Below are 138,164 nucleotides of genomic sequence, written 5' to 3' on the forward strand. Positions count from 1 at the left end.
ACCGTGATCGTGGCTGCACTGGATGGGACCTTCCAGAGGAAGGTGAGGCATCAGGTCCAGGTCCTGGGGTGGGATCCCGGAGGGAGGAAGGGGCTGGGCAGGCACAGGGCAGGGCACACTGACCAGGCGGCCCAGCCAGGGCTCCCTGGATGGCTGGGCCTTGCAGAGCCCAGGCTCTGGGCCAGACCCAGCGCCCCGGGGAGCGTGTCCATCCGGGACCTCGTGCCCTCTGCAGCAGGGCCTGTTGTTCAGGGGGCAGGGAGAGCAGGGGTCAAGGCAGCTTCCTGGCTTCAGTGCTTGCGGGTCCGAGGATGTCGACGGCAGGCCCCTCAGTCTCCCCCGTCCCCCCGCGAGCAGGCTTTCGGGGTCATCCTGAACCTGGTGCCCCTGGCGGAGAGCGTGGTGAAGCTGAACGCCGTGTGCATGGGGTGCTTCCGAGAGGCCGCCTACACCAAGCGCCTGGGCACGGAGAAGGAGGTAGCTGCCCCCCCGCACCCGCACCCCTGCGAGGGGCGCTGCGCCCCTGCGTGCGCGCAGGCTGAGCGCAGGCCCCTTGGTGTCCCCCGCGCCAGGTGGAGGTGATCGGAGGCGCCGACAAGTACCACGCCGTGTGCCGCCTCTGCTACTTCAGGAAGGCGCAGGGCCCGCCGGACACCCGGGAGGACAAGGAGAACTGCCCGGCGCCGGCCAAGCCCGCGGAGGCGGCGGGGGCCAGGAAGCCCTTGGCCCCGCACCCCGTCCTGCGCTGCGGCCTGGCCAGCTGAGCCGGGAGCCCGCGCCCCCTGGCGGCCACCTGCCGCCCGCGCGCCCGCCGCGGGAGGCCGGGGACTTTCCTGCCCACAGCGCCCTCTCCCGGCCGGCGGCCCCGGCTCCCTCGTCGCTCGCCCACCTACCGGCCGCTCTCGGTTCCCTTCCCGGCCGCGGGTCCACCCGTGATCCGCCGCAGGCTGGAGCTGGCGCCGCGCGGTGGCTCCGGCTGTGGCCTTGGCAGCCCCCCCCCCCCGCCGCTCCTTCTTCTTTGGGGTGCCAGGCAGGCCACATGCTGTTGTGACATCAGCGCCGGTGCTGGCAGCTTCCCCTTCTGCGGCTTTCACCTCGAGTTTCTGTTCTCGCTGGCAAGTCCCGGACCAGCAGCAGCCGCCTGGCTCAGCCCCGAGTCTCATTCCACACAAGGCTTCCGTCCTCTGCCTGGAGTGGGCCCCCCGGGTCCAGGGATGGCTGGACCTGGGCCTTCTTCCGTCCCTCTGGGCTGCAAGTCCTTCCCACTCCCGTAGTGACTTTCTCCAGATTTACAGCCTCGGTCCCCTGGGTGACACGTTCTGGGCTGGGGCTCAGGTCCCAGGGGAGAGTGGCTCCTCTTTTAAGAGGGGGGTGAGGCAGGGGGAGTCGGGGACGGGTCCCCGATTCTTCTGTTGTAGTGTGTGAAGTTAATAACGAACACTAAAGCAGACCCGTTGGTGGAAGCCGTTTCTCTTTAACCACCTGGGATGCCCCAGGCTGCACTGCAGACGCAGAGCCAGCTGGCTGGGGGTTCCTTCCCGATCTTTTCCTAGTGCTGCTGCTCTCAGCCGCCACCCTTTTGACTGAGAAGTTTTCACGAAGCATTTGCTTGTCCTGTCCAGCTGAGTTTTAGGACAGAATGGGTGAACAGAGGAGCCTGGGGCCCCGAGTCGGAAAGATGAGGCCATGCTCAGGGCTGTCAGCTGGGGCTGTGGGGTCAGGTTCTGTTTGTGAAACAGACACTTGGCAATTCAGGAGCCAGGAAAGTGAGTTCAGCTGTGCCTCGGGAGGCTCACGGGAGGCAGTTTGCCAGGGTGGGGGCGGGTCTGGGCTGCAGGTGCGCCCCCTGCACGTGGGGTCAGGGGCCGGGGTTACACCAGGGTGTCCCACAGTGGTGAGCCTGTAACTCAGACCCCTACAGGTTTTTACTAGGGATTTTGAAATGATTGGGGCCCACTTTTAACAGCTACCTCTGTCCTTGCTCAACAGGGAAGCTGGGAGCTGCAGCAGGGCCCTTGCCTCTCCCGAGGGGGTAGGGGGGCTGGGTGGCCAAGCCTACTCCCTGCCACGTCCAGCCTGGGAAGGGTTTCTGGGGTGCTGAGCCCTGTCTGCAGGAAGTAGAGGACCCTGGCCTTGACCAGGGTGCCCCTCTCCTGTGAGGGTGGGAAGGCGAGGGTCGCTGGGAGAGGGGCATTCAGAGGGCCAGCACCTAGGTGCCTCCACCAGAACTAGCGAGGGCGCAGCAGGACGCTGGCAAGGCAGCCCAGAAACCCGTCCTGTTTACAAGCTGAGCACAGCTGCTATTTTAAGATGCTGATGGAAGGCGGTGTGAGGAATGAGACCCCAGGCGGGGAGAGGGCGGTCACTAGACACCCTGGAGGGGCAGCGTGACACAACTTCTTTCAAAATGCCAGTTCCGTACCCGCCCCCCCCAGGGTGCAGGGTGACCCCCAGAGTGGAACTTCTTTCTCCTACTGAGGCCCAACCAATGACGAGATTATGAATGAGAAAAACATTTATTCCATCTCAAAACCAGTCTAACAGAATCTGAGGGGGCTGGATGTCTTCCCCCAAAGCTTTTTAATACATTCAGAACAGCCTGGGGGCGGTGGGCACACCCCACCCCACCTACCTAAGAGTGGCAGAATATTTACATAAAGCTGGGTGTTGTCAGGCAAAGCCCCTCCCAACTGTGGGGTGGGGCGGGGGGATGGCAGGAGCACGGGGCAGAAAGTGTTGCCCAGTGGCCCCTGGGGTGGGCACCAGCCCTGCCCCATGGCTGGCAGGAAGAAGGCCCAGAGGCACTGGCACAGAGTAGTGACCTTGATCCAAGAGCGAGCAGACCCTGCCCTCTAGGGCAGGTGGGGGAGGGGGCACAAAGGAGCCAAGGGGCGGGAAGAGACCTGAGTGAGGAGGAAGGGAGACCCAGCCCCACACCAGCAACAGCAAGTGGGATGCCCCCCAACCTCATCTTTGGCAGAGAACCCCAAATCACTGGTCACCGGGGCCTGGCTCCTTATGGGCTTGGGACAAACTAAGGCACTTGTCAGATAGCTGTCAGGCACTTAGAGCTACAGGCTGGGGATCATGAAAAGCAATGAAAAAAGTCTAGCTAAAAACCATTTTCTAAAAAATGCCCTTGAGAAGGGGTGGGTGCAGCCCATGGGCATGGGCACTCTGGGCACGGGAGGCAGGGGTTCTCCAGCCTGTGTGTGGGCTCAGGACAGGTCCCGCAGGACCAGAGGGGCCAGCAGCTCCAGGAGGCACGCCTTGTGGGAGGAGTTCAGGACTGAGGGGTGGCCCCCCGGGCACCCTCCCTGCGCCCTTTACCATCCCTGCTGCGGCTCAGTACACAGGGGGTGGCTGGTAGCCCTCGGTGGTCTCGGCATTCTGGGTGAAAGGCGGCTGCTGGTAGTTGTCCACAGCGGGGCCTGGGTAGGAGGCATAGGCCGTGCTGGGGTCTGGAGTGGGGTCCACGTAGTTCTGGAGGAAGTCGTCTACCCCGGCCTTGTAGCGCTGGTAGGCCAGGGAGGCCAGCAGGCTCTGCAGGGAGTCCCAAGGCTAGGTTAATCCACCACCCTTCTCAAAGTCCCCCCCACCCTTCACCAGGGACAATGACCGGGCCCACTGGGCCCACCTACCCAGGAGAAGATGGAAAAGAAGCTGAAGGTGATGGCTGCTCGGGCCGAGTCTGCTCCCACCAGCACATCTCCCGGCTGGGTGGCTGCCCACTGGTTGGTGAGGAAGCAGAAGCCCACGAACCACAGGAAGGTCCAGAGACCTGGGGAGAGAGCCAGGAGGGCAGCGTCAGCCCCACGGGGGAGGCAGGCATCTCCCAGAAGCCTCCAGGAATGGAAAGGGCACTGAGGCAGAAGCCCGGGTGGAGACAGGATGGCATGTCCGGAGGCCAGGCTCCAAAGCCCCACGCTCGTCACTGAGCACCAGTGGGTTTTGGATGGTTAGCAACCCTGTGCACGAGCCTGTCTGCTCGAGCGGGACCTGTGCCTCTGCTCCCCTCCAGGGGGCTCCGAGGCCCCGTACGCACAGGACCCTGGAGCTTTTGGGAACACCGCCCTCTCCTATTCACCTCCCGGGAGCCACGGAGGTGCCACGGGCAGGTACCTGAGAAGAGCAGGTCGCTGATGACCAGGTACTTGCGGTCAACGGCGTTGCTGATCTGGGGGAAGTAGACGTCGACCACGAGGAAGAAGGCGCAGGCCAGGAAGGCCAGCACCCCGATGGCACTGCCGTAGCGGCAGGCGTCCTCGTTGTGGTTGAACACGCAGTACCTCTGACTGGAGGCGTGGGTGTTGCTGTAGCCCTCGCCCAAGATGCAGGAGAACACTATTATGGCGAAGACCTGGGGGCAGAGGCGGGGAGGGGCTGAGTGGCCACGGGCAAACCCCACGGGCCATGCACAGCGGGGGACCCTGGCCTCGCCCGCTGCCGCTGTCCCCCTTTAGGAGGTCTGCATCAAAGCCCCTTCGGAACCTGGGGAGCGAGCTGATGGGCAAGTTGCTTCCTGGTGTGCGGGGGGCCTTCGTTCTCACTTCTCCCTTCTCCCGGGCCCTCTCCAGCGGCCCCATCACAGCTGCCACCGCAAGGGGCATGGCTGGGGATTCCTGGACTGAGGCCGGTGAGGAAAGGCCGGGGATCTCCTGCGAGGGGACTGCCCGCCCGAGCTGCGTGCCTGGAGGGGTCTTTGTGTGATGCGGATTAAGGGTGATCTGCTCACCTCCACTTTCAATAAGTTTTAAACAGGACGGGCCACAGAATCATAGAAACTCAGGCTTCGAGTCTCACCCCCCGACCCCCTGCCTGAGTCACCTCCACAGCACCCAACCTCTCTGCCTGAACGCCCCAGTGAAGGAAGCCGGCCCACCTCTCAGGACAGCCCAGCCAGCACCCTCGGAGGGGGAAGACTCACAGCCCCAGCCCCTCCCACTTCCCTGCCCCAGCAGGCCGCCCCAGTTTGTCCAGCTTGCTTTCTGCAAGGACTTCCGGACTCCGGCGTCCTGGCTCCTCCCCTCCGAGAAAACCCCCACCTGCCTCCCACCCACAGGGGTCCTGACCACACAGGGTGCTCCAGGCTGGTCTGAGCAGCGGGCCTGTGGATAGGGCTCTGCACTCAGAGCCCTGGAGGACCCGGTGGAGGGGGTGCACCAGCCAGAACTCCAGGGGTGGTTCCAGGCCCTTGGGAACAGCCTCATGTCACCTGGTGTCCTCCCCAAACTTCAAGGCCACGGCCCATCTCCCCCCTGCCCGTCAGCAGATGCGGGGCTGTGTGACATCTGGCTCCTGGGAAGGGCCCTGCCCCACCCGGCTGGCCGCCGGCACAAGGCCCTCTCAGTAGGCTCTGGAGCTGGCAGGCACAAGCCCCACCCACAGCGGGATGGAGCCGGAACTCCAGGATGCTGGGAGCAGCTGCCAGGCCCGACTCCTGGCACTGCCATCCCGACACACAGGCACCCGCTCCCGGAGTCAGACCTCACAGTCAGGCCAGGCGGGGACATGGGTGCCACCGGGGCACCTCCGAAGGTTCCAGTCCCAGGCAAGGGCGGTGTGAGCCCCGCAGGCCCAGCCCGCTGCCTGCCCACCTTGTTCGGCTTTGGATGCCAGGTGCCCAAGAACGTGGGACCCATCCCCAACCTTAACCTGGGGCTGGGGGGCTCGCCCAGCTCATGGGGAGGGGTGCGTCCTAAAGCCCTCACCCGGTGTTGGGTGGGGAAGCAGACCTGCAGGCTCCTCCTGCGCGGAAAGGGGATCCTGTCTCAGGGCGCTGGGCACCCCACCGCCCGCACCCCACGTGGCCTGGGAAAGCCCCTTCCAGGTGAAGTCCCCAAGCTGGAGTCCCGAGCGCCGGCCACCTGTCCTGGAGCCGCCCCAAACCCCTCCCGCTGCCAGCAGGGAGCCGGCCCGCTCACCCCCAGGCCCCGGATACAGGGTGCCCGGGCCCCGGGGTGGAGGGCGCCCGGGCCCAGGGGTGGGGGTGCCCGGGCCCCGGGGTGGGGGGCGCCCGGGCCCCGGGGAGGGGCCCGGCGGAGCGCGGGGGGGGTGGTGGCGGGTCCGCGCCGCGCGCCGCCTCCCCGGGGCCCGAGGCCGCTTCCACCTGTCGCGCTCGCGGGCCCCCGGCCGCCCGGGGCCCGGGCGGAGTCGGGGCGCCCGCCCCGCGCCCCGCGACTCACCGCGCACACGGCGCGCGCCAGCACCTGCGGCTGCGCCAGGAAGCGCCGCAGGTCGAAGGAGCCGCCCGCCTTGGCCGCGCCGTAGGCCCCGCTCTCCATGTCGCCGCCGCCTCGCCGCCCGCACCGCGGAGGAGCCGGCGGGCGCCCCGCCCCGCGCCCCGCCCCGCCCCGCCCCGCGCCGCCCCCGGGGCGTGGCCTGCGCCGCCCCAGGGACCGAGGGCAAAATGCGCGCGGGCGGCGGGCGCCCGCAAGGCCCTCCCGCCCCGGACCCCGCGCAGCCCCGCCTCGGGGGTCCCGCCCCCCCCCGCGCTGGCCCCAGCGCCACCGAGAGGGCAGAGGGTGCCCAGGACGAGAGGGGCTGCGGAGGCCCGGCCCTCGGCCCCGCCCACGCTTTGCCCCTGCTGCCCGCCGCCTCCTCCAGGAAGCCGGCGGGACGCGGGCCCTGTGCGCACCCCTCGTCCGTGGGGCCCGCGGGCCACAGCCGGGCCCCTCCCTGCCTGGCCTAAGCAGGGGTGGGGTCCAGGCCGCCCCCCGTTTCTCCTGGGCTGGGTCCCGCGCCCAGGTAGAGAAGCGGTGGGGCTTCAGGCGTCGGGGCTGCAGGATGCTGTGCGGACAGAAACGGGGGACAGAAACGGGGGGCCAGGCCACAGGCGGGGCAGAGTTTAATCCAGGTCTTGCCTGAGCCGGGTCGGAGCGTCTGAACACGGACGGCTCCGTGCGGGGCTGGGGTGCCTGCTTCGGGGGCCACAGGCCAGACAGCCTTCCTTTGCTGTTACAGGTAAGGTTGGGGGGGGGTGCTGGCCAGGTGGGGCCCAGTCCTCCCAGATGAGCAGGACCGTCAGTGGGTGGAGCCAGAGGACTGGGCCTCCAGGAGATGGGGTGCCGCTCTGGGGAGGAGGGGAGCCCGCGTGTGGTGGGGAGGCCCTGGGTGGGGGTGCAGCTGGGCCTTTTCAGTCGACCCCCACCTTCTTCCCAGCCCGGTGTGCGCGGTGACAAGCAGCGGAGGGGCGAGGTCAGGGCCCTTGCCGAGCCCCTCCGTCTTTCAGACCTCTTCCCCCACAGCCCCGACCCCATCCTGCAACCCTCCCCGCAGAGCACGGGGCTGCAGGCATCCAGGCTGCCGGGGTTGCTCTTCATTCACACGGGGGGTCATCCTGCGGGGGGCAAGGCTGGGGCTCTCCCCGGGGACTCCGCTGACCTTGCATCTTCCGGTCACAACCTTGATCACAAAGGAGGTGAGACTCCAGGTTAGGGAGACTCACCTCCCAGCCACCCCTCCCAAGGCCTCTTGGAATTTTATGGTGCCAAGTGCATCGGTGCCCAGGGCAGGAAGAGGGGCGTGAGGCTTTGTCACTCCACTAAATGAAAGGGGGCACTGAATCACCCAGAGGGCAAGTACTGCCCCAGTCACATGGTGAGTAGGAGTCAGGTCTCTACACCCCATTTTATAGAAGGAAAAACTGAGGCTTAGAGAGAGGTGACACGGCTCTCCCACGAGTCTGGCCTCTGGGAAGGACAGAGACTTTGGAGGCAGAGGCCACGGGATAAGACACTGCCCACTGAGGAGGCGGGGCCAGGGGACAGCAGTGTCGGGAACCAAGGGAGGTGAGAAGCTGATGGGCTCAGGTGACTGCGCCATAGGCCGGGCAGGTGAAGCACACAGAGGCCTGTGGCGCCTGGGTTTGCACAACACAAAGGCCCTGGTCACTTTACAAGTTATTGGAATGATGATGACCTTGGAGAAGGGACCCCAGGAGGTCCAATCCCTGCCTCTTGTCACCAGCTGGGAAGCAGTGACCTACATGGTTTCCATGGAGGTCAGAAGCTCCTGATCCACCCTGGTCCCGGGAGGCATGTCCCCCACCCTAACATCCCTCCTCAGGCCCATAAGGAACCCAGGGGAGTGCCCCACTCAGGGGCCAGCCGACTGAATTGCAGGGCCGCACACTGGGGCCAGTGGGCAGGGTCACGTAACGCCACGAATGAGCCAGCCCTCAGCAGGCACGTGGCACAGAGCAGGCCCTTGATGAGCTTCTACAAGTCCCACGCAAGTGATACGGCGCTTTCTTTGTCCCGGTGGGAGCCCTGCCCTACAAACCCACCACCCTCTGCTCTCCAGCCAGGGCCTCTGCTGGTTCACACAGGCCACCCGCTTTCCTCCCCGTCCCCCACATCCAGCACCCACCGCCTACCTCCTCCATGCGGTCCAGCTCAGCATCCCCGAGGTGATGGCCGCGATGGAGGTGAGGCTGGCAGCCAGCACGATGGTGGCTTCCTTGGGCAGCTGTCCTGTGAAGGAGGCAGGAGGGGCCAGGGTAGGCAGGGCTGCTTCCCGATGCCCTTCCCTGCTCTTGGCACCTCTCACCCACCTACCCAGAAGTGCCAGCTGGAAACCAAGGGGCCCTCTCACCTGGGGGCACCAGTGTAAGGGGGCTGCTCTGGGCGCTGATGGCATTCTCCGCCTTGCACTGGAACCAGTCTAACGTCTGGGTCAGTGGGAAGGAAAAGTTGGCGGGCTGCCCGTGGTGTGGTGTCTGCTGCATGTAGATACGCCCATCCTTTCCGACCAGTGTGTAGGTGATGGGTGGGCTGCCCGAGGATGCCTGGCAGGATATCTCTACCCTCGGGCCTGACGACCTGTCCAGCAGGGTGAAGTTAGCTTGCAGCTGGGACACGGGCTCTGGCAGGATGGGACAGAAAGGAAGCTCAGGCATGGCTGGGAGACTTGAACAGCTTCTCCTCAGCAAGCTCCCTTGTCACAAAATAACAAGCTTGGAGGCCTATGGGTGATTGCGCCCCCTCCAGGCAGCCTTCTGGATTACTCCCTCTGCCTTGTGTCTGGGCTTCTGCCCTACTTGCAGTGTGTACCACACAACTTCTCATTTGGTTTTAGTCTCATGTAGTATATTCAGGATTGCCAGGCTTAGCAAAGAAAAATACAGGACGCCCAGCTAAATTTGAATTTCATGTGAACAATGAATAATGTTTTAAAAATATGTTTTTATTGCTTTTAGAGAGAGAGGAAATGAGAGGGAGAAAGAGAAAGAAACATGGATGTGAGAGAGAAACATCAATTGGCTACCCCCTGCCTGCCCCCTACTGGGGGATCAAGCCTGCAACCTGGGCATGTGCCCTGACCTTTGACCTCTTGGTGCATGAGACAACCCTCAACCACTGAGCCACACTGGCCGGGCAACCATGGATAATTTTTTAGTATGAGCACATCCTATGCAAAATTTCTCTGGCAGTCCTACTTACATTCTTTCAGCCCTGGCTCTTGCACTGAAATACAAGAGCCAAGGACAAGAACTGTTACTTAGGAGAGTCTAGATTCTGGAATCCTCCAGGGCCTTCCACCTAATGCTCTAAACCCCACCGTCCCTTGCCCAATTCTTTCCACTGACTAAGAACTTCCATTGACCCCTTTCTCCCCTCCTGGAGCAGGGCCTACTATCTTTGTTTTGTAGATGAAGCAACCTCTCTGAGGCTCAGAGGGGTTGAGTAACTTGCCCAAGAACCCACAGCCTGCAAGTGTGGAGATTTGAACCCTCTGCCTGTAGCGCTCCAAACTCGGGGCTCTCCTCCCCAGGCTGTCTCCGTCTGGGTTCAGGCCCATGGGGTCACAGCCCCAGCACCAGTCTGGCAACCCTTGCCGGCTCCCACCCCCAGGCCCCCCACCAGGAGGGCAGCTGGGGACAGGAATGGGAAGGATGCAAGTTTGGGAGCCCCACGGAGTGGGGTTTGGAACAATCCTTTGCCCTTTGCAAGCCAGGCAACCTGGGACAACTGCCTTGATCTCTAAGAGCTTTCGCTTCCTCCCGTAGAGGCTGGAACCCTGACCTCACCCTCAGCTGCTGAGATTATACCAGATGACCATAAAATGTGTCCAGTTTATCAGCTTGAGGTCAGAGCTCAGCAAGCCCTCGGCACTTGTTTCACTCTCTCTTCAGCCCTCTTGTGGCCCAGCCAGGGGACTGTGTCCTGGGGGCCCAGCCAGGATCTATACCTGGCCTGTGAGCAGGCCCCAAGGGATTGAGAGAGTGGCCCTTGGAGCCAGGCAACCTCTTGTCCCAGACGCCAGTCCCCACGCTTTCCACTCCCCAGGAGCTTCATTTACCTTCCAGGCCCTGTGCCCCACCCGCCCCGCCCCCACTCCCTACATACTCACTGGTCCACAGCTCCCAGTACATCTGCAGCACGGCGCTGGTTAATCGCAGGCCCGAGGTGGTGACCGCCTGGCAGGTGTAGGTGAGCAGGTCTGGCCGGGACTTGAGTGTGACATTGATGCTGAAAGAGGCCGGGTCTCGGGTCCTCATCACCTTCTTGGCCACTTCAATGTTCTGGCTCCCCCAGAGGGAGTAGGTGACAGGCGGGGGCACCTGGGGTGAGTGGCAGGTTATGGCAACTTGGCGGCCCCGGGGGAAGACCTCCAGGACCTGGTAGGCGATGAAGATCTCAGGGGTGAGTTCTGGAAGGTGAAACAGAACGGGAGGAAGGAAACCAACATTTATCAAGCGCGGTGAGAAAATGCTGGTTTGTCGGTTCTTCGACAAGTTAAACCATGAATCACCATATGGCCGAGCAACGCCACTCCTCGAAATACACGCAAAGCGCTGAAAACGGGACTGGATCAGATACAGGCGAGGCGCGCACATGTCCCAGCGGCACTGTTCACGACCACCGAGAGGCGGGCACAGCTTCCAGGTCCGCAAATAAAACATGGCCCATCCACACAGCAGAACAGCGTTTACCAGAGGACTGAAGGGCCCTGGCTGGGTAGCAAAGTGGTTAGAGCATCAGCCCTTGCACTCAAGGATCCTGGGTTTGATCCCGGCCCCTATCGGGGCGTTTGTGGGAGGCAATCAATTGGTGTTCCTCTCTCACATCGATGTTTCTCCCCCCACCCCTGCCTCCTTCCACTCTCTAAAAGTCAATGGAAAAAATATCCTTGAGTAAGGATTAAAAAAAAAAAAAAAAAAAGCTGTATCTAGAGTTGAAGCTACTCTCTGGGGCACCATTTTGCAAACTGCTACCAATTATGTCATCAGTGTGACCCTGGGGCCCAAGGCTCAGCTCACAGCCCAGAGCCGCACTGGGCCAGACTCCTCCGGGCAGAGGCACCCGAGACACCTCTCTTTCTCTTTCTGTCTCTCTCTCTCTCTCTCTCTCTGCTTCCTGCAGGCAGGGGAAAGACCCTGACTCATAAAAGCGAAAGGAAAAAGCTGCCCACCTTCATTTCCATTTCGAGGGCCATGAATAGAAGCTTGATTTACATAAGCTCACGGACGGGAGCAGTTTCCTGCACACTGCTTGGGGCCCTCACTCGTGACCCTAACTAGACTCGGGGGCTTTTCCTTTGGGTTCCTTAGGGTACGTAGGCATCTCGCTCACCAATACCAAGTGGTCTGTCATTTAATTTAAAGTTCACCAAGTGCCTCAGAACATTTGAATGACTGGGTGACACACTCAAAATTCCATGAGGTGAGATGAGAGCGAGGCCACCCTTGGGCCCAGAAGCTGAGCCAGGCGGAGGCTGGGCCCTCCCTCTGTGGCTAAAGAAAAAAGTTAAGGCGATTACGGCTTATGTCCAAGCCAGGGACAGAGGAGCAGCTGCCCAGCACTGCCCAGAGGCCCTTGGGGTCACCCCTCTCCCCACACGTGTCTCTGTGACCACTGGAAGCTTGGACATTCTAGTCCCAACCCCAGAGACCCAACTCCTGAGACCTGAGGTGCTCTTTCCACTTGTAATAATAAAGCATGCCGTCCGGCGGTCGCCGTGCTCCCGGCAGCAGCCCCAGCCGGCGTGTGCACCGCATTGTCGCGACCTTTCTCCTGTCCCGAGCCAACCCTGCATGTGTCCTACAGGAACCTGATGTGCAGGCGGGAAGCCGGGGAGCAGGGGCTCCACCCTGCGGCCCCGGTGTGCAGCAGGCTGCCCCATCCAGGCGTGCGCACGTGCTCCGTGACGGTCACACCACGGGGTCACCTGAGGACACATTGCTCGGAGCATCTCCCGCCTCTCCCGCGGGGAGCCGGCGGGTGACTCTCAGGGCCACTCTCGGGGATTTCGAAACACGCAGTTAGCTTTTCTGGAGTCTTGGCGCTTGAGGTCCCTCGCACCCAGTGTCCTCTGCCCCACTTCTCGCTCCGCTGAAGCTGTTCCAGGGGCACGAGGTTCCATGTGTGGCTGTGCCTCACAGTCCCCGCAGGTGCTCAGGCCCAAGCCTCGCGTTGTCTCCACAGCTCCACCTGGGCCCGCCCGCCAGCTGGTGCAGCTGGCCTCACCTTCGGGCTACACCCCACCCTTTCTCCATGTTATCACGGGTCTCTCCTCTGGATCGGGGGGCAGCCTAAGGGCTCCCTGGGCTGTACCCAGGCCCCCAGGTGTCTCTTCTCAGCACAGCCGCCCAGAGGACCCACGAGGTTCAGTCAGGTTGCCTCTCTGCAAACCCTCCCACAGCCGCACCCACTGACCGGTCCTGCTCCCCCTCCCCCCCACCCCCCTTCTGTGCTATGGCCCTGCAGGCCCTTGTCCAGGCACATCCTGCTCTACATGTCTTTGCTTGGGGGTCCCCCTTTCAGTGCCAACTTCCCAGTAAATGCTGCCCTGCCTCCCCACCCCACCGTGTGTCCCCTTCCCTCCCATCACTTGCTTTTCTCTAGGACGATGAACTGCAATCTAGCACACTCTCCAGCCATCACCTGTTTCCCCGGCCCCACGGGAGTATAAGCTCCCTGTGGGCAGGGGTTCATCCTGGGGCCTAAGGGAGTATAAGCTCCCCAGGGGCAGGGGTTCATCCTGGGGCCTAGGGGAGTATAAGCTCCCCGGGGGCAGGGGTTCATCCTGGGGCCTAAGGGGAGTATAAGCTCCCCGGGGGCAGGGGTTCATCCTGGGGCCTAAGGGGAGTATAAGCTCCCCGGGGGCAGGGGTTCATCCTGGGGCCTAGGGGAGTATAAGCTCCCCGGGGGCAGGGGTTCATCCTGGGGCCTAAGGGGAGTATAAGCTCCCCGGGGGCAGGGGTTCATCCTGGGGCCTAAGGGGAGTATAAGCTCCCCGGGGGCAGGGGTTCATCCTGGGGCCTAGGGGAGTATAAGCTCCCTGGGGGCAGGGGTTCATCCTGGGGCCTAGGGGAGTATAAGCTCCCTGGGGGCAGGGGTTCATCCTGGGGCCTACAGCGGGGGCCGGCACCAGGTGCTCAGCCAGGGCTTGCTGGATGAGTGAGCGAGTGAATGATTTACCAGTTGGTTTCTCAGGAGTTCAGTGAGCAGAACGTGCTGGGCAAGAGTCTGAACAAAGTCAGGGGACTGAGAGCGAGAGATCCGCCCTGCCCAGGTACTTCCCAGAGACCCGGCTGGGCAGCCTGTGCCCTGTGCAGGGCTCTGCTCTCTTTTTTTTAGTGAAAACACCACAGTGTGTTTTGAAAGCAAATGAGGAAATGACAGTTCAGCCTGTGCTGATCAAGTGAGACCCGCCCTTCAGTGTCCAGAGGCGGATGCCTGCTCTCTGACCCTGCGACCAGATGGGAGGAAGCGCAGCTCCCCTGCCCTGGGGCCAGCAGGAGGAGGCCGCCCACCACCTTGACCATAAGGCTCACAGGGTTAGAAATGGGCGCAGGAGGGAGGGGACGAGAAGGGAGGGGAGCCGGAAAGCGGAGGGGCAGAGCTTAGGGGAAACGGCAGGACCAGGACTGTCCCCTCCCCCAGCTCTGTACCAGCCCCTTAGACTCACGGAGGGCAGGTCCTGAGCCCTCCTGCTGTCTCTAGGAGTGGGGCAGCCTCCCATCTGCTGGACCTCTGGGGGAGCCTGGATGTCCCCACTCACTCATTACCCCCATCCTGGGCCATGGTGACCCATCAGAATGACCCTGACCCTCTCTCTGTCACACCCACCGGGCAGATCTGTGGAGCTTCCGCTCCATACCTGGCACCTGGGGCAGAGTGATTGGAATGCATCTGCCCAGGGACACACCCGCCTCTGCCCTTCACCAGTACTGCCCCTCCCCCACCCCACAGCATACACACAGCCCATGGGAGGCCCCCCTCCCCAGCCTTCTCCTTCCCACTCCCCTCGGGGATTGCCACCGGGAGATGCCCCCTCAGCAGCAGCAACCTCCCCCCAGCCGAGGCAACCACCACGGGCGGGGGCCCTGCTCCCTCCAGCCTGCTGGGCTACTCACCTCTCTCCTGCTCCATGGAGAAGCTGCTGGTGGCTGTAAGAGAGGGAGATGGAGAGGGGGGTAAGAAGAGCCCCCCTGGGGGAGGGGAGGCTGGAGTCCACCCCGAGAGCCTCCTACAGAGCCCAGATGGGAGGCCCCGGTCCTGTCAAGTATCTTCACTCACAGAAGTTCTTTTGAGCCCATGATTAGTATCATCAGCCCATTTTGCAGATGTGTAAATAGTGGGCCCAGAATGGAGAAGCAGTGACGGGGCCACACATCCCACGAGAGGCTGGTCTGAGACTCAAGCCTAGGTCTTTGTCTCTCTGTCCTGTGCTTCCGGAGGTGTCCATACCTTCAGGTCCCACCTCTCCTGTGCCCCCAGCACCCAACACCCTCTGCACAGCGGCCCCCTTCCAGGATGTCCCTGGTGGGCTCACCCAGTACAGCCAAGCAGCACAGCAGCAGCAGCCTCATGCCTCTGTGCGTGCCGGGCCCTCTGCCCAGGCTCCAAAAAGCTCCCTTGGTCCGGGGCCTCTACTCTGGGTCTCCCAGGATGCTCCCTGGGAGGTACCTGCAGCAAGGAGATAACCCAGAGGCCCCAGCACCCCAGGGCCCCAGCAACCAGGGCTCAGCCCAGAGCAGCAGACTCTGCCCCACCCTGCAGGGACTGAGGAGGCGCCTGGGCCTTGGGGCCACCACTGCTGGGCTGTGGGCCCCTGGGCTGTTGGGTAGGTACTGTCCTTGTCCTAACCCCTGCAGCGCGTGTGTTACCTGCTAAGGAGGACTTGAGTTGGTTAATCTGACGAGTTCAAGGTGGGGGGATTATCCTACACTATTGGCGTGACAGGACGTAAAGATGGGGTCCTTCCCAAGCTCCACAGGGGAGTCTCACACACAGGCTGGAGAACTGGGGGGCCAGACTCCATCAGAGGAGCAGGTGGGAGAGGCAACTTCCACCCACCTCCAGCTGGTTCATTCATGACCACCTTTTGGGCGTCTGTTAGGGGCCAATGCTGGGCTCGGCTCTCGAATTTAACCTTAGACTGGGTGAGGCCCCAGCCAGCCTAGGAGTGTGTTCAGACAGGTGCAGTGCTCAGGCACTGCCCTCGAGCTCGGGGGCGGGGGGGGGGGCGCACTCCTAGGAAGGACCAGGCGCCCATCAGGACAGGACGCTGTAGAAGCCATTGCTTAGTTGATCCTCATAGTCACTCGGAGGGTGACTGAGGCCCTGTCTGCTGATGTCCCCAGGCCTCCAAGCGTGTCCCCTCTCCACAGCCCCTCAGGGAGCCTGCCTCCACCTGGCTGCTTCTCGGTAAACTTCACCGGAGGGCCAGAATGTGATAAGGACCTTGGTGGTTCTGTGCGGTGGTTCTCTGCAGTGGTTCCCTCACTTTAGCACCCAGCCCTCCATCGGCCAGGGCCTTACCCCTGGGCCCCGCCCTTAGAGCTTTTGCTTCAGGAGGCCTCGTGGGGCCTGAGAATGTGCATTTCTAACAAGTCCCCAGGCGGTGCTGAGGCTGCTGGCTGGAACCACACTTCGGCCCTGAACTGCTAATTAACATGTGTCACTTTATTTTTTAATTTAATTTTTCTACTCATTGATTTTTAGAGAGTAGGAGGGAGGGAAGGGGGAGGGAAGGGGAGAGAGAGAAAAAGAAAGAGAAACATCGATATGAGAGAGACACATCGATTGGTTGCCTCCCATAAGTGCCCTGACTGGGGTCAGGGATCAAAACTGCAACCCAGGTACATGCCCTTGCCCAGGAATGGAACCCGAGACCCTTCGGTGCCCAGGCCGACGCTCTAACCGCTGAGCCATGCCGTCCAGGGCTGACTTGTGTCACTTTCAGTGGCCGGGCTGGTGTCTGCCCTGCCTCCCTCCCTCAACCAAGCACAGAGCTGTTTCCCAGCAGACTTGCTGCCAGGCCTGGAACGGGGCCCAGCACGTGTTAACAGACAGACTGGTCTTGTGATGCTGGGTGAGTGAGAGGACGGGAACAGGGACAAGAGTCAGCCAAGCCTTTAATGACCACATGAAGCCACTGGCCTGAGGGCACCAGGTCAGAGCTGCCCAGATGCTGCCTCCAGACCTGGAATCCAGCCAGGCGCTGGGCCCCTTGGGGGATGTGGGGGCTTTTCAAGGCAGGTCCTGGGGTTCCTCCTGACCTTCCCTCCTGATGGGTCTTTGGGCCAGCCGTTCTCAACCCTGGCTGTGGGTAAGTCACCGGGAGCTTGAGAATGCCCTGCCGCCAGGCTGCTGGCTGGGCCTGGACCCATCGCAGCAGTGGCTGGCCTGGGGCCAGCTTCTGACAGCTTCTCAGGTGTCCCCAAGGCTGAGTCGGTGGAATTAGAACTGTTGTAGCCTTGGGCTTTGAAAAGAAAGTTTCAACAGGCTCAGGAATCACAAACCCGGCCTTGGGTGGCATCCCAGTCCCAGTGGGACCTCTTCACCCCCACCATTCCCGAAGGTCAGCTCAGCTGGGGGACACAGGGAGGTGGGAGAGTGGGGACTGCAGAAGGCATGGTGGGGGTCCTCTGTCTGGTTCCTGAGGAGCACCCCTGTACTGACGTGGGATCGCTGGGTTGGAATATAGGGGGTGAGAAATCCTGTTCGGGAGAGGAGGTCAGACCCTATTGCTGACTCAGGTGAGCCCTGGAAGCCCTTGGGTCAGGGTGGGAATGAGCGCTAGGTCCCATGGTGGTGTGGTGTGGCTCAGGAACCCAGTGCCACGGTTCACGTCCCAGGTGCACCTCTAGCTGACTGCACCTGTGAGTCTCAGCTTTCTCCCAGGTGAGGCAGGAACACCGGGGGGCTGTGTTGTGGGGGGCACAGTGAGTCCCCCTGCGGGTTTGCTCTCACTGTGCCCGGTCATCCCTCCCCACAGATCCTCAAAGTGTATGATCACTTCCCACGGTAAATAATTTCTGAGCACTCCCGATGGATGTATATTTATAAATTGTATTCATGGACTACTATACAAATATATTATGTACATTATGAAACAAGAAAACAGAACGTTAGAAAAAATAAGATAAAAATATAAACTATAAACACAAGTTCCCATGTTTTCTTCTTGCTGCGCTTAGGTGTGTGAACTTGCTTGGGAGCGCCCAGTGAGAGCCTGGGGCAGGGGGAACTGTGGGGCCTAGGGGTGGAGTGGGGGTGGGGGGTCCGTGCTACAGTTCCTCGCTGCTGGGGAAGCTGAATTTACAGGCGGGATCCGCGTGGGAGGGTGAGGGCCTTGGGGACCTTCGGGACCTGGGGGACCTGGGGGACCTGGGGCCCGGGGAACCCGGGCAAGGGAATCCAGGGCAGAAGGATCGTGGGTGCGAAGATCGAGAATGAAGGGATTCGGGTCCCACAGAGTCACCGAGGCCTGGCTCTGGCAGCAGCCGAGCCAGGTCCTCCACCAGATGCCACTTCTCCCGGACTTGCTGCAGGGGAGCAACCGGCCGGTCAGGAGCAGCGCCGCCCCCGCAAGCAGGCCAGGCGGGGGCAGCCAGCTCCCCGGCTGCTGGTCCGCCGGCCACGAGCCACGCAAGCCCCGCCCCGCCCCGCCGGAGGCCCCGCCCCACAAGAGCCCCCCCCCCGACACAAGCCCCGCCCACAACGCCCAGCAGGTCCCGCCCCAGCCTGGCCCTAGCCACGCCCCCAGCGGGCCCCGCCCCCAGCCGCACTCGCGTTAGACGCGGGTCTCCGAGGCCACGCCCAGCCCGTCCCTCCCCCCACTTCCCACGCTTCCCATCTGCGTCCCGCCCGCAGTCTGGGGCCCCTCCCAGCCCAGCTGACACTCACCCACACCAGCTGCTTCCGGAGCCCCTGGATGGCCCTCGCCTTGGCCTGGGACTGGGAGACGCACACGGTCAGGACAAGGCTTTGGATAGAGCGGGGTCCAAGGTCAGCGACCCCTCCTTCCTCCCTCCCCACCTCCTGGGGTCTCCCCTCTGCCTGGGTTCGCAGACGGGGCTTCCTCTCACCGATGATCAGCCCCCCTCCCCCAAATGACAATAGCAACTGTAGGCTCTCAGGCACTGTGCTTCCCCCTGGTCAGGTCAGGTACCCCATTTACAGATGAGGCCCCAAGGGGGCTGCTCATGGGACGGGAGGGACCCCCAGGCCCCCTGCCTTGGGGCTCATGCTCCCTATTCCGGGCCCCTGCCTCCCTGGGCTCTCCTTCTTTGGCTCCTGGATCCCATGAGGCTGGCTGTGGGTGCCCATGGAAGGACCCCTGCCCCCCAGATGTCCCCTCCCTTGACCCCTGCTACCCTGAGAGGTACCTGAGCAGGAAGAGGAGGGGAAAGCTGAACGCTTGGGAGCCCAGGTAGTGGAGGGCGCGCTGGCCGAGGGGCGGCAGCCGGAGGGCCACCAGCTCCGGGACCACCTGCCAGGGGGCTGAGTAGCTGGCAAACAGGCCGCAGTCCCAAGAGGAGTGGATGCTGCGGAGAGACGGCCAGAGCCGGCCGGCGTCAGGGCCCCAGTGAGGAGCCGACGGCCCGTCCCTCAGCCTCTGGCCCCTCGACTCCCCTCACCTGCTGACCACGTAGCCCAGGGGCAGGGTGGCCACAAGCAGGCCCAGAATGAGCACCAGCTGGAAGAAGAAAGTGGAGCTAGAGGCTCGGAACCTCCGAAGGGGCACCTTGGAGTTCCTCAGGAGGGTGTGCTGTGGGGCAAGCAACAATGGGGGGCCATTAGCTCCCATCTGCAGAGACCACAGAGTTCAAGGCCCAGGGAAGTGATGCTGGGGGCACGAGGGGCGCAGGGGCAGAACGTGAGCCCCACCCAGGAGCCCACCCAGGTGCAGAACGTGAGCCCCACCCAGGAGCCCACCCAGGGGCACCCTGCTCCCTCCGGGCCTGAGCCCGCACCTTCTTGATGTAGAAGGTGAGGAATATGAAGACGCTGTTGAGCAGGGGCAGCAGGGGGCAGTAGAAGAGGCCCATCCAGGTGACCGTCTGCCCCGCCACGATGTCCAGCACGTTCTTGGGCACGAGGAACTCCTCCCGGCCCAACCAGGCCCAGAACCGGCCTGAGAACCGCTCCACCAGCAGCCTGGGCACAGGGAACATCCGGGTATCACCACCGGGGAGGAGCGTGTGGCCAGGGACCATCCCATACTCGGTGACACGGACACACGCATGTAGAACCGCTCAGCCCTGGCCGCAGCCACTGGCCATCCCCAGACAGGCCCAGGTCGCCCCCCGGGGGTCCCGCGTGGCTCACCTCCTAGGCAGGCTGACAAGGAAGGCGAAGGCCACGGTGAGAAGGAAGTTGAAGGTGCTCAGCTTGTACAGCTCCTCCCCCACGGAGTTCTCCCAGCACTGGTGCAGAGCGGCCCGGTCACCACCCGCAGTCCCTGCCACCCCTCACCCACCCACTGGGGGGTCTGTGGACAGGAGCCTTGCCGGGAGTCTAAGACTGCTGAGTTAAAACCCGGGCCTCAAGGATAAGATTTATGCAGAGAAACCCGACAACCAGGCCGCTGCTCCGCACTGTGCAGTGTGATGCCAACAGCACCCCCTGGAGGTGCCCTGTGGTATGGGAAGCTCAACCTAGCCTCTCACCAAGGTGAGACCAGGAGAGAGACCAGATCAAAGGGGCAGGGAGATCAAAGAGGTGGGGAGACACCCAAAGGGACAGGCCCTGATGGAGCCACCTGGTAGTCACAGGCGTTGTAGCCGTAGGACTCACAGCTGGTCTTGTTTCCGCTGATGCAGAGCATGGTCTGGCCCAGCGAGAAGAAGAACATCCCCAGGCTGGCCAGCTTCAGCACCACGCACCTGGGGGTGGGGCGGAGTCAGGGGGGCGCCCAGGACACAGGTGCACCTGCTAATTCCTGAGCCCAGCCTCCTTCTGATCTGCCCTGTCTGTGGCCATGTTCTCCAAAGTGTGCTCCCCAGAATCTCGGTCTCCGGATGATTCATGGGAGAGGGGTTCTGTTTTTAAATCAGTTTGGGGAACGCTGCACAGCCCAGCCATCCTCCCCGACACCCGGCTTGCAGATTCACAGGCCTAGATGGGCCTTTAATACCCTATTGCGGGTGAGCACATCCTTCCTGCGACTCACCCCCACGCACTCCCACTGCCTCATGTATACAGACATGTGCCTGCATCTGCCTGAGAAATTCTAAGTGCACACTGGCTCATGCAGGCAGACGGCCAGCCCTGAGCCATCCATGCATGTTACATGTAAGTGTGGAGTCCTCAGCACTGAGCCATGGGAGGCTGTTAACAGTGGTTCTCCTGTTGAGGGGGGCTGGGAGGGAGGGGGGCACTCACCAGAGGAGGGTGAGGTTGACCTCGGTGTTAGGAGGGTAGTTCTCCAACTGCACCAAGAAGACAAACAGCAGGGGGCCCAGAAAGTTGACCAGGGAGATGACCCCAGGGGGCAGGTACTGGAGTAGCACAAACACACGCTCCTTTGGGGAAAAGCAGGGAAGGGGTGACATAGGCTGCAGGGCCCCAGTAGCTCCCCTCCCGCAAACCCCCCACGGTAACTCTGGGGCAGGCCGTGTCTGGAAGCCCATAGGCTCTGGCAGCATGCGGCTGAGGCCATCCACAGGGTGAGCCAGTCTGATTGGGCTGTGACCTGGGGCACATGGCTCTCTGAACCTCAGTTTCCTCATCTGCAAAGTGGGACCATCCCGTCTCCTCCCACAGTCTGGCCAGGATTAAATAAACATGTCCATTGCCTGGCACCTCCTTGTTGTCCTGTGAGAACTTGGTGGCCCAGAAGATGGCGCTGATGCCTCCGACCACCAAGAGCCCGATGAGGAGGTTGACCCGCAGGTAGGTGAGCAGGCGGCAGGCTCTCTGGGCCCGGGTCTGCTGCTGCATCAGCTGGAAGCGATACCCCTCCTCCAGCTCCACCTGTTGTGGGGCGGAAGCAGAGGCAGGTAGGGCTGGCCCAGGCTGGGGGGTGCATGAAGGTGGGGGTCAATGTTTATGGGAGACAGGCTGCAAGGATCTAGGCAGGGTTTGGGTGACACTCGGGCAGGGATAGGCCCAGGAGTGGCAGCTGGTTTTATCTAGACCACCCCTTCCCTGCACTGTGCAGGTGAGCAGGTGAGCGCTCACACCTACAGACCCGCACAGCCTCTGCCTCCAGGTGTAGCACCCCGTGTGCATGCACGTGGGCACACTCACACTCACACACGCCCTCACACACCTTGAACTCGTTGCTGATCTCATGCTTCTTGATGGTGGCGGCTTCCTGCCCCCGGATACAGAAGTCCCAGGACGAGAAGACCTTGGCACTGAGCGGCGACCTGTAGTCCTGGCCCAGGAACAGCCTCTGGGGCAGCCCCTTCACCATCCTGGAGGGGCAGGAGGCAGGGCCTGTGGGGGAGGGGCACCTCCTGCCTGCCAGCTGCTCTGGGTCTGGGCTGGGAAGCCCCTGGCAGCCCTGGGGCCCGGCGTTGGCCTCAGCCTGGGTGGGGGGTGCGGATACAGAGGCAGTGGCCGGGAGCCCTGAGGTCCGCAGCTGGGGGCACCGAGTCTGGACCCTGGAAGCACCTATGAGCCTTACTGGACCAGAGCCAGGACCTTCCTGTCAACTTGGGGAGGGGGTACTATGCTAAGGGAGGGTGAGCAGGGAAGACAGGGCCCCTGCGAGGGGGGGAGGTGGCCTGCTCTCACCGCTGCAGGGTCCCACAGAAGCAGAGCAGCAGGCAGGCCAGCGGGCTCAGCAGGTAGGCCAGGCGGATGCTGTACACTGAGCTGCCCTCGGACCCCGCGTGGTATCCTCCATAAAAGAGGTAGGTGTTGTTGAAGGCCTGGGGACAAGAGTGAGGACAACCGAGCTCGAGTCCTTGCCAGGCTGTGTGCTAAGCACTCATTCACTCCCTCTAGAACCCTGGCAGGCAGGCAGTAAGAGTACCCCCATTTCGCAGAGACTCAGAGAGGTTAGGCAACTTGCCCAAGGCCACAGTTTTGTTCTTTTGTTTTTTTAACATACTTTTTTTTAAAAAAAGTTAGGCCCTGAGGGCTGTGGGCATGTGCCCCTAGGCCTGGGCTGTGGGCAGAGGCCACAGCCCAGCCAGCCTGTCTATGTAAGACTGTCCCCCTAAAACCTAAATGTCCTTGGAGAGATGGGGTCCACTTAGACTGGGGTCCCCTGAGGCCAGTTCCCTGGGTTCCCCAGCCCTCCAGAGTCACAGCCAGGATGAAGGCCACTTACTCTGCCAGTCAACACATTCCAGAAATGATTGTGGAAATTGGGAAGGTCATTCTGGGGTTGGGGTCCACCAGGGCACTGAAGGGCTGTCGAGGAGGGAGAGAGCGTCAACAGGAAAAGGTCCCAAGGCCTGAGTGAGGATGGGCCCCTCTCCACTCCATAGCCCTCCGCCCCGGAGGCCTGAGAAGGGCCCTGAGGACCTGCAGGAGGCACGGCCCGCAAAGGCCTTGGTCAGGTGGGGTCCCGGGGCTGGACCCAAACGGGAGGACACCCAGGCTGCAGGTGGGCCCCCGTCGCTGCCCCTCGGGGGCCAGGCACTCACTGAAGTTCACGGCGGGGCCCGGGCCGGGCGGGCGCAGCCAGGCCAGGGGAAGCAGCACGAAGCTGGCGGTCACGAGCACGGTCAGCAGGTTGAGCGTCAGCAGGAAGCGCAGGAAGGTGAAGTAGGACTGGATCCCGGTGCCGTAGAGGCCTGTGGGGAGCGCGGCCGGCGGCCCGGGCGCTGAGCCGGGGGCGGGACCCCCGCGCTCCGCGTCCTGGTTCTCACACCGAGGGCGCCCCGACAGCGCCTCTGGCAGCCACCAGGGGGTGCTACCCTCCGCGAAGGTTTGCGCCCCATTTCTGGTGTGTGGGGGGGTGTGAGGATGGGGGGGTTGGTTGGCGGGGGCGGAGGGGAGCAACGGCAAGCCCCGGGCCCGTTCTAAACCGGACACGGAGACTCCAGGAGGGGAGGTGGGAGGCGGGGTGCAGGTCTTACCTCCGATCTCGTAGAGCGCCCCCTCCCAGAGCCCGAAGCCGCGGGCCAGCCTCCGCGCCGCCTCCCCCAGGCGCCGCCCCGCGGCCCCCCGCCTGCGCTGCCAGCGCCGCCAGCAGGACGTCTTCGCCCCCTCGGGCTCCCGCAGCCGCCTGGGACGGGTGGAGATGGGGGCGCCCCCGAGTCACCCCCCGCCCGGGGGCAGGCAGGGCTGCTGAGCAGGTGGCCCCCCCGCCTGGCTGCGCCCCCGGGCACCCACCGGAGGCAGCGCCTGTCCACCATGGCGAAGGGCAGCGAGCGCACCGGCGCGCGCGAGCAGCGCAGCAGCTCCACCTCCGGCTCCCACGGCTCCCACGGCTCGGGCTCGGGCATCGCGGCCGCGGGGTGGAGGGGGGCGCGGGGCCGCGGCGCCCGCTCCCGGGAGGGGTGCGGGGCGTCTGCCGAGCGAGCCTCACGGTCCCGGCCTCAGCATGAGCAGAAATGCAGAGAAAGTCCTGTTGGAGGCGGTCTGGCCTCAGCCACCTTCCGAGTCCCAAAGCGACACGCGGCCGGGGGCCTCGGTTTGCCCGCCTGTGGAATGGGGAGAGCAGGTCGGGGGGCGCGGCAAGGCGGGCCCCCCGCAGCCAAGGCCAGGGCGCGGGCCCGAGGCTCCGCTTGCTGCCCGCGGCGGGGCGCAGGCCCCTCCTCCCCACGTGCCGCCCCTCCGGCTGGGAAGCCGCCCCGAACCCACAGTGCCTCGGACCCCGTCTCCCGCAGCACCCCGGATCTGGACGTGCTGGGACCCCCCGTCTTCTACCTCGTGATTCCGCCCCCAGGACCAGGTCCGCGGCGTCCCCCAGGGCCCCAGAGGAGGAGGCGTGGCTGCCCCCCAGCCAAGGGCAGGGCGAGAGGGACCCCCAGGCCTGTGCAGCGGCTCCAACCCGCGCCCCCCAGCAGCCCCTCGGCCGCAGCTCTCTCATCTCCTCCCCTCCCCTCTGCACCCACCCAGCTCACCTGGGGGCGAGGGGACGAGTGACCCACGGAGACCCTCTTTGGACCGGGTCCTTCCACTCCAGGCAGGGCTGTGAAGAGCCCAAGGAAGGGGTCACATGACAGGAACCCCAGCTCCCCCCGCGGTCTCCTTCCCCTCCCCCCCCGCCCCCTGCAGTTTCCTCTGCTCTGCACCCAGGCCGGCACTTCCTGCGGGCGCGGGGCGCGGGGCGCGGGGCGCGGGGCGCGGAGCGCAGGTGAGAGGCGCGCGCAGCTCGGGCCCCCCGGTGCGCGCTGGGCAGGCTCGGCCCTTCCCTCCCGTGTGGCACCGGACAGGCCAGCCGACCTCGGGGCTCCCGGGCTTCCCTGCTGCCGCTTCCGAGCCCCCAGGGGCCTCACCGGGACGGCTAGGAGCCCCGCTGGCCCCGGGCGCGCTCCCTTGGGCCTGGGGAGCCTGGGGAGTCGAGGCCTCGCCCGGCGGGGCGCAAGGGCCCGGGGCTTATCTGCTGGTTGCGTTGGCCGTGGCTTTGCTTGGTCGGCGCGATAGTGGCCCTAAGGGTGGGCCGAGCTATTTCTTAACTTCCCGCCTCTGTCAGGCCAAGGCCTGAGCCTGTGCCTGGCCCGGAGCGAGCGCTCGGGGTGGACTCCGTTCGCGCCCTCCCAGTTAAGGTGTTTCAGCGTCACCTTGGCCATTTCTCTCTCCTGGGATCCCCTGGTAGGTCTCGAGGTCCTGCCCTTCCTTCCTGCTCCCTCCCCACCATTTTTAGAAGGGCCCAGTCACCTCCTAGACGAGCTCCAGTGGCTTTTCTGCCTCCCCGCCTGGCCCCCTCCTGGTTTTCAAAGTCCCTCCTCTATGCCAGGTCCCAGGTGGGGGGCTGGTGCTGGGCACACGGTGGGATCAGGGAGTCGGGAGAGTGGAGACAGACTGGCAAGTGTACGTGGCAAGTGCTCCAACAGGGCTCAATCCAGGAAGGCTCCCCAGAGGAGGTGACCTTCAACTTGGGCCTAAGGTCATGCAAGTACAAGGAGGCTGGGCTGTGGGTGTGCAGGGAGGTGGGGAGCAGTGGGAGGAGAGACAGGGGCTCCGGCCTGAGACGACCCACCTGAGGACCACACTGACAGCTGCAAAACAGCCCCACCCCCACCCCTCCCTCTTTGTCCAACCTCAGGCCCCTGGACCCCTTTCCCCTCGAGTTGCATCAGGTGTCCTCCTTCCCACTCCTGGACTTGCCCACCTGTTCTTCCCTCCTGGGGTCCTCCTTCCTTTTTCTTCCAGCTCACTTGCACCCCGGCTGCCTCTCAAGGCTTCTCCCAACCAGGATCCCCCCCCCCCCCCCCCCCCCCCCCCCCGCTGTCCAGATCCCACCCATTTTCTCAAATCTGTGGGAGCCTCTCCTCTGGCCTCCTGCCAGGCTTCCTCAAAGTCAGGTTTCTGGGCAGAGCCCCCAGGTGGACAAGATGCGGGCCAGGTGGATGGCACCTGGAGGCCAATGAACCTCTCAGCCTCAGTTTCCTCATCTGTGAACTGGGGACGTCAGTGCTTAGGTCCCTGGCTTGTGAAGAGTAACAGGAAACAGCAATGGGGACATGACAGTCTCTCCAGTCTTGCCCCTCCCCTTACCTAGCACACAGGAAGTGCGTGACGTCGCCAGGTCCTCAGTAGAAGCCACCCCCCCACGGGGAGGGGAGATAAGCCGGGTCAGCCAGCCTGCCCCGGGCAGTGTTGGTCAAGAGGAAGGGCTTTCCCAACCCGCTGTTGCAGGCGCTGGGGGTGTGGCTTTGCAGCACCCTGTCCTTTTGATAACCGCCCTGGGCAGTGGGTGGGTTTGCAATTATTGTCCCCATTTGAAACTTGGAGAAACTGAGTCTCATAGAAATTGAGGGCTTTGCCCAGAGATTGGAATAGACAGACACTCGGGCCTTCGCCCTGCCCAGACCTCAGGGTGGGGTGTGGGGAGGGGGTCCCGCGCAGTTGGCAGGGAGAGGGCACGGTTGCTGGAGCCCAGAGTAGGGGTGGGCTGAGTCCCAGGGCCAAGCCAGGTCACGTGATGCCTGAGGCCCGCCCGCCACCACGTGGACCGGGCTGGGCGGTGCAGCTCCCTCTGGTCCCAGGTTGGCTCCTGCGCCCTTGGTCACTCCCTCCCCCAGACCCCGAGGTCCCTCCCCCAGGTGGTGGAGCCCCAACCACCGTACCCGGCGGCCCTTTCCCAGGACAGGGCCCCTCCTCCAGGTGCCTCCCAGGTAGGTGCCCTCGTTCTACCAGCCCCTGCGGATCCCCCGTGGCTGGACAGCTCCACCCCTTCTGAATTCCTTTGGGCCACTAGGGCCACTGGGGCCACTGGGCCAGAGTTCCCTTTCCAGGTTCTCCTGGGCTTCCCTGGTTTAACTCTCTCTGGACGGGTGGGAGCAGGGGAACTGCAGCCCCCAGCCCACCCCAGCGCCGGTACCACCAATGGGAAGGCGTGGGGGGCGGCTCACACAGGACGGTACCACTGACCACCAGTAGGGAGTTGGGGGAGTGGTGGCCGGGTCAAGGGGCTCGAGTTGCTCCGGCCCCTGGGCGCAGAGGCCTGGCTGCAGCTCACCCTGAGCACCCTGGGCTCAGTGGACTCGTCGCTGGGGTGTGGGGTTCCTGGAAAGGGCTCCGCCCTGCCCCTCCCGCCTGGCTCAGGGCTTAGGAATGGTGCACCTGGAAACTCATGGGTGCCAGGGTGCCACGTGTCAGCTGGAAGTAAGTCCTGGGCAGTGCCCAGGGGGACCCGGGTGAGTGCTCATCCCCTGGGGTAAGGCTGCTGGGGCCAGGCCAGAGTTTCTGACCACCACCTTCTGCCTCCAGTTTGGAGAAGGGGTGTGTCTGGAGGCCCTTGGATTTGGGCTTGGGTGGGTCTGTCTGAAGGATTCCAGCTCCAGGGACTGGCCTGGAAAGCACCCACCGACACCCCTCCAACGCCATTCCAGGCTGGGGGGCAGAACCTTCTCCCCATGCTGTGCTCCCGCTGGAGGGCAGGGGCTGGGATTGTGTAGGAGCCCCTACGCCCCTAAGTGAGGACCCTGACTGGGCACAGTCCCGGCAGGGCCGACTCTGTCTGGGCACCGGGTCTCACCCCAGGAAGCCCCCTTGAGCCACCGTTCCTGAGAGCCGAGTTTCCTGGGGGAGGCGGGGGGGGGGGGCGGGAGGCCGCGGAACAGCGCAGACAGGGCTGGGCCGCGGCGGGCAGAGTCCTGCGGGAGTCAGCGGGTGTCCGGGAGCTGGCTGTCCCCGCCCCACGCCCACGGGGTGAGGAGCCCAGAGAAGGCCGCCCCGGTTCCAGTTGTTCTGGGTGGCGGCTGAGCCCTCGGCCTGGACAAAGGCAGCCTGTTTAAGGCCCGGCACCTCCCCCAGCCAGCTGCCCTCCGTGACAGAATTCGGGGTCAGCCTCCTGAGAACTGCCCGCCTTCAGCCCTGCTGGCTGGGGAAGCCGTAGCCACTGTGTGTGTTGGGGGGATGCTGGCTGGGTGGGGACCCATCCTGTTCTGCCTGGGCGGGTGGGGGTGGGGGTGAGGATTTCCTGCGAGAGGAAGTGCTGAGGGGTTACCGGGCGGGCACAGGGAAGGTCTCAGAGCTGCCCTGACCTTTCTCACCCTAGGGATGGAAGGCTGTGCCCACAGCACCCCACCCCTTCCCTATTTCCCAGGGACTGGTGCCTTTGAGCAAAATGATGGGGAACTCCCTTCCTCCCTCTGTCCCTCCCTCCCCAGGCACTGGAAGGGAGTGGCCCTCAGTCCATTCTGGGCTGATTTGGGGCCACTCACCTGACCGCATGTTTGGCTGTGGATGGGGTCCAGGGCAGGGGCTCAGGCAGCCTGGGCTGTGAGCGGCACCTCCCATTGTCCCCGGGGAGCTGGTGGTTGGGCCAGGTGCCAGGCCTGAAGGCCAAGTGTGGGACGATGCTCCCTGTCTCATCAGATGGGCAGCAGGAGGCTTCGGAGGCTGCAGGCGTCCAGGCTCTGAGCTGCTCTAGGTCGCAGACTGCCCGGGCCTAGGCTGCGGACATGGCCTTTGTCCTCAATGTCCTTGAGACCCCAGAAGACCAGGGGTAAGTGCTCTGGGGCTGTGGGGCTGTGGGCTGGGATGTGCCACCCCCAGGGAGAGGCCTCTGGACCACGGACGTTTGGAAGGGGCAGGCTGCTGGGCAAGAACTGGGCCCCCACCCCCACTTCTCCCCCCAGCAGCCGGGATCCCAGCCCCTACGACGAGAGCGAGATGCACCACTCCTTCCACCAGCTCATCCAGGAGCAGAGCCAGTGGGCAGCTGAGGAGGGGCTGGAGCTGCAGCCCACCGGGCTGGGGGCCGGAGCCCTGGACGCCTCGGGTGAGCGTGCCCGGCCCAGGCCGCGGGCGGTGGGTGGGATGGTGTGGGCAGGGCCCTGAGCCTTCTCAGCCTCTCAGGATGTCCCGCCTGGCGGCCTGAAGGCCTGAGATGGGGATGGGGGACTGCTGGTCAGCAGTGACAAGGCCCTCTGGACAAGTCTCTCTGCTGCTCCACAGGCAGTGACCGCCAGGCTCTCCTGGGGCCGGAGGGCGCTGCGGAGCTCAGCACGGCCACGCTCCGCATCCTGGCCAGCTTGCCCAGTCGCACCATCGGTGAGCGGGGCCCTCGGCCCTCGGCCCCAGCCTTGCTCCGGCCCCTGGGCTGGGCCTGGGATTCCAGGGGATCCGTGTCCCTTAGAGCCAGGCCTTTTCGGCTCCCGCCCCTCTGTCTGCGGCCCGCAGGCCCGGCACAGACCCCCACAGCCTCCTGGGTACTAAAAACGGCTCCAGGGTTGTCACCGGGATAAAAATAGGCTCTTGGGAACCCAGCAGCGCCAAGGTCTCTTATGAAGGGGCCTTCCCGGGTCCTGGGGGGGGCGGCTGCCTTCACGTGAGAGCCGGGCTTCCTGGGAACGGGGCGTGGAGGCCTGGCCCTTCCTGACCCCCCCGCGGCCCTGCAGGCCGCAGCCGGGGCGCCGTCATCTCCCAGTACTACAACCGCACGGTGAGGATGCGGCGCAGGGCCGGCCGGCCGCAGCTCCGGGGCCTGGGGCGCTCGGCCCGGCCCAGCCTCCGCCCCTACGACCTGGAGCTGGACTCTGCGGCCCTCGAGGAGGAGGGTGAGCGGGGGGCGGGGGCGGCAGGCCCAGGGCCCAGTCCCCCCGCGACGGCCCGACGGCCTCAGCGGTGAGGTCCTTTGGTTGGCGGGCGTCCCCGCCACTGGGGCAGAGAAGCGGGGGCCTTTCGGGCTGCAGAGCATTTGGGGTTGAAGCGGCTTCCCGCCCAGGGCGGGGGTGAGCGGGGTGAGCACCCAGGTCTCAGCCAGGGTCTCTAGGTCCTGCCCTCCCCACGCCCCCCATGAGGCTGGTGCAGTGGGCGGTGGCGGGGACCCCGTCCCTGTCAGGGGCCGGCGGGGCTCAAGTCAGTGGGGTCAGGGCGAGGTGCCCGTGGGGGCCAGGAGCGGGGGCATTGGGAAGATGCTGAGATCTTACGGGGGTTCGGGGGGGTGAGAGGAGGGCAGGGCGAGGCAGAGGCTCTGGGTGGTGCGGGCAGGCCTGTTTAGGGTCATGGGGGTGCCCAGGGTTGTGGGGGTATCCAGGGTCATGGCCACAGGGGCGCTGGGCGGGGGGAGGGTTCTTCGGGGAGCCCACGGGGCGTCTGGCTCTCCCTGCAGAGAAGCGGCTGCTTCTGGTGAAGGAGCTGCAGGGCCTGACTCTGGCCCAGCAGGACCACATGCTCCGGGGGATGCCCCTCAGCCTGGCGGAGAAACGCCGCCTGCGGTCAGTGCCGCCTGGGTGGACGGGGGCGGTCCCGGGGGAGTCGGGCCCCACCCCGGCCCGGCCCTGACGCCGCCTCTGCCCGCAGAGAGGAGACCCGCGCCCCGCGGGGGTTGCCCCCCCGCCGCCCCCGGCTGCGGCCCTGCTGTGCCCGGCTGCGGTTCGCCTGCGTCCTGGTAGGAGCTCCGGCCGGGCGTCCCTAGGGGTGCGGCCGGGCGGCCGGGCGGTGGGAGTGGCCGCCCCGGCCCTCAGCCCGGCTGGCCCCGCAGCCTCGCCGCCCCTCACGCCGGGCTCTGGCTCGAGGCCCCTCCGTGGGACCCCGCAGGACCGCCCTGTTGCGTCCCCACAGGCCTGGCACAACCTGGGGCTGGCGCTGTCGTCGGGGCTGCACGCCCTGGCGCCCTGGCGCTACGCCCTGAAGCGGATCGGCGGCCGGTTCGGCTCCAGCGCGCTCTCCTACTTCCTCTTCCTCAAGACGCTGCTGGCCTTCAACGCGCTGCTGCTGCTGCCCCTGATGGCCTTCCTGGCGGGCGTGCAGGCCGCCTTCCCGCCCGCGCGCCCCGCGCCCGGCCCCCGCTTCACCGGCCTGGAGCTCCTCACGGGCAGGGTGCGGCCCGCTGGGCGCGGCGGGGCACTGGGTGGGCACCCTCTTGGCCCGGCCTCCCCTGGGCGGACCTCCCCGCGCGCCCTGGCTCCGGGCGGACCGCGGACGTCAGTGGGGCCCGGGAGGCCCCGGGATGGCCGAGGCCTTTGTCTGCCTCGGCTGCCCTGCCCCGGCCTCCCCCGTGGGTGCTCTCCCTCTGCCCCTTGAAGCCGAGGGTGGGTCAGGTGTGGGGAGCGGGCGGAGTCCCTGACTCGGCCTGGCCTCCCCCCAGGGCTGCTTCACCGACACCGTCATGTACTATGGCTACTACAGTAACGCCACCCTGAACCAGCCGTGTGCCCATCCACTGGATGGTGGCCAGTGTGCCCCCGAGGGGGCCAGCCTGCCCTACAACATGCCCCTGGCCTACCTCTTCACCGTAGGCGCAGCCTTCTTTGTCACCTGCATCACCCTGGTGTACAGGTAATGGCCTGAGCACAGGACCCTGACTCTGAGCACCACTGATCCACCCACCCACCCATCCATCTGTTCGTCTGTCCACCCACCCACCCGTCCATCATCTGCCCACCCATCTACCCACCCACCCCACAAACACTCCCTGTGCTTAGCGCAGGGCAGCCGACAGACCAGAGGGGCTGGGAAAATCCGGGAGGCCTGGTGTGTGCCCAGGAGTTACGGAGCCGGGGGAGGAGTCAGGCTGGCTTCCTAGGGGAGGCGGCACTTGCCTCAGAGGCGCAGGTTCAGTAAAAATGGGCAGGGCAGGAGAGGAAGGTGTTCTGGTTATTGGGAGAGGCCGTGCAAAGGCCCCGAGGCGAGCCTGAACAGGAGCCGCTGGCCACGTCCGCGGGGAGTGGAGCCCGACCCCTCTCCTAGCCCCTTGTGGCTGGTGGGCACTGTGCTTGGACAGGGCAGATCTAGGGTGGCCAGAGGCCATGCCAGGCGGCCAAAGCTGGGCTGGGGGTGGGGGCAGTGGGCTGCTCCATGGCCGGGGGGCTCCTCCCAGTGAGCGCTGCAGAGAGTGCCCTGCTGCCTTCTCCCCGGCCTCTGCTCCCTCGCCCCTCACCACCCCCCTTGTTGGTCACAGCATGTCCCGCTCTTTTGGGGAGAGCTACCGGGTAGGCAGCACCCTGGGCGCCCATGCCCTTGCTGTTTTCTGCTCCTGGGACCACAAGGTGACTCAGAAGTGGGCCTCCCGCCTCCAGCGTGACAACATCCGGACCCGGCTGAAGGTGAGCCCCCCGGGGCCTGGAGCTGCCGCCCCCACCCCGAGTCCCGGAACCCCAGTCCTGGCCCACTCAGCTCTGCAAGACCTGCCGGGTCCATTTGGGACCAAACGGCTAGAGCCAAGCAGCCCGTGGGCGGGACGTCGGGGTGGGGGCCTTGCTCCCCGTCAGGGACCGAGCAGGTGCTCCCCAGCTCCAGACGCGTCGGCACCGGTCCTCCTGCTCCGTCTCCGTCCACGGCCGGGGGCGGGGGCCTTGATGTCAGCCTGCCCTCCGTTCTCACTCCTAGGGGCTGGTGCTGCAGAGGGACAGGGTCGCATCTGCTCTGGGCCTCTCCTGGGGTCCCTGTATCTTCGGGTCCCGGTGGGAAGAGGCCCGAAGGGCTCCTGCTGGGACACACTCCCAGCTCCCACAGTAGCCTAGGGTGGGGAATGCTATCTCCCCGTGATACAAGTGAGGAAACTGAGGCACAGAGGTTCTGTACCTTCCCCAAGGCCAAAGGGTGAGAGGGTGACCGAGCTGGGCCTCGAGGAAACTTCCCTGCCTTTCTGGGGTTTGCGCTGCAGGACTGGCTAATGGGCCTTCCTGCCCTCAGGAGCTCCCACTGGGGGCTCCACCTCCAGGGACAGCTCAGGGGGCAGGGCTGGGAGGGAGGGAGGGAAGGGGGCAGGTGGGAGAGGTGGGGTGCCTCTCAGGATGCCGGAGATTGGGTGGGAACGGGCTGACACCCAGCCTGGCTGGTGGGGGTCGAGGGCAGGGCAGCCTTGGGCCCAAGTTCTGTGCTCTCTGTGCCTGGAGACAGGACCCAGAGCTGGGGGAGGGACAGGCGGTGGCCCTGGGGTGGGGGGCTCCAGTCCCTCTAAGCCTCCCTGGGTGTCCCTGTGTCTTCACGTCCCACGTGGCTGTGACCTGGAGCGAGTGACCCCTCACTGCCTTGCAGGAGCTGCTGGCCGAATGGCAGCTGCAGCGGGGCCCCCGGGGTGTGTGCGGGTGGCTGGGCCAGGCGGCCGTGCGGGGGCTGGTGTGGCTGCTGTGCCTGGGGACCACGCTGGGGTGCACCGTGGCTGTCTACACCTTCTCCGAGTTCATGATCGAGGTAAAGGGATGGGGTGGGCAGCCTGGGGACTCGGCCACGGGGTCAGAGTCCCGCTGCTCTGGAATGTGTCCCCAGCGACCGGCGCCTGCCCAGCCAGAAGTCAGCTGTGGCTCTGCCCCCTGCACCCGGCCCAGGGGTCCAGGGGCCCAGAACCCCTCCCTGGAGGCTGCCTCCCTCAGGCCTCAGTCCCCACCCCTCCCATCTGTCTCACTCTCCCGTTTTTATTTTCTCTTCTTGGTTCCCTTTTCTTTTTCTGACACTTGTGGCCTATCCCCCTTCCTGTGTGGTTTGAACATGAGGCCTGGGCTGCACGTATCTTGGGGGAAGGGGGTGCTATCTGCCAGTTCTGCCCCCTCTTTCTACTGTGGGACCCTGTCCCCCAGCCCCCCACCCCCAGGGGCCCGTCGGTGGACCTGACCCCTGCCCATGGGGGAGCACCTGGGGTGACCACAGCCCCCTTCTGCCCTAGCAGAGCCCTGTGCCTGCTGACCAGGAGGGGCCACTGCTGGCCCTGCCCCTGGTGGTCTGCCTCCTCAACCTGGGGGCCCCCTACCTGTTCCGAGCTCTGGCTGCCCTGGAGCGGCACGACTCCCCGGTGCTGGAGGTGTACGTGGCCATCTGCAGGTATGTGGCCAGGTGGGGCAGGTGGGGCTTCCTGGGGTGCGACTTCTGTCTGCCAGGCACCCCTCCCTCAGTCTGTGCCCCTCGCCCTCCACAGGAACCTCATCCTCAAGATGGTCACCTTGGGGATTCTCTGCTACCACTGGCTGGGCCGCAGGGTGGGCACCCTAAAGGACCAGGTGAGAGGGGGCCCGGGCGGTGCTGGGGAGGCTGAGGGGCCGCGCGGGTCCCGGGTGCGGGATGCAGGGGTGCCCCTCACAGCAGCCCCCCGCCAGCCCTCACCTGACTGGCCTGGTCCACGGGCAGGCTGGAGCCGCGCCCCCACGGGCTGGGCAGCGGGCGGCGGGGCGCGGGCCTGGGCTGAGCCCCCTCTGTTTCAGTGCTGGGAGACCTTTGTGGGCCAGGAGCTGTACCGCCTGCTGGTGCTGGACTTTCTCTTCACGCTGCTGGACACGTTCTTTGGGGAGCTGGTGTGGAGGTGAGGCCCTCCCGGGGCACGGCCGGCCTCCGCCCTGGGCTCCCGGGCTGCCCCCTTCAGCAGCCTCCCCTGGCAGGCTGGCAGGCCTCTGACCTCCCAGGGAGGCCGCTGGTTCCTGCCCAGCAGCTTCTGTAAAGGATCTTTAAGCTGGGAAGACAGGAGACAGGATGGATCTAGCTTTAGGCTGGCAAGGAAAGCGGGTTTCATTGCGCCGTGTGTGGCACACCCTCAGTCTAGCGCGAAGCAGCAGCAGGCAGGAGGGAGACAGACACAGTGGCCGCCCAGGGTGGTAGGAGCCCGGGCGCCTTTACTTCTGCGTTTTCTCTGAGAACCTGCGAGTCTGAGGATAATACAGAGGCAAAGTGCTTGGTGCCCGCTGCACGTGTTTACACCTGGGTGTGCACTTAGAAAAGGACCCGACGAAGCCAGCTTAGCTCGGAGCCACTTAGGGCGGGGACCCCAGGGTGCGGTCTCCCCTAGACATCGGCTGGGTGCCCGAGGTGGGGGGGCAGGGACGCCTGCCTTCTGGGGTGGGAACCGGGGTCGGTCTCGGGATCGGCCCTGCCCAGTGACCCCAGGCTCCCCTGCCCCAGGCTCATCTCCGAGAAAAGGCTGAGGAGGGGGAAGCCCGAGTTCGACATCGCCCGCAACGTCCTGGAGCTGATTTACGGGCAGACCCTGACCTGGTGAGTATCTTCCAGGCGCCTCCCACTGGCTGGCCTGGGGGGCAGCTGAGCCCCTTCCCCTTGGGACCAGAGCAAGGCCCAGGCTGGGATCCTGGGGTGACGTGGGCCCTGACCCCCCCCCCCCCAGGGCACCTAGTCTCCCCCCAGTCCTGCAGCATCCTTCCTGGCCCTGGGGTGGGGAGGGAGGGCACGGGGCAGCTTGTTTCCACCCCAGGCCAGGCCCGGGTAGCCCTTCTGGCCCTGGGAGCGGCACAGGGGTCACGACCCCAGCCTCTGGACTGCAGCGCCCCCTCCCCTCCCCAGGCTGGGGGTCCTCTTTGCGCCCCTCCTGCCCGCCATGCAGATCCTCAAGCTGTTGCTGCTCTTCTATGTCAAGAAGGTAAAGGTGCCGGCTGGGCCCCAGGCGGGGCGGGGCTTTGGGAGTTGGGGGGCAGCCAGGGCGGGCCTCTCGGCTGGCAGACCTGGAGCCCCGGGACTTGGGAACATTCCCCTGACCCAAGGGGTACAGGGCTGGCAGCCCGGGGCCACCCTCCGGGGTCAGTCCCATGGCCCCCTCCCCCACACTGCTGCCCAGCTGTGGTCTTTACTGGGGGCCGTGTGCCAGGCCTGGGGCCCAGGAGCTGAGAGGTGCTCTGAGCCGCAGGCCCACAGGCTGTGGGGAGGGACCGTGGTCCTGTGGCCTCGGGCAGGGGTGCACAGTGGTGAGAGCCAGGCTCTCCTCCTCCCTGGTCCCCCATTTCCTCACCTGTACACTGGGGACAGTACCCAGGGGGATAGCTGGAGACCCTGAATCGGTGGAGGTGGCCGTTAGTACCAGCCTTCCCTGTGTGCCTCAGTCTCCCCTCTAAACCCTCGGGCTCAGGTCCTGAGTGTTGCCTCTCGGGTCACCCGTCCTGTCCTGGGGTTTCACTGAGGCCCCACCAGCCTGTGTCTCCCCACCGTGGAGGCCTGGGGGCGGGGTGTGGCTGGGCGGTGGCAGAGCTCAGCCTTTGTCCCCAGACCAGCCTGATGGCGAACTGCCAGGCACCCCGCAGGCCCTGGCTGGCCTCCCACATGAGCATGGTCTTCGTCTCGCTGCTCTGTTTCCCGTCCTTCCTGGGCGCGGCCGTCTTCCTCTGCTACGCCATCTGGCAGTGAGTGGGCGCTGGCTGCTGGGGTGTGGGGAGGTGCTGCCCGGGGGCCTCGGGGGCAGGGGCTGGGGCCAGGGTTTGGGGTGGTGTGGAGGTTGCCTTTGCCAGGCTGGGGGCTCAGGCTGCCCTCTCCCCGCAGGGTGAAACCCTCAAGCCTCTGTGGGCCCTTCAGGACCCTGGACACCATGTACGAGGCGGGCAAGGTGTGGGTGCGGCGCCTGGAGAGAGCCGGCCCTGGGGTCGCCTGGCTGCCCTGGGTCCACAAGTACCTGGTGGAAAACACCTTCCCCGTCTACCTGGTGTCGGCCCTGCTGCTGTGAGTGCCCTGTAGGCGGGGGAGGGTCCGTGCCCCCGCCCGCCCGGGCTCCTGCAGGGTCCAGCCTGACCACCTGCCCGGCTCCCGCAGGGCTGTCATCTACCTCAACATCCAGGTGGTGAAGGGCCAGCGGAAGGTCATCAGCCTCCTGAAGGAGCAGATCAGCAATGTGAGTGCCCCTCGCTGCCCCCGGCGCCGCCTGCTGGCTCACCCAGGACCCTCCCGTCCCTCTGGAGCTGAAGGACCCTTCTCCAGGCCGGCCTTTGCCACTGACAGTGTCTCCCCAAGGTCCGGCCCTGCCCCCAGTTCTGAATCTTTGGGGCTGCAGGTCTGAACCCCGCTAGTGCTGGCGTGGCTTTCCCAGGCCCCGGCAGGCGGCTTGCTCCTGTGAGGCCCATTTTGGGCTTCTGAGCTCCAGAACTGGCAGGTGATGAGTTTGTGTGTTTTAAGCCACTAAGTTTGTGGTGATTGATTAGTGCAGGGGTGGGGAACATCCGGCCCTCGAAATCATTTGGTCTGGCCCTGCCAAGGCAGCCGCAGGTGGGACTCGAAATTCAATAAACCTAGGAGCTTTTTTCATTGCAAATTTTTAAGTTGATAATTTTGTATGGCCCTCAAATGATGTTATAAATGTCCAAATGGCCCTCGGCAGAAAAAAGGTTCCCCATCCCTGCGTTAGAGCAACAGTAGAAACCAATAGGAGCCCAGTGACTGACGTTCGTGTCCCCCGTTACACCTGGCGGCTCTGAGGTTGGAGAGGAGCTGATCTGCCCAGGCAGAGCTCGTCAGTGGTGGGGCCCGTTTCCCTTTTCACCTTGGCCACTAGGAAGCACAGAACTGTCGCTATGCCCACTGCCCGGCTCCAGGTCTCCTGTCCTTGCTTTGGTGCCTCTCCCCCTTGCTTTGAACTCTTTACTCGTGGCGTTGAGTACCCGAGGGCGCCCCGGAGGGCGTCTGGAACAGCGGTTCTGGAGGGATGGACAGTTTCTGTTCTCTTACCTTTCGTGTCCTGGCGTTTCTAGGAGGGGGAAGACAAGATCTTCTTAATCAACAAACTTCACTCTGTGTACGAGAGAAAGGAGAGGAGCAGGTGAGGGGCTTTGGGGGGGGCGCCCCGTGAATGAATGTGGGGGGAGGGGGCAAGGGGCTGGACCGCTGGGCATCTTCCCCTGGGGCATCGAGTGGAGTTGGGGATGGGAGGGAGGTGGCTGCTGGCTCCTTGGGGTCCCTCCTTCCCCACATCCCTCCCCAGGTGGGGAGGAGGAGACGGTCAGGTTTGGTGAGAGAGGGAAACTGCTGCGTGCAGGGGGCAGGGTGGAGCTGGGGCTCTCACGCCCTCCCCTCCTCTCCCTTCTCTGTCAGCTGGGGGGCAGCCCGGCTGGCCTCTGGTTCCCCTGGCCCCCTTCTCCCCATGGGGTCAACACCTGGAATGTCGAGATTCAGCCTGGATTGTCCCGGGCCTGAAGGAAGCTGCCCCACCTCGCACCCCTCATCTCAGTTACTTGTGGTTAAGCTCAGGGGAAGGGAGATGAGTTCAGACATCTTCCTGCTGCCGAGACAGACAGACAGACAGACCCGGCTGGGGGCAGGCTCAGGTCTGCAGGACCGAGGTTCCCAGGCTCCTCCCGGTCTCGTCAAGCCCTTCACTTCTCTCCAGAGCCTCTGGACTTTCAGGAGCAAGGCTGTGGGTGTCGGGCCGCAGCTGGGGTGCCGAGATGAAAGCAGCCCCTCTCTGACTTCCCTTTCCTGCAGGGCTGGCAGAACCCAGGAGGCCGTGACGCCCTCGGATGCCTGGTAGGACGGTGGGCCTGGCAGCCTGCGTCTGCTCACCCACCTGGCTCCGTTCCCACGGCTCTGCAGGCACAGACGCCAACCCGAGACTGTGCGGTCCCCTGCAGGGTGACTGCCCTGGGACACGGGGAAGGTGACAGGACTCTGCAGCCTGCCCAGGACTGGAGCTGGAGGGTGGGCCAGAGGGGCTGCGGCACCCCCCTGCCCTGCCTGGGACTGTATTTATTCTGATTAAATATGTTTTGCAAAACGGGCTCACCTCGTGGGCGCCTGTGCTCATGCCGGGCCTGCCCAGGCGTGCGCAGCCTGCCTCCCACCGCCCGCGGGTCACCTCCAGGCCTCCTGCACGTGCGGCCCCTTCAGCTCCTCCTCTTGGCTCTTGGAGGCTCCTCTCCTGCCCACGCTGGGTCCCACAGCCTCACCAAGTGCCCAGGTGCTCCATGGGGAGTCTCCAGGTGCCCAGGCTGTTTCAATACAGTGCAGGGCACCCCTCTGCTGGCCAAGCTCTGGATGGCAGGACAGAAGCGTCCCAGCTTGAGCACCACCAGGGTCAGCCTGAGCCTAAAGGGTGAATGAACCAGGCAGGAAGGAACAACTTGGGGGGGGGGACGGTCACGGGAGGGGTGTCCAGGGTGACAAAACCAGCAGCAAGATGCTTTCATAGTTATTGGGGTGGGGGCAAGTTAGGAAGGGGCTGAGGAGCCAGCCAGGGGCAGCCGGTGCCTAGGCCTGAGGCAGGAGGGGGTGACCTTTTCCGGCCAGGCTGTTTTCAGAGCCTGTGGGATGCTGTGTGCCCCAGGCTGTAGGGAGGAGGGGACTAGTCTGTCACAGCCGCAGTGTCCCCTGGGTGCAGGAGCTGGGGCAATGGCCCTGGGCTGGGAACCGGTCGAGCGCACTAGGCCTCATGGCTCTGCACCTCGGGGGGGAACCTAGAAGAGCCAAGCTTGGGCCTGGGAGGGGCGGGAGGGCCGGTCCTGCCCACAGTGAGGGTGCCCCTCCATCTGTAGAGCCCGGGCCTCCTCCCCAGGACAGCCCCCTGGGGGGCTCGGCTCCGTGTTTGGCAGATGTCCAGGGGCCGATGCTGTCTGTTGATGTGGCCTGAGGCTCACCCAGCGTCAACCCGAGCTCTGTGGGTAGGGGGTGGCACCCCTGCTGTCCCTGACACATCAGGATCCCTGGCTTGTGGTCGATTCCAGACAAAAGCCTTCCTCAGACTGTCAGGACGCACTTTTGGGTGGATGGACTAAGGGACCACTTCCAGTTTGACGTGGCGACACCCTCGCCTGCCTGGCAACAACTCCGAGGCTGGAACAAGCTATTTGTGAAAGTGGAAGACCCGCCCAGGACATGTTCCTGGAATTATCACGTGACGGGCAATTATTTCCTCGAGCACCAATCCAGGTGGAAGGTGTCTTGCAGGTGTGTTTAAGCCGATGTCAGCGAGCTTGTGAAAGACGGGGCAGCAAGGGAGGGGCCAATCCTGTGAAAGACCAGGAGAGCAGCAGTTTTCCGGGGAGGTTCCGCCTGGAGGCCACAGCACTGGCTCCTGCCCGAGGTCGCAGCGGGCGCCTGGCCTGCAGTCGGAGGGCAGCCCGTGGTGTGGCCGGGCCGGCACATCTGCCGGGGCCGCTCCTGACGCGCCTGGGGCCTCGAGTCCCCCAGCCGGAGCACCCGGCCACGCTCCCTCCGGTTCTGGGTTCTGGGCCTAGGTTCTGACCCTAGGAGCTGCTGGCTTTGGGCACGTTCTGTGACCTCCCAGCCCAGTCCCTGCCTCATGGGGCTGCCGGAGCAGAGGCCGAAGCTCCCGCACCGTGCTGAGCGCATGCCTGACACAGTCTTTCTGAAAACAAACCGGAAACAAAGACCCGTTCTGCTTGCCGGAGGAGACCAGGTGACGGGGGAGGTGACAGCTATTTCAGCGCCATGACGAGGCCCCTCCACATCCTGCTTCTTGACTGTGGCCGCTCAGCAGAAGCCACGGGGGAGAGTGAACGCGCTGGGGCTGGGCCGCCCCGGGTGCTGGCTGCACTGGTCTGGGATGTGCCCCAGCCCTGGGGTGGCACACCCACGCCTGAATGTCCCTCAAGCCCTCGGCAGCGCCGCCCCCTTGGGCCGCCTGAGCTGCTCTGGCCCTCACAGCTGCCGGGAGCGGGGCCGAGGGCAGGCCTGCTGCCCGGGCGCGTTCAGGGGACAGTCCCCACAGCAAAGCTATTTAGTTACATGTCTGTCACGACTCCTCATAGCTTTTCCCGACCCGTCCCAAACGTGCCGTTGCCGCAGCTCCTCCGAGGCGCCCGCCTGTCTCTGCCTCCTCCAGCGGACGTGCTCAGCTCCCCAGCAGCTCGGACTCTGCTTCTCGGTCACTTGCAGTGACACCTCCCCCTGCCTCGCTATGCGCATCACGCTGCCACCACCGGGCACCCTGCCCGCCTTCTGTGCCCTTCTCCACGGTCCTGCCGGAGCAATGAGAATGCGCAGCCCCGAACCGCTCGTCTTCCTGACCCCACCCAGCCAGCCTCCTTGTCACCCGTGGCTACCAGACACCCCTTCCCCGGTCACAGGACAGTCACTTCAGATCTCAGCTTTCTCTGTTCCTCCAACCGTCCCTCCCTCGCTACCCCGTCTTTCACAATCCAATCCGGCCCCAGGCCCGGGGCAAATGCCGCCGCCTCCAGGAAGCCTGCCGTGTGCGGTGGACGTTGCGAGGCCCGGCCGGTTCCCCCGGGGGCACTGGCAGTCCGCCCCCTCAGGAGCCGGGCATGCGCGCTGGGCGAGCGCTGGCGGAGCGGCGGCCTCCGGGGGCGTCCGTGTAGAAGGGCAAGTGCGCCGTCGGGCTGTGGTCATGCTCCCGGCCTTTCATTTCTCCACACAGTACCTTCCTTTCCAGTTTCCTAGGCAGCCAGAGCTTGCCGCCTGGCCTGACCTGTACTCTTGATAAAACAGGACGCGGCCCCTCAGAGTGGAGACAGGCGCTCCGCCTGCTGGTCCGAGCAGGGGCCACGGAGACATTCTGGTTTGTCGTCAAGAGGCAGCTCTAATCCTGGCGGAACAGGCCCGGCGCTGAGGTCGAGGGCAGGGCGCCCGGGGGCCTGAGGAAGGAACCAAGTGCCTGGACACTGGCAACAGTGTTGCCCTTACCCAGGGCCGCGAGTTCCGCGCTGACAAAGTGCCTTGTGAGAGTGACTAAGGCGATGTTACTGTTACCGAAGTGAAGGAAAAAACCTCCAGGAAACACAAAGACCCTCCTCGCTCTCTTCTCTCCCAACGTTTCTGATGCCCAACCGGGGTCACCGGAGCCGTGGTTGTCGCCTGGGCTGATGTGGGCGGCGGCAGCTGGTGCAGAGCCCGCGAGCACCGGCGCCTCCCCGTGGCCGCGAGCGAGCTCTTGACGCCAACTGCAAGCCGCCAACAGAGCGTGGCGTGGGCCAGGGCGGGCTCGGGGTTCACGGCCGCGCGCGCTCCCCCAGCGCGCACGCAGTGAAGGCCGATGACACCCGTCTTCGAAAAAGAAAAAACCCCCACGCATTTACTTCAACAGCCAAGAAAAAAAATTGCAATTTATTAAGATTCAACAAAGCGTTGTACTTTTGAAAGCAACTTTCGGTGCGTGTTCAACAATCACATTCTATGAGGAAAACATTAAAAGCCACAAACTCGTTTCTTAATCTCAGAGTTACAGACATCTTCCGTTCAAAATAAAAGGTCGAAAGAAAGAAAACAAAACAAAAACCCCTCCCCCCAACAGAAAACAAACACAGACAGACAGATTCTTTACTTCCATCCCCGATTTTCAAACATCAGGAGTTTCTCCACAACTCAATGCTACGGACGGCCGCCCGGGGGCCGCATGCCCGGGCGCGCACGCACGTGTATTTGATATACATATGCAGGTATACATACGTCAAATACAGAGGACGCAGGTCGTGGCGACGAGAGGCGACCGCGCTGAGGAAGGTCTGTGTAGCGAAACGCGACGAGCTGAGGGCAGGTCTGGAACCCAGTCTGTGCATAGTTCACGGTCCTCTATAAACCGGCTCCGGTGGGCCTGCCAGCCTGCAGGACCGGCTTCTTTTTTTATTTATTTTTTTGTTTTGTTTTGATAAAACCTTTAAAAAGCGAATTAAAAAAAATGTAATGCACAAGTTTCCTGATCAAGCAGGCAGGGAGCACAATGTCCATATATTTTTTAAAACATACTTGAGGGTATGTTAGTTACTCCATTGTCTTTCTTTCTTGCAAAACAATCAAAACATTGATCATTTTTAAAACATAAAGCAATTTTTAATATATAAAGCACTCTTCCACACCTCTTCCGAGTCCGTTATTTGGTAAATATGTAACTGCTACACATTAGAGATTAGGTATTTTTCTTCTTTGTGTTTTTTTCCTTTTTTTGTTTTTTTTTGATTCGTTTTTTAATAACATCTTCAGTGCTAGGAGTCGGGTTACAAAATCCATGAACGGGTGGAGCTGCCCTCGGAGCCCCGGCCTTCCTGAGAGCCTCCGCGTGTGCAAGACTGACCACGGCGGCCGTCCCGGGAGGGGCGGTGGCGCCCACGACGGCGGCCGGGGGAGACAACACTGCTCGATCCCAGAGCTCGGAGTGGCGCCTCTGCGTTCTGAAAATAGGTTTCTTTACGACGAAGTCTTTTTTTTTGTCTTTTTTTAAATTCCTTTTTTAAAATTTTTTAAAGTCTGAAGGAGAAAAAAGGTCTGTAAACAGGCGGAGCCCCCACCACGGGCCCCTGGGAAGCAGCCGCAGCCCGCGCCCAAGTGCTAGTTTCCGTTCCTGCGTGGAACCTCCACCCTTAAAGTATCTATGGCCACAGTTCACAACAGTTTTCTCTTTAACTTTATGTTCCAAATGGAAAAATGGTGCAACACTCTGGTAATAATTCTCTTGCATTAATTAGTCCACAATAAAAAGCTGCTAAAGGTAGGTATACATATTATTTCTCCAGAGATACACACTGTAACTGTAACGCGGTAACAGAGTCCTTGAGTAAACATTTACACGTGAATTGTCGCCGGCCCTGTCCCGTGAGTTCTAACGTGTAGGATTAGCTGAGGAAGGGCAGGGACACTCAGTGCAAAGTTAGAAGCTAATAATAACCAACGTCTGACCAATGCGCCAAAAAAAGCATATACTGAATGAAAGGGAAGACCCAGTTAGGTCCCTCACACGTGACACACGGACACAGGAAGTGCGCACACGCACGCACACGCACACGCACGCGTCTCCGCACACACACGTAGGCTGTGAACTCAGCGATTTTTCCTGGAGCCTGTTTCTGCGTCGATGTCGACCTGGAAGTGTGGAATTAGACTTAGAGAGTGTTCACATTTCGTTATTGGCCTGCTGGATTCAAGTATTTGCATGTTTGATATGTCTTTTTTTTTACTTTTAAAAAATATTTTTTGGGATAAAAAAAATGACATGAAAAGTAATGAAACAAGGGAAATGTGCATAGGCGGATCCGTGGGGACAGAGGCCGGATCGCAGACCGTGCCTCCCGCTCCGCTCGCCGCGGCCCGCACTGCGGCCCATGGTGAACGCCGCCCCCGATTACGGCCCGCCTCTGGTAATGTGCATAATCGTCACAGGCTCGTTAAATAGGCTTTCTCGTCTCCCTCCCTCCCTCCCGCCCCCCTTGATAAAATAACCCTTTCCAGCCCACAATCTGAAAAGTGCCCTTCATGATAGAACTATTCTAAGCAGCTTTTATACTTAAAAAATCAAAATAACAACACACCATACAAACATAAGACGACACAAAATAAAAAGCTATGAGAAACATCCTGTCATTAGCATGTGACACTGACCACGCACAGCCCGCACTGTCTTGGGAACAGTTCGCAAGGGCTGTGGCGAGGGTTCGTCTTCAGTACTGGACAGAGGTACTTGAAAGGGCTGCCGGGCTGCTCGGGCCAAGCAGGGTCCTCAGCGAGCCCGGACTGGAAAGGGTCAGCTTTTTCTTCCTAGTGCTGATGATTGTGGTGCCCACAGGTCCCCTTGGTCCTAGATGGACTCCCCACTAAGAAGGTCGCCGGGAAGCAGAGTGTTCAGCGGGGTGGGGCTTCCGATCACCCTGCCGTCGTCGCTGCTGGGCGGGCCCCACAGGCTGCTCGAGTACTGGGGGACCCCGCCCCACAGCAGGTCGCTGCTCCCTTTGCCTGCCAGGCACGGGGCGTTCCAGTGGCCGGCGTCGCTCCGCACCAGGCCGTGGGAGCTGCCCGAGGCGCCCAGCCTCGTCTGGCTGGTCCCGGTGCTGGACTGCCAGCTGGAGGTGGGCGGCAGCGCTTGGCCCTGGGCTAAGAAGCGGTTCACTTCTTCCTCACCAGCAAACTCGGCCAAGATGGTAGTGTTTCCCAGAACACACCTGAAAGAGAACAGCAACAAAACTGAGACCTGGCTTTCTGAAAAGATAAACAAAACCGACAAACCTTTAGTTAGGCTGAGAAAGAGAGAGAGAGAGGACAAATAAATACAATCAGAAATGAGGAGACATTACAGCGGACTCAGAGAAACGCACAGGATCTGACAGACCAGGGACAGCTACGTGCCGGCAAATGGATAACCTGGGAGAAATGGACGAATTCCTGGGAGCACTGACCTACCAAGGCCGAACCATGAAGTAACAGGAAATCTAAAGAGACCTGCAAGCAAGGAGACCGGCTGGTACCGAGAGGCCCAGGTCCAGATGGTTTCACTGGCAAATTAAGCAGAATTAAGACCCACCCTCTTCAAACTCTCCCAGAAACAAAAGAGAGGCAGCTCATTTTACGAGGCCACTATTATCCTGACACCAAGGGCAGAGAGGACACTCGAAGGAAACTACAGACACACATCCCTGATGGCTGAACACAGATGGAAATATTCTCAGCGAAGTATCAGCCCACCACACCCAGCAGCTCTGCCTGCGGCTGCCTCGCTGGCTTGGTTCTTGGAACAGAAAAAGTGCAGCCGGGCTTCCCATCACAGGTCACCCAGAAACCTCTGCACTCGGTGGCTGCTGCTGCTGCTTCATGGCCCAGGGGGTGAATTGTTTCCTCATCTGGACCCCAGCAGCTACACTGTGTACACTGTGTGCTACAGACAGTGCATTCCTAAGGAAGTGTGGAAACCCACAAGTCACCCCGAGCATCGCCTAGGACCAGCGACTTACATCCTGGCCTGAAACGGACAACTAATTTCTAGGGTCTGCATCTCAGATGATGTCACTGAGGAGGTCTACTCACACATCTCATCAAAACGGCTTTCCTCGGGGGGGAGTTGGCTGTAGGACCACTGCCAAGCCCAGCAGTGGGAACAAACAGGGCACGTGCCTGTTGTTACAGGGGGGTCACTGGCTCTACACCCTCTCTCCTGGGGGCCTTCCACTAATGGAGGGCACCGCCACAGCAACTCAGCAGCAGCAGAAACGGATGCATCCCAAGATACCATTAGGGGTGAACTGTGTTCTTCTCAAATCCCTATGTTGAAGCCCTAACCCCCAATCCTTCTGGATGTTCCTGTATTTGGGGAGAGGTCTCTGAAGAGATTAAGGTACAATGAGGACACAGGGTGGGTGCTCACCCAATGGCTGCTGTCCTTACAGGAAGAGGGAGTTAGGGCACAGACATGCTCAGACGGCCACGTGAGGACAGGGAGAGGGTGGCCGTCCGCAGGCCAAGGAGAGCGGCCTCGGAAGAAAGCAGCCCTGCCGGCACCGGGCACTCAGACTGCAGCCCCAGAACCACCAGTCAGTCGTGTCTGTGCCTGCGGGGCTGACACGGGGCGGGAGTGGCAGAGGAGACCTACATGTGCAGGGACTTCTGGGCCTTGGCGGCCTCCTCCTTGGAGCTGTACCGGACCACGGCGTTGCCTTGAGTCAGGTTCAGGTGGAAGGTGACGAGCGGCCCGTGCTGCAAGCACAGCGTCCGGAGGGTGGAGCCATCGATCTGAGGGAGAAGCAGAGGGGCGGTCACGAGCGTCCTGCGCCTGCTCCCACTATACTCTTCAGAGAAAGTGCACATGAAATCCTGCACTGACTGCTGGGAAATGCCTGTCCTTCAAAGCGCTGAACATGCATGACTTTATGGTACAACCCTTACGGCTCTATAATTTAAAAACCTGGGACTTTCAGTTATGTTTGGTGACGCCAACCAGGAGGAAGCCCGTCTGGTCCTGATCCCCTCGCCAGAGCGCACCACACGGAGCCCGTGGTTCCCGGCAGCCCATGGCCCGCAACCCTGGTGGGGGCACAGGCCAAACCCCTCGTGGGTGAGTACAGTTAGAGGCGAGCAACTCTGTTTACAAAGGTATAGCTTTCAAGCCTCAGAAGAGTAAAACGTGAACAATTCTCCAGGAACACGATTAAAAGGCCCCTGGGCACACCCACTCCTCACTGCCCATACCCCCCTGGGTCCTGAATGAGGGCACCCTTGGGCCATGGTGACCCTCCCCACGGTACCTGGGGCGTGAGGTTGCGGAGAACGAGCCAGCTGCTGGTCCTTCCTGAGGTGTCGGTGCTCCAAGCAGAACCTGCACAAGACCAGGGAGGACCTCGGTCAGCTCCTTCCTAGCCGACAGTTTCTCACCTCCCAACAAGGATGGCAGCACTGAGTGTCACTGCCTAAACTGAACCTCACAGCCCTGCAGACCCGGGGGGGTGACTGGGCCGCCCCTGCTCAGCTGGAACTGTCTACCTGTTAGTAAGATGAAGCACAGGGCTGCTATGAAAAGGCGGAGATGGCCATTCCACCGTCTGGCTGGCTTCAGCCTCAGTGACTTCAGACTCAGATTCCTGGGGCCTGTGTCATCCCTACCGGTCGGCAGAGGGTGTCTACTGGGAGCCACTGAGCTGTGGCACTAGGAGGCTGGCCTCACACAGGGTGGGAGGTGGGGGTGGCGCGGCACATGCTCCAGAGAAGCATGGTGGAGAAGGTCACATCAGAGTGGAACTGAGATCCTGTGCTGGCTGACAGACTTCTCCCCGGACCAGTGTGGCCCTGGATGTGCTGTGACACTGGGCCCCCCGCTCAGAGCAAACCTGCCGTGTGTTTGGCCACCCAGGGCCGATGCTGATAACACTGGCAGCTGGAGCTGGGCCCAGACAATGTCCTAGAGTCTAGGACACCTTGGCCCCTCTAAGCCCTCCCAGGGCCCAGGGCTGGGGTCCTTCCAAAGGAGCTGCAGGCATATTCCAGAGGGTGAGCAGAGTAGGTGTGGGGCCCTCCCCCTTGGAACACGAGGACCGATGCATACCGGAGGAGTAAGAGCTGGTCCAGCCAAGGGGGCTGGCTCCCCAGGTGGAGGAAGGCTTGGGATTGGTGAGCCCCGGAGGTGGCCTCGTGGGTGCAGTAGTGTTTCTGGGCACCTTCCACAGCTCATGAGACAGAGAGGCTTGCGTGTGGGAGGCGGGGCCAGAGGACCAGGTCGATTTCATGTCTGACAGTTTACCTGGAAGGGCAGGGACAGGAGCACAGGCATTCCTGAGAGAGAGAAGGCAGCGCGTGCTTGGGACCCACGCCGAGGGCTCTCTGGCACCGCGGCTGCGTGGTGAAAAGGAACCGTGAGACCCAGGGGACACGCCCTCTCCAACTTCGCCTGTATTCAGTGTGGATCTGGCTAGCATTTCTGAGAGTTAACCAGTTTGCTAACTGTGCCAAACACAAGTTTGCCATCAAGGAAAGAGAATTTTTGTAGTTTGGTGTTAAAGCTAACCCATCGACACATTCTGCAAGGATACGTGACGTAACAAACTAATCAAGGTCAGAGGCTGATGTGCATCTATCTTGTTTGGGCTTCTTTGGGTACCAGCCTGTTCAGAGCCAGGCCCGTGACACAACCTGCTGCACTGTCATACTGTCCAGCTCTGAGACGGGCCCTCCGTGTCATACTGCGGAACTGGGCGGTTGGGCATCTTGGCATTTGGGTGGGGGAAGCGTGTTTTAGGGCTCTTTGGAGAAAAGCAGAACAGGTCACAACCCTCAGCCCTAGTCCTGGCTGCACCCAGGGCTCAGCTGGACATGCAGACACCTGGATGTCGCCACGCCTGCCTCACCGTCCTGCGCAGGAGGTGCTGGAGGCAGAGGGTCTCTGTCCCTGTGCTCCTTGGACCCCACGGCAGGACCAGGCCAACACACCCGAGTTAGTTCTCCAACCCTGGCCACCAGCGTCGACAGTGACCCCACAACAAACAATGCCAATCTTAGCAGACGAGGCACTGGTCAGAGAAACAAACGCCAAACCTGCCTCAGGACAGGAGAGGTGGCTTTATTCCACCCCTTCTCTTTAGCTGGACGTCATGGAAGCATTAAAGGTCTAAACACCTCCCCTTTGCAAATATCAGGAAGAGTAAATGCTAGAAGGAGTAAAATGATGCAGAAGTTCTCACCCTCTCTCTCTCGGACTCCCTTTCTGTCCCTCTGTCTCCCTCTGTCTCTCTCTCTCCCTCTCTGTCCCTCTCTCTCTGTCTCTCCCTCTCTCTCCATCTCCCTCTCTCTCTTTCTCTCTAGAATAAGATGCGGGAGCCCGTGGGGACGACTCTCCCGGGCCGGGGGCGGCACCCGCAGTGTGCTCCCGGGTTTAGAGGGTCCGCGTGAGGAGCGTGGTGGACGCAGAGCTCCAGGTGAAGAGCCTGCGCACAGCGCACCCTCCGGGTAAGTTCTCTGTCCGCAACCGTGCTACCGGTTTGCTCCTGCGCGTCCGTGCTTCCTATGTCCTGGCCTTAACATTTCAGAATGAGATTCCGCAGGAGTTTTATCACCGACCATTCTCTACTCTTACTGGAGAGACTCGCAGACTCCGTGGCTGCGTTTCCCTTCCTGACAGCCGGGAGGCAACCGCTCGAGAGGAGGCAGGGCCCTGTCACTGGAATGTCTAAAGTGCCTCCCAGAGCTTTAAAGCGTCACATCGACTTCCCCTTGCAAACAAGATAAAAATACAAAGACGGGGCAGTCGCTATCTTCTTACACCTCAAACAATATCCACAAAATTACAAAATTAAACAAAACAAAACTCCAAGCTTCCTGATAAATTTTGCCGTGAAAGACGAGCACTTTTCTGACTCCAATGTCTCAGGCCCCTCACGACCTCCCACATTTCTCTGAACTGCAGGGGTGATGAAGAGAAACCTGTGCTCTTAACTGCGAACCTGAGCGATGGCCCCAGGACAGCAGCTTCCTGCCCTGAAAGCGCCTGCACCCAAGAGGGACCCTGCTCCCCGGGAAGCACCGTCTCTGCCGCTGGCGTGTTTCTATGTCGCCCCCTCACAGTTCTCAGAGGGAGCTGGAGGCTGGGGAGGGTCAGGATGGAGCCAGAGCTCTTTGACTTGTGTGGAGGTGGCTGGGGGAGGGGACATAGGCACTTACAGTGTGGCTGTCATGTTCTGTACCACAAACACTCTCAGTTGACATGGGAGCCCCATGGCAGGGCCCCTCCTGGGCAGTGCAGAAAACAATCTCCGGGGCAGCCTTAGAGGCTCCCAGGCTGCTGCAGCGTCCACTGTTCACAGCACAGCTGTTTGCAGCTGTCCCGCCAGTACCCGGCCTCCTTAGACCGAGGACGCCTGAGTCGATGACATTAAAACTCACTGATATCTTCAGGTCTTCAGTTCTAAAGGACAGAGGCCTGTGGATACCCTAAGCTCACTTCCTAAACCCCCTCCTTTCGTTTACCAACACGCGATCAACCCTAGAGCCCAAGATAGCAGACTATTTCATCCTATGTGAATGTCTTTTCACGTTATAATTAACAGCAGAGAACTTATATTTTAACCGTGTCCTAGTTTGGAAATATTTGGTTTTAACAGTGGAACTTATCCCATAAACTACAATTTTCCTTTCCTGAGGAAGTGTTAGTGTCAGCGTCGGAGAGAGCTTAGTGCACTGCAGCCTGGCACAGTCATCTCTGAAGGTGAAGCTCCAACACCGGAACAAACACTGGGCTAGTGTAAATTCTTAGTACCAAGTCAGAGCTTAATGCCAATAAATAAAAAGCAACAATGTAAGAAAGACAAGACCTAGTGTACTCAATAAAAGAAATTCCACTGCGGAAATATATAAAATTGGTGGCTGCTTCTCACTGTTCTCCTTCCAGTCACCCAGGGCAGGGCAAGTTTTCTTAATTTCACACTCTCTGTACTTCAGATCCAGTTGGTCACTCAGACACCAGGGCCCTGTGTGGCTGGTCCCTGAGCTGGGTCAGCCAGCGAGGACGCTCAGGAGCTCCTGGTGTGAGGCAGCACGTCCTGCCCTGTAGAAAGGGGTCGGCACGGTGCAGCCTCGGCAGTTTCTTCACTGCCCTGCTGTGGTGGCGATTCTGGTAAACAACGGTTCCACAAAGATGTGCTCATTCTGCTCCCCTTCTCCCAAATAACAAACCACTCTGGGCGCTGGAGTGGAGGAGCCAGGGTTTTCCAGGAGGTGGCCTGGTGCTGGGACAGAGGAAGTACCTGAGCTGAGCTGCCCCTAACGGTCAAGCCAAAGATGTCGCACGATGCCACACGTGACACCACATGAAGAAAGTCATGTGAAGCTTCCAGTCACCCAGTAGGATGGTGTCTGATTTCTATCCTAGAGCTAGAGGCCCCGCCTCCTTGTTTTCTGACACCAACATCCCAATGCAGAGGTCGCCCACAATGCCCCCGGGCCCTGGAGACCAGGGGGCACCAGATGATCCATTGGGCCTCTGGCAGGAAGCTCTATTCTACACCCAGCAACCCCAGTTCTTTTCAACATCTTTTATGCCCAGGTCGGCAGTTACCCACACTTCTCCACAACCCTCCAGATATGCTGGACACAACCGTGCCGCCACACTCAGAGTGATGAGCATCGAGGACTGAGTCCTTCCTCTCTGCTGTGCCTCGCCCTGGCCCCCCGCCCTCTCATACAGGCTGCATTTCCCACAGCTCTGTGTCCCCTGTACCACCCATCTGTCCCCGACAGCAGGGATGCACACAACGCTCTACCAGAAGAAGCCACCACATGGAAACGTGAGGAGGTGCAGCACTGAGTGGGAAGGATGATCTGCACTTACATTGGTGATCTCCCCAACCCCAGACACACTCAGGATCCCATCACTTAAAGAGCCATAAAAAGAATGCACCTCTCCCATAGGCCCCCCCGGGGACTGTGCCTGGGTTTTTACCAGTGATGACATCTATGGGAATCCGGCAGCTCCCCCCTGTTCGAGCGCTGGGTGCCAACCTTTCCCAGCAGTGGCACCCATAGGGCACCTCAGCTGCAGGCCCCAGGGAGAGCCGTCCTGCCCTCCCAGTGCTGCGCTGGACATCTACAATGCTCTCTAATTGCACAGCTCTGCCCCCACTTCCTTCTACCCAACCCCAAGTCTGACACAGCTGTGCCCAGGCTCAGCGTCGTGAATGTATCCAGGGAGGAGGTCCTGGGCATGGATTTCAGGCTCTTTACCAGATCTCTTGTGGAAAGGAAAACTAGACTGAGGTGAATGAATGAAGGTTGTTAGTTCATTTTCAGTTTAAAGAGATTTCAAGTGGAAATCTTTTCATTAAAAAGCTTAATGGTTAATACTGTGGTTTTATAACACAAAGTTTATAAAACACGGTGTGTGAGTAAACCCAGCAAAAACATTTGGCCCAAATCCACCTGCACTTTCACCGTAAGGACCACTGGCCTCTTCCTGTGTTGCTGCCCATGGCTGGAGAAGCTGCCCACCCCGCACGTCTCCTGCCACCCCTGCCACCGCTGAGCGCCACGGAGCTGCCGCAGGAATGCAGATGGGCTCCTCACCTCCGCTCTTGAGGAGGTAGCGGTTGACGTCCTGTATGGTGGTGTTGATGGTGGGCCCAGTGGGGACACTTCCAGGAGTGACGTCAGGGTCATTCTCGGGGTCTATGTTCTGAAGTCCTTTCCACGGAACTCCAGGGTGAAATTCTGGAAAATTGCAAACAGAATGAGATCAAAACAGGAGGATTAGGAGCCTTCACACTGACGGGAATTTTAATAATCTGCTAATTAAATGGAAAGGAACAATTTAAGACTTTCTTTCAGTGAGTCATCAATCCTCTGAACCAATGAGAAGCAGGCATTACAACTAAAGCCTGGAAGCCACTGGCCCAGGTGGAATCCAGTGCCATGCCCCGTCAGTCCTTTAGCTGAACTAAGGGGCTACAGCACTCGGCGCCAACCACCCCCAAAACTGATCTGACCAGTGGGTTCCAGAGAAAAAGCCAAAGCTGTGGGCTGGTGCTTGCAGGACTCTCAGCTCGGCCTGCCCGCTCTGCCGGGGCATGGGGCGTGGAGCCCATTCTGATTTGCGGCTGCAGAGTGCCGCCCCCTCTTACCTGGGGGCCAGTTGATGCTGGAGCCGTTTGAGATTTTATCACTGTCAGATTTGGCACGCGACCAGCTATGGGGGACGGCTACTGGAGGACTGGCTGGTGACTCGCTGTTCTGAATCAAGTCGTACCGGCCATAGGAGTCATCAATGGAGGACTTGGCTGGAGGCCCAATGCCCAGACCTCCAGGGATAGCACCTGCGGGCACAACAGGGAACAGCGTGAGCCGGGCAAGCCCAAACCCTCCCTGCCAAGCACCCAGTCTTGTCCTTTGCACAGGAATGTGGACTGTTGGGCTTGGATAGCCCAGCATTCTCTGAGGACAAGTGACTTCGTCCCTGAAAGACAAACTCTTCAAGAACTGCCTCAGTTTGTCCAGTCGGATGTCCTGATAAAACGTGTACCCAGCCAACAGGAAGCTGGCCCCACGGAGCCTTTCCTGGGACAACCTGTGAGTGTATGCCGAGCTGGTGTCTCTGTCCTTGGCTCCCTCCAGATGCTGCCCTCACTAGGGAAGGAAAAACTGGCGTGTAAACTCAGAGGCCCTGACCACAGGATAACCCACCTCGCCACAGGCCCGAGCTCTCTCGTGCCAAGGAAAGTGCCAGACAGCACGTGATGATTTTCTTGGAGAATTAACCCTTAGAATAAACCCTTGCTTTATATCAAGAGAGAATTATATGCCCAGCTTCACTTTCTGTGCTGCTCATGCTACCAGGAAATCCAGAGCTGAACTCAACGCTCAATAGTGGGGTCACCTCTGAGGTCGCCAGCACGTGTGTGTCTTCCTCCTTCCTAAGCACTGGCTGTCTACTGCGCTTTATCATTTTATTGAAAAAACTTCCTGTTCAGTAAGCTAAAATTTTTTGAAGAACACAGACATAGACAAAAAGTATGCAGCTGCGACCTGTACTGTTTGCTGCCCTGGGGCATTTTCAGTTTCTTCTGGGTTTGCAGCTAAGATCTGGGGCTTGAGGTTGTAAGAAGTTGGATCACTGACTATCTGGGACCTTGTGTCCTCTGAGCTGAGTTCTTAGAAGAGAAACGCGCGAGTGATGAGAGTGCTGGGCATCATTGGGTGCAGGGCTCGGCCGTACCGTGCTTGCCGGGGTTCTGGTCGAGAGGAGAAGCAGCACCGGGTACGTTATCCATTGGGTTGGGGTGTGTCCACTGAGGGAGGCGCGACTGGGACTGAGACGGGTCCTTCACCGCCAGACCGCCAGTCATGTCCATGCTGCTGACATTCATGTTTGGGTTCAGTCCAGCTGAGAACAGAAACACTGTTAGGGCAGGCCTACCTGTCCTCAAAACAGTCACTTTCTAAGGCTCTCCTAGAGAACCAATCTAAGACTTAATTCACCGCCAAACATTTGAGCATTTAGTGCTGGTGGGAAAAGAAACCTTGTCTTTTTAATACCACACATTTCTAAGAATACCATCCCTGGATTAAGGTGAAATGGTAACGAGCAGCCGTTGATTAAGACCAACAAGTCTCTTTTATGTTACTTTTCCAGTGCTCAGCACTGGCTGGGATAATCGAGTCCACCTTCAGTGAAAGGCCTTTACCAACTGCTTGGTGGGAGTTTGTGAGTTCAACACAAACACCTTCTAAGGGAGTGAACTGAGAGCGGGCGCTGCTGCTGGCGGCAGTGTGGGGCCAGCCTTGGCTGTTTGTTGCAGGAAAAGCAGGCACTGGGTTTCGGTGGAGTACCATCCCTGTGCCAGGTTAATGAAAAGGTAGGAGGACATGGGTGATAAGAAGGTTGGGGAAAAGAGCTCCTGGTGGGGACACCAGTTATGAGCTGGGCAGAATCACCAACGGGAGCGCCACTCAGTATTCACGGATCACTGCCAGCTGCAGGCCCCACCCAGAGGCCCTGGCACACAAGCACAGGCGAGTCTCTACTCCTAAGCAGGGCAGTTTTGTTCGACAGTTTTGTTCTTAGCTTAAAGTCAGGGGCTACAAACTCAAATGCCTAGACAGGCCAAGTGGGCAATGCAAATGCAGGGGAAGTGGCCTGGTGGGGACTGTGGCAACTGGACAGGGCTTGTCCTGAGTTGGCAGGTGCTATTGGTGCCACACAAAATCAGAACCAATGTTGCCATTCTCAAGAGAAACCATGGGCCACTTTTATTTGAAACTTTCCAATTTTTAAATGCGCACACGCACACACCGTGCAGACCTAACAAAAGCCCTCTGTGAGATGCTGCCATTTGCAGTCTCTGCTTTCACCACCTGCCTTCGCTTCCACTGTACAGACCTGGTGAGGTTAGGGGGTCAAAGGGCTCCAGGTCCCAAGCTGGGCCTTAGCCCACCTCTCCCAAATTTTTGTACTCCCTCCGCCGGCCACCAGACTGCCCTGTCGGTAGACAGCCGGGGCGCCCTCTCCTCTGTGCAGGCTCCCTCCTCCTCTGCTGACTCTGACTTGGCCCGAGGTCCAAGCTGAAACCCTGCTCTGAGTTTCCTTTCAACTGTGTGAGGAGAGCACGAGCGCCCCCTTCCCCAGAGCGCTCTAGGGTGGCCATGCCTGCGGGGGGCGTTCTCTCGTTTCTATGCGTCTGGTCTTCCTGTGTGGACGGCCACCTCCAGGAGTCAGCATAACAAGCAGAGGTCACGTGGAGGAAGGTGGCTGGAGTGACAGTGGCTGAGACACTGCTGGGCACTGACCCTAGGGGCGACATCACAGGCTGTTTCCTATACTCTGTTAGCTAGTTATTGTTAATACACTTTGACGTGAAGACTAGGCAATTTTATCCAAGTTATTTTTCATCTAATTTTGAAGAGTTGGTCACTCTCCAAACAGGTTGAGACAGACACATGCATGGGAGCTGAAGCTAAAGCATTTTAGGGTAAGGATGGAGCGGAGTTTGCTCCTAAAACTACTAGTCTTAAGAAAGATGCTCTTCCCTGGACAGCCAACACTCCACAAAGCAATCGCCATGCCAGGCGCTGCCCTAAGAGCCTGGCATATTAACTCATTTACTCTTTGGAGGAATGAGTTACCTCTGAGGTAAGCACCCCCACCTTACAGATGGGGAAACTGAGGCAAAGGGCATCAGGCAAGTTGCACAAATAGGAGGTGAGCCAGCAGAGGCGGAGCTGGGACAGTCTAATCCCCAAGCCAGGGCTCACTGCTCCTCTCCTGCGTGCTGGGCGCAGAGGCGGCGGTGGGCCTTCGTGCTGTTGCCGCAGGTTTATCACTGGAGGTATTTACAGCAAAGCTCCTGCTCCGCAGCGAGGAGCTGGAACAGCTACTCTCAGACTGCTGGGAACGGCATGGCCCACGCGACCTTCCAGCCCTGGCTGTCACATGGTGACCCAGGCACCCCCAGCTGGGGGTGGCTCTGACCCAGCGGAGACTCACCGAGAGGGTAAGGAGCAAAGGTGTTGGGTGAAGACTGCTGCTCTTTGGTCTGCAGGTCAGGCAGGCCGGTGGCCTGGGGGTGCGGGGGGAAGCTGTCCATGGCCGATTTGCCTGCAGAGGGGTGCAGAGACAGGTGCGGCGGGGGCGGCGGGGGCTTCACGAGCAGGGCCTGGGCCAGCTGGCGCTGCTGCTGCTGGATCTGCTGCTGCAGGTTAGTGATTGTGCGCGCGACCTGGCAGTGGACACGTGCGCATTAGCGGGAGAAGTGACACCAGCTGGTCACCCTTTTGTCAGTCTCTATTACGTTTACGCCTAGGACACTGCTGGCTGGGCCAACCTCCTCCCAAACCTAGGTGACCCCAAGACTTGTAAAAGGAGAGGCTTAGCGAGAGAAAACCCAGTGGCAACAGAACAGCCCATCTCTTAGTGCCTCCTGGAACAGGGGGACTAGAGCTCAGGGGCCCGCTACACCCCGACGATACCCACTTGCTGCTCCTGCTGTCTCATGGGGCCGGACACGTTCCGCTGGGCCTGTAGCATCTGCTGCTGGATTTGTAAACGTTGGTACGCCTGCAGACAGAAAGAGCAATTAAGCACCGTAAAAAGCCACTGCCGAGTGTTCAGTTTCAGTACTGGTTAAAAAGTAAAAAGAGAAAATGGCCAGGAGTCTCAGGCCCCTTCCCATGCTGTGGCTCACAGTGCAGGCGAGAAACCCTTTTAAAAGAGAAATGCCCTCCCACCCCCAGCACATGGGTCCTGACAGCGCACCCTGGCCAGGGCCCTGCGGAGTGCTGCTGGAGAAGTCGGTCGTAAATAACTTTCAGTTAATTTAACGAAGAGGTCAAACTTCTGCTGTAGTCACACAAACTAAAAGTAAAAAGAAATGAAGACAGGCCCTGCCGGGCAGCTCGGTGGTTACGGTGTCATCCCCACACGCTAAGGGTGGGGTTTGATCCCCGGTCAGGGCACACACAATAATCAACCAGTGCAGCACAAACGGGAGGAGCAGCAAATCGATGTCTCTCTCTCTCCCTTCTTCTCTCTCTCTCTCAAATCAATAAAAAAATTTATAAAAATAAAAAGGAGAGTAAAATGTAGAAATATTTATTCTTATGCTGTCACAAACTGAAGCTGTCTGAGCGGCTCAGGAAAGGGGCAGACCGCGGGCGCGCTGCTGGAGGGCAGGATGCCACATTCCAGGGCTCGTAGGTACGGGAGCTGTGTGACGAGCTCGGTGCACACGGAGTCTGAAGTCCAGACCGTGGCGTGTCTCACAGGCCCCACCTGCGGGGCCGGGGAAACAGCGTGGCGCTCTTCTGTACACAGACGCAGGTTTGGTCATCTGACTGTTTCAAAATGATGGTTGAAATATCGTAAATACATGTAGAAACTATACTACTGGACGTGCCTCATTAATATGTAAAGTAGGAATGAATAAAGTACTGCACTTAAGTGAATCCTTATAGGTCCTAAAACAGAACCTTAGGATGCACCGAAACGTTACCAACTCTTCTGGAAAAAACATAAGAACAGTGTACGCTGTTTTTAAATCAGAACATTTCTGTGGCGTCTTTCACACAACAGGGTGGATAACACCGACAGGAAGATCCTAGACCATCAGTGCGACAGCCAGCACCGTGTCCCGTCAGAACACAGCAGTGTGCTCGTCTTCTCAGGAGCAGAGAACCATTTCCTCTCTAGTAAGAGTTGGAAATAATATGCTTTGTGGTGGTTTCCTCCCCGCCTGAGGTCAAGGTCTACTGCTGGCGGTTGTAAGCAACAGTACTGTGCCCTTGAGCCACTGCCCGTGGCTCTCAGGCCTCAGGAGGGCTTACCACCACACGGAAAGGAGCCCACCTCCCTTTTATGGATGAAAAAACAGCCGGAGAGCCCAGTCCGTCCTGGTGCCCTGACTCCCCCCGCGCCCCAGCTCTGAGTACTCCTGAACACTACGACCTGTCTCCAGGACATTCTCCTGGAAGGAATGGTTTGATGACAATGGTTTTGTCTACTGGAGGCCTTTTTCTTTATGATTCCCGGTCATTTTCTATGAGATGACATTGTGGGACCACCCTTCTAAATAAATCAGACGTCACCGTATGAATGCAGGAAAGATACAAGTGGTCCTTTAGTGGATATAAATTCAGTATGCGTCTAGCGACACAATCACACGTTATTTTATAGTAAAAGCAACATGACTGTTAACAATTCAAAATTCAAGATATGTTGAATTATAAAACTTTCAAGAAGTACTGGGCTGCCCTGGCTGGTGTGGCCCAGTTGGTTGGAGTGCTGTTCTGTGCACCAAAGGGTCCAGGGTTTGTTTTCTGGTCAGGGCACACACAGGAGGCAACCGACTGGCATTTCTCTCCCCTCCCCCCCCTTCCTCTTTCTCTGAAGTCAATGGAAATATGTTCCTGGTGAGGGTGAAAAACAGTTACTGGGCTCCACCAGCTGTCCTCCTCGGGGATTCCTCAGCATCTACTTTATAATAAAGCAGCTTCTCTCATAGTAGAGTATTTGTGTATTCCATCCTTAGAAGAATTTAGAAAATAGCCACTGATATTATTTTGTGTTCTGTCATCTGACTTTTGAGATGAGAAGTCTGGTCAAGAGCTCAAGCTCCTGAGATCAGGGAGGTTCTGTGAACACGGAGGAGGTGGAGTTTACAGACCTTAGTAAAACACCCGTAAGCGAAACGCTTCCTAAATTCTTTTTATAGTTCATAATGTAAACGCCAAAAAAGTGTTCTCTGACTACTCTTATCAGCCAGTGTGCGCTGCGGCATCGCTACACGCGGCATCTCCGTGGCCATCAGGGCTCCTCCTCGCGCCAGAGCGTGAACTTGGACGGGCTGTCCACTCACCAGCTGCAGCTGATAGAGCTGGTTCAACATCGTCATATGCTGAGGGTTAATTGGCGAGGTTAATAGTGCAGGGTTGAGACCAATGTTTTTTGCTGCAAACTGCAAAAGCTGTGCTTGAACCTGTTTAATACAAACACACCAAGAGGCACTGCATCACTATTAAAATATTTACTTGTCTGTGTAGTTTCCAAATTGAAACTGATTAATTGACAATTATATTTGTCTCATGAGTGAACCTCAAAAGCCGTTAGAAATGTGTGGACTTTTAATGTGAGTTACACACTTCTGTGAAGAGCAAGGAAGGAAAGAGGGGAGGAAGAGGGGGAAAGGAAGGAGAGAGGCCTCCTCTAAATATCCTAGTTATGAATTAACTTTCCAATTCTTCTTCTAGGAGTGACTCTGGGTTGCCTGCCAGAGTGAAAATCAATTGGCCCAATCGAAGGTGTGCAGACGGTGCGGTGGGTCTCAGGGAAGGAGCCATTCTCACTCGGCCGGAGCTGTCTCAAGGGGGGCAGGTGCACCCTTCCCCATCGACGGCACCACGCCCCCCACAAGAAGGTCTCATCAGGGCAGGCAGCAACCCCTCCTCAAGCTTACGTGCTTGGGGAGGGGTCCCCCTGCTCACGGAGACACCCTTGGTGGGGACATGCCCAGCCTCCCTGGTGGCAACGGCACTTGTGTGGCTCTGCCAGCCCTGACCTTGACCGTCAAGGGTGCCTCTCTGCCTGGAATTTGCTGTACTGACGGATCCGGAGCTGGGCACTGGCTGCTGATATGTCCCCACTGTGTGCTCTGCCCACATGCCGCAGCACGGACGCAGGGCCATTGCAGGTTCAATATGGGCGAGCAGTTTTTATGTTACTGGTTGTCAAATGTGCACTAGAAATGTGTTGGTTTCTCTATTAATGGCACATATGTTACATTTCCTTGAAGAATAAATGTAGCTAAGTGAGGAAGGTGAGTCGGTCGACAGAAACATCTGTGAGGGTGAAGTGCGGGGTGGCTGTGTGCAGGGCGTCGAGGAGACGCTGCCAGCCCCGGGACCGAATGTCCTGCCCCTCCGGCTGCAGCGGCCATGCCACTGGGCCGGGACGAACGCTCCATCAACGGCTTTCACCCGCACTGCTGCTGGGTGGGTGCCCCCCCCGCGGGTGGCTGCGGTGCCCCAGAAGCGGCTCTCAGAGCCTCTGGGCTGGGACAGGCCAGGGGGCGAGCAGGTGCCTTCCCTCCTAGCCGCAGCGCCGCCCCGACAGCACGGGACCCCCCGGACCCCCCGGGAGCCGCAGGTCAACGGGCCTGACCTGAGGGGATAGAAACTGAGGCACTTGCGCACGGAGACTGGGCTGGGAGGGGGTCAGCGGCGCGGGCGGCGGCGGCTGCTGCAGGGTCCTGGCTTGTGCTGCTCCACTGCTGCCGAACACACCCAGGCTGCCGCTCGGGATCTGCGGGGGACACGGGTCACCAGGGCCGCAGCCAGGGCAGCGCGGCCTCGCCCCCCGGGCACCTCGCACCTCGCACCTCGCACGGGAGGGGCTTTCAGGAAGTGCTGCTCAAACTGGCCACCGGGGTGGGAGCCAGTCAGGGGGGCGCACCTGTGTCTTTGCGGCCGTCACACGAAAGGGAACCACACAGGGTGACCGGCCGTGGACACCACACGCTCCCCCAAGGCTGAGGCAGCAGTCAGTGTGAGAGAAAAGTCAGCTGCCACACAGGAAACAACTATTTCAACAACAAAACCGCAAAGTGAAGGAACGGACACCCAGGCAGTTAACTGTGGGACACTGCACCTCCTCTGTGACAGGACCAGCAGGACCCCCGTGGGCAGGGCCGGGGCCATGCAGGTGCCCCCCGCACCACCGGTTCAGCTATGTCAGGCCCCGAGGGGCAGGCCGACTGGGTGCTGCAGACAGCAGGAGACACGCTTCTGGTAGCTAGCCCGGACACCAGGCAGCACGGGGCTGCTGGGCCACCCTCAGCGTCCCAGCAGCTAATGACGAAGTCTCGTCCAAGAGGAAACCAGCGGGCGGGGATGCCCTCTAGCTGGATGAGTGCAGTCTGCCTGCACACTGCTTCCCTCTAAAGAATCTACGCCAAGAAGGGACACGGAGCAGCCACCCATCCAAACCCGCAGGTCCTCCCCACAGTGACGTCTGACAGAGACTCACTTCCCCCAGGGTGTCAAAGGCAGAAAAAAAATGCTAATGGACCTGAAAACCACTGTAACCTTATGAGAGATGTCACCTCTAGTTCTGAGAAAAAGAGAGCATGGTGCTTTCTGGGATCAACATATTGAAGGTTCTGATTTATGCCCAGACCTGGCAACCGGAGGCTGCTCTGCAACACGCAGCGTTGAAACGAGTGGTAAGTGAGCGTCAAAGGCGCTGGCTCAAGTGTATCTCAGTTATGTGGAAAATGAAACATGACTGTGAAGCATTTCCTACAGCATGGCTAACCCTCAAGGACTGGGTTCAAGTCTTCACGCCAGCAAGCCACTGAAAGGGAACCCTGTACGTTTCAAGGGCCTTATACATTTGCCCACACTTTAGAACATGGTGCTCATTAAAATAAGGAAGGTACGCCTCAGGCATTCCCACAGGCGGGTGACTCGAGGCCACGCTGGCTCTTGCCCACAGCCTTACCTGCCGAGAATTCAAGCTTTGCACGCCCAGCCCCGAGGCGCTCCCGCCCAGGGCCTGATTGGGGAGTGCGCTGTTTGAAAGGGGGGGCTTCAGGCTTGGCGAAGGCAAAAATGGTGAAGTCGTGGGCTCTTCCACAAGGCCGCCGTCCTGATTGGAGAGAGAAAGGGAGAGCTGTGTGCAGTGTCCACCGCAGACAGAGCACCGAGCCGTTTCCCACGGGCGCACAGGGACGTGGGTGAAGACAGAATTAGGAGAGAAGCAGATGGTAACCGAATGAACATGGGCAAAGGAAGGAGGGAAAGAAGAGAGACAGGTCAAGGTGCTGTTTTCACGTTAACGATTACTTTACAAACACATATGGTAGCTGACAATGTTCTCACCCAGTCCCGACCCTACCCAGGGGTGGAGTGGGGAGAAAGGCAGAGGCTGACTTCAAACACTTTGCTACTCTCTCCAAACAAACAGGCGCCCCTGAGAAGCCACTACCGGGCACTCGGCATTTGCTGGGTGGAGCTCTGCTGACAGCCAAGTTTTGGACAAATGCAGCAACCTCATGTGGTTTAAGTTAATAATCGTGTAAGTTATAAATCAGGCAGAATTCTATTAATTTTTTTTACACTTATTGAGGTCACACTATGTGTCAGGCCCCTTGCAGATTTACTGTATCTAACTTCCCAATAAGCCTGCAGCATGACTCCACTTTAAAGATGAGGAAACCAGTCAGGCCCCCACACTTGGCAAATATTACAGAATGCCAAGTTAAATTGGAGTTCCAGACGAACAACAAATAATATCTTAGAATATGTATGCTCCCCAAATTACCTGTTCATCTGAAATTCCAAAGTCACTGGGCACCGTGGCTCTGATCCCTGGGCACACTGGTGCAGGGCGGGGCCAGGACGTGGGCCTCACCCAGTTCTCTGCGGGGAATGTGGGGCCAAGGACCCTGTTTCTCTGAGAACAGGGAGGAGCCCCATCTCCTCTCCTGCGAACCTTTCCTTTTTTCCTAACTTGTCCTTTCTGGCTCCCATCTCATTTCCCAGGTTCCCCACTTGACTGAACTGAATGAGGCGCTTTGCAGTCATGTCCTCTGGGGAGGGGACGTCACTCCAGGATGATGCTAAAAGGTCTGACCCAGTGACTGGACATGTTAAACACCCAGGGGGGACCCACACAGACACCAGCACGCTCTCTGACGTGGCCGATCCCAGCAAGGGCCAGCCGGACACCGGCCCAGGCCGTCCCTTTTCTCAGACTCATCATGATAATCCATCCCTCTGGCCAGAAGTGTGCATATACAATAGGACAGTGCAGGAATCCCACGCCCCTTGTCTGCTGCACAAATTGAAGCAGACAACCCGGCCAGGGTCACCCAGTAACATGGAAATCAGTTTTCAGTTCTGGCACTTTTTATTCATCACATCATATAAAATACAGCACTACGTCTTTTGGGTTAAACACTTACATATGCTACAAAAACTGGGCAAAGTCACGTAAATCTCACAGTCCAGCCGATTTTTAATCTGGCTTCCCTTAAGGACACAGATAAAATGAAAAACACCTCCCGTAAAACAGACAGAAACCACCTAAATTCATACCTTGTCAAGAAAGGTGGGGCGGTCCACGGAAGACTCTTTGGAGATTGGTGGGCGGCAGCCGAGGGGTTTGGTGACCGTTCCACTGTAGTCAGTCACCCCCAGTCCACGCTTGTCCACGTCCAGCTTCTTTTCCAGCAGAGCACCTGGAGCCCCAGACACAGCCTGACACACGTGCCAAGGACCGGTCCTGACGCGGAGCATGGGACCCCCAGCCCGGGAGACAGGGAGGCCCTGGTGTGGTTCTGGCTGAGGCCTGACCATCTGCCGGCCCTGCTCCCAGCCCTGGCTCCACGCCTCTGCACTTGCTCCTCCGGCCACACTGTCCCTCAGGGCCCAGCTGTCCTCTCCCCGGGGACCATCTGGCACAGCCCCAGTAGCACTGGTGTGAGCGTAAAAGCCAAAGACACTTACGGTGACATTACCCAGGGTCAGGAAAACGTCAGCCCCTCCTTAGCTAATGCTTCATCATAAAGAAATGTGGCACATGACTGCTTGTAAGAAATATGTTAAATAAGGTCTTTAAACAGACCGCATGTCAAAAAAGGTTGTGTGTTGGCTGGTGACAGAATGCTGTGGCCAGAGGTGTGCAGGCAGCAGCCACCGTCCCCAGGAGCGACCCTGTATTTTGCGCGAACGTGTTTAATGTAATATGACTTCTAAGGCAGCCAGCTCCAGAACTAGGGTTGCTTGTTCCTGGACAGTCTCAACAGGAGCGAGGGCTCCGCCGGCCCAGCACGGGTGTCCTACAGCTCCCTCAGAAAAGATGGGAAACATTCATCTACTCGCTGAAGCTCGACGTGGCGCACGGCCATCCGTCCCGGCGCCCAGCAGCCCCAGGAGCCTGGCTACGTGGCTGGGCACACGGCACAGTTCCTCTCCGCTGGGCCGGGCCCTGCCCCTGCCCACCCCGCGCACCCGGCCACTCATCCCTGACTGCTTTCAGGGCGTTACTTACTCATGGCCTGATCGAGACTCATGTTGTGACTCTTCAAGGCCTCTTCAGCTGGCTCTCTCTGCGGAGGAAGACGGTCTTCATTAGAACCGTGTCAGCAAAAGGAGAAGCTTACGGAGCTTCACCGCTGTCGGCTCGGGAGTGATCACTATCAAGCTAGCACTACTAGGCTCTGGAACTGGAAACACTTTTCCTCATCGCTGAGGTTAGTGTCAAAGGCCTTGCAAACAGAACACCTGTGTTGAGAAAACGCACTGAGCTGATTTCTGGAGCAAACTTCTGTTCACACTTTAACAGCAGAAGGCTCAGGGCCCAGAGCCCGCACCTGCTCCTGAGCAACCCTGAGCGAAATCTCTGGGACGGCAGAGCCCTGACGGCCACCTGCTGACAGGGGACAGGATGGCCCTGGGCGGACGGCCCCCCTCCAGTTGCCCCCGCAGGCCCACAGCTGCGGGAGTCACTGGGAGAGTCAGAGCACAGGGGTCCAGCCTCTACTGTTAACTACTTTTCACCAAGAAATGTAAAAAACAAGTGGATTCATTTGATAATTACCCCTGTGACTGACACACTGACTGGACTCCAGGCAGGCCTCCATTTCATGTGATGAGGGGGCCACGCAGGCCATGAGTCTGCCCAGCGGAGGGCCTGTGCCCCACGTGAAATGGGTGGCTCTCTCCTCAGGACTGGGGCCACTCTGGCCTCTCTCCTTAGGGGCATCCACAATAATCAAAAGGTAAACTCCTATTTGACTGAGACATGGAAAGAGGACACCTGAAGAGAATTCTCGGCAGACGCAGGTGGTCTCTCTCGCTACCTGGACTCCTGCCATTTGGTCTCAGGCACTGCAGACTGCGACTCGTTTTCTGGAATATCCTGCGGCATTGAACTCTCCCTGCGCATCACCTGAAACTCAGGGTTCTTTTCCTGTACACGAAGCTTTTCCTGTATAACAAGTCTTTTCTTATGATCTTTGTCAATGTATTACATAAACTGAAAACTCACATTCAATTACAAATAAAACTATAAAACTATAAACCAATGGAAAGTAAAAATAGCACAGCATTTTTGATCTAGAGAGAGGCTCTCACACTTCCCTCACAGAAAGGGTACGGCTCTCGCTGTGCTTCAAACAATGACCCTGAACACAATGCCAGGTGAAAGGGAGCCTACGAGTCAGGGCCATGACCATAATCACAGCCCTTCCTGTTACACATCACGAGCATGGATAGGACACACGGGCCATGCGGGGGGGGGGGAGGGGGAGCAGAGAAGATGCAGTCACCGGGAAGCCCATGTCCGTGAGTTGCTTGATGAGCCGGTTCATGATCCAGGCCTCGTCCTGCTTGCCAGAGGTTTTCATGCCCTGGAAGGAAGTGTGGGCAAGGGACCCCATGAGTCACATTTTCTTCTAGACACGGGGAGACCTAGATTCAGGGGACTTTAAAGTCACAGAACCTTTTTGTATTAACGCTGAATAATGCTGTATCTGGAAAGTCCCCAGCAGCATTTCAGGGCTCGTCCTGGGGACGCCTCGGGTACACTTGAGGGTTGGCCTGTGTTTAGTTCATGGGCTTAAAACAGCAAGATAATTCTCTCCCCAGAGGATGCACTCAGATCACAGGCTTGTGTCACTCCATCACCAAATAATCGCAGCAAGTGCTCCCTTGAACACAGCCGTCTGCTAACACTATGTGAAGTTGACTAAAAACTGTGTTTTGCCCTTTCATAAGCTTTAGCACAGAACACAGGGGGTTCCCTCCAACAAAAAACCTGCTCATTTTACTAACTACTCATTCCCTACAGCCTGAGGGTAGAGGGAAAAGTGAAGGTAAATGTCAGGGAGGGTGGAGAGAGAGAGTGAGAGTGTGTGAGAGAGAGAGAGAGAGAGAGAGAGGGAGAGAGAGAGAGAGCACGCAATGCACAGAGTGCAGAACAGGAGGGAGCAGGAGGCTCTGCAACGGGGCTCCGGGCGCAAGACCCGAGCTCCCTCCTCAGAAACTTCCTTCTCATTCTGAGACTACAAAGACGAATGATGCCGTAACACAAGTATACAAGTCCTCCTCTAAAAACATTCTTCAAGGGGCCTGCCGTGCCCGGCCGGGGGCACGTGAGGGGCTAACGGGTCTCTCCTCACAGGGGCAGCTCGGCTGGAGGCTGCTCTACCCATCGCCAAGCTCCTGGGCAGCAGGGCCAGCATCCCAGTCTCACGGGCCGGTTTGGTATTTCTGGTCCCTTCATAGCTCAGTTATTTGCCAGCCTGCTCGTAAAAAGACTTCTCTCTGTGACATCTGTGATCACATCTACTTCTTGTGAACAGAGAGCCCTGGTTTAGGATTCTGGGTTCTGCTTACTGATAATTGAATGCTCTTTTAAGTTCAACTTTTTCCGTACAGGGACTGCATTCATATGATTTGAAAACAGAAAAAAGGTGCCCATGAAAGCACCCTGTTCCCACTCCACCAGCCCAGTTCTTGCTCTCTCCAAGGAAAAACCACTCTGAGCAGTTTCTTACCTGCCCCTCGGAGAACTTTTAATTCCATGGAAGCCACACATGTGCACAATCACACTCACCTCTTCCCTCCACCAGCAAAGTATACGACCCTGTAGTGCTCCACACAGGGACAGTGTGCTTACTTCTCCTGTGTCTTCAACAGTACAACCTGGTGATCTTTTCATATCAGTATGTATAGAATCTCTTCTGAAATAATTATCTAACTTTCTATAATATGGATGCAGCATCATTTGACTAGTTACCCCAGTGATGATGCACACTTATGTTCTTTTTTCCCCCTTACTACAAAAACGCTGCAATAGAAGACTGCACGAATGCCATCTGCTAGCCCAGGACAGCGGAAGCGCTGTGCAGAGCCTGTCCAGAGCCTGTCCAGTGGGCACAGTGCTGCCCTCTGCTGGGCGGTGCTAATTCACACACTTTGCGAGCAGAGCATGCTTATTAAACGCCTGCATGTCTGCTGAGATGAAAGCGGCCTCTCAGGGCTTTAAGCTGAACTCTCCGCAGGTCAGGCTGACACCCTTCCACACGATCAAGGGCGATGTGCGTTCCTTTTCTATAAATCACCTGGCGACAGTCTCTTCTTGTTTTCTACTGGGTTACTGGTTGACTTAAAATCAGTGTCTAGGGCCTTTTTATGTACCCAGGAGATCAGCCGTCTCCATGACAGAGTTACAATTACTTTTTTCCAGTTGGTATTTGTCTTTTGACTCTGACTGTTGCATTTTATGTCATGCACAGCTTGTATCTTTACTGCCTATAGCCTACAAGTCATCTGTGGCTTTTAGGTTTTCAACATGCTTAGAAAGGCCTCTCCCACTCCAGGACAGTTTTAAAATTCTTTCACGTTTGTATGGTTTTGTTTTCCACATTAAAACCTGTGATCCATTTGGAAGTCGTGGTGCACACACTACCCAGCTTCTCCGGAGGGCTGCCTGCCTGGCTCCGGCCCCAGGAGCATGGATGCCTGGGTCTCAGCACTGCACTGCCTTCATCCCTCAGAGATGAAGGAGCCAAAGCAACTTGGGTTTGTGTGGCTTGTGCCATTCAGTATTTGCTGCATTCAAAATGAAAACTGAGAAATTTAGAAACTATGTATTGTTTTAACAAATAATAACAAGCCCATCATGTTACTGTAAATAATGCTTTAAGTGGAGCTTAATTATATTCTCTGAAACGACTTTTTAGAGTGAGACGGGGAGGCGGGTGCGCCTGTGCATGGCTCCGTGGAGCAGGAGCACCTGCACTCCTGCACTGCCTCTGCCCTGCTTTGCTGTGAGAGCAATTCTGCGTGGTCGCTAGAAAACTCCACCCTGGGCTCAGGAGAGACCCTTGGAAAGTTGCCCGGGACGCTGGGGAGCTCAGGTCTCCCCACTGCCATTCCCTGCAGATGCGCTGTTGGAATAAATGGGTTTTAGGGACGCTGGGTCTGGCGTGCACACCTTTTGGAGCCCTTTCTTGGGGGCGCTCCCCCAGGAGCTGCAGGAGGAGGTGCCTTCCTGGGAGGCAGCATTGCTCCACATGCCTCCCTCTTCGTCTTCCCACTGACCGGGGCCGAGGGTCAGGTCGTCCCCACCGCTGCCCCAGCCTTCTTGCATAGATTTTGAAGCTAGAAAGAGAGTGAACAGGAATTTGTCAAACTCAGCCTTCCCAAAGCAGACAATGCTGCTACAGCGTCATTAGAGGCTGCTGTCATCTACCCTCCCCCAGACCTGAGAACTCAAGCTCCCCCCGCAGCTGCATGCCCTACAGCACAGGCTTTGCTCTTCAATTGCCAGCTCTGTGCAGTCTGTGCTGCCCTAGCTCCCGTAACTGACCACAGATCACACTGAAGCGGGGACACCCTAACACTGACTCCTGTGGCCACAGGAGAAGGCGGCAGTCTCTGCACAGCACAAACTGGCCACTAACATGCAGAGCCCTGAAATGTCACTATCCTCCAAGTGGTTGTTAATCGCTGCCTGATCCAAACCTGCAGCAGTCTGTCCTGTCTCCTGGGGACGATGGCTGCGCCAGGACTGTGCTGGGCCCAGCCGTCTCTGTTCCTGACAAGCTCCCAGGAGTTGTTTCTAGATTAACTGGAAGGAGACAGCTGGGGCCTCAGGCAGATGGAGTTACAAGCTGGCACTGAGTTTCCATTTCAGGATACTATGTTTACTCCTTTCTTAAAAGACAGTGATTTTTGGTGTAAAATTTATGTAACATTCTCACTCCCTGGGAAAGCCTGAAGAAGGGCAAAGATGAGGAGACAGCAGTCAGCTGGAGACCGTCAGGCCATGAGATGGGATGCTGACCAGGCATACAGGCACCTAACCGGCCTCCATGGACAGGTCATAAACACAAGCTTGCTGTCTCCAAATGGCCCGTGACTCTGAGCACCAGAAGCTGCCTGCCCCTTTAGGTTTGTAACAAGAGCCCAGCAGGTTGGTGGGCAAAGAGCACGTCACCCAGGGTCAGCACAGGAACAAATTCAGAGCAGCAGCGTGAGCAATTAATTTTAACTTCAGACTGAAGTCAGAAATCTTACACTCATGTCAAAAGTACCATATTGCTAGACACCCTAACCTAACCTTAGGGGATCCCCCTGGCAATGGTGCCGAGCATCTGTAATGCTGTATACTTTATATGCACTTCTCACACTTCCAGACAATGGGAGGAAAATGCAGCACAGTTTTCTTCCCTTTTAAAAAACACAAAACACCAAAAAAAACCACACACACACGCACGCACACACAGAAAAAAAGAAAAAAAAAAGAGAAAATGTATGAACCTGGAGTACCCAAAGCAGAATTTTGTTTCCAAGACAAAAGGAGGGCAAGACACCAGACTGTGGAGTGTTTCCTCTCTGACCTCAGCAAGCAGCAGCCTGCTCTCCCCACGTGCTGGGGAACGGCACATTGAAGCTGCTCAAGGCAGCAGCGGGAAGACCCAGCTGAAGTGTGGCTGCCACGAATCATATGTCAGGCACATGTGCTATATTATTCTGATTCTTTCATTTATTTATTTTTTACAAGGGAAAGTGGGGCTTCTGTTAAAGCTTGTGGTGCTCATGTATCAGATGTGGCAAGTATTTCTTTACAGCCTTAGTTTAATGTTGAAATGTAAATAAAATAAGGAAAGTGTCCTAAAAATTAATTTTTAAAATTCAATGGAAGGTACCCGTCTAAATAAAACCCTCTGACCACTAAACTGTGAGTTCAGGGCAGGCCGAGTGCGAGCCCGAGCCCGCGTACCTGGTTTGCACAGGGCTGGGGCGGTGGCGGGCACGCCAGCTCTCCCAAACGCCACTGCCGGCTCCCCAGGCTGCTCTCCCCATCCGCTGCCGCTGCTGGGGGGCTTGCCCCACGCTGCCGTGCCGTTATCCACCAGGGTGGACGGGGAGGATGGGTCTCCCCACGAGTTTTCAGCCTTTGAGTGGATGTTAGGCATGTCTCCCCAGCCTGACGACACTGAAAAGGATGCCGCAGGGGAGAGAAAGAACATGTGAAACAGGGAGGGAAACAGTAATTCCAAATCCCAAACAACCTCCAGATGATCTACCTTCAGGGGGGCTTTCAGTAGAAAGTGAGAGGGAAACATTAAATCTAATCAGATCTATTTAGCCTCTTAAAGTGGCAATTTTCTCAATCCTGGCCCCCATCCACTTGAAACTGCAAGTCCAGTAAACATTAAAGATCGTTACATTCACAGTATTTGCAACATAATAGGATTTAGAAGAACAGTTTAAGACTAATGGTTAAGAAGTAGCTTTTTTACTTCTGGTATTCTATGTAATAAGACTAATGGTTAAGAAGTAGCTTTTTTACTTCTGGTATTCTATGTAAATTTTGTTACATTATTTTCCTACAAGAAAAACTTACAAGTTGCAAATATATATTGAAAATGATTCCTGCTTATTTTTTGACCAACCATCAAAGACACAGATCCAGGCAAAGAAAAGGGGGATGGCATATTAAACAGGTACATATAAAGTAGTAACTGAGAACACAGACAGGCCAGGCCCCAGGTACAGCCCGCTGGGCTGACAGAGCCCAGGCGCTTGTCGTGAAGACGGGAGCAGTGAGGAACTGTGGGGCAGGGCAGCTCAAGCAGGCTTGCTGACCGCAAGGGCTCTCCAGGAAGTCTTCCTGTTCCTCTGCCCGGTCCTGCTGCACAGCACCCCGACCAGGGACTGGTACCTGATCAGGTACCTCATGATTCCAGCAGGCTATGGCATTACCGTCTATGGCACAGAGAAGTCATGGGACCAGGCAACAAGGTCTCCCATTCTTTACGCTCCAGCAAGAAAAACACTGCATATTACACAAGTAAATGTCACACTTCCACAGCAACAAAAATTCTGATCGTTGTGTCAATGCCCATAAGCTCACTTGACACTGTTGACAGTCATACTGATGGCCTGTGTCAGTTGTAATTTTCAGATAGATAGAGTTTCTCAGACAGAAATGTATTTTAAATACTAACTGAATAGAACAGAAGGCATAACATGCAAATAGTTAACTGCAGATGTTAAATCACTTGGTTGCAACACGGACATTGCTGTCTCAATCAGAAAGCATTAACTCTCGGACTGAAATTAGCATGGAGTCACTGCCCTTGATGCTCTTTAGTCTAACAAAACACAACACTATTGATCAACGACCAGAGGGCATGCAACCTGAGTCATTTTAAATTATAGGCTCTATGCTAAGCAATGTGTTATGTAAATTACTACCAATAACAGGAAAGTTACCCCTAATCAGACACTGTCGGCAACTGCATTAGAATATTACCTGCAATTACACAGAAAACAATAGTGTATATTGGGAGAAGTAGTTTTACAAATTGAGGGGACAAAATTAAATGAGGAAAATTAACATAGCTGATAAAAATGGTGGGTGTTTTAAAACAATAAAGTAATTCAGGGGCTGCTAAAGGCCAATCACTTGTCAAAATACTGATTTATTTAGGTAATTAAATAAAAAATTCACCTAAAACTTATCATCCTTCTATTTCCATCTCTTTGAAAGGCAATACTATAAATTATTTAACTAAATCCAACTTAAGAGTAAATATTTAAGACTATGGTAATTGTAGTTAATTGGTTTTCATAAAGAGTTTTTAATCCCTATTAAAGCAGCAGAAATGTCTACAGAATATTTTCTTTTAAATGTGTATTGATTTCAGAGAGAGGAAGGGGGGAGGAGAGAGAAAAACATCAATGATGAGAGTCATTGATGGGCTGCCTCCTGCACGCCCCCTGCTGGGGATGGAGCCTGAAACCCGGGCATGTGCCCTGACTTGACTGGGAATCAAACCAAGATCTACCGGGTCCTAGGTTGATGCTCAACCACTGAGCTACGCTGGCCAGGCTGTATGTTTAACGGTCCTATTTGTGTATCCTGGGACTGGCATGGAGGGGAAGCTCCTCCTGCTTCTTTACTGGGGCCCCCTTGTCCCCGCTTCAGCCCCACCTACCATGCCCCCAAATCACAGAAAAGTAAAAACACCCTAACCAAACCCCACCCCCACAGAAAAGAGGCTGCTGAGGTCATCCCTCTCTTGGTGACTACTGCACATCGCTTAAAATAGAGTCCCTCTGGCGGAGGGGGTGGGTCTATTTCTGAAGCTCGGTGTGAAGGAGGCTGAGCTCGGACAGCACCTCGCCAACTCACTCCCTCTGCAGGTGACTGCTTTTTGGTCTAATTTTTACACCAAATGATAAAGGAGAGGCAAGTGTCTGGGATGGAGACTCACAGGAAGGACCACGTTCCCAGCTTCTGCTCTGAACATTTAGGGAAACAACGTACAGGTCTTACCTACCCAGGTAGAGAACTGCTAAAACCAATTTCTCCAAGTGCTACTTTAGGATATGGCTGACCTGCCTCTTCCATGATTAATTCACATGACCTCTGCCTTTGGTTATAATATTTGTGCCAGAAAACTATGTGATTAAGCAAATAAAAGATCATTAGGTTAAGTAAGTGCTCCCACCCAAAGGAATGTTCCCCTCTAACTGGACCCAAACCAACCCAGTGATTGTCGCAGTCACTGCTGAAATGCTGGGCAGTGCGACCCTCCCGAGGTGCTGATAATAGTTAGTAGTGAAACAGATAAAAATATTCTGGGGTAAGATCAACGTTAGCAGTTACTTTGGCTTTTCTGATCGGCGCGTGGCAGTAATATTTCCCCTCCATCCACTGCTGCAAGAGGCAACCCAGGCCAGAGCATGTGCCCCACTCCCTGTGGGGGAGCTCGGACCACGTCCACAATGGACTTCATATCTGATTCCACTCCAGCCCTCAGTCCCTTTCAAATTATCTAAATGGTTTGGCGAAACCTGAGAGTTCAGGGATGAAAGAATCCATTTCTACAGATTCTCCCTCAGTCTCACTGTTAGACTAGAGTTTGTGAGGATTTGTTATCACCAGAAGTGTTTTTAATTAATACTCAGTGTTCTCCTGTGTCTGCAAATTGACTTCAAGTGTCCAGAAGGTTCACTTCTAAGTGCACTAGAGGGCGAGCTGCTCGGGGCTGCACGAGGCCACGCACGCTGCAGAGCCAGGGTTATTTCAGGGGGCCGCACATCAGAAACCCCGGTGGAGATTTAAAATGACCACAAATAGGCTCAGCTGGTCTTGCTCAGTGGTTAGAGCACTGGCCTACGGACTGAAGGGTCTGGGGTTCGATTTGGCTGAGGGCATGTACCTCAGTTGCAGGCTCAATCCCTGGCCTCAGTCAGGATGCATGCAGGAGGCAACCAATTGGCACTCCCCCCCTCCCCTCCCCTCCCCCTTCCCCTCTCTCTGAAAAGCATTGGAAAAAATACCCTCAGGTGAGAGTTACAAAAATAAAATAAAGTGACCAGTGAATGGGCTTCCCTCCAGACCACTGACACTAGAAATCTGAAGTAGGCACCCCCAGGCCCTGCTCCCAGGCAACTAATGCAAGCGAGGCCGAGAGCCACTGCTTTGCGGCAGGAAGAGACAAAGACCGTGCGAACAGGCCGGTGCGGTGGCCCGTCTTTCCTGTCTTCCCCTCCCACTGGAAGTCCTGAGGACACCCCCCCCCCGGAGAGACTCTGCTTCACGCACTGTCTGTGGACATTGCTTAACACCACACTACGAGGCGGAGGGCGCTCGCTGGCGCCTGCTGCAAAGCCCTGGCGGGGGCGTGTGCACATCTGCCGAGCGCCCCGAGGCCCCCGTACCTGGGCCGAGCAGCGGCGATCGGGCCGGCGGGGCGCCGGCGGGGTGCGGGGGCGGCGCGTCCACGGCGCTGGCGCTGCTGCTCGTGGTGGCCGCGGTGCCGGCCGCCGTGGCGCCGCCCTGGAGGCCTGGGTTGTTCCTGTCCCACATGTTTACGGCCTTGTTGTTGTAGTTGCTCGGGTCGCCCCAAGCTGAGGTACCATCATCGATTTCCATTTTGCGTCGGATGGAGGGCGGAGAAGGCTCTTCCCAGCCCGTGGCCTCGCCGCCGTCCTTCTGCTTGACAGGGACGGGCCCCCCGATCCACCCAGTTCCGGTCTGCTTGACGGAGGCGGCCCCTCCCCAGTTACTCACGCTGTTGTCTTGGGGTTTGCTCACCCAGCTCTGCTGGGGGCCGGGTTTCAACGACTCTCCCCAGTTCGTCCCTGGATTCACCTTGGTGTTTGTGCCGTTGCCCCAGCCGCTGGTCCCGGACCGTGTAGCCTCGCTCCAGCCGGACCCTGACCGGTTACTGTCAGCATCCCATCCAGGGCCATTTTTCTTCCCATCCCCCAAATGGCCAAGGACGGTGGAGGAATCGGCCCAGTCTCCCCCTCCTGCACTCCAGGCTGGGCTCGATTTCTGTCCGTCTCCCCAGTTTTGGGATTTGGGCTTTGGAGGCTCACCCCAGCTGGGTGATCGGTCCTCCTGACCTGCGGTCCCACTCCAAGCGTGGCCACTCTTGGCGGCAGCAGCATTCGGGACAGCAGTAGAGCTTATCGAGTCCCCCCAAACCCCAGGGCCATTTTGCGCTCTGTTGCTGCTGTCCCCCCAGCCTGTGTTTGCTGGCCCAGCAGCAGGGGGCGAGCTGACCCACCCGGACACTGACGAGGTATTTGCACTGTTCACGATGGACCCATTGTTCTTACCCCCTGAGTGTGAAGGCTGAGGAGCTGCACAGCCCCAGGCCTCTGTCCCATTGTCATTTTTTCGCTCAGACCTTGGGGACTCTTCGAATTCCCAGGCAGTGTTTTGCTTTACTGGAGTCTGTCCCCAGCCAGTATTCGACAGAACTCGCGGGTCAAGGTCGTTCCTTGGCAACTGTATGTGCCCAGGGTCTAGGACCCCTTTATCTCGCCTCCGGCCCTCAGCCCCTTCCCTCCCGGCGCCTCCTTCATTGTGGCCGCCAGAGCCCTCGCTGCTGCCTTCACTCGCTGTGGTGCCAGAAGAGGCTGCCTTGGCCCACGTGCTCACATGCTCACTGCCAGGCTGCACAGCCGGGCTCTGGCTGCCGACACTGGGACCGTCCCACCCTGTTGATCCTTTCCCATTGACGTCACCACTGGAATGCTGGTTTGGGGGCTTTCCCCACTCCCCATTCACACCATTTGTGGTGCTTCGGCTAGAGTGGCCCCACGCTCCCGAATGGATATTCCCGAGGCTGTTGTTGCCGCGGCCCCTCCCCCAAGCGAGGATCCCAGGGCCAGCAGGAGGCCCCGAATCCCAGGCGGTCCCTCCAGTCCCTTCCTTTTGCCCAGCACTGCTGGATCCGTTTTGTTTAGCACTTAATGCTGAGTTCACAGTGTCTCCATTCCCCTGATTGAACCCAGAATTGCTATTTCCTGTAGTAGGGTTAGCTGGGGACAGTCCCCACACAGAGTTGCCGATTCCTTCGCCACCGCCCCCGCTGACTTGAGAGACTGATCCGTTAGCACCAGGAAGGCCTTGCAGGTGGGGTGGGATGGCGGCCCCCATGCCCACAGCCATGCCCCAGTTTGGCAGTCCGTTGGTCTGCACTGCACTGACAGGGTTTGGTGAGGAGTCCGTGGGGTTAGTGTCATTTGGTCCATCAGTGTTAAGGTTCTGAGGTTGTGCGCTGAAAGACACATTCTGAGGAGTGGACACCTGTGGCTCTGTGCTCTCCTGCGGCAGCAAGCTTCCCCAAGCACCCAAAGTGCCCGCCGGGTCCCCGTTCTGGCTGCCCATGCTGTGGCCTATGGCACTGACTGGGCTGCAAATACTGGAGGGGTTGCCTGCGGCCACAGTTCCTTCATGTCCAAGGACAGGCCAGGCAGCGGGGTTGGCATTCGGATTAAGGTTGAGGTTAATGCCAGCGTTGGAGTTGGAAGCACCCCAGCAATTCTGACCTCGCCCATCTCCAATCATGTCCATCTTCCCATCCCCGCCAAGAGAGCAGCGAGCAAGGCCGGAGCTAGAGCCCGTGGCTACACCCCACCCCCTGGCTGCACTGCCATTGCCATTGGCGCCCCCTGCTCCAAGGGCACTCGGATTTGGAGGGCTTTGGATGAGTGCGCCGTTGGTGCTGTTATTGCCATTGGTCTTCTTGGTGTGTCCTGTGAAGCCGCCTGGGGCGCTCCCTGTAGCCATGCTACTGTTCTCAGAGCCGCAGTTGGAGGCAGAGTCAGTGTCTGTGGTGCATTCTGAGGCCGATTCCGTCTCTGTTCCTGGGATGGACGGCCACGCCTCCTTATCAGTCCTGTCTATTATCACTTTGTCCCAGCTGCCGCTGGCTTCACTCCTGAAAGTGGGCTGCTGTCCCCAGTGGGCACTTTCATAATGCTCTGCCAATCCACTGTGACTGAGATCTGGAAAAGATGAAACACATCCAGAATTAGACCTTCCTCCCATCTGTCAATGGATCAACGGTTAGCTAGTCGGGGAAGCTCATCATTTCAAGCTTTCCATTCTAAATGACAAATGCTAAAAAAACAACTTAAAGAAAAAAGTTGTTTGTCTTCTTAATAGCTCCTACTTAAAAACGAGTTAATGTTGCTATAGTTATATTAATTCTTACTACTACACTGTATTCTCCTTCCTCTTGAGAAGGCTCACTGTGCACATGGGCACACAAGCGTCTCTGGGAGCATTTGTTGGAAAGGAAGCTGCTTCACTGCAATGTGGTAACTTGGAGTATGTCCAACTCTGCAACACCTAGAACCACCAACAATATTTGTCCTTTTGTGACTGGCTTATTTCACTTAGCACAATGCCCTCAAGGTTCATCCATGTCCTAGCATGAGTCAGAATTCCCTTCCTTTTCAATGCTGAAGAATATTCCACTGCATGTATAGACCACATGTTTATCCACTTGCCTATCATGGACAACCTGGGTTGTTTTCACATCTGGCTACTGTGGATATTGCTGCTCTAAACATGAGCATACACATCTCTGTCCCAGCCCCCGCTTTCCATTCTTTGGGGTCTATACGCAGAGGTGGAGTTGCTGGGTCATAGGTAGCCCTATGACTAAGTTTCTGAGGAACCACGATACTCTCTTCCGCAGTGGCAGCCGCATTTTAAACATCACGACCAACAGTCCACGAGCACTCCAGTGCCTCACGCCCTCGCCAGCACCTGCCATTCTCTGTGTTTTGGATAACAGCCATCCTAACGGCCGTGCAGTGGTATCTCATTGTGATTTTGATTTGTATCTCCTGAACGATTAGTGTGATGTTGAGCATTTTTTCATATGTAAAGCAAAGATATTTTATAATCAAACCTATTTATTTTGTTTAAAATGAACAGAGGTGAAAACAAAGAACTACATTATTTAGAGAGAAAAAACATAAAACCCAATGAGTTTTTCTGGCAATACTGCAAAACAATGCCAACATCTTTCTATCAATATTGTAAAACAATTCCAACATATGTCATCCTCCTACTCAGAGGGGGCTTATAGCAAGAGTATATATTCATGAGACAGCACATACTCCGTAACACACAATGAACTACCTAAAGCTCACAAGTTATCTCCATTTTACAGATGGGGAAACAGGTTCAGAGAGGTCAAACTTGAAAAAGGTGTTATAACTAATAACCAGTAAGGACTGAACTAAAACCCATGTTTTTAGAATAAAATTCTAGTGCTCTTTCCACTATACCATTCTATTATCAAAATAATTTCCCCTAAAAGAGCCTTAAAAAGAAAAAAGTAATGAAATTTGTATATAATGTTAAATTGTCTTTTCTTCTACTGTTTAAATGGTTCACACATCCTAAAAATAGGTATCTATAAAAATCTAAGTAACATAACTGTCTTAAGTGATTAAATTGAAAGGATTACATGATAGGTTGGTTTAGAGAGAAGGGCTTTCTTTTTTTTTTTTTTGCTTTCAAATTCTAAAATGTTAATGATAAAAGATAAATTTTTCAAGGGAAAGTATTTAACAAAGAGCTTCCAAAAGCTACAGTAAGCAAAATCCTAATTAGGTATCAAATTAATCAGATAGGGAAACGTGGGCAAGATTTACTCAGAAGTGTTCAGAAAGCTTAATTAGTCGTAACACTGACAAACAGGACATAATTCATTCTTTATCACCACAGCCTTCCAATGGAAATTACAGAATAAACTATACATTATAAAAAATAATTCCAAAGGCTTCCTTCTGCAGCTGGAAACACATGCTTACTGAGGTGCACTGGTAAACCCCTTGCCACTTGGTTTCCAAGGGGCAGGATACACGTAACCACCATTTCAGCTTTGGAGAACCCCAGACACCTTACCCGACTGCATTTTCTGTGAGTGAAAATCTCGGGGTGATCTGAATGCAGAATTCCATCGCCACACAGGCCCCAAAACCCTCACTCTGTCAACCTCGCTAAGGAGGAATCATGAAATGCTGGAAGGCACAGGTCTGAGAGTAACAGGTTTACTGGAAACAACAATGAAGGTGTCTGAGGGAATAAGCTTATCGCTCTGGGTTTTTCTTCAAATGAGCAGCAAAAGGAGTTTGCTTCCTCCAGGCTGACACCTATGAAACGACAATCAAAGTGGGGGCAGAACAAGCTGCGCCCCGGGGCGGCTGGCCAACGCCAAGGAGGCGGAGGAGGCCGGCGGGCGGCCCTGCCTGGCCGGTCAGGGCTGGCAGCCGCCCTGAGACGCCATTTCATCAGCGTGACCTGCACTGGAGCCTGAGCCGCAAGCTGCTCTCTGGATGGCACGTCACACGCTGACTTGGGACAAGTACACGCTCTGCCCGTGTGCGTTTCGTTTCTCCTCCGCCAGGGTGATGGGGGCAGAAATACCTGCAGAGGGGCCTCCACCCTGGGAGACACTACCTTGCGAGCCAGCTGCTTGGTCGCCTGCACCTGGGTCGCCTGGGCTCTCCGCTCCACCATGTCGGCTGTGCACAGTGACAGCCTCATCCTGTCGCGCTGCCAGGAAAGTCCCAGGCAACCTGCGAGCGCCCGCGGCGGCCGGCACAAGCCTGGCAGCCCTTCCACTCAGAGGCCCCACTGCACCCCCTGCAGCGGGGGGAGGCGCACGGAGGGGACTGGAAAGCTTTGATTATCTAATTGCAGCTGACACTAAACCGATCTTCCCCCCTCTTTCAATTCTTTCAATTGTCACAACGTTTTTATTCAGGCCCCAGTTACAGAGAGTGCCAGAGCCGGCTGCTTCTGTTTTTGAAAGTCAGCCAACAAAATAACGGCGCTGCCGTGGGCTGCATGCAAATCACCTGCGCGTGCTCTTACTGCCTTTGTTTCGCCCCAGCTTCCTCCGAGCTCCTCCTGCCCCAAACACCGGGCATACCACCACTCGCCGATATTCCCGAGCCACATGCAAACTGGCAAGTGTCCAACTTCTTAATTACTCTCCTGCCTCCCTCTAAAAAAGATCTAAGTAGCAAACCCAGCCACGTAGTCACCAAAGCCTGTTTATACATGTACCAAGCAGCCACCAAAACAATACATTGTTCTGCCTTTAGCACAACAGAAAGGAGGTTTCTAAAAAATGATGAAAGCTCTCAAGTGTTTGAAAATGGGGTTATGCTTCAGACTTGCAAAGACATAGTCTGAATAGAAAATAATGTGATAAAAATGACATTTTTCTGGACCTGAATCGGCACATTTACATATGAACACTTATCTTACCAGTTAAAATGTTTTGCCAATTCAATCCATGAATTAAAAACCCAGTTTCCTTGCATTATTTTGTTAGAGGCCACGTTTTATGTCAGGACAAATGGTTGTCACTTAAAGGAAGCACCTGGACCAGGGCTGGCAGGAGCCCTGGCCTCACGTGGCACAGGAATCCTTCTACACCTACAACTTGAGGCCACGTGTCTGGACCCCCCGACCGAGGACCAAACCCAAAACCTGGGCATGTGCCCTGACCAGGAATCGAACCAGTGACCTATGTGTATGTGGGACAACACTCAACCAAGCCACACGGGCCGGGAATCACCTACGTTTGATTGTAACTGTTGCAGTGGAGTGGGCAAGCCCTACTCCTGGTCAACGACTATGTCTGACCATCCCTTCTCTTTCTTGCTTTCTGCTGACAATCACTGACCTACACCCCCTTGACCAGGACTCAGCAGAGGACAGTCAAGACTATTTGAAGAGACATAGCAAAGCTGTCTAAAAATATTTGTTCTGAGTATACCACAAAGTCATGGTTTTGAGAAACGCTACTATAAATACTTCTGTGTCATGTTGCAATGATCCCCCATATTAAAAGGCAGTACATAAAAAAAATTAATATGATCTGTGACACGTTTCTTTTAAATTCCAATCTAATACAAGAAGCCTCTTTGCTTCTCCAGTTACAGACCTGAATTTCATGACCATCGGCAAATAGGGTTTCCATGCCAAGACCAGTGTCAACTGTTAAACTGAGGCTTAAGAAAACAACAGAAACATGGCAGTTCAACACATGCACTTTGCTCCCTTCCAAGAATTTCTCTATAACTTTCGTGAAAAATTTTTAAAGTCTAAACCCACAAGGTGAAGAAGCCAGGAATGAGAGATGGGAGATGTGATGTCACATTCTGGAAGCCGGAGAGCAAGGGAGCGAGTGGTGATTCTCCCGGGGCCGAGAGAAAGCTGCATCGAGCTGCAGGCAGGGGCGCCAGCAAGCAGCAGGTGGATCAGAACCCGACACCGCAGGGTGAGTGCGAGCCATCAGGCAGGTTTGGCTTGAAGTGTCTGACGTTAAGTTAGAAACACCCTCTTCCCATAAAACGCCATTACCTTCCTGCACAGCGTGTGCGCGTGTGGTCCTGCACTCTCCAGTAAATGGAGAGGGGGTCTCACTGCCAAGTTTCACTGTGGGCTCTAAAGCATCTGCCTGACAGTCACGAGTTCTGATTACAGACTTGTGCTTTCTGGTGAGCAACAAAGTAACTAATGTCTCTGAAAACATGAGAAATCATATGAATAAGTGGGGGAAAGCAGAATTCAACTTTAAAATCCGATTGAAATGAATTCTACCTATTAATCTATCTTCTACCTATTATCTATCAACCATCTATCAATCAATCATCTATCTATCATATATCTATCATCTATTTATCATCTATCATCTATTTATCTATCATCAGCTATCTATCAATCATCTATCTACCTATCTATCATCTACCATCTATCTATCTTCATCGTCACCACCACCTAGCTCGCTCGCATACATTGACTACAGACCCGAATACGTCCCTTTTTGTTCCTGGAAAGCCAAGCTGAAGACAACACACGAGTTCCCGATAAAAGACGGCCTTTCTGTGGTCTTACCTGGCTGGAGCTTACTGGGCTGCTGCACGCCGGCTGCAGGGAGGGGAGGAGGGCTCGCCCCTGCAGTCCCGGCGCCCTGTGTTGGGCTCGCACTGGTCAGAGCCCCTGTGGGCAGTGGCTGGCCTCTCTTCAGTAGCTGCTTCTGTTCTTGCTGGCGGAAGCGTGGAGGCACCTCGCGAGGCAGGTAGCGGGATGCAGCTGGCTGCTGGCCGCCGGCAGGTGCGCGCTTGCCATTGCTGCTGCTGGAGAGAGTGCTGGTGGAAGTACTGGTCCCGGTACCGGCAGGCTGGGGCTGACTGGAACAGGTCTTAGTAGGTTCTGGCACTATAAGGACAGAATGAAAAGACCCCAACACTTTAGAAACATCCTTAAAACACAACCCAAACTGAAAGAAAGAAAAGAAGCAACTGAGAGAGATGACAATGTAGTGCTTTGGGAAGAGAACTGAAGTCCAGACTCCAGGATGAGACTGAGTTTTCCTCTAAACTAACCGCAATCTTGACTGCAGCTCCCCAGCCAGTTTCCTCATCTGTGAAATGGGTGCTTAAGTTAGAGAGCAGCTCCCCCACTCCGCTTGTATCAGACTCAGCTCAGGGCTCCTGGGCCCTGCTGAGGGAACCAGCAGGTGGAGGGGAGGGGAGGCGACAAATTTGTGTCCTACTTTATTTTTAATTTAACGTTGTGGTTAATAGCATTCTATAAATGCCAGGTGCGCCACATTATGCTACATTACCGTGTGCCCACCGCCACAGTCCCACATGTTCTGACAAGCCCCAGGCGCTGCTGCTGCTGGTCCCGGACATACTGAGAACCACTCTCGGTCAGTGTTCCTCAGAATTAAGGGGTTCAGATGTCCACAATTAACCATGAACATTTCGTTTTGATCTGAGGACAGCCTAAAACATACACATGGGTGCCTCAGGATGGCTGGAACAACCAAAGCACCATGCCGAGGGTATCTGGGCATCACTGCCCGCCTCGGCCTTCCTGGAGAAGGCAGGGGCTGAAGGGCCGGTGGTGCACCCGCAGTAAGTGAAAGCCCAGTGCTACCCGCGGCGGCTGCACACGAGGGCCTCACAGTATTTGAGCACAAGGAGGAGCGGGGGTACTGAGGGGCGACCTGAGCAGTGTGACCGTGTGTGGATGGGAGCACAGACATGCCAAGTGCAAAAGAATCTGAGCCTCAATAGTCACTCCCATCTTGCACTTGTAACATTAATATCCAACAAAGATTACATTTATCTTATTTAAAAAAAAGATTTCTACTTAACTTCTGAATGTTTCTGGTTTTATAGCTGAGTGACAGCTCCGTGTGAAACAAGCTCATACCTAGTTCTCTGTACATCTCATACATGTATCTCAAACGGACTTCAAGTCTTTGGACTCACTCCTCTGCCCTGGACTCTCCAGAGAGATCATTCAGTCTCATGATTTTGACCATTACCTCTATGCCACTGACACCCAAATACTGTCCCAGGCTGCCCTTGGCTCTATCCAGCCTCGATCTTCAGTTGCCTACTGGACAGTGCAGCGTGGAAGCTGTCACCCTTCAAACTGAACACGTCCAAAGGCCAGACAAGAACTCAGAACTCCTTGGGTCTGAGCCCAGGACAGTGCTGACTGCTACAGTGGGCCAACAATCAGATGAGGAGATGAAGATGACAAGACACAGAGCGCGTGGTATTGACCAGAAGCCAATCGCCTAGGCAGGAGACAGGACTGTGGACAGCACGGCAGCCACGACACACGTGGCTACTGCGCACACGGGTCTGAACTGAGCTGAGCTGTAAGTATACAACATTGGATTTCAGTTTGCACAAACCCAGAAAATATCTCATTAGCAATTTCATATTGATTTCATGTTGAAATGATAACACTTTGGATATGCTGAGTTAAAAACATCAAAAGTAATCTCACTTGTCTTGTTTTAAAATGTTACTACTAGAATGTTTAAAATTAGTTATGTGGCTCACACTTGTGGTTTGAGTTGTATTTCTACTGAATCACTGGTCTGTCTTCTGGAGAGAGGTAAAGTTTGAGCTGGTTTCTCAGAAATGTGTTAAATGTAAATAATTATCTGTTTCCATACAGGACCGAGAGCTGTGGTAGGTCACAAGCTTTCCCTGTGATTTTCCCAGACACTCTGCCAGCTGAGTACTAGCACCTTATCTCACACACGGAAAAGAGGCTAAGTATTCGCTGAACGAGAGAGACCCAGGGCAGAGCACAGAGCAAACAGGTTCTCAGCCAGTTGCCCACGTGCTCCTTCTCATGGTCACTTCCAGCTCCGTGGCTCGCCACGGTGACCGGGATGGGGCAGCAGCTGAGGCCTGGGAGCTGCCTGGGACCCTGGGGAAAGCGAGAAGCCTCACCCAGCAGAGCAACGGTGTAGAGGGGACCGAGAATTCGGACCCATGGACTGCGCTCCTGGCCTCTTTCCTATGAGAGGTTACCCATCATCCCTTTCTGGTTTAATCCAGTACTTTTCAGATCTCTGAAACTAGCAGCCAATAAACAATCTCAAACTGTTATGTGGAGGATCTGAAAGTTTAGCTCTGTTCTTATCCACTGGATCCAACGGGCAGTTCATGGTTAGCCATACGCTGTCTTCAGATCCACATTTCTCAATCTATAGCTGCCCAAAGACACAGCAGGGTATCGGAGCAACCTCGACAGTCCTCTCCACAAACAGCCTGACTAAGGCTGCCCCCGAAGGACAGAGGCCCGAACCGGGTGTCTGCCCTGCACCCCACTACACACAGCAGAACAAGGGAAGGCAGGGGGAGTTTTGGCTTTTTTTTTTCAAGCCTCACCTGAGGATATGTTTTTATTGCTTTTCAGAGAAAGAGGAAGTGACAGAAAAACACTGATGTGAGAAACATCAATCAGTTGCCTCTCCTATGTGCCCCAACCAGAGACCAAGCCCAAAACCTGGGTACGCACCTTGACCAGGAATTGAACCTGCAACCTTTTGGTGCACAGGACGAAGTTCCAACCCACTGAGCCACCTGGTCAGGGCCAGCTTGATTTTCTGTATGACTCATCAATGAATCATATGTATTTAGAAAGAATTACAATAGCAACCAGCTACTAACTACATAGCCAATAATAATAATAATAATAATAATAATAATAATAATAATAATAATAAAAACTTGCAGTAAGCTGCAAATTTTGGTTAGGCTCCTTTGCCTAAATAGCTTTTACTGCCTTTTTCTTTTAAATGAGGGCGACACCTGCTGGTGAAAGGTGGTGTGTTAAATCATTATATAAGAAAACAAGTCTTAATTTTCTTTCCAAGAAACAGTTTTCTGCTTTCAGTTGAAATTTTCAGAGGGCACTGTCACAACAGGGTCCCAACAGCTTATAAATGCCCACCTATTGTTGTTCCTCCAGCACCAGCTCCACATGGGCAGGAAGCTCAGCTGGACTCCAGGGCTGTGGAGGACTCTGACCCCCGTTCACTGCCCTGCTCTGCGTGTCTGCCCAGGGTGCCGAGCCCCAGCTGTCCCTTCCCTATGCACCCGTACCTGTGGGCATCCCAACCGTCAGTCTGTTGTCCAGACTGCTGGGAAGCGCAGGCTCAGAAGTGACAAGGTCTACCACCCGGTCACGCTGTTCTAAGCCCCACTCTCTGCTGCTAAGAAGTGCCCGTGAGTGCAGGTGGTCTGCCAGAACCTCCTTTCCGTGACTTACAGCTTCCCCTGCCCTTGGACTTCCTCAGCCCATGCAGCTCCCCCTTGGCCCTTGGCTTCCAGGTTACTGCAGTACGTCCCCGTTTGCCCAGCGCACACACACCAAGCCTCTCCCCAGCCCAGCGCTGTCTAGGCACTGGGGACGCCCTGGTGAACAGAAAAGGCCCATTCCGCCCCGCGGAGCTCACTTCTTAGTGGGGAGACAGACGACCCCCCCCCCCATGCATAAAGCCAATCACCGAAGGTGCTGGTCGCTGGGAGAACCAGGGAGGCAGGGCGGATACAACTGTTTTCTCACCGCCTGCATTCTTTCACAAAGCGAGCAGCACCCTCCCTCACCTGCTGTTTACTTATTTAGGAAGTACTTAATGGGTGTCCATTTTGTGCCAGGCGCTGGGTGCAGATAGGGCTCCTGTCCCTGCAGTTTACAGTCTAGTAAGAGATACATATCTTCAGGGTGATTCTACAAATACAGTTACAAGTTACGGTGAGTATGATGAAAGTAGCAGCGGGACAGAAGACCCCCAATTAGGTGAGGGACCTGGAGAAGGCGCCTCTGAGAAGTGACACACGCTAAGCCTGCCAACTCGTCCAGGTAATGCTGTGTGTGCATGCCCGTCACTCCCACAGCGGGCAGGCTGGGCTGGGAAAGAGCCTCCGCGTCTTCCAGGACTGATGCAGGCTGGTGTGGCTGGAGCTCAGGGGCTCAGCTGCTGGACTGAGGCCAGAGACGCGGGCGTCGACAGTAAGCACTTAGGAGTCCATCACTTGGCAGACAGAAGGGTGGAGGAGGGGTCCACGGTGCTCCTGTCCTGGCCGCAGTGATGGAGAAGGCTGGAGACTCCAGCTTTGGGGAGCAGTTCTCTAGGGGCAGGCTCCTCCTCCTCCAAGCTCATGCAGAGCTGAACTGATGTGACCATCACTGCTGTTCACTCAACAGCAGGTGACCTTGATTAAGACCCTGTCTGTGCAGGCTCTAGAGCCAGGCAGCCCCGCCAGTCATCGCCTTCCTAGGTGAGGAACACACAGTAACCACAGTCACCACGCCCACGGCGCAGCACCCCCCCAGCCTGTTCTCCAGACTGTGCAGAAACACCCTGGGGCGGCAGGTTTCCACTCGGATGCACCTGACGCTCCTCACCTGGGACTCCACGGAGCTGGGGGGCACGGGTGCCCAGTGCACTGGGGCCTTTCCACCTCCAACGCCCAAGTCACACTGCCAAGACACTCTTCTTTAACACTTTATTTGGAAATATTTGATATGTACAAAAAGGCATAAAGATGAAATAATCAAACCTCATGTGCGCAGTCTCCAGCCTAATGAGAAAATGTCGTCCATCCCACGCAAATCCCTCTTCTCCCCCCCTCCTCTTCCCTCCCCCCTCCAGCGTCCCCCACCTTTCCCGAAGAGACCATTGCCACGCACACTCTGGTAGGTGACGCCACACACTTCCACTCATGAGGTGCAGAGTACAGACTCGAGGCTGAAACCTCAGCTCTGCCACCTACTGGATGGGGGCCCTGAGTAAGTTACTTAACTCTCATCCCTCCATTGTGCCACCTTTGAAATGTGGGTAATGGGGATAAAACGGGGTAACACCTTCCTGAGGGGGTCTCTGAGGAGTGTTAATGTACACAAAGAACCACTTACAACAGTGCCTGGCACACAGTAAGTGCACTGTGTTTATATTATGGTAAAGGAAAAATATTCAGTAACAGCAAGGCCATGGGACCGAGGGATTTCCAGTGGGGGAGACCGGGCTCACTTGGAACACAGCTCGGGAAAGTGGGGCTCACAGTGGCGAGAGAGACGGGGCTCACTCGGAACACAGCTCAGGTAAGTGGGGCTCACAGTGGAGAGAGAGACGGGGCTCACTCGGAACACAGCTCGGGTAAGTGGGGCTCACAGTGGGGGAGAGAGACGGGGCTCACTTGGAACACAGCTCGGGGAAGCGGGGCTCACAGTGGAGAGAGAGAGATGGGGCTCACTCGGAACACAGCTCGGGAAAGTGGGCTCACAGTGGGGGAGAGAGACAGGGCTCACTCGGAACACAGCTCGGGTAAGTGGGGCTCACAGTGGGGGAGAGAGACGGGGCTCACTCGGAACACAGCTCGGGGAAGCGGGGCTCACAGTGGAGAGAGATGGGGCTCACTCAGAACACAGCTCGGGTGAGTGAGGCTCACAGCCAGGGCGAGTGCAGCCCTGGAAATGGTGGTCAAAGTTCCTGTGTGGGTCTGGGTCCCAGTCACTGCCTTGGGAGTGGTGACAGACAGCACTGGTGGCGCCTTCTGGATCATTAGGTTGCAGCAGTGACACTGTACGGTGACATCAACAGTGCCCTGGGCCTCCTGATTCCTCCGCAGGAGTAGCTCTCCGGAAGGATGCTTTGGGGAGTCCTTTCTGGAGGCCCAGCCTAGGGTGCGCCCCTTCCTCTGGCCTCGCAATCAGTTTATAAGCGCCCAATTTTCTGTACTTAAACTCATTTTTGCTTAAAATAGCTAGAGTGGTTTCTATACCCTTTGGCTGAACCGTGGGGAGGAGCACAGATTTTTTAGCAACTAGCCCATTGAAATCTTTCATCCATTTGGACCTCATGTATATGGTATGAGCTAGGCGTTCAACTGTGGCTTCCTTCTAATGGTGCTTACAATACCAGGATTACCTATACACCCCTCACTTAGAATGTCAGAGGCCACCACCATTAGCTTAACCTATGCTGACAAGTAGGTCTGCAATGGGTTAGAGGTATATCTTAAAAGAAATTGTTTACAGGTGAATGCCAACCTAGAGGGACAAATGTCCTAGAGGGACATTTTATTTTAACCCATACATTTTAACATGCCTTATTTCTGAAATTTGGATGCATCTTACAATTGGTGCATAAATTTAATATAGTTCCCTCATTCACCCTCAAACTCCACCAATAAAACATTATTAAGTCAATGCTATGTCCTATAATTGACAGCAACTTAAGAAGTTTTATATGTAAAGCATAGAATTTCTCTTATGCAAACACCACATAAGACAATAAAAGAAAAAAATGTTCAGACTTCATGCATTAATTCCAGCCATTTCAGAATATATATACTCAAAGATTCGGAGTTTCTTAGAACTGTAAATGTAAATTTAATCAGACATACCTATTTGCAAATATGACTATACCAGTCTCCTGCACTAGAGTAATGGGTGGTCCCAAGGAGTATCTTCATCATTACAATCCCTTCTGCGGCCCGCACCGAGGCGAGAAGGCCCTCAGAACAATGAGACACGGCAGGGACAACTATGAGCGACAAGGATCCATCTGCCCTGCTTATTGGCAGTCCCAGGGGGTTGCAAAGCGGTGGCCTTCTGTCTGTTCTGTGGACAGGTTTTGGCTGATCTGTCACCATGGCAACTTTAGGAGCACAACTCAAACTGAGCGCGGACTCATGAACTGCTACCTGCATTACCGCCGTGTCTGTTGCTAGTGTGAGTGCCGCTTGGAGAGAACTTCCTACCTAATGCACTGCGGCCCCCTCTCGAAAAGGCATTCAAACGTACTGATTATCAGACAGGCAAATCATTCTAGTTTTTCTGAACAGCCGGCTTATTTAGATTAAACAGGAAAATGTGGTAACAGCATGTGTTAAAGCCATGTGACCAATACAGCATTAGCACATATTGGCTTTTCCATAACCTTTCAGTCTGTGATGTCAACTTGAACACCCCGTGAGAGCGCACATGGGACAGACGTGAAGGGGAAGTTGCTGAGTGACAGCTTCAGTCCCCTCGCCACCCGGACCGCATCTCTCCACGCAGCAGCATTCTGAACAAGCTCTCCAAACAGCAGACCCCCAGCTCTCTCGAAACACAGACAGTTGAAGTGGAATTAAGCCTCCCAGGGCCTGTCCTCTTGGGACGTGTACACTGCTGCCCCCTGCAGTAGGATTGTGTGTGTTTTTTAATAAATTAATAAATTGTGGAATAGCAATAACCCTGGGATGTTTTTCCCTTAAAAGTGTGGGCTCCAACCACTGGCCAGAAGAGGGAGCCCAAGTTTGACAGAGAATGCTGGGGAAGGGGAGGAAAAGTGGCCACATGCAAACTGATCTTAACAAGACCTTCGTCCCACTCTTAGGAAAAGGCACAGTCCCTGTATCATGCCCTGCCGGGGCTGCCTCCACCTCCCTTTAGCCTCCTGACACCACTCTCCCCCTTGCTGACCACTCACATGCTATGCCGGCTGTTGTGGTTCTAGGTCCTGAAATGCAACACTCAGCCAGCCGGCCCTGGCCAATGTGTCCCATGTGGAAGCCTCAGCCCTCTCCGCTCCAGGCCCAGGTGTGTTCTCTCCATCCTTTAGACCTCCAAACATCTCTCCATCCTTTAGACCTCCCAGCCTCACTCAGGCTCCGTCCTATGCTCTCATGGAACAATGTCCCTTTCCCCCAACAGAAGCTGTCTCAGTAGTAATGACACACATGGCACTGACAGGTGTCTGTATCCATCCCTGTCAGTCTTTAAGTTCCACAAGAGTGGGAAGCATGTCTATTTTCTCAACTCTTCCTCTCCCCATAGTGAGCAGCATAATGCCAAACAGCGGGCGTTTCACAAGCATCTGCTGGATGGGACGATTGGCCCAGCTTGTTCCCATCTATCAACACGCCCTTTCCTGTCCCCCTGACCCCTGGTTTAGGTATCGGGGTCTGAGTTGTGCCCCACTGCTGCCAGGCCTCTCTCCAACAGTTTCACTCCCATTCAGTCTGGCGTGCTGTCACCTCTCTAAAATGTAAGCCTCATGGTGTTGCTTTCCCACTGGGAGCTCTCCAGTGGCTCCCTCTGGTCTAAAACATCAACTCTAAAGTCCTCAGGGTGGCTACAAGGACCCTGAGCTGGCCTCCCTGCCCTCGGCCTCTCCAGTTTAACTCCTTCTGGTAGCACAGGCTGTCACGAGTGCTCGACTGCCACGGCCTCATGGTCAGGTTCAGGACTGGATGAGCCGTCCCTCCTGTCCTTTTCTCACAGGGCACCTGGAAGGGTGACAGCTGCAGCAGGCACTCATCTCACTCATTACACCTGCCAGTAACTACTCCTCCTGGGTATTTACCACAGAAAATGACAGTGCACGTCCACACAGAGACTTGCACATGACAGTTCACAGAAGATGCACTCACGATAGCTAAGAACCAGAAACAACCCAAATGTCCACAGACAGGTGAAGGAAGTAACAATGGTGACGATTCCAAACAGTGGACTACTGCTCGGCGACACAGGAAATGCATCACCGACACACCCAACAACAGGGATGGATCTCAAGTCAGCCGAGTGAGAGAAGCCCAGGTGTGTGCTGTGGGACTCCATCTATGTGACAGTCCAGGAAAGAAAAGCTTCTGCAGTGATGGGAAGGGATCAGGGTCGGCCTGCACGCTGATCGGGTGGGAGGGGCGTGCGGAAACTTCCAGGGTGATGGGAGCTGTCTTGATTGCGGGATGGTTTCACGGGTGTGCACAGGCCAAAACGTACGAAATCGTTCTCTTTAGATAACGTGCAGCTCACTGCATGTCAATTATAACTCAATAAAGCTAATAACACATACAAAAGCAGGTAATGTGATAAATTATTTCTCAGAGAGGTAAGCTTCCTTTAGAGGCATACACTAGAACTTTCTCTAACTTGGAAACTGCCTTTATGTTAACGTTTTAGTGAAAAGTTATACTAAATAGAGACGTGGACTGTCACTCTATCTGAGACTTACTGGAAGTGCTGTGAGAAGATGCGGTCCGAGGGCTCGCAGCGGAGGAGCAGTGTGCTCCGCTGGGCTTACTCCCTTTCTTCTAAAACCTGATCAGGAATATGTATTACGTACCGGATTAGGTATTTTTTGGGTACATTTTTATTCTTTTAAACTGCCTACAATTAGCGGGAAAATGCCATAATCTTAATACGCTTTCTTTTGTTCCCATGGGGAAAAAAATTAATGCATTCATTATATCGTCCTTCCACCAGGGATTTGGTGGTAAAATTAAGTGAAGTCATGAGCCACTAAACAATGGGGATATGTTCTGAGAAATGCATCGTTAGATTTTGTCGTGTGCAAACGCTTAGGGGCCATATGAACAAAATAACACAAGGTTAAATCAAGCACAAGAGAAAATGATGCGATCAGGCGATGCAGTGACCTGGGGCCCTGTGACACTGGAGGTAGGAGGGAAGACACAGGATGGAGTCACGACAACCAGGCCTGCGAGACCGCGTGAGCCAGGGTGGGCGGAGCAGGAGCACTTGGTTTCACCTTAGTCTAACTGGCCGGGGAACTTACACTGCTGAGCGTTCCCGGTGTGCTCAAAGCCTGGAGTCACAGAAACCCTAAGATCACCCTCCGAGGGACTCAGGACCAGCGGACCCCTGGGAGAGCGCTGTCCCGGGCCAGCCTCTGGGAAGCTAGCTAAGACTGCAGCGCTGATTCCTCTCAAGAGTGTGCTTTTTACCACAACCGTGCTCCAGGGCTACAGTTCACTTAACACCCTGAATAAAGCTTTGCCCTTTAATTCTAGTGAAGCCTTGTGATTCATTTCTGCTTAGTTGACAGGCTGCTGCCGGCACGCCATGCCTACTGTTTACAGCAAACTGTTTATTTAAAGTAGAAAGCGTACACTCTAAAATAATTACAAGTACAGTAGTAAATACATAAACCAGTAACAGTGGTTTATCAGCATTATCAGGTGTTACACACTGGACATCACTGTACACACTGTACTTTTACAGGACCGGGAGCACCACCGGCTGTCTACACCAGCATCACCGCCCGGGTAAGGAACGCGATGCACTTTGACCTTCGATAGCTGCGACACTGGGCAACAGGAATCTTCAGCTCCATATAACCTCACGGGGCCATCGCTGACTGAAACGCTGCTATGCAGCGCCGGCAGGAGCCACTTTAAACACCGAGCAACACTGCTAGGGACACAGCCAATGTTCGAAGTCCTAATACGATACCATCCCATAATTGGGGAGAAAAAGGGACCTCTGTAATATTTTAAACAAAAATAAAATTAAAAAAAGAGATACCATCCTATAAAGATCCTGCTATAAATCTCTTGGGAATTTCTTTCAGCCTTATTTGAAAAGGTCCTAAATTACTTCCTAAAACAACAGCTGAAGAAATATATAACTGACACCCAGCAGATAAGGGTTCTAGTTCTAGTTTGGCCAAACCAGCTGTCAAAACTTGTACAAATCACTTAACCTCTATGAATCTTATTTCCTATCCAACACAGGAATCAGTTAATCTCCAAGGATCCTTCAAGCTCTAAGATTTTATTAATTTTGCAGACAGGCAAATAAAATGCCACGTTTTATAAAATATATTGTGCTGAGCATGCTGACTAGACTTTTGTCTACTGCCTTTGAGAGTAACTCATACACTCAGGATAATACCTGCTTTGGTTACGTGGATATGACAGGAACACATGTAAGTTCAAGGAATGCGGCCAGTCTGAACACACCGTGTGAGGACACAGCCAACGCTCTTAATGCTAACCGCTGGTTACTGTGCAGGGAAGGCGTCCTTAAGCTCACTTGTCACTGCTCTTCATTCACTTGAAATGCATGTTTAGAATGAGCCTCAAGAGCAGCTCAGCACAGTGCATATAACCCGTGACCCCAAACCCTTATCATTCTGCATAAGGCTTCCAAGGAAATATGGCTTCAGGTGACTTGTATTAACAAGGGCACAGAAAGGTTTCCTTAAAGTTAACAATTATGGTGTGAACGCACGGCAGCGTGGAACACCTGACTGCAAAACTCACAGCGTTTTCCAGCAAGATTGGGCGGCTAGTTAAAATGTGTGAATTTATAAAAGTATAAGACCTAAAATCACAAATCACTAATTATATGGAGTTTGAGGCATACTGGCTCATCACGGTATTCGTTTTCATACATAAAATAATTAACTTTGAGCTTTTTATATGAAAACATATCCTTCTATTTTATGAACTTCAGAAAATCTGGCTAAAATCACTGAATTCAATTCATTTCACATTTCTGAGTATTATTATAGTTAATCCTAAAAACCAACATTAAATCCATTAAGAACCCAGAAGACAAATCATCACATCACATATAAAGCTGTTATCTGAGCCCAAATTAAGGGCAGTGCCCCAAATAACAAACAGAGATGACTGATTACTGAAGCCAGACAGACACACGTGGCTCACAGCACAGGTGCAACGCACCATCACAGTACCCGCAGCAGGACTCTACCCGAGCCCCTTCCTAGCATGAGGGCAGCTAGGGTCTCACTAGGCATAGCAGGTAACTGTGTTCGGCAGCCTCTTTCTTGAGTCACCAGTATAAACACAATGTTGAGCAGAATTCACAAAGGACAATTATGTTTGTAAATAGGCTCATTCAGAGGCTTCCAAATTGCTTAACGCAGGTCCTTGAGGGGCAGGAGGTGGGGAGTGTTAAGTGGGGAAGCGGCAGAGAGTTCTTTAAAATCTGTATGTGTGTATGTATCCATGAGCCGCATTCAAGGATGGCTAACATCTAACTGCTAAGTGTCTCAGGACGCAGGGGTCTGATGGGAGCGTAACTGCCCGTCCTTGTCACTGAGACTCATCACTTACATTTCTCATCAAAGGAGGAGAGTAAGGAAGAGGTGACTGCAGCCACTACCCCGAGGTTGGGAGACCACGAAGGATGAGGGTTCTGGGCAGGAGTGCAGGGCCTCACCCCACCAGGACTTGCATCTTCAGGGGACATAGGAGAGAGAATTGGGAGAGGTGTGAGTGAAAGCACTGTTTGGGTGCAAACCTCTGAATCAGACCCAGAATGTCAGTGGCTGCAGAGAGAACACGGTTTCCACCTGAGAGCAGGGCAGAATGCTGGATGGGAGTGCCAGGAGCCCAGGGTTTCAAACGACTTTTCAACTGGCCTGAACCTTAAAGCAAGAAAATGACCTCACCAAAGAAATCACACGTTGGGATTTGAAAAAACGATGAGAGGTAAAATTTTGCTTTATTTGTAAGGTTTGGGGGAGGGGGGGAATGGGAAGCATGCTGTATATAAGATTAAGCTCATCACAAATTTCCAGCGAGGTTTAGTTCTGCATTAGCCTTTTAAAAGTCATGTTCAAGTTCAGTGGTTACAGCAGGTATAAAAATGTTTTAAGCATAGTTAACGCCCTATGGAGACTGGCATGAAGGCAGCCAGTCAGGGAGGGTGCCAATCTCAGGCCCACTGGCTGTGCACAGTGCTGGGAGCTGATGGAGAGGGCAGGGCCTGCCGCACAGACCAAGCAGGAAAGCATGTTCAAGTGCTACAGGCTAGGGAAAAGTAAGCCCACAATGTGCATGAGCCTGGCACTGCCCCGTGATGCAGCTCATGTGCACACAGGCCAGTCGGTGGTGCCCACGCGCGTCCAGTCAGTTCAGAACCAAGGCCTGTGGGCAGTTCCCGTTCATGTGAACTGTGGTAATGGAGAGCCTGAGAAAACCATGAACTAATGAATTATATAGCAGCTCTGTTAGATTATTATAATCCCAAAAAGCATTTTTGTTTAGAAGGATATTGCTAATCATTACTACGGTCTGTCCTGAGGCCAGTTAGAGTGAGTACGGTTGCTGACAGATTGTACCCAAGGGGTGGTGCTTTAGGAAGGATGGGAGAAGGTAAAGCCAAGCAGAGTTTGGAGTCAGCAATGAAAACACTCATCAGAAGAGTAACAGACAGGATTACTGGAGAGCGTGGAAATGTAATTCACGACCAGCACATGATCTCAGTAACTCGTTACCATCCGAAGAGAAAACAATTACAATGACGACGATGGAATATAGCTGGTACCGAATCACGTTGTAAAAACTTCTCAAAATGTTAAAAAAAAGGAGGAAATGGAAGATTCAGGGCAATAATTCTGTACTTTTAAAATACAATTAAAAGAAGTCATCGTTTCTGATTCAAGGTCATAAATTCCAATGCAACCATATACTACAGCCCTCTGGACCCTGGTGAAAGTGCACTGTGAATTCACACTGCTTCTGAGAGTGCAAGAGAAAGTACATCCTTTCTGACAACTAGGCTGCCCTTTAACAGTCACTTTCCATGAGCGCCACCTCTTGGTGCGGCCCTCGGGTAAGGAGCTCTGAGGCCCACTGCACTGGGTCAGGAGCCGGGCCCCGCACGTCCCATCCTCACACTAACTCACGTTCTCGGTCTCAGTTTCCTCATCGTAAACTAACACCTGCCTTGCTCAGCTATAAAGTTCAAATGAGATGAACATAAACTTTACTTTGAAACCATAAAATGCCAAACAAAAGTCAAGTATGGGTAGTGGTTCCGCCCAAGCTCGAGCTCACAGAAGTCTCCACAGTGCACGTGCCTGTGTGTGCAGCCGTGTTCACGTGACGGTCCAGCAGAAATAAAAACCCCGAGCGAGCACCAACTCTGTGCAAGGCACTGAGCCCCCTTCTGGGGAGATCCCACTCAGTCTGTACAACAGCATTAGAGGCGAGCACCCTTCGGTCACTGCCTTTCCCATTGAGATATGAGATACCTCAGGCTTAAAGGAGGGAAGTCAAGTGCCCCAAATTAAACAGAGCTGGTGCACGAGCCTCCTAAGGATGTGCTCTTCCCCACTGGACAGTCCCTACCCAGGTCAAGTACAAAATGAAGAGGCTTGGAGGGTGCTTCCGTTTCGCTCAGCAAATCATAGGGGTGCCTGAGCCACGGTGAGCATCACGCGTGTTTCCACCAACACCCACGAAGACAGTGGTGAGCAAATGCTGGACTTGGAGGGTAAAGAGAAATCTTACACATCAATAAGCAAAGAGGGAATAAAGAATATTTTTTTTGTCATAAATAGTTGGCAAAGAGAAACTGGAAGCTTTAAAAGAATTCCGTATCCTTTGGTTGTTATTAATCGAACTGAAGCAGTTTATGAGTTTAATCCTGATGTGGTGGAAATTAAACCAAAGGAAAATTATAAAGCATTGTTTAGAAAGCTACTGTGACATTCTTCAGGCGTTCAGGTTACACAAATGCCAATGAGATGCAGATGCAAAACCAGTGACAGGAAGCACGTCACAGAGAACGACAAAAGGCAGACTCAAAGGCAGGGCTAGTCTTTGTCTCCAACCATCAATTAGGGAAAAAGTCATCTTCATAAAAAGTTTAGTGCTGCCATAAAATGTGCCCCCAAATAAAATAAACTTACCTTTGGTTTTTTGATCAGCAGCCTGAAAAAAAAAATCAGAAACTCTTTAGGAAAACTGTGTAGAATGTACACATCTATGAAAGTTTATAAGCAGATTTTAATACTGGAAAACTTAAAAACCAGTGTTTGCCCAATTCATTTACTAAAATTTATTACTGGGAATATGTTGCCTTGTCTACATGCTACTAACTATGTGCCAGTATTGACCTAAAGGCAAATGGATCTACTTGGGAGCTCACCAGAGCTCTGTATTTTAATAGAGTTTAAAAGGTATACCGTTTAAGCTACAAGATACATTAAGCTAGGAAAGAACAAAAACGAATGGAATAACTTGGTATGTTAAATGCCATAAAATTCAGTGACTACAAGATTTAGGACCTTTAATTTTTAACACTTACTAATAGGATTTGTAAGAGAACATCTGCCAAAGCTGCAAAAACTACTTCTAACTTTTCTAACAGAACACTGACTGGCCCTTTCCTCGCTTCTTTGGCGCGGCCACCTTGATTAGGGCAGCAGGGACGCCCTCTACCACGACGCCTGGAGTCGTGTGTCTGAAACACAGCTCCACCACCTCAGGTCCCTAGAAAGACGTGTGTGGCTGTTGTCCTCTATTTATTTTATAGCACAACAGCTTTTTTTTGGTGTGCTAATTACAGTTTTAGCGCCTTGACTTCTAAAAGTAATGAAACACGACTGCAACGTGAGGGCCATGGCCATGCAGAGGAGACGCGCGAGGATGGGGCTGCGGGTGGGGCGCCAGCGGACCTTTTTCTGAGCACCTTCCTTCTTTTTCTTGTCTTCCTGCCTTTTCTTTCTCTTTTCTTCCATCAAACGTTCCTCTTTTTGTGTTTCTCGCTCTTTCTCCCTGTTAAATAGGAAGAAAGGTGGCATCAGTACAATGTCCATCTTAAGTCAGAGTAAGACACACCACCTTCGGAGCGTTAAGTCGGCGGTGCTCCTGGGTGTCTAGGGCATCTGGGGGGCAGATGCGCAGCCCCCAGCCAGCCGCACCACGCCCTCACCTCCAGGGCCAGCTGCTCGTCCACTCAGCCCACACCTGACACCAGCCTTTCATCAGGCGGTGAGGGTACAAAAATGGAGACACAGTTCCTACAGTCAGCCCAGGCCAGCATTCCTTCAAGTGTTGTCATCAGAATCATGGGGGTACCTATGACACACAGATTCCTGGGTCCCACGCCAGCCCAACCAAATTAGCATCTTTGGAGGTGTGACCTCTTCAGCACAGACACTGTGTGCTCCAGGCCTCCTGCTCCTGTCCCACTCTGACACGTCTCTCATGGTCCTCCCAATGACATGGCCCTCCCAACCGGGACACCGTGCAGCCCGTGCCTACTGCATTAATATCCCCACTTCCTCTGCACACCGCACGTCCAGCCATGCAGCTGCAGCTGGCTGCCAGGAGGGCTGCCACCAGGCCCCCCTTCCCGTGGGCCGCAGCTATGCCTTCTTCAAGGAGAGCAGACCCCAGCCTTGGGGATGGGTGCTCGTCCAGTCAGCCTTCCCTCGGGTACTCTCCCTCAGCTCCAGGCACCACAGGGTTTCCTACAGTTACTTTTACAAAATTTAATTATGCTTTACATTTTCCCTGCTTATAGCACTGTATGGTTTCTACCTCCCAGCTGCACCCAGACTGCACCCAGGCAGGCAGGGGAGTAATGGGCTAAGCAGAAGGACACATCACAAAAGCCTAACAAAATGTCATCACCCACCCATTCATGTTGGCTTTGAATTTACTCATTTTGGAGCTTGCTCTTAATTTGTAAATGTGTTTCATATACAGCCACAGGCATAAGGAATTTCACCCTAGGGTCACTTTGTACATACGGACAGGCCATCATAAGACAAGTAATTTAAATCAGCATGGGGGGAGGGGCTTAGAGAATATTCCTTCTTTTAAACAGTGGTTCCCAGCCTTGGCTGCTCATCAGAATCACCTATGAAGCTTTAAGAACTTCCAATGCCATGGCTGCAGCCCTCTCAGGAAGTCTCTGGGGTGGAACTCGGGCATTAGTCGGTTTTGAAGTGTCCAGATGGCTCGTGTCGTTCCACCAGGGTTGAGAAAAACTACTTGAAGGAGGTCCATACATTCACCAAGTTTGGAAAACAGTTACAATTCATTATCTTAGATGATACTTCCAGGAGTATTTTCAAGTTAAAAGGTGCAGAGACACTTAGAGATCTGCATTTACAACATTCTTTTTTTTTTTAAGTCCTCACCCAAGGGTGTGTTTTTACTGATTTGAGAGGGGGGGGGGAGGGAGGGAGGGAAGGAGGGAGGGAGAGAGACTGACTGGCTGCCTCCCATATACGCCCAGACCAGGGCTTGAGTCCACAACCTTTTGGTGTAAAGACAAAGTTCCAACCAGCAGAGCCACCTGAGCTATCGGCCAGGCGACACGTATTCTCACAAGGTCCAGGCCCCGTGAGGGATGGGCTGGTGCTGTGATCCTCAGGCTTTGCCACGCGGCTCGGGAAGGTGAACAGATACAAACCAAGCACGCAGCGGCCGTCCACGTGCACCGCTCCACTTTCCTAACCCACATACAGCACAACGAAAGCCTTAAATTTCCTCCAATATTAAACCTAATAAAGCAGGCAAGCATAGCAACATTATTAAAAGGTATTCGATAGGAGATGGAATAAAAATGATTTTTACTTAATTCTATTACTCTGAAAGTTAGATTAATTAAAGTTAGCGATTCCCCAGCAGTACAGTTAAGGTTTTACTGTAACAGTGAAATAAAATGCTATAAATAAAGAGCTCACGGCTCATGTAGCTGTGAGGTGTCTTACACTTCCCCCCCACCGAGCTCATGTTTGTATGACAAAGCACAGCTCAGTGTATGCTCGTCAATAAAGTTTCATCCAATTCCCTGCAACAAGCAGTAATTTCTCCCACTTCTAACTCTCAGTGTACAATTTCTGCCACTTTTTATTAATAACTTAAAAAGCCAACATCAAATTACATTTTCTCTATACAGTAATACATGCTCATGGAAAACACACACACGGTACAAAAGGTCTATGATAGGACTCCCCTCCCCAGGGCCACAGGCCCTCCTCAGGCATCTCCAGAGCACCTCTACCTGAGACTACACACTGGCCTGTCCCGTTAAAGGACAATGGCAGTGTGCAGTGACTTGCCTCTGCGCCACTCTCTTACACCCTCCACCACGTATGGGGACACATCCCGCCACATCTCTAAACGCCGGCCTGGACTGCTGTCTCCTGACTCACGGACTTGAGACATCAGCATCGAATCCCTCTAACGATAGTAACCTATCTTCCACCCCATCATGACTTTTAGCTAAATCCATAAATGTCACTTGCTTTCTAAATGTTCCCTAGAGAGCACACTTCTTGTGGAGCTCTTTCTCCTAGAGTTCTGTTTCTCTTTTCCTCTTGTACTAATTTCCTTACAAAAATTCTTTCTGATTTTTACGCCCCATCCCCCCCCAGTTAGAAACACGAGCTTCCCTGCTGCATCCCGACTCTGTCCTGAGCCCTCAGCCCCGCCCGCTCGGGACTGGGAGCACTCTGCCAGAGTTTGCTAATACCCTCTACTTAGTTTATTTTTAAAAGGTTTTAATTGTGGTAAAAAATACATAAAGTTTACCATCTTAGCCATTTCTAAGTGCAGAGTTCAGTGACATTACATCCACACTGTTGTACAATCTCCAGAACTCTTCTCTTGCAAAACTGAAACTGCCTGTTGCTCCCACTCCCCAGCCCCTGGCAACCACCATTCTATTTTCTGTTTTTATTAATTTGATTACTTATTGTGGTGTTGAATTAGCCTTAGTACTTGATAGACTGGGGATCAACAGAACAATGCACTGGAGAGTGTGGGGTTAGGATTCCGAGTCACAGGACAGGGTTCCAAAGTAAATGTCACAGCACATACGGAGGTCAGGAAGCCGCAGGCCCAGGGACTGGATGGGCTGCTTATAAGAACCATTAAGTCACTTGCTGTGGCACTGGGGGGGGGCGGGGCAAGACAAGGGAACCAAGGCCCTGATGAGTGGGTGCAGAGAGGGTGGAAGGCGTTTTTACTGGAGGGTGAAAGAAAAATGCAGTCGACAGACCTAAGATCTCCGGAGGTCACACCTGTGCACAGTGGCCCCCTAGGGTGGGGGAGGGACCTGCGACTTGCTTCTCACCATTAGAACACCGGAGAGGCCATGAAGTGCCACCTCCCTGACAACACTAGAGAAGATCACCTTTCTAGCAGACTGCCGTTAGTCTCCTCCCAGGTGCTGGCGTGAAGAAATGAGGGGTTGGCCAGTCAGAAGCAGAGTTTAAAGAAGGTGGGCACAGCGGGCAAAGGGAGGAGCCGCTGCTCCCGGGCAGAGGTCAGGCCTCCCAGGGGAGGGCCCTGCAGACGGCGGGAGCAGGGCGGCGGCAGCCCCCACCCCTACTCTGGCCTCCCAGTCCAGCAGCTCCCCCTCACCGGTCGCCCCTGCCAGCGACTTCTCCGCCATCCTGTGAGCCACAGCTGTGCCATCTCTTAACAACAGAGCGCCTGAAAATGAAGCCAAGGCCAAGAAGACAAGCTAAGAAATGAACTGAGATTTCAGTCTCTGTGACAATGCCAGTCGGGCCCAGGAACGAGCCGTTTCTGTGGCTGGTACCTCAGCTGGAATTTGCATCCCCAGTGAGTGGCAACAGCTGGAACAGGTTCACCTCACCGACAGCCCCCCTACAAACCCGTCCACTCGCACTTGCTACCGGATTCTGAAGGCTGCTGAGCTTTTCAGCTTTTCCCATCATTCCCAAAGTCCCTCTGCCCTTCCCCCCAAGTTACACAGTCACTTTCTGTTGCTTATAACCAAGGTTCCTGATAAATACAGCTTCTCAACAGTCTTGCTTATTTAGTTTAGGCTTACTCAGCAAGTGCTCACTGGATTTAGCACTATTTAATTATGATTTGTCTCAAAACGAATCGGGTTCAGTAGACAGTTTTAACCACTATAAAAGTGCTTTAGTATCACTATATTAACATGTCAATTACAAGTACAGGGGTTATAAGTAATATTTTTTTAAAACCTTTTTTCTTTATTTCATTTCTGAGTTTAAAGCTGCCTCAAATTAAGTCAGAAAATGACACTACACTTTTTAATGTCATTCCATTTTCAGTCAATTTATATAATGATACTTGAATATGTGTACTTTAAATAGGCTTAAAATAAGAGAAGCACGTCTCCAACTGTCTCAGATAGAGCAGTCAGTCCCTGCTGCCCAACCCGGTGTGCAAGCTACAGAGTGGTTATTAAAAATGAGCAGGATTCCACTGTTTGCCAGAAAAATTTTAAATATTTAGTGTGTAACCAATGATAAGCACGCTGTCCCCAAAAGTGCCTCCTGCCAACTCCAGCGGAATCTAGAGATGGGGAGCGTGCTCCTTGCTGACTTGCTGCCTCTCGGCTCCACACTGCTTCCCCAGCCCTGGAAGTGGACCCGGGACCATGAAGCACCGCTGTCTCTGCCAGCTGGCACGACGCTAAGCTCTTCCAGTGGAGGGTGCCACAGGGGCAGTGGGAGCCGAGCGCCCGCAGCCCACCCGCACCCTGGCCTCCCAGTCCAGCAGCTTCCATCTGTCCCATGAGTCGCAGCTGCGCCCCCCTCCCAGTGAGGTCTGACCTCCGCCTGGGGGCAGTGGCTCCTCCCTTTGCCCGCTGTGCCCACATTCTTTAAAGCTCTCTGCTTCTGACTGGCCAACTCCTCATGACTTCAACCCCCGGTGTAGTTGGCAATTCTTTTCAATAAATGATCCCTGTTCACATTTCTGTGTGATTTCTCTCTTTCTGAAGGATCCTTAAATTAGAGCCTATTTTAATCCTGTCAGTCAACTGGAGACTTTTTAATACTGTGACACCAATAAGTTAGTAAAATTCACTGATATACCAAATGACATCAAAGTATAAAACTACAAGTTAAATGTAATTAACAACCCACAAACCTAAAACATCAAAACTGAGAGGAGAAGACTATTTGCCTGAACTTGGCTAATATCACTTCCCCGGTATTTTTTTAAACTCCACAGTATTTCTGTGGTCTAAAACTCGGGGGGCATTTGGCAAATTTAGAAAAGGCTCTCCTTTGTGGTTATAAAAAGGAAAGGACAGAGTCCCAGCACCGTAAAACCATGGGCCAGTCACGGAAGCCATGAACCAGCTGCCTGGGCAGCCATCAATGAGATCTGGACTGCAGGTGATCCCCAGGGTAACTTTCTATTTAAAAATTCCACAATTCTGTGAACTAAAAGGACTGCTAACTGTAGACTCAGTTTCAGGAGCCATTAAACTGCTCAAAGTTCAATTCTTATTTGGGAGAGCAGGCAAACACGCAGACGGGCAGAAAAGCTTTATGACAACCAGGGCAAGGGCACCGTTAGCTATAAAGAGAGACAGTGCCCTTCACCCAGTCCCCGCATCTGGAAACATCGGCCAAGTCCAGGGTTTGTGCGTGAGGGTGGTCGGAAAGGTCTCAAGGGTAACGTACCAGAATCAAATGCCTGCCTGAACAGATTCTATAACAAAACCTAAGGTAGAAAAAAATTACGTGACCAATTATATTTGTGCAGAAAAATACCACAGAAACCGAAAGGATTATTAATATTTCACATTAAAATGTAAAAACTCCTATTTCAGAAATGATGAGGAAGAAAACCTACCTCAAAAATATCAGTTATAGAAAAAACATTACTTTTCTATTTTATTTTTAAACACAACAGGTTAATATGATAAAAACAAAGTTCTGGCCAGAGATCCCGGGGAACTGCCTCATTAAGAGAAGCGAGCGTCCTGTAACTTGCCACACGGCTCCTGCAGAGCCAGGTTTAGCCTTTGGTCACCCCTTCGACAAGCCAAGGCTGGAGAGCGGGCCCCACTCCGTCACAGCCTCTGTGACTAAGCAGCACTCACTAGCCATAGGTGGTGGTTTCTGCACCTTCAGCTGCTGCCTGGGAATCGCTGTCCTAAATCAACTCTAATACGCACACTTGTATGAACAGTGTATCCGATATTGTATTTATAGAGCAGCTTGAAAAAGCAACTGTTTCCTATGCTCTCTCAGAGTCAACTCACTGCTGGCTGCCACCAGCCTGGCTTTCCGATTTCCTATAAAAGAGAAGAAAAGAAGAAACAGTCTAGAAAGAACCTTAACGGGAGAGCACCCAGTGACAGATCAACATGGGTGCTCGGAGCTGACCTACATCTGCCCTGTAGTGAAAGCGATTAGCAGCTTGCCAATTCCATTACTACTTATGATCCAGTTCCTCACTCTGTCCTGCATGGCTTCTCATTAACCATGAGAACACACACCAGTTCTATAGAGGAAGAAAAAGTGCCCCCAGCATTCAGATCCAACCATACATTTTCAGGGGACACCTCACAGCGACAGTCAAGTGCTGGAAGCTGCTCTCACACCCTGGAGAATGTGAAAGGGTAGTCTTTCCTAAACATCCTCCCAGACAAAAGCCTGGTGGGAAAACTCAGGGAACTCTCAAAAACTAAGCAATTCTGGGGAGCCAAGGCAACAAGCCTGCAAAGATACCAGCTCCACCTGAAAAACTGTCAGGTAGCAGACAGCGTGAGGCTGTAGTCTTAGGAAACACCAATTGCAGCAATAGCTGTCATTCACTAAGCACTGGGCTAGAAAGGCCCTTTAAATAGATGGTCTCACTCTCTCTTCTAAACAACCTTGTTGCAATGGACAGCACCTACATCTTAAAAGGGGGGGGGCTCTGAAGCCCAGAGGATCCCAGTGAGAAGCCCGAGGTGACAGTCAGCGGCAGAGCTGTCAGCCGAACCGTCTGCACCTGGAGCAGGTGCCGCGCCCATCACACCACACTGCCTCCCTAAAGAGCGTGTGCTCTTCACTGCAGCCCAAGAGCGAGAGCATCTGCTCCGGACCTACGATGGCGAGGATGACCTCATTTTTTGGAAACTGAAGAGCCCAATCAAGACAATCTCTGAGATGATGCATTAGTTACAGTACAGGCGAAGCTGCTATAACAGAGACCCCAAGAGGCTTCTCCTCCATAGTCCAGAGGTGGACCGGGCACCTTTGTTCCATGAGGACCCCACTTTCTTTTCATTCACTAGAGGAAGAAAAAGAGGAACTGGAGAGCAAATCACTTCCTTTTCAGAGCACGCCCTGGAAGCGCACATATTATTTCTGCTCACACCCAATTAACCAGAACTTATTCATATGTCCTAGCTGGGTACGAGGAAAGCTGGGGGAAACGTCTCTAGATATTCCCACCTAAAGCTTCTTCCAAACTGAAGAAGGGGAGAGTGCATTCAGGGAAAATTAACGGCCTGGGGAACCGACGGATGGCCTGCCCACCTTTACATGGAGATGAAAGTCTAGAAATGCTTCCGTAGAATGACTGGGCATCACCAGGTTCCCAGTAAACCTTCCAGAATTAATCTGTTTCAAAATACCAATTAGATTTTATCTGGTCTAAGATGCCTCCACCTCTAAGGGGCATGACTATTTCATGCATTAGTAAGAAAGAAAAATGCTGCCCGTAATACGGTGACATGCTGACGACTGTAAGAGGCAGACAATCAGAGGTGTTAAAAGTGGGAATGTGTTCTTGGAACCAAGAAGATGCCGTTTGCCCCTCAGATAACAAATCAAACTTATCTGCCCTGTGAAATTACTGGGTAAAAGTCAATTAAATTTTAGAAGACAAACTATTACAGTTCTTATTAGGCCATTCTTTATGACCATGACATAAATAATACATCGAGGCATACCTACACTTCATGAATTTAAAAAACCAACTCAATTCTATGGGAAAGAGAGACACCTGCCTTCATTTGTGATGGGGCAGGATCTGGCCTGGTCAGGAAGGCACCAGGTTCCTACGGAAGTGAGCTCGGCTCTGAAGGACGAGATTCCCTCTCCACCGCCAAGACTCCAGCCCCTGGTGTACACCCCTGCTCCAGCTCCAGCATCACAAGGCTGGGCTTAGGTGGACTTGAATTTACACAGAATGGAAGTTGAGAGACACTGGCACAGTCCACTGCTTTGGCCACTCGGCTTCCATACACATCCTCTACACACTAACTACACAGAGCAGGGGTGGGGAGTGTCGTCGTGGACTGGAAATCATATGGTCTGGCTGCCAAGGCAACCGCAGGTGGGACTCAAAATTCAATACATTTAGGAACTTTTTTCATAGCTAATTTTTAAGTTGATAATTTTGTATGGCCTATGTATGATGTTATAAATGTCCAAATGGCCCTTGGTCGGAAAAAGGCTCCCCACTCGACAGAGCATCAAAACAATGGTTTCCACCTGATGGCATGTACCCATCTTCCTATAAATGAAGATGCGCTCACCCTCTCCCGAGTGAGGAGCCATAGTCCGAACAGCCAATGCACCCATCACTGGCTCCACTGACTATGCCTTAAGTTCAGTGCAGTCCCACTCAATATTCTGTTCTCTAGAGACTACACTGCCAAGCTAACTCCCAACAACTTGGGTATAAAATAAAGAGAAAAGGAAAAGTTAAACATACAGATATGACAAGCAAAGAAAGAATGTGCACCTGGTCGTGAGGGCATGGTGGTGTCCATGGCTTTCTTTCCCACTGTCCATCCCAGATTTCTCTTGTCCTCGGCTACTCAGGGTTCTCAACACAACAGGGCGGCCCAAGCCGCCTTCCCTTTCCTGAAGGATCTGGCGCAACAGGCCTGCCTTGTGGGAGGGGGCGTCTCGCAGACCTGCGTGACTCTTTAATATTGAGTGAGGAAGCACTTACTGAGAGACACTCCAGGGAACCCCCTCGTTGCAGACACAGTCTTCCTTGCCCCCGCCGTGTGGCGTCACCTACATTTCTCCTTGGTAATCACGACTAAGCACTCCAGTCAGTAGAGGAACCTTTGGCTCAGTGGCATAAAGAGCCCCAGGTAGGTGGCAGCCTCATATTCCAATTCAGTGGAACTACTGTGTCCTCAGTGGAGGCAGTCACCACTTGGAAAGGAAGAGCACCAAGCCCCACAGAGCCCACGCTGCCAGGATGGAAGCAGCAACTCCGAGTGAGTGATTAGGTCTAATGACAGTGAGAGACTGCTTCTGGGAACTTATATGTTAAACAAACAGCCTGCTCCTTCTAATGTGTCTAAAAGAGGAAATAGCGACAACACATTTATCTTTATTCCTTCTGATTCTGTTCATTTTTGCTTTTTGTATTTTGAAGCTGTCGTCATGTGTGTACAAATTTCCTGGTGGATTTGCTGACTTTTTAAAAAAATATATACCTTTATTGATTTCATAGAGAGGAAGGGAGGAGAGAGAGAGGAACATCAATGAGAATCATTGATGGGCTGCCTCCTGCTCGCCCCCGACTGGGGATCGAGCCCACAACCTGGCATGTGCCCTGACCGGGAATTGAACCCCGATAGCCTGGATCCTAGGCTGACGCTCAACTGCTGAGCCACGCTGGCCAGGCAATTCCCTCACTTTTTATTATGAAATTTCCTTCTCCATTTCGAGGGCTGCCTTGCCTGGGGGTCTATTTTGTCTGACGTCACTTAAATTGACCCTCTCATTACACTTGTGTCCCATCTATTCTAGGCCCCACTTTTCCCTCTCCTTTCTCGTCTCCTTTTGGCCCAGGAAATATTTTATTATTTCACATGCCCTTTCCTTCCGTATTAGAGCTTAGAGGCCATACGTTCTCTTTCTGGCCATTTAGAGCTTACCCTGGACAGCTTTCCTCGAGTTCCACAAGAGATTTTTAAATAACCCAAGGACAAAGACGAGACCACAAGGAAAGCTAGAAATATTCTGAACTGAATTAAAAAAGAAGAAAACACAACATATCACAATTCATGTGATGCAGCTAAATTGCACTAAGAGGGAAATTTATAGCTTTAAGTGTCTATATTAGAGGAGAAAGCTCTCCAATGTCTTGTTTAATTTCTTACGGATTACGCACAGAGAGGGAGAGAGGGGAGGAAGGGGACTCCCCAGGTCCGCCTGGAGCGACAGGAAGGCGGGACATGCTCTCAGGTGAGACGGGAGGAGTGCAGCAGAACGCACAGGCCAGAGCAGGTATGCGGTCCCGGCCTATGAGGTGGACACGCTCTTTAAACGGCATGTGGAGAAGGCAAGCGGATATACAAATACTGAGTCTGGGGAGCAGTCCAGGCTGGTGATGTAAAACTCAGCAGTCTTCAGGTATGTGTGGCATTTAAAGTCACGGGACTGAATGAGGTCACCAAAACGTGAGTGTGGACAGCGCAGAGAAGGTTCCCACGAGTAAAGCTGGAGGAGGTTTCATGGAGACTGGCATTACGTTAGGTGAGGACATTCAGAATTTAACCTGGTAGGACAGAAGCCAATTCAAGCTCTCAGCCAGCCATGGATGTGAAACAAATGTTGCCCCATGACAGCATGGCACACCTGCGACTGACGGAGGTCTTAATAATTACCAGATAATTATATCAAGAGACCTAGGTGTCCAGAGAGACATTTAAAAAAATGCATATATTAATATCAGGCTTACTGCATATATGTTTACTAAAATTATAACATCCTTAAATTGTCCATTTTACCAAACAAGATCCTTACCTCCACACGCCTATTTTTCCTACACCCATAAGCCTCTCTACCAACCTCAGGCACTTAACATGTATCTCTTCTGGAAACTGATATCTAAGTAAAGGAGCAAAGCTGTTACCCCGCCAACCAGAGTCAATAATGAAGGAGAGACGGCAGGCTCATTCTAAAGGGGTGTCCGCACCTCCCCGCCTCCCCAGTCTGGAGGGGTTTACAGGCGCCACGCTTTCCCACTTGTGCTGAGGAGCCAGGAGGAGGCTATAATGCAGGAGGAAAATGGGTCAAGTGAGGGAAACTGCTTCCCAACTGAGGCTGAGACTGAACAGGCAGCAGCTGAATTAGACAGAAAAAAGGCAGCTATCGCCCATTCAGATGCTGCTCTTATGTATCAAAGGCAGCCTGCTCCCAGCTCACCCCATTAACTAACACACTCCAGTTTCAAGGTGACACAGGTCTTCATAGAACTGTCTTCCCACTTTTTATAATGTGGATCAAAGCCAGAATCCCTTTAAATAGGCTTAATTTTTTCCGTAACATTAATTTTCAAATAATGCTGCAAGAAAACCCTGCTGCTGTGGCAGAAACAACCACCTGTGAGAGCTCCGTCTCAGACACACGCCTGCCCAAGCTGCGTGCTAGATGCCAGCGAGGAGTCAGGGAGAAGCAGGATTTGCCATCCAGCTTTCCAATACAGACGACGCTTCTTACAAACACATCAAAGTCAGCGCTCCCTTCATATATTTTTAGAGTCCAAAATTATGCTATTTGGGACTGCAAATCCACTAGACAGGTAATTTAACATTTGATAACTTTTTAATTAAAACAAATCAAATGCACCAATCGTATCTGGGCCCCAAAGAACTCTCAGATCTTTAGAGCCAGGACAGCCCCCCCATCTGAAGGAGCTGACAGCAGAGCCTCTGCTTCCCCACCTATTGATGAGAATAAATGAGATAATACGTTAAGCCTGTGCTTGGCACATGATAAGAACTCAAAAACTACAGCTACTGTGAAGTCTCAGAGCCCTTTCTCTAGCTACGAACCTGTATCTTCAGAGCGACAGGCTCCAGAACACAACTACACGCGGAAATGACGGGAAGCAGACTGCTCGTTCACCCTGCCGCCTCAGGCCAGGCCTTCACCCCCACCCCTGAAGTCCAAAGTTTTAGGAGAGAACATGTAAAAACAAACAAACAAACAACCCCAAAACAAACCCAAACCCAAAACAAACCCCAAAAGCCTGAGAACATGAAAAGAGCAAATTTAAAAGGGGGGAGGGAAAGGTTATGGGAAATGCAAATAAAAGGCTAGAAAAACTTCTGAGTGACGCTAAAGGCCGAATCCTGAAATCGATGTCCACTAATTTGAGATTTAGTTGGAAAATCACAAATTAAAGAGAAACCGCCCTTTCTCAGGCTGTGGGATCTGCATAATCAAAATTCTGCCACCGAAGGTTATTAAATACGAACGTGTATAGTTAATTAAATAACCACATCTAATGATTTTGCTAAAGGAGCACTTAAGTTGTGAGTGAACATAAATTGATTTCAAGAAATGAATTCTGACAATATCCTTTTAAAATGTGATCTGATTTCCACAGAGCCCCCCAGCGGAGACAAGAACAGCAAGTTTAATACGTGCTAACCAGGCATTCTGGGTCAGCCAGAATGATCCCTGAGTTATAACTCATTTTTCCAATGGACAGTATCTGAAGACAGTCACCAAATCTGTGAAAGGCAAACCAGGAAGCATTTTGTATAACTTTACCTTACCTAAAATTCAAATGTCCCTAAGAAATGTCACAATTTGGTTGGTGGCACTTACCCAGGGACTTCAGGGAAGGGGAACCACCCACTCCTTTGGGCACCCGTAGAAAGGGGCCCCGCGGGCATTTGGTCCACTCCTCCAGCCAGGCCCCCTTCTCACGCCCCACAGGGAAGGCTGACTATCTGAAATTATGGTTGGCTACCATCCTAAAAAAACTAAAAAAAGGAGGCAAAGTACTCATTTATCAACTTCTTCCTTTCCCCCACTATCATTTGTGGAAGCAAAATCTCTGAAGAAATAGGTGATTCAAAATAAAAATGAAAATTTTAATCTTAGTATAAGATCCACAAAACTGTACGGATACAAACACATTATTACCCTGCTGTCAAGCAACTCAAGATCTAACGGAATGATCACAAGGAAGGTCTCTGTGAAGCACTAATCTGTGAGGGCCACTCTGGGGGCTGGGGTCTAAAGCAAACAGCGAGAAAAATAATATTCATCAATTAGACATGAAACCGTGGCGTATGCTCAGGTGCGACAGTGACTCAGGTTCCCACTCAGCACCCGGCTGTCGTAAAGAAATACTTCTGTCTGTTTTAAAGCTTCTCCACCCCACTCTCCAGGAGTGTTTTTTAAAAAGTCCATTTATTTTTGTTTTAATTTCTTTGTTAAGAAAGAATCTATAACACTTAAGTTTAAGGAATCTATTAAATTTATCTAACCTTTAAAAAGCTCTGGTAGCTTCAACACAGATACTATTAACACTGGTATATATTTATGTTATAACCCGACCTTATGTTTCCTGGAAATACATCGATGATTTGTTTTCTCTCTTTTCTGTCAATATTCTGGAAATATCCACAAAGTTTACAATATATTTGGGACTGTTATATAAAGTCTGAGTTAGGCGGTTTTATGGGTATGGTACTGAGAAAATTTGATTTTGTTGAGAGTATCCCCATAATTAACAGGAGAACCCTATTATTACCTGGCTCATTACAGAGTGGATTTCTGCTGAGTCAGATCTCTACCCAGAACTGCACACAATAAACTCCTGCAACTGCCATCTTCTGTCACCTTCCCCACCAGCACTGCGAAAGGACTCACTGTGAGACATGAAAGTAGCACAGTGTTTGGTTTCTGAACAGCAGCAACAGAAGGTGCTGAAAGGGCTTGGCAATGGTGCATGCTTGTGAAAACATTCAGACAAATGTCTGAGGCTCTACATGATCTGGACTTATCTATATCATGCGGGCTTTATTTTCTTAAGTATTTTCCTGTATGGTAATGTTATAATGGATATCTCATTAAATAAAGCATTCTATAGTTTAAAATGTAAGCATTAAAATAATAATAATGGGAGAAGTACTGAGGGAAGAGGGAAGGAGTCTAGAAGCTCTCTGTGGGTTCACACAAAAATGACATAAATAAATAAACAGAGGACTCACCGCCTGCATATGAGCAAACATTGTGATGCTGGCTTCTTTATTTACTTAGAGCCTCCCTGCACACCCCAGGAGAGCAGAGCACTACACGCCTGAGCTGGCAGAACTCAGCCCCCCATGGCCTACACCAAGCACCCCGAAGTTCTGTCTGCTCTCTCCCCTGCAGCCTCCAGGCCCACCCTGGCTACCCCGTGCACGTCCAAGCTTGCACCACCGTACGGAGGCAGCCGCAACAGCCATTCTTTTCCCGCTTCTGATCTCGCCTCCAACCCTCTGCTACATCCTGGATTAGTGGCAGCTCCTAATCTACCACTGAGTTTATGTCATGCCCACCAACCACCACCAATAGCTTCTGACCTGCCAAAGAGGAGGCTCCGCCACCAAGCCCCTTCCCACCCTTATTGCCAACACGAACCTCCACTTACAACTAGACCTCAGTGTCATTTTCTCAATAAAAATACTGAGTCCAAGCTGCTATTCAGTCACTTTCCAGGATGTTTCCCAAATATGGCTTGTCCATTCACCTCCCTGTAGACTATCCCTTTCCAACCAGCCAAATTCTGCCCACCTCCCAGGACCCGCTGCAGGTGAGGTCTTGCCTGACCACTCTGACCACTGGGTCTCCTCCCTCTCCTTCCACACCCCCCAAAGTCCACCCCACTGCACTAGGAGATGGCATGAAAGGGAAACAATGTTTGGTAGTCACCTAAGTTTGGGAAAGACTTGGCTAATCTAACACATTTCTTTTGCTGCTGAACTTCTCTAAGCGTCTAATCCATTAATACGCATCTTCAGGAGGAGAGATATGGTACATGGCTCCCTAATTACCACAGACTTCTGTTAACTCCAGGAAGCCTCACAATGTTTAACTGCTCTCATGTGCGCTGTTATGTTCACTCGGTGCCCATCTCCCTCGCTGGCAGGACGGTTCTGGGGGGGCAGGTGATGTCGAGCTCCTCACAGTGGCTTCTGCACACCTGAGGCCTTACTGCTGCTGTGCAGAAAAGGAGGGAGTGAAGTGACACAGCCTGGGCTTCAGAAGGCAGCGCGGGGATGGTAAAGAGTCAGACTCGGGCAGCAGGGGACCTACACACTTCCTAAGGCTCTGACTTCGGCAAATTACTCAACCTCCATCAGCCTCAGCTTCCCCACCAAGGAGATGAACACAGTAACAGACCTGCCTTGCAAGCTACTGTTGAGAAACAGACGACACTCACCAAGTGTCCAGAATGCACTCAGCTAATGTTAGCGGATGGGTTGCTGGGACACAAGTCAGAGGCAGAGACTAATTTAAAAGCTATTCGAATAATCCAAGCTATTTACCGATGGGGAAGGGCTCTGAAGTGGACTGTTGAATTTAAATTCTGGCCTCCCTCCCTACAAGCCGTGGGACCCTACAGAGGTTCCTTTCCTCATCTGTAAAATGAAGTAAGTAAACCCTCTGCTGGGAGCACAGTGAAGGTGAAATGAGAGAACACGCATGCCCTTGGCATCACCAGAGTAAGTGCTCAAACAGGAGCTGCACCTAGTGGCAGAGTATTCTTAAGTGAAGGTCTGGGTTGCCCAGGGGGCTGCTGTCTAACTACTCCCACCCCATCGCCCCTCAGCTGTCCCAGTGACTCAAATGCACTTGCTTCCACAGGCCCCCTTCCTCCTCGCCTCATCTCCCCACCCAGGGACGGCCTCCTCCAACACCAGCCTCCTGCAGGACAAAGCCTGTGAAACTCCCTGCCCCCCCCCACTCCATCCAGAGGAAGACAGGACACTGCAGTCAAAACAGTAGCTCCACGCCCCCCCACCCCGTGAATCCCGAACAGCCCTGCTGCTAACATCTCCACAGCACCAACAGTGGGAGGTGAGAGCTCTAATTTCAGAGCCTACTTTAATTCCCGGCTGCTGCTTTAACTTAGATTCCCCACTTATTAAAGGAGTAATTAAAAGAAATTACCTTTGGGAATAAAAAGTGAACATCACCTTTGCCAGGCTCAACCCCAGCAACTGATTTCGCCTCTGAGACCTTGTTCTTAAAAAACTAGACTGTGCCCAGAAAACGGAGCCAGCGGCACGCACGTCCCCCCAACCACCTGGGCACACACCTGCGCCCGGCCCTGGCCGGGCTGCACGCTGCCCAAACAGTCTGCCTTGAGAGGGCGTACCACAGCCTGTTCAGGCCCCCAGAGGAAGGGCATCGTGGAGGCCTGCACGGCACTGATTCCTAGGACGTTCTAAACAAGGAAACCAGTCTCTAAAGAAAAAGAGCTGTTCGGTGTTTGTGTTCTAGAGATCACCGGGGTCATCTTGATTTACACAAATATTTGTTGGTCACAAAAAACGCTGTACAATGATGATGAGCAGACACAAGTGTGCGCACTTTAATTTTATTATTTTTGTACAAAAATTAAAAAAATTTTGGTGTCAGAAAAGGTTTATGAGGAAGTAAAGTGGGAACAAGCCACATCAGATCCATCCACCTGGAAGAAAGGCTCCAGGCGAGCTTGGGGCCCTCTGCGCTGTTGCCCAGAGGCCCCAGGATCAGGGCTGTCACTCCCAACAGAAGTGTCTCAACAAAGAGGCAAATAAGCAGGGAGGCCTTGTGCAAAGACAGCTCACCACTCCGTATTGCCTAGAGCAGACATTTAAATCCACTGTCCTAGCCCGGCAGGGCGTGGCTCAGCGGTTGAGCGCTGACCCAGGATCCAGGCGATCAGGGGTTGATTCCTGGTCAGGGCACATGCCCGGGTTGGGGGCTTGATCCCCAGTCGGGGGCGTGCAGGAGGCGGCCGATCAATGACAACTCCCTCATCATTGACGTTTCTCTCTCTCTCTCCCTCTCCTTTCCTCTCTCTGAAATCGATGAAGATATATTTAAAAATAAATAAATAAATAAATAAACCCCCTGTCCTCGAAGAGACATATTTCAGAAGCTACATTCTAGCCCCTCCTCAATCCTTACTGTATCTTAGAAAACCAGAGTCCCGGTGTGTGGCTGAAGCTCCGAGAGCCAGCACAGAATATTAAGAGTTCAGAGCAGCAGCGGTGCTGCTCCCCAAAGCCGTCCCTCCCGCTGTGGTTTGCAGCCACGGGGGCTCAGGAGGGGTGAGCCGCTATCTGCGCCCCAGCAGGGATGATGCTCCGTGGCTGGGTGCCCAGATTGTCTAGCTCTGCACACAGCCCTACAGTCTCCGAGAGCCACAGAGGAAGAGCGCATTTGTAACAGCTCTCATCCCTGCAAGAGCTCCTCCATTCTCTGAAAGCATCTGTGGCCACGAAAGAATTCGTTTTTAGTAAAACTCCAAAAATGGCATAAAAGGTATGAATGTTCACCATGTTTTTAACATGCAAAAGCTAGTCACAGCCCAGTTGGAGAATTAAAAAATACACATTTTACTTTCATTCAATAAGTTACAGTTCAAATGCTTGATTTACACAATAGAAAACTTACAGGATTATATTAATCAGCTTATTCAAACAAGTTCACGGGGTAAGGATCACGCATTTCTTGGTTTCAACATCAGGCACACAATCTCTACACAAGGTTATACAGTTATTTCTGACAACAAGTAACCTTTATATTTTTAAGCAATTATATTCCTGAAAAGTTGTATATAAGCTGAATGTTTATAATTGAGAACATCTTCACTGCATTAAAGTCTATTTAAAGAAAGCTTATTGTATATTATTTTGCGAAGTGAAGGATACTCTCCTCATGACTGAACAATTATTTAATTTGCAAAATTTTACATAATCATAATTAGACTGGCTTAAAGAAAATGTGAAATCTGCCTCAGAAAAAGGCTAGCTCTCATTTGATGTTCTCTCTCTACTTAAGTCTATGACATCTTCAAACAAAACTATTAAGATGTTAAGTGTCTTAATTAAGCAACTGAAGTCCAGTCACCTTCACTGTGAAATCAGTCATCACAGAAAACAGAACACAGCACCAATACTCTTTCACAAGATCTCTAAAACACCAGGAGACTCAGAAATAAAGCCGGAATGAAAGGCAAAAACTCATTTGATGGTCTCAAAATCATGAGTAAGAAGCCAAGATAATGTCAGTTAAAGAACACAAAACCAAAATAAAACAAAAACAGTTACCTGGTTCCTCCCACCTGCCTAGAACCTCCTGTGCACCGCGTGCTCAGGCTCCTCCTCCTGCCCCTCAGCCCAGCCGTGCCCGGGTGCCACGGCCTCCTCTTGCTGTCCCTTGTTTCTCCATTTCTCATGCTTTTCCCACAGGCTTCAATTACTCTGGCTAAGTAATCTTCACTTGCTCCATCTCCAAATCTTAATTATTTCATAAGCTATTCTGATATGTGGAACAGCCTCAGACTTCACAGCCAGTCTGTTTCCTTCTTTAAGCCTTCTCGGGTATCACCTGTGCACAATGAACCCTGCGTGAGTGGTAACTAGGCATCTAAGACATAAGTGTGCAATCTTGTGGATGTAATTCCTACTTGGGAAGGTCCACAGTCTCTAAACTGGCTCTTTAGGCCTAAAATGCCAAGTTGTCAGGGAAGTTATATGATGCCAGACATTCTATATACTCAAATCAAGTAACGGACAAGTAGGCAGATTTCCATTAGTCACCTTTTTTTTTTTTTTTTTAAATTTAAAATTAGCATCACTTTCTTGAGTCCAGCAAGAATAAGTTTCCACTCAGGCCTCACTGCCTCACTGGGAGCTGGGGAAGTAATGCAGACTCCCCATTCCCAGCCAATACTGTAGGATTTACCTTGCATGTCTTTCCAGAGAAAGGTGTCCTCCCTGGGGAGAAGCTGCCCCATGCAGCCTGACCTCCACCCCCCCCAAGCTGGGTTTTGGAAGTGAGCCAGATGACAGCACTTGGACAAGCACAAATTTATCTCAGGAAAGCAGCCTCTTAACAAAAAGGTGGTGGTGGCGAGAAATACTGTAATTTAAAGTTTCCTATGTTCCTCCATGACATGTTTTATCACTGAGTCAAGTGAAACGGTTCGCCGTTTCCCTCACAATCAGCACTCTAATGCAACTATTTGTTCCCAAATCCCTGAGCCAACTAAGTATAAATATAAACCTGTTACAAAAGGATCTTTGTGAAAGTGTTAAAGCATATGCCACCTGAAGAAGAATAAACCCCGTAGGGAGGAAAATCTAAAGCCAACATTTACATATAACCCGGGTTACTACTAAAATATTTAAATGCCAGAACCCAAATGAAATAGAACTGAGCCCTATGACAGCCTAGTATGAACGTTACTTAATTTCACACCTTAATAGTAAAGCAGAGATACTACTGGTCAATAAGGTCTTTGACTTGGACAAGAAGCATGGAAGACTCAGAATCAGGCTTCTAAAATGAGGTCCTCGTAATAAAATCCTTATACATTTATATGATATCTAGGACTGTAGAGCCACTCTGCTGGTTAAGGATGTGCTGCCTAGAAGAAATTTTGTATCACCATAAGTATGATTTAACTTAACTAATAACTTTACTATTACCATTTTCTAGGCTATCAATTTCTCATGACCCAACCTGTAGAAAAACAACAACTACTAACAGAGTCTAAGAATTTCTATTCTTATGAAAACACTAATATTAAGAACTTTCTATAGAAAAAACAAACTTTCAGTATAGGTAAACAAAGTAACCATTATTTAGGCTATTGTCTTCTGTAAACAGCAACAATGAAACTAATTTGGATAATATAACGGGGTTGGTCATTTTTAAAACCTCATTTTGCATCATTTCCTCCAACAAAGCATCCTAGAGGTGCCAGCTGAGAGGTGCTCACAGCCCTCGCCCCTCCGTGGCCCTGAAATGACGCGCACTTCTTCAAGGTGCCCTCTGCCAGGCAAGTCCACCCGGCCTGGGCTGTGTCGGCCTGACCCTTCCAGGGCACCGAAGGAAGCCTGAAACCTGTGCGCACAATGGTCCGCGCCCCTACAAGCTTCAGACCGGCCACTGCTGTCCCCCGAGACCATTCAGGCCACATTTCCAGTGTCTCAACTCATCCCCATCGTTACTCAATCCTACACGTAGGAAAGAGCTTGCACACAATAAGCCTTGTGCAGGGTCAATTACGTCCAGAGACGCAGCAACGGTTTTTCCCCAGGGATCCCCATAAGCTGACCCCCTACACCGGGCGAAGCACAACGACCCGAACACGGGAAACTGGAGAACGCCCGAACCTCGGCAACACAATGGCTCAAACCCGCCAGGCGCCTCCAACTTGCAACTCCTCCAAGGCGCTCGAGCTGGACGCGGAGCGTGCACGGAGCACCATTTTGAGTCGGGAATCTGCAGTTCACGCCGAGAAATAACTGAGCGCGCCAAATGGAGGTTCAGTCCGACGCGGAGAGCCCGGGGTTCCCGCGGGGCCCGCGTCTCGGGCCGACACCGCAGGAGGCGCAGCGGGGCCCCCGGCTCCGGCCCCGCCCGCGGGCCTGCGTCCGCGGCGAGACCCCTTCCCCACGCTCCGCGGGGCCCGCGGGCGGACGGCCTCCCCGCCGCGCTTCCCCGCAGGGAGCCCCTGCGTTCGCATCCGCGCGTTTGAACGGCTGCGAGTCAGTCAGTCGAATCTGGTCCGCACGGCGAAGGTGCGGAGGCGGCGCCGGGGCGCTCGGGGCGCTCGGGTCGCGCGAGCGGGTCGCGGGGCTCCCCTCGCCGTGCGCGCCGCCCGCGGCCCCGCGGCCCCGCCGCCCAGCCCCCGGCCCGGCTGACTGCGGGCGGCCCCGCGAGGCCCCGCCGCCCGCCCCGAGCGCGCTCCGGTGCCTGCGCGCCATCGGAAGTGCGGAGCCCGCGGGGGGCTGTCCGGGGAGAGCCCGCGGCCACCAACCGCGTCGGTTCAACACACGCCACAGCGGCTGTGTCACCGCGCCACCCGCCGCGACCCCGCCGGGTCCCCCGCACGCCGGCGGAGGCGAACCTCTCCCGCCGCGCGCGCGCGCGCCCGGCCCCGCGCCGCGGGCAGCGCCGCCCGCCGCCCGCCGCCCGCCGCCCGCCGCCCGCCGCCCGCCGCCCGGCGCCGCGCACCCCTTCCCGCCGGGACCGCGACCCCTCGCGCTCCGGGCCCGGCCGAACAAAGGCGACGCCGCCGGCTCGGCCGCTGCGAGCCTCGGCGCCCGGCCCGCGCTCACCTGGGCTCCGTCCCCGGCGGCGGCGGCGGCGGCGGCTCCTCGGCGGGGCTCCGGCGGCGCGGGCCTGGCGGCGGCGGCCACAGCAGCTCGGGCGGCCGCGCTGAGGCCTGCGGGGCGCTCGGGCGGCGGGGGCCCGCTCAGCGCCGGCGCCGCGGGCTCAGGTCCCGGCGCGGGCGGCGGGGGCGCGGGCGGGTGGGCGGCGGCGCGTCCCGGCAGGTCCAGGTCCGGCCCCGGCGACGCCGCGACGCGCCCTGCTCCTCGCGCCCGCGGGCGGGACGACGGCTCCGGTGCGGCCCGGGGTCCCAGGCGGCGGCGGGGCTCGGCGCTCGGCGCTCGGCCGGCTGCGCTCCGTCCGCCTCCGGCTCGGGCGGGCCCGCGGCGGCGGCGGCGGCAGGAGCGCGGCGGGGGCGCGGGCGGCCCTGTCAGGGGCGGCGGGGGCGGCCGAGGCGGCGCTCAGGGCTGCGGCGCGGCGGGGCCGGCGGGGCCGGCGGCGGCGGCTGCGGCTCCCCGGGCCGTCGCGCTGAGGTGCGGAGCTGCCACCGCGGCCATCTTGTTGCTCTAACTGACAAGAACCCCCCTCCCCCCGCTCCAGCCAGACGGGGCGCTCGCGCCCCCTTCCCCGCCCCGCGCTGGCCTCCAACAGGAAGTCGTCTCGGCCCCTGGCACGTGACCCCACCGCATCTGCATACCGGAGGCGAGCGGGCCAATAGGCGCTCCGTGCCTCAGCTCCGCCCCCCGCGCCCCTCGCCGGCCCATTGGTTGGTCTCAATCAGGCCACGCCCCCTCCTTACCCTTAATACCCGCCCGCGCCGCGGTTCTCCAAATCGCTCGGGGAACGCGCCGGGGTGCGAGCGAGTGGGCGCGCGCTCTGCTTGCCCGGGCGCGCGAGGGTCCCGGGGGCTTGCGCCCCGCCCAGGGTCAGTGGAGAGCCGCGCAGCTTCCTTCCCTGTCCCTTGGTGTAGCGGCTCAGTGTCAGCGAGCTCAACCACCGGGCGCAGATACAGCCCCGCGCGTCCGCTGGGTTCCCCGGGCCTGGGTTTTGTGCGTTATTTTCACCCGGCAGCGCAGGCCCTCTATTGCGCGGCCCCCGGCCCTGCTCCGGCGCGCGTCCGGCCCGCGCCGTGCACACGCCCTGCATCTATCTCCCCACAGTGCGCACACACGTACACGCGCCGGCCCGGGCCCGCGAGCATCCCGCTGGCCGCGCGCCTCCCTGCTCGCCCGTGCGCGCCGCCGCTCCCCGGGGAGCCCCCGACTTCGAGCCAAACACGCCTCGCTCAGGAACAGGCCCGCGGGGAGACTTCCCTTTCCCGGGAGCGGGAACATCCGCCCCACCGCGCAGACCAGCGTCCAGGCCGAACCCTGGCGCTCGGCTGGCACAGCGTCCGGCTGCTTCCCCCGCGCCCGGCGCCGGGTCGCGGTCCTCCATGCCGCCGCTCCTCTTCCACAGACACTAGTCATCCATCGCAGACGGTCTGGGGCGATGTGCAACTTAAAAAGTCCCCTTTTAACTTTCTGTTCAAGTCACGAGAAGGAGGGTCTCCATGTTCACGGCGGGCCAGCGTTCCCCTTGGCGCGGGGGCGGCGCCGCTGGGAAGTCGCTGTTGGAGGGAGGAGGCCATTCCTGTCTACGTGTCTCTTATCGCCAAGAGAGCCGATAATGACACACCGCTTTCGCGATGCAACTTTGTTACCTCGAGCGTCATGCTTTGAAACGTGTGTCAGTGAAAGAGATACAACAGTTTCTCCTTGAAGGGCCCCAGGAGCCCGGTGCGCTCCCTTCCTCGCCTGCCCTGTTGTGAGCGCGCCTGCAGTCAGGCTCACTGCCCGCTCTCCAGCGTCTGCTGTAACAGGTCCACGCCTGGTTTAAGCGGAAAGGTGGGGTGATCACAACCCTATCTCCACGGATATCGCAGAATAATAGGTCCTTGCACTGCATGCAAAGGTTGATTAGCTCAGCGGTTCTCAAAGTGTGTTCCCTGAGCCAGCAGCCTCACCACCACCAGGGAGCTTGTTAGAAATGCAGCTTCTTGGGGCCCGACTGCCAGAAATGCTGAATCAGAAGTGGGTGTATGTGTGTGGGGGGGACAGTTATGTGCCTCTTAACAAGCCTGCCAGGTGATTCTGACGCTCGCCAAAATTTGAAAATAAAGCAAATAATAAAGAGGGGACTTTCGTTAGGGTTCTGTCTGTGACACTTGCCTCGGGTCCATCCCAGCCACTTCCTACCACACTGGGCTGCTCTGCTTCCTCAAGTCCCCAACCACCAGAAGCTGGGGGAGCGGCATGGGACAGGTTCTCCCCAGGGTCTCAGGAGGAACCCACCCTGCTGACACCTTGATCTCAGACCCCCCGGCCTCCAGAACCGTGAGACAGTAAGTTTCTGTTAAGCGGCCCAGTGTGTGGTACTTGGTCACTGCAGCCACAGGAAACCAACGTAGCGGTGAAAGGAGGGGACTCGGCGAGAGCGAGATGTGAGGCCAAGAAAGCGGTCTGCTGCTGTTTCGTTTTGCTTTTTTAGAGGGAGAGACGTGAGCATGTTAATATTCTGAGAAGGAGAGGCAGTCGGTAAAGAGGACACCGCACAGAGGAGACAGTTTGTCTGCCGGTTTGCTGGGGGGGGGGGGGGGGGGGGGGCCTCTGTGCTCAGGGGCTGTGAGGGCTCCCTTCTGTTACTGAGACCAGAGGGAGGTGAGGAGGTAGCTGCACAGTGAGTCTGTGTGCGTGCATGTGTGTGATGTGTGCATGCATGTGTGTGGTGTGAGTGTGCATGTGTGTGATGTGTGTGCGTGCATGTGTGTGATGTGTGTGCCTGTGTGCGTGTGATGGGGGAGGGGAAGGTTTGTAAAAAATGGAAGACATTGCCACCCTTTTTTTTTTTTTTGATGATGTTGTAAGTGGCGTAAGATTCCTTCTGGGTCTAAAATTCTGTTCCTGTATCTTTGGGAACACAATAGCTATTTGAATACAAACTATTGTTTTATTCTATATTAATAGCATTGCATTTTAATTTATCGTCTGAGGCGTATTAAACCTAATAGGAAGGAGAGCAGACTCCTTGTATCTTTGCCGGCTATTGAAACACAGGCCAACCCCCACCCGATGCAGAACCACACATCCGATCCACGGAGGCATGCCTCACCTGCCTTTGTCTCTCTGGGTCTGAGTCATGACACTTTGGATGTGTTGGAGGTGAGCCTTGGTGAGCACACGTGGGCACATCATAGTGCCCTCTCTCTCTCCTGGGTCTATTCCTACCAGACAAGGGGGTGAAGATCTGTGCCAGGCCACCTGGGTACTGACCATAAGATGACTGATGGAGTCATGATGAGGTTGTCTCCTGTCCAGGGGGCTCAGGTATTTCAAACAGCCTCGTTTAGCAGGGTCCTGTGATGCTGGGCAGACAGCTTCAGGGGCACTGCTGCGTCTTTGATGATCCAGTTCTGCCAAATCGACCATCTGGTGCACCAAGGGAGCAGATAGGTGATTCAGGGGGCAGAGTTTCAGTGGGGGTTGAAGGAAGAAGGATCCTTCACAGGCTGTCCCCTGGCTGGGCTTCTGTGTGGCCCAGATCTGCTCATAGATCTGATGATCAGTAACTCTCAGAGCTGCCATCTGAATGAACTCCCCGCTCTGGGACTGGCTCCTTCATCCTTGCATGAATTCAGCAGCTACCTATCAATACAAAGTGCTGCAGACACTCCAAGTTCCCCGGCCACCCTGCACCCCTGAGAGAGGAGACATGAGAAAGATAGAAGCTATGCTACCTCCCTGGTCTGCTCTTTCCTTTTTTTTTCATGGCATCGATCACCTTATGTGACGTGTAACTTGCTTTTTATTGTGGTTATTGCGTCTCATCTCCCCGATTAGGAGGTAACCTCCCCCCAGCCCAAGTAAACCAAAACGCATACCTGATTGTGAGTAGAAAGCAGAACTGTCTGTGTTAATGATCTGTTGCTGAGTAACAGATTATTCCCAAATTCAGCAGCTTAAATGAGCAAATGTGCTATATCACATAGTTTCTGAGAGTGAGGACCCGGGGAGCAGCCTCCCTGGGAGGTTCTGGCTCAGGATCTTTCATGAGGTTGTGGTCAAGCAGCTGATGGGGTCTGTGGTGGCTGAAGATCTGGCTCGGGCTGGGGCATCTTCTCCAAGCTCACTCTCATGGCTGTGGGCAGGGGACTCCTGTTTCTTGTCACGTGGACCTGCTCATGACATGGCTTCCCCCAAAGTAAGTGATCCAGGAGCAAGAGCACCATGACGGAAGCCCAAGTCCCCCATAATCTACTGGGAGAAGCAGCGTTCTATCTCTTCTGCTATACAGGCCAACCCTGGCTCCATGTGGGAGGGGACTGCACAGCGGGTGGAGCTCATGGGGCTATCTTGTAGGCTGGCTCCCTTTCCAACAAATCCACATGGAGGTGCAAATCCCCAGAGGTCAATTAGGCTCACTCCCAGCATGTATAACTCAAATTTATGGCTCAGCAAAATTCAGATCATGACTTCTCATTGCCCTTGAGGTTCCTGCTGAACTGTTGGCCTGAAGGAGAAACAGACCTTCTGTGAATGCCATGATTCCCTTAGCCTTTCAGGGCCTCCTTTCTCTTCTCTCATATCAATGGAATGGAACCGTATTGCTGAAGTCCCATCTGACTCTCAAACTCTATGGCTCAGAAATTCAGTTTCAGTGGCTCAGTCAGTAGAGGGGTATAGAAATAAAGAAAGTCTTCAGAGAGAAGGCAGAATTTGTACTTGAAAATCCCACTGTATTTAGATGGATGGGTCATGCCCCATGGAATGTACAGAACCAAGTGGCAGAGGCAATGGCAAGATCTGGCGGCTGGGACTATGGAAGGTTCCTGTTGGGAGGGAGGAACCACAGGGTTTGCAGAAATAAGTGAACCATTGGGCTAAGCCAAGAGTTTGGATGTGGTTCCGTAAGTTGTGAACGTGGCAGAGATGCCTCCACCCAAATCCATACTGCTTTTCCCCATTGCTGGTTTTCACCAAGAAGAGGCTGGCCAGCTAGGGACTACATTTCCCAGCACCCCCTTCTCAGCTAGGTAGAGCCACATGACTGGTTCTGGCCAATGGAATGCGAGCAGGAGGGATGGGCTGGGTACCTAGGCAACTGAGAAGCCTTTGTACCTTCCCCTTCACGCCTTCCTCCCCCAGCGGGGATGCAGAGGACTTCAGGGCCCCAGGGGAGGGAGGAGCCTCAAAATAAAAAGGGCCTATGCTCCTGAAAAGTCAAGAGGAGAAAAACCTCCTACAAACCAGGAACGCCAGATGAGCGGGAATGTATTAGGTGAAGCTTCTAGAGTTTGGGAGTTGTGTGTTCCAGCAGCTACCACCACCCTAACACACATAGGAAACCTTTGTAAAGCCTTTCAAAAGGGACTTCCAGAGAGAAATACTCTTCAGAAGATGACCATGCCATCGATCGGTTAGGAAACACCGAAGGCAGAGGAATTAGTAGGAAGCTGTTGCATTGGGATCTCCACGTGACCCAATGTCGTGCAAGGGTTCCTTGAAAAGACAAAAGAGCTGCGAACCTTCTCTCCTTTGCTTATTACATGCCAGGCATTACTTGTGCACTTGACACATGTTACCTCACTTAATATTTTTAGTTCTTGTTTCAATTTTTATCTTGCTACATTGTAGGCATTCATAACATTAAAAGTCTAATCCATGTATACAGCTTTAAAAGGCCATTGCACACTGCTGGCCTTCAAACAAACGAACAAATCCCAGTCTCATGTTCCATCCCTCCTCCCTCTTGGATTCTACCCCCAGGAGCAACTATTTTCAAGTCCTTTAGCTGTTTACCTTCATATTTCTAAAAATAACATGCTTATTCTTGTTCTTCCTCATTTTTTTTTTCTATTTTCACTTACTTTTACTTTAGAAGATGAGGATTTGGTTCTTCTACCCCAAATCCCGCCATTCCACACATTTCCCCTCCCTCCGAGGTGAGCTCTGTGGGCGGGCAAACGAAACAGCAACAGTGAGGATAGTCCGGAGTTTGTCCTAGAGGGTTAGAAGGAAGCGCAGCTAGAAAGGTCGGTTGAGACCAGGGCACGGAGAGCTGCGGGCTCGGGAAGCAGAGCGTACCTGGTGCATGGCGGGAAGCATTGCAGGGTGCGCTAGGGGATGGTCATCCAGGCAGCACGGGTCAGGCTGGGATCCTGGCGGCCCGAGCGACTGGCCATTCGTGCACCCACTCATTTACTCGTCAGCTTCCTCATGTGCCTTTGCACGTGGTCAGTGCTTGTCTCGCCCACTGGGCTGGACCTTCCGTGACAGCAGCGAGGGCTCGTTCTTTCGTCCGCTGCTCTACCCCAGGACCGGCACAGTGCCTGGCACGTGGTAGGTGTTTAATTGATGTCTGTGAAAGGAAGGAAAGACAGATGTTGATAATGTGAAGATAAGTAGGTCAGTGGCCATGATGAAAGAACCGGAAGCATTTCAGAGAGAGACATGAACTTGGCCACTCATTGGAGGACAGGAGACTGGAGGGGTCCAAGTGACTCAGATGATGAGCCCGGGTGCATGGAACAGTGCCAGGAGCAGAAATAGGGTTTGGGGGGGGGGTAGGGGTGTGGTTAGCATTCAGGTGACAGTTCATCTGTAATAATATTTGAGTAAACAAATTGCCAACCACGTTTAAGTCTTGTGATTAAGTTCAACCCAAGGGAGTCTCGACCTGGTTTCAGCCAAGATACTTCCTCACCTTGTGATCCCAGATGGCACGGCGTTAGGCTTGGAAGCCTGCTATGCTCCAACTGTGGGGCTGGGTACCCCCTGGGTTCCTTTTGGCCATTTGATTAAGGGCCTAACCATTTCCGCACAAGCAGGATCATGTCAGACTGATCACTGCTGTGTCCCCTGTGTGTGGCACATAACAGGTACTCCATAAATATCTGTCGGATGAAGGAATGGTTTTCTGTACCAGTTATTATTGGTTCACCTCTGCCCGTGGATTTCAGAGGAGGTGTCACTGGGAGATGACATTGGGACTAAGGCATAGGTGAGTATCGGGAACAAGGGAGGGTCCGGCATTCTAGGCTCAGGGCTCCAGGTACTGGAAGGTGGGGAAGCCAGTTTGGGGAACAGAGCAGATTCCTCTTGGCGATTTAGGTAATGGAAACAATTCTGACCTCAGACTCTCGGCTGCAATTCTTGCTAAAATCAACAGGGTGAATAATTACAGGAGCAAGGCCAGGGAGACATTCACACGCTCATTGCAGCTGCCCAAGCCACAGATTTCAATCAGTTGATGTGGTGGGAACGGGGCAGGTTTCCCCGGAGCCTGTCACAGTATGTCTAATCTGCTGGGACATGAGTGTGCTCCCTCCTCCTGGGCACCGGTCCTGCCCTTAGATCCAGGGGAGGGAGCTTGGGGAGGCGCCCTGTGCTGACTCCCAAAGTCACCCCTGGAACACAGCCTTGTGTTAGACGGCGTGACTCTGGGAGTGATCGCAGCATCTGTCTCATGCACAGCTGGGCTTCAAGGGTCAGTGTCCCCTGGAAAAGAACCGAATTGGAATCCCAACATTGACAAAAGGAGTCCATCTTCCCGCAGAGACTGTGTTGGGTACCCCGGGAACCTCCTTCCCACAGGGGATCCAACCCTATTGAACCTCACTAACCAAAATGCACAGATTCTGGGGTGTGTGTGCACGTGTGTGTGTGTGTGTGTGTGTGTGTGTGTAGCCAGAAGTGGTTTAAAAAAAAAAAAAGAGCCAAACCTGGTGAAATTCAGAGGTTGCCAAACCTCTAAATTTGGCATCTGGCGTGACCTGGTGTCAGCCAAGAGGTCCTGGGCATCTTCTCGCGCAGCCCGGGCAGGGTTCCAGCCACCAGTTGTCAGAGCTCGGCTATAATCTGATCCTGGACCAGGGGAGAAGGGAGATAATGAAGCTCCCACCCTATCCTCTCATCCTAGCAACCGCTTGTCGGTTTATTTTTGTTTATTTTAGTCTTTCCAACTATAAAATAATACATGCTCTTTATGAAAAAAAAAGAGAGAGAGAAAATACAGAAAGGTGAAAAGAAGGAAAATATCACACGGCCCCGATCCTCCAAGAAGCCCACGTTCATATTTAAAAAGTGCTTCCTCCCAGACCACAGCCTAAGTTGAAAACCCACAGACACGGTCAAGCTCTACGAATTGTTTTTCAGTTATTCTCGGGAAAGAGGAGCTTGCTCTGTCTCGGAGCAAGAAACTTGTTCACGTTATAATTTTTCATTTATTACCATAAACTCTTTAAAAACCATCTTGATAGCAGACATACTGTTTATCAGACGAATTTGCCGCAATTTGCATTTCTTCGGAGAATCCTTTTGCCGTTAGTCTTCGCGTTTAAAGCAGATGAAGGCAGCAGGTTGGCTTTGAAAGGAGTTGAGCCGAAGCGGTTCTCTGCTGCCCGCAGTCAGCTCTGCACCGAGCCGAGCTGCCCGGAGCTGGTGGCGCAGGCCCCTGGAAGGCCCCAGTGGAGCAAAGCCCTGGGGACCAGCGTCAGGACCCACAGCCCCAGCTCCTGCTGCACCGCCGGCTGGCTGAGCAGGAGAAGATGGCTCCTCCGAACCCCACAAACGACGAGCCCAGCTTTTCTGTCCAGAGACCTGTGTCAAAGACCCAAGACGCTTCCCTCAGCCGTCAGGGCACAACCGGGCCTTTGTGTGTCGGGGTCAGCCGTGGCTCCTAATTGGCAGTGTAAACAATGGGCCTCTGTGTTTGTTCCCAGAAGACAACAGCGTTCTGAGCAATGACACGCGTTTCAATGTCAAAGAAAAAAAAAAGGAGCAGAGTTGGACATTCCAGCAAAAATCGCTTTGAAGAATCCTATACTTATCACTGAAAGACCTTGTTACTCATGTCCAGATGGCTGCCGTGGCCACCTCCCACCACCCGGCCAGCCCGTCCCCGTGTGGGGCCTGTGCGAGCGCCGGGCGTGAGTGCCAGACAGTGCTGTGCTGAGCAGCCTGCAGGGCTTTACTGGGCTTGATTCAGGGGCCTTATGTGCCACAGAGTCCCTCCACCCGGGCCCAACTCAAGCCAAGCGCAGTCACCATCAGGGAGAGAGCAAGCCGCCTTTCCCCACAAACAGCCCACGGAGGACCCTGCCAGGTGCTGTGGGCAGGGCTTTGGAGCCAGAGGGCAATGAGAGGGCACCTGCGCCAGACCACTGGCACAGGTAGGGGCAGCTGCCGCGGCTGTTTGTGGTAGAAGCTTCCCTCTGGAGCAGGGAGGGGAGCAGAGCCAGCAGCCAGGCCTGTGCACCGCTGCGCTCGTCAGGGTTCTGCAGAGAAACAACTAATGGGAGAGAGACAGATAGATACATAGATAGATACATAGATACATAGATAGATACATAGATACATAGCGGATACATGATAGCACGAGAGAGACAGGGAGAGAGATGAGGGAGGGAGATTAGACAGATGATAGATAGATAGACAGATTTTAAGGGGTTGGCTCAGGTGATTGCTGGGGCTGGCCACTTTGAAGTTTGCGGGGCAGGCGGGCAGGCTGGGGACCTGGGGAAGAGCCGATGTTGCAATCTTGAATGGAAGGCCCTCTGGAGGAGGAATTCCTTCTTCCTCAGGGGGACCTCCGTTTTTTCTCTTATGGCCTTCACCTGATTGGATGAAGTCTGTCTTTATTATGGAGGGTAATCTGCTTTATTCAAAGCCTACTGATTTAATTGTTAATCTCCTGTGGAAAAAAAAATCTAAGCAATTCCTTCCCAGTAACATCTAGACTGCCTTTTGACCAAACAACTGGGTGCCACAGTCCAGCAAGTTGACATGTAAAATTAACCATCACAACCATCTAGGGGCCCAAGGTGGTGGCACATGGCGGGGGGTCACTCAGATCGCCCTCGCCTTGTCCCTAGTCTTGCTCTCCTCCCTGGCACGTACTCCCATCTGACACCCTATGTGTTTTACATAGTTCTTTGCTCTTGCTTGCTCTGGGTTGTGTCCGTTTGGTCCTCAGTGCCCAGAGAAGTGCCTGGCACATAGTAGGCACTCAATAAATCTTTGCAGAATGAATGACTCTGAAGCGGAGCAATACCCACCAGCAGAACATGAAACCAAGCTTGAGGTCCTGCTGCATGGGCCATGTGTGCCTGCCCGGGTCCCGTGCCCATGAAGCCGCCCTGCTAGCTGATGGCGCTTTTACAGCGCTTTGCTCAATCCGATCATTATTGGATTGCAGATTTTCCTTTCCACACAGAGGCTGTGAGACTCTGGAGGGCTAGGACCACTCCATTTATCTTGATTTCCCAGTGCCCGGCGCAGAGCCTGGCACAGGCCAAGCAGTTCAATAAAATGCTGAATGATTGAATGAATCAATGGACAACTTCTTAATTAATTCCTCACAACCCTTTGTACTCTTGACAGTCTCCAAATTGCCATCTCAACCTCCCCTCGTTACCCCTTCCCACAGGAGTAAGAATAGCTTGACTCTGAGCCATTGCGGGAAGGTGAAGTCACGCCGCTTCCTCCTGGTCGGGTCCACACTGGCTCCTCCAGGTGTCCTCGCCCTCCCGCGTCCGCGGGGCGGGCGGACCTTGATCTGAGCCTGTCCGCGGCCCCCTTGATCAAGTGGGGGGACCTCTCGTGATTCCGAGGGATTTATAGACACCCGCCTACCATTCTCAGAATTTTACAGCAACACTGCCCCATTAGGCAACGATTCAGAGAGAGATGCAAATCATGAAGGTGAAAGTAAAGTGAGGACCTCGTCCGGCTGGAGCTCCGTCCATCATCATCTGTGGCTTAAAGAAAGAACGGTCATCCCAGCCCATTAGAGAGGGTCTTCAATCAGGCACCACGTGAGGCCTCAGGAAATTGTTCCCCGAAGAGGGCTTCAGGAGGGCAGGCACAGCCCGGAGATGAATTTATCGCCAGAGGGCCCGGCGCGCTTCCCGGGGTGCTCAGCAAGCGGTCCAGAAGCCAGGCCGAGCATGCTACGCCCACCGCCCGTCCAAAGAGAAGCAGCCGGGAGACGGGGGAAGAGGCTTGGAAGCTCTGGGACCAGCAGGGTGGGGTCCCGAGGTCAGGTTATCACCCGCCTTTGAAAGGGTCGCCTCTAAGACCCCATTCAAAACTGGAAAAATGCTTCCGGTTGTATTTTTAGAACAGCACATATTTAACCAAACAGCCCATTATAAAACGATTAAATAGATTAATACCTATCTTCTCCATGTGTTATCACGCAGTTGTTACGTGTTTACAAAACTGCAGGTTAAGTGAGAAAAAGCAGGACATCAACACGTAGCTACACAACCCCCCAGAAAACAGGCTGGATGGAAACGCGCCCGCCTGCAAATAGTTGTCTTCGGACAATGAGATTATTGGCCACTGTTTTCCATTTTGTGTGTGATTTCAAAATCTTCTCAACTCGGCAGATGTAGATTAGCACCATCCACGCCGGTGACGGTGGGCCTGTGGTTTGTGGCTCAGCTCTGCCTCCCTTGTGGTAATATCACCCCATTTTTATTTGAAGACCTGCCCCCTACTTTTAGACTAAGAGTGAGCTGCTGTTATTGTTATTACTATGACTACTCTGTGGTCCCATGGAGCTCCTGGATCCGGTCAGCTCAAGTCGTCTTCCCCCCCGGCCTCAGGCCCCCTGCGCTGCTGTGAGGCAGGTGCAGGCCCAGGGGAGCCCACCCAGCCCCGCAGGACTCTATCCCACTCCCTGGATCCGAAGCTGACAGCATGAGAGGGAGAGTCTGTCCGGGAATGAAGCCCGTGGAAATAAGCCAAGAGATGGATGGCAGCAAGTCCCGATCACACCGTCTGAGCTCCTGCATCAAGCCACGCCTGAAGCCCGCCTGACCTGCAGCCTCTGGAGCCGGTGCATTTTCTCTCGTGCTGAAACCCACTGGGTTGGTTCTCTGTCGTTTTCAGCAGGAGGAGCACTTTCCAATACACTGCCCTTGAAGAGCCTCTGTCCTGTGGGGTACACAGACAGACAGGTGAGTGCAGGTGAGGGTGGGGTGTTTGGTCAGGGGCCTGTAGGACAGGGAGCTGGGCAGACTCTTGCAGTGATGCCTGAGCTAAGTTCTGCAGGAGGGGAGTGAGTCGAACTTGCGAAGTGGTTAGGGCTTGGACCCCTGACACCTCCCAGGTACCCCGGCCCAGAGACCCCAGAGGCCCTGGGGAGACATGTGGGCAGAGAAGCCTGCATGGGGGCTCCCCAGAGAGCACCCACATTTCCTGGTACCAGAGTGGAAAATTTATGCACCACCAGAGGGGAATCCTGCCTGAAGGTCCTGCCAGATCACACTTCAAGGAGGGAAATTTGGGGACAAAAAAACAAATTTAGCACGAATGCACCTGTAGAGGAGATTTTACAGTGAGTCTGGGTGGTTTTGGGTTCAGAGTTGGTCCTGGGAGGGGAGTTTGGGGGTGAGAAAAGCTGGAGTGTATTTCTTTTTTGACCTCTGGTAAAAGCGTATTTGCAATAGAAATACCGCTCAATAAGTAAATAGTTCAATAATGGGTAAACCATCAAATGCTGCTTTGGGTTTCCCCTGACAGCCAGGAAGAGAGGCAAGTTCAAGTGGGTCATCAAAGCAGAGATAGGGAGGGAGATGCCAAGCGGAGGAGGGAGGACCCTGCGCTTGACTGATGATGTTGCCACGGGGCAGGGAGGCCGGGTCCTGGGTAAACGCCAAGCGGGAGGCAGAACCAGGGTTTGATGCAAACAGCTCAGGAGGGAGGACTTGAGACGGAATCAGCCCAGGAAGGCCCGGGGATTATGGGCTCTGGGGTGATTTCCCCAGGGACGGTGCTGGAGCTCCTCATTTTATTGGAAATTGGACTGTGTGAAGCAGGGTCAGATTAAGGAGCCTTTCCCAGCAGTCACCTGAGGGGCCTCTTCTCTCTAATTACTGGGATCGCGGAGTTAAAACTGCCCCCATCACTCAGCCCGAATGCAAAGCTCCAAGCTTTTAATGATATTCTCTGAAGTGGTTGATCCACTCGGCAGTTATTAGGTTAGTTGTTACTGTAAACAGCAAGGAAACAAACAAGCTTCCGACGCCGGGGACATACATTTGAAAATGGAGACATGAGACTGTGCAAACAGAAATATAATTGTGCGCCCAGCTGGTGTGGCTCAGCGGCTGTGTGGTGTCCCATGGCCCAGGAGGTCACGGTTGGATTCCTGGTCAGGGTACGTATCTGGGTTTCGGGCTCCATCCCCAGAGGGGGGCGTGCAGGAGGCAGCCGATCGGTGTTAATGTTTCTCATCGATGTTTCTGTCTCTCTCTCCCTCTCCCTTTTTCTCTCTCTAAAATCAATAAAAACATTTTTTTAAGAAAGAAATCTAATTGTAGTCCCCCAGTTGCCTTCCCTGTAAATTGGAGTGGTGGAAAGCGTGGTAACCAGGTTCGGTGCCACCGTTCCCATAACAACCAGAGAAGCCACACGCGCTGTGCTTTAGAGCTGCTGCCGAGTGGAGTCCAGACTGCTTAGGTGACAGGCACCTGAGAGCCTCAGGGATGGCCCTGAGCCACGTATTTTTCCCTATTCCAGTTTACTAGGATTGCAAGATATATGTTAGCTGACACGGGCAGGGCCCTGGTGGCTGGGTTGGAGGTGGGCGCCCGTCAAGCCCCAGAGCCTCAGTTTCGCCCTCAGCAGAGCTGCTGGCTATGTGGACTCGATGGGGTGGGCTCTCCTGGAAAGGACAGTGGCTGAACCCCCTACAGGGGGGTTGCTGGGAGGGAGGGCTCGGGTTGGCCCCAAGAAACTGGGCAGATCTCACCCCTGCTGCAGACTCTTCGGCCCATCCTAACTCTTCTCTCTCTCCCAGGAAACACAAAAAAGCTACAGACCTTGTGTCCCCGTGTTTTGGGTACAGGCCCGGGGGGAAGGGGAGGGACCGGTGTTTGGCCAGGGAGACCTTTCAAAGCCTCTCAAAGCACCTCTGTCATCTTCACCGGGGCCTGACCCTGCCTCCCCGCTACCGTGAAGCTGGGAAGGACTGTGCCCCGTGGAAAAGGCATTCCCAGGAGAAAAGAGGGGAGTCTGACCCCAAAGGGGGATGCACCTGTCTCCCCACTTATTTCATGGGACAGGGAGGGGTGGAGGCAGCCAGTCTCCATGGATACAGACCCTGCACATGCTGATCTTTGTCCTCTGAGAGCCACCTGCCCCAGGTCTCCAGTATGGAAAGAGCTGTGGCCCCTGCATGACTAGAACCCCATCCCCCTTCCTTCCAGCCGGGATCCATCGGGACAGCCCATTGAGCATATGTGTGTGTGACGCCCATGTGAGAGAGGGACAGGCAGGATGGAGGGGTGTGTGTGTGCATGTGTGTGTGCACACGGGAAACAGACACAGAGAGAGGGTGGGGGTGGGGGTGGGGGGGTGCACACCCGCATGCTCACCTATGGGCCCAGAGAAAGCCTTTGCCAGGGAGAAGCAAACAGGGAGTGCAGGAGACCGTCTCTGCGTATTGCAGTCTCCAGTGACCCTTTTAGATAAATGACAAACAGTTAAAACAAAGCCCATTTAGCTTTTATGCCTGTGATTCGCAGTGTCCATTCCAGTTAATTACAGTGATTTAAAAACATCTGCATTTAATAAAGAACCTTCCTCTCCCCCGTTCTCAACCTGCCCCCACCCCCACCGCACCCCCACCTTTCCTCAGGCCGCTGGGCTAACGCGGTAATTACGATCTGCAGCAGGCCCTCCGCGTGCAAGAGGAGACTGCAGGAGGCCCGGGAGGCAAGTGGGGGCTGGGCGGGAAGGCGGGAAGGCCAGGCCTCTCCGTAGAGCGTCACGGGCTGGGAAAGGCCGAGACCAGGGACTAGAGAATGGAGACATTTCAAGCTCTTCATTCATTCTGGGCCTTAGGACGGTTTATTTGACAAAAGGGGAGACTGAGGCAAGGCAGGGGCATCATGCTTCACCCGAGGGCCTCCCTTTGCTCCAGGAAGGCAGCTGGGAAAAGAGAGAACAGGGCAGGAGACCGAGACCAGCGAGGAGAGTGGAGAAGCCTCCAAACTGGGCACTAAGCCCTGGGCCTAGAGTCTTTTTATAAAACTTGACGTCTGGTCGCTGGCTCCCTCCTGGTGCCCCGGTGGTGTGTCTGCAGCTCCCACTCGGGGTCATGTCTGGCTCTGGCCACAGTGGCTCGTCAGTGGACGCCAGGAGGCTCCGTGGTCTCCAGACACATCGCCCCTGGGTGGTTTTTCTAGGCTCCAGCCTGCCACCAAAAGCAGCAAGGCCCTGGGCTGGGGCTGCTCCCCTGGCCGTCCTTGCCCAGGAATCCGGCTCCCGGGCCTGGGACTCTCCCCACCCCCACCGGGAGTAGGAATGACAAACGGCTCCCGCTGGGAACCCTCCCCGCCTTCCCGCCAGAGCTCTCGTCTCAGCTCAGGCGATTTGCATATTGACAGGTGGGAACCACCTCCCTCTTTGCTCCCCTCTCCCCTCTCCTCCCAGGTTCCCATCCTGGCCCAACTCCCAGTGGCTGCCCGCCCCAGGGCCACCTTGAGCTGCGTCCTAAGGTCCTCCAACACCCGCTCCCCCACCCCCACACTGCTGAAAATGATCTGCTCGTCTCCAAAAGTCTCCTGTAAAATGTCAAATCTCCTTCTGAAGGGCAAGCAGGACCCCTTCTGTTTGGGAGGGGGGGTGCAGTAGGGATGAATGACACTGTGCCCTACCATGGGATGTTTCCATAGGCCCACAGGAGCAGAGGAAGGGGAGCAGGGGCCGGCCCACAGCCCACCCTGGGTGGGGCGCCCCCCCTGCCCCGCTGCAGGCCCAGCGTTCTAATCCCGGATCTGCGACTCTAAAGCCCGCAGGCCAGCAGGAGGCCACCTGCACTCCAGGGGTCTCAGGGGAGAAGGGGTGGGGGGAGTGATCAGAGACTGGCCACCACTTGCCTTGGAAGCTGTGACCGCGTGGACAATGGCTGGAGGTACTGGACGAGCAGTGGACACGTGGACAATCCCTGCACTCGTGGAGCCGACGTCACAGCGTGTGCATTTGTGCATCGCCCGTGCGGATCAGAGAACACGCTCCTGGAGGACGGGCCTCTCCCTGTTCCTTAGCTTCCCAGAGGAGTGCCCGGCGGGCTGCGGGCCTCGGTGACCATTCACCCCGTGGGTTAACGTCCTGTTGGGTCGTCTCTGGGCCGTAGGGATTCGGGGTTCCGGGCCTCCAGGTGGAAACGTCCCAGCAGGTGATACATGTGGGTCTCCTTGTTTCTGCACGTTTATCGAGGCCGTGCTTTTGCCTCTCCTTTCATGTTTCCTCAAAGTCTTGGAAGTGAGCGTCTGCTGTGGATCACATCGAATTTCTGACCAGCTACACTCGAAAGGTTGAAAGCAGGCCTTTGGCGGCCCATTCGCCGTTTGGCTGAGACCAGCAATCTAACAAGCCAAAAGCATGGTCTCGGAAGAAGTAATTTCCCCCAAATCCCTGGGTCTTGAAAACCTTCCGCTTGGCCTCAGGCCCTGCGCTGTTTCCGACGCTCCTCTTTCCCTAAACTAGGGATGTTGCCCCAACTCCCCCCGGTCCCCACCCGCCCCGCTCTCCGGACCCAAGCGGACAGGAGTCTCCATCTTCAGGTGGCTGCTTCTCCCCAGGCGGCCAGCCCGTGGCTCTAGATTTGTTTGGGGATCTTCCTGATCCTCGTGGCCCTGCAGAAAGGGGTCAGGCTTCGTACTTCAGCCCAGCTCTCCTAGTTCAACTCAGAATCTTTCCAAGTCAGAGGGAAACGCAGGGACAGAACTGGCAGAGCTCACAGAGGCGGGACAAAGCGGAAGCCTTCCCCTCCTCGGGTGATCCTAACACTCCAGGTCCCAGCCTGGCGCCACCTGCCCCGGGCACAGTGTGCAGGGACACAGGCCCAGATGGAACGCCCGAGTGACCGAAAGACAAGCCCAAGACAAGAGGCAGAGGAAAGGGGGCGAGACTAAAACACAGACCCTCCCCGATGGACGTAATTCCGGCTGAGATCCCAGCCTGGTGACCGATGACATGAACCGCCAGGACAAAGCCAGGGGAGATTTTGAAAACATCACCGCCAGGCTGCTCTGTGGAATCACAGCTTTGTTACCTATCACGGCCCGTCGGGAGCGTCTAATTCCTTCTGCTCCGGGTGCTGGAGCGCTGTCCGCCGGGCCGTCCTGCTGGGCTCGGCACCGCGTCACCCGCTCAGGGCGAGCCGTTCTCGTGGAGATTCTCTAAGTGGAAGGAGAATTTTTCTTTTTTCTTTTAATGGATGTCATTTGGGATCATGCCAGCCCAGAAGACAGTGGCAGGCAAGAAAACTGAAGCAAAGGTTCCCGGCCAGCGTGGCACCGTGGTTGAGCATCGACCTAGGAACCAGGAGATCCCAGTTCGATTCCCGGTCAGGGCACAGGCCCGGGTTGTGGGCTTGATCCCCAGTCGAGGGCGTGCAGGAGGCAGCCAATCAATGACTCTCTCATCATTGATGTTTCTCTCTCTCTCTCCCTCTCCTTTCCTCCCTCTGAAATCAATGAAGACATATTTAAAAAACGACAAAAACCGGAAGCAACGGGAACAGGGGTCGTGTCCGCCTCTGCCTGCTAGGGGCCAGGATGGGGAGGTGCTGCGTGTCTGCAAGCGGCATTGTCCAGCCCCCACCCCCCCGCTCCCCCTGGCGTGGTGGAGATTTGCTTGAATATCTGTGAACTAAATATGCCCAAATGTGTGCGGCGAGTTGGCCCAGGCTCCGGGCTCTGGCTGCCTCCTGTCGTTGCTCCGAAGCCTGAGCTCAGTGTCCCCGGGAGCCTCCAGCGGCTCCTCCGTGTCCTTGGGGGAGAAGGGCACATGTGTGGCACTGTGGCCCATCTGGGCAGCCACAGCCTGGCCATATTGTATCTTTGAGCCTGCTGAGCTTCCTTCTGCTTTCAGAATGAGGACATTTGGCCGTCAGTCGGAGCTTTCAAAGAAGTTTCAGTTCCACGTTCTGAGCCCGAGAGGTGGCACGCTGACAGATTCTGCCCACAGGATGACACACAGGGTTCAGGCCAACGCCAGTGCTTTCTAGCAAGGCCAGAGGGTCCAAGCCAGGGGTTTGGGGCTGCGCTGGGCGCCCTGTTTCCCCCGAGAACTCCTTCTTCTCCTTTCTGGTACCACCTTTTAATTTTAATTAAAAAAAAAATCCTCGCCCAAGGATATTTTTTCCATTGCTTTCTCAGAGAGAGTGGAAGGGGGAGGGGAGAGAGAGAAACATCCATGGGAGAGAGACACATCGATTGGTTGCCTCCTGCTCGAGCCCCAACCAGGGCCTGGGAGGGAGCCTTTAACAGAGTACGTGCCCTTGGCTGGAATCAAACCTGGGGCTCTTGGGCTGACACCCTAACCACTGAGACAGACTGACCAGGGCCAGATATGACCTTTTAAATGAGGCTTTTCTCCTTGGTCATTATAAGGCAGCTTTTGGAGAGAAACCACATTCAAAAAATGTTAAACGGCACACCCCAGACAACGGCCATGCAAACTCAAGTCTGTAAAAAAATATTCTGTTTAATTGATTTTTCCGAGAAAAAATCGGTTCTGTTTCCGTGGGCCTGTCCATCGATCCGCAGCCCCACAGAAGTAATGAAGAAGCACCGTGATCAATAAGGCCAGAGCGTGTGCTCCCCGCGCCGGCTCAGCCCGCCCGCCTGCCCCGGACGCCCGCGGATTCCCCAGGCGCCCTCCAAGCGTGAGCAACCTTCCCGCGACGGCCGAGATTTATTTCCATCGGCATAAACCTAACAAATGAAACCCTGATGACTTCTCGTGCTCCGAAAGCCCAGAATACATCACATCAGTCACCACGAAACACACGGGAACACAATTTGCAAGGGAAAAAAAAAAAAGCGAAAGCGAAAGCGTGCATTTCTCACCCTTACGCGTTAGCTCCTCCCCCACGCTTAATTAGGGTAATATTTTGCTCCCGCACTCTGATGATGGTTCTTTCCTTTACGTTCTCTGTCCTGCCCCCACCCCGCAGCCAGCAGGCCTGTTTCGCGCATCTTAGAAGGTTTTTCTGCCTCTGCGGTTGAGTGCTAAGCACAGGGAGCTGGAATTGCTGGGTGTGTGCCTGTGTCACTCCACAGACAGGTGCTGGGACGCAGCAGCAAGGGGCTGGGGACACGGCTCCTGGAGCTGACGTGCCTGCGGGAGCGACCAGGCCCACAGCGGGGACCGAGAAAGAGGAGCTGAGGTGATCGAAGCTCCCACATGTGCCACACGCTTTACACTGGACGTCCCATTTTAATTCTCACAATGAGCACAGGGGAGGCCAGCCCCCAGCTGCCAGTCCAGACAGCTCCCCAGCCCTGAGCCACTGAGGGAGGGAGGAGGGAAGGGCCTGGGAATGGGACATGCACGTGAAGGAAGGACAGGCCCCTTCTGTCCCTTCAGCACCTGCCTCGGTGGGTCGGTGGGTGGGCGACTCCTCAACAGGAGGCCTCCGCCCCCCAGTGTCACCCTGCCCTGCTCTGAGCCATCCAAAGCCCAGAGTTCAAATCTTGAGAGGTAGTTCCTTAACACGGTTCCCTAAGTGGCCTTTAGTGCCACATTTCTCACTAAGCTGTACCCCAGAACCAACCCCCCAGGACCTGCAGGGAGGCCCAGGCCCATCCAAACCTGCGAAGTCAGGGTCGCCAGGGGTTCGAATGCGCAGCCAGAGCCGAGAGCCCCTGGGTTCACCCTGCACTATGTGTCTTCCTTGGGTTTAGGGGACAGATCTCTGGAACCAAATGCAAGAGGCAGGGCAGGGGGGCAAGGAGACAGCAAAGTTCCTTCTCCTCTCAACGTCGTCTGGTAATGAAAGAGCCACAAGCTGGGGACCTTCGGGGGACGCGTGTGTGGCAGACAGTGACGGGGGGGGAGGGAGGAAGGTGGGGCTGGGCTGGCTGTCTAGGCTCCTTCAGCCGGCGGCACACAGTGTGGCTGTGGGGGCGCAGAAGAGAGGTGGCTGGGGAAGTGGGGTCCTCTGTTCGATTTGGCTCTGGCTCCGCAGGCCAAAGCTCGTGGAAATGAAGACCGTGTCGGTATAAAATTAGAGCTTCGCCTGGGAGCCAGCCTTGAACACAATTTGTCTCCGGTTCTTTAACCGAGAAGCTGAGAGAATCTCAATGTCCACAGGGAACCTTTAAGACTTCAGTTTCTCCCTCAGCTTTTCAGGTGAAATCCTATCCCAAGCGCGGCTCCCAGCTCTTGGGTTCAGCTTTCTTCTCGGTGGCCTTCCTGGTCAGGACCCCCCAGCATCGCCTTCCTGGGGTCTCAGCCTCTGCGTCTTGGTCTCAGATCATGATCCCCTCCCCCCACTCCCTCCTTCCCGCCTTCCTGGCCTGGCCCTTTGCCCACCCCCCAGCAGGGGCCGTGCTCCTAGACCCTGGCCCCCATCTGAGGCTGGGTGGCGGGCATGGACGGAGCGTGAG

At 55.4% G+C, this 138,164-nt stretch overlaps 5 protein-coding genes across 15 annotated transcripts; 1 reads left to right on the forward strand and 4 right to left on the reverse strand.

Moving 5' to 3' along the window:
• Window positions 1-2,493: 2,493 nt before the first annotated feature.
• Window positions 2,494-6,339, reverse strand: SYNGR2 (synaptogyrin 2). Of its 2 annotated transcripts, XM_081161500.1 has the most exons (4): window positions 6,186-6,339; window positions 4,123-4,360; window positions 3,642-3,781; window positions 2,494-3,543 (listed from the first exon to the last, which is right to left on the reverse strand). In XM_081161500.1, exons 1-4 carry the CDS (start codon window positions 6,282-6,284, stop codon window positions 3,346-3,348), a joined length of 675 nt encoding a protein of 224 aa, XP_081017626.1. In that variant the 5' UTR covers window positions 6,285-6,339; the 3' UTR covers window positions 2,494-3,345. The 2 variants fall into 2 exon arrangements, with proteins under 2 accessions (XP_081017626.1, XP_081017627.1); XM_081161501.1 differs by lacking the exon at window positions 3,642-3,781 and having other exon boundaries at window positions 2,508-3,543; window positions 6,186-6,321.
• A 366-nt stretch (window positions 6,340-6,705) lies between these two features.
• On the reverse strand, window positions 6,706-15,898 carry LOC308568508 (protein IL-40). Of its 2 annotated transcripts, XM_081161503.1 has the most exons (6): window positions 14,782-15,898; window positions 14,363-14,395; window positions 10,354-10,653; window positions 8,596-8,865; window positions 8,378-8,474; window positions 6,706-7,404 (listed from the first exon to the last, which is right to left on the reverse strand). In XM_081161503.1, exons 1-6 carry the CDS (start codon window positions 14,816-14,818, stop codon window positions 7,398-7,400), a joined length of 744 nt encoding a protein of 247 aa, XP_081017629.1. In that variant the 5' UTR covers window positions 14,819-15,898; the 3' UTR covers window positions 6,706-7,397. The 2 variants fall into 2 exon arrangements, with proteins under 2 accessions (XP_081017629.1, XP_081017628.1); XM_081161502.1 differs by lacking the exons at window positions 14,363-14,395; window positions 14,782-15,898 and having other exon boundaries at window positions 10,354-11,807.
• Window positions 15,899-17,284: 1,386 nt separating this feature from the next.
• Window positions 17,285-23,644, reverse strand: TMC8 (transmembrane channel like 8; the record flags this gene model as incomplete). The annotated part of the gene is made up of 15 exons (XM_081161987.1): window positions 17,285-17,779; window positions 18,141-18,219; window positions 18,623-18,781; window positions 18,875-19,005; window positions 19,211-19,394; window positions 19,566-19,663; window positions 19,999-20,122; window positions 20,622-20,761; window positions 21,042-21,212; window positions 21,511-21,658; window positions 21,981-22,117; window positions 22,522-22,604; window positions 22,841-22,990; window positions 23,276-23,424; window positions 23,532-23,644. The coding sequence occupies 15 exons, from the start codon at window positions 23,642-23,644 to the stop codon at window positions 17,522-17,524; spliced, it is 2,124 nt and encodes a 707-aa protein (XP_081018113.1). The 3' UTR covers window positions 17,285-17,521.
• Window positions 22,946-38,228, forward strand: TMC6 (transmembrane channel like 6). Of its 5 annotated transcripts, none has more exons than XM_081162399.1 (21): window positions 22,946-23,124; window positions 28,188-28,317; window positions 28,451-28,593; window positions 28,770-28,865; window positions 29,213-29,371; window positions 29,926-30,031; window positions 30,117-30,204; window positions 30,378-30,635; window positions 30,904-31,094; window positions 31,717-31,861; window positions 32,796-32,951; window positions 33,424-33,575; window positions 33,670-33,751; window positions 33,953-34,050; window positions 34,644-34,736; window positions 35,040-35,115; window positions 35,736-35,869; window positions 36,006-36,182; window positions 36,273-36,351; window positions 37,205-37,272; window positions 37,935-38,228. In XM_081162399.1, exons 2-21 carry the CDS (start codon window positions 28,274-28,276, stop codon window positions 37,978-37,980), a joined length of 2,391 nt encoding a protein of 796 aa, XP_081018525.1. In that variant the 5' UTR covers window positions 22,946-23,124; window positions 28,188-28,273; the 3' UTR covers window positions 37,981-38,228. The 5 variants fall into 5 exon arrangements, with proteins under 5 accessions (XP_081018525.1, XP_081018524.1, XP_081018526.1 ...); XM_081162398.1 differs by lacking the exon at window positions 22,946-23,124 and adding an exon at window positions 26,393-26,482; XM_081162400.1 differs by lacking the exon at window positions 22,946-23,124 and adding an exon at window positions 26,393-26,482 and having other exon boundaries at window positions 28,454-28,593.
• Window positions 38,229-43,680: 5,452 nt separating this feature from the next.
• Window positions 43,681-117,844, reverse strand: TNRC6C (trinucleotide repeat containing adaptor 6C). 5 transcript variants are annotated; one of them, XM_081161504.1, is made up of 23 exons: window positions 117,724-117,808; window positions 96,557-96,656; window positions 95,789-95,810; window positions 80,902-81,225; window positions 73,395-75,977; window positions 69,439-69,654; window positions 67,648-67,814; window positions 64,976-65,056; window positions 63,697-63,754; window positions 62,742-62,884; window positions 61,144-61,290; window positions 59,806-59,946; window positions 58,505-58,624; window positions 56,125-56,208; window positions 55,639-55,870; window positions 54,802-54,942; window positions 53,371-53,538; window positions 52,280-52,471; window positions 51,726-51,869; window positions 47,221-47,415; window positions 46,427-46,497; window positions 45,775-45,914; window positions 43,681-44,353 (listed from the first exon to the last, which is right to left on the reverse strand). In XM_081161504.1, the coding sequence occupies exons 2-23, from the start codon at window positions 96,617-96,619 to the stop codon at window positions 43,993-43,995; spliced, it is 5,793 nt and encodes a 1,930-aa protein (XP_081017630.1). In that variant the 5' UTR covers window positions 96,620-96,656; window positions 117,724-117,808; the 3' UTR covers window positions 43,681-43,992. The 5 variants fall into 5 exon arrangements, with proteins under 5 accessions (XP_081017630.1, XP_081017632.1, XP_081017634.1 ...); XM_081161506.1 differs by lacking the exon at window positions 95,789-95,810 and having other exon boundaries at window positions 117,724-117,844; XM_081161508.1 differs by lacking the exons at window positions 54,802-54,942; window positions 95,789-95,810 and having other exon boundaries at window positions 117,724-117,844.
• Between the last annotated feature and the right edge of the window lie 20,320 nt (window positions 117,845-138,164).

The sequence above is a fragment of the Miniopterus schreibersii genome (genome assembly GCF_964146895.1).
Source record: "Miniopterus schreibersii genome assembly, chromosome: 16".
In the NCBI taxonomy this organism is placed as follows: domain Eukaryota; kingdom Metazoa; phylum Chordata; class Mammalia; order Chiroptera; family Miniopteridae; genus Miniopterus; species Miniopterus schreibersii.

Bases quoted from the DNA above. Each gene is read 5' to 3' on its own strand.
- SYNGR2 (XM_081161500.1), bottom strand. From the start codon at position 6,284: ATGGAGAGCGGGGCCTACGGCGCGGCCAAGGCGGGCGGCTCCTTCGAC. The intron at 4,361-6,185 runs GTGAGTCGCGGG...CTCTGCCCCCAG, and splicing joins TGGCGCGCGCCGTGTGCGCG to GTCTTCGCCATAATAGTGTT. The intron at 3,544-3,641 runs GTAGGTGGGCCC...GACTCCCTGCAG, and splicing joins TCTTTTCCATCTTCTCCTGG to AGCCTGCTGGCCTCCCTGGC.
- TNRC6C (XM_081161504.1), bottom strand. From the start codon at position 96,619: ATGGAAGAAAAGAGAAAGAAAAGGCAGGAAGACAAGAAAAAGAAGGAA. The intron at 69,655-73,394 runs GTACGGGGGCCT...CATCCTTTTCAG, and splicing joins ATCGCCGCTGCTCGGCCCAG to TGTCGTCAGGCTGGGGAGAC. The intron at 44,354-45,774 runs GTAGGTCTCCTC...GTTCTCTTTCAG, and splicing joins GCCCAGAAGTCCCTGCACAT to GTGTGTTCTGGGAAACACTA.
- LOC308568508 (XM_081161502.1), bottom strand. From the start codon at position 10,906: ATGTTTTATTTGCGGACCTGGAAGCTGTGCCCGCCTCTCGGTGGTCGT. The intron at 8,866-10,353 runs GTGAGTATGTAG...CCATCCTGCCAG, and splicing joins GTACTGGGAGCTGTGGACCA to AGCCCGTGTCCCAGCTGCAA. The intron at 8,475-8,595 runs GTGAGAGGGCCC...CCTCCTTCACAG, and splicing joins CCTTACACTGGTGCCCCCAG to GACAGCTGCCCAAGGAAGCC.
- TMC6 (XM_081162396.1), top strand. From the start codon at position 28,274: ATGGCCTTTGTCCTCAATGTCCTTGAGACCCCAGAAGACCAGGG. The intron at 30,032-30,116 runs GTCAGTGCCGCC...CTCTGCCCGCAG, and splicing joins GCGGAGAAACGCCGCCTGCG to AGAGGAGACCCGCGCCCCGC. The intron at 34,051-34,643 runs GTGAGGCCCTCC...CCCCTGCCCCAG, and splicing joins TTTGGGGAGCTGGTGTGGAG to GCTCATCTCCGAGAAAAGGC.